This window comes from Clytia hemisphaerica, unplaced genomic scaffold (genome assembly GCF_902728285.1).
Source record: "Clytia hemisphaerica strain Z4C2 unplaced genomic scaffold, Clytia hemisphaerica genome assembly, whole genome shotgun sequence".
Lineage (NCBI taxonomy): Eukaryota > Metazoa > Cnidaria > Hydrozoa > Leptothecata > Clytiidae > Clytia > Clytia hemisphaerica.
In genome coordinates, this window is record NW_027104191.1 from 606,875 (window position 1) to 728,682 (window position 121,808).

Genomic DNA, 121,808 nt, shown 5'->3' on the forward strand with positions numbered 1-121,808 from the left:
TTTCTTGATACTTTGAAACGAGAAACAGGGCTAGAGATTGAGGAACTGGGCGCTGCAATGGCTGATCGAGAGCTGTGGAGGGAGGGTTATTGTTTGTTTCCGACCTAGGTCCATTTGGACCTAGGTCGAAGGATGATGAGGATGATGATGAATGTTTGCATTAAATTTCTTACATGGATTCAGAAACTGCAAAATTTTACACACTGAAGAATAGAAACAATTTTTGTTTTTTTTCAGCAAGAAATCTTGAATAATAGATGAAATTATAGATGAAATCACTGGATATCAGGATTTTATATCAGACACTTCAGCTGACAACAGCTAAAATTCAAATGTTTGTCAGTTTAATTTCATAATTTTCTTATATTTTATTACAATAAATTGAATTCTTAATTTAACAAAATTATATAAAAAAATTATCCTCAACATAATTCAAATAAATTTATTAGTAATGTATTCCCAAACTTGTGCTGTGTCAGGCCTCAGATGCAGGCTTTATTGCTTGTTAATCACAATTTTTGGCCAAAGATATTTTTCAATTGCTAAATTAAGATTCCTGCTATTCCTGACTATGCTTAATTTTTCCAGTCATCCCCCAAGTTAAATATTCGTCAAAATTATTCAAATATTTTTCAAAATTCTTCATTTAAAAATTAGTCTCCAAAAATTTGTTATTTTTGTATTCTTGTCTTGATAAAGCATTTTGTAATCATGGTCTTGTATTATCAATCATAAATACTCTCCATTCTTATTGTGTCATAAGACCAGTTAGGGAAACCATCCAGGATCCTGCCATTCTATAAGCCAGCAAAAACTAAATGATACTTGTAATCTTAAGTTTCTTACCATTTTCCATCGAAAACAACCAAAAACATTGCTACTTCCCAAAGCCGGAGACCAAAACAAATTATCTTCCAAGATTATGGCGCCCTTTTGGATCTATTGTTAAGGCCATCTAAAATGGTGGAAAGAGTTGCAGAAAGACAAAGGCGCCCGCTGCTTCGAGGGTGGTAACGCCAAAACGCCCAATATGATCTTCCAACAGAAGGCGAGTTAGTTGCTGCACGAGTTACGTCATACACTCCACCGCAGTGCACAACGAAGCGTGTTTCAATGAGTATCATTAATTATAAGAATATCTTATGTGCTTACCTTCAGTAAACTTTGAGTGCTTCATTGAAAATGAAGAAGGTAAGACGATAAAAAATGCGCTGGATAATTTTCATTGTAACAGTTTGGTCAATCATCGCTGAAAGTTTGAAAAAGTTTTTCCGACGCAAAAAAAAATTTCAGCCAATTAAAAGTACAGTGTGCTTATACTTACTATGTTTGCTACATCGTCTAGGCTAAAAAAAGTGGGAAGAGACACGAACACCGTTTTTTAATGAGTGATGTTATGATTTTTTTGATTGCGGCCGCGTACAGAAACTCGCCAAATGTTCCTAACTGAAGACTTAAAACAAGGAATGACATATAAGCAGTCTGAAAGTTCTGTATCAGTTAAATCAAGACCAATTTATCTTATTCTGGTGACCATACATAATATGTTTATCGAACAACGTACAACTTCAACTTGACTACATATCCAACATGGTCTGGGTAAAAGTTTTTACATAACAGTCATAATTCAGTTCTGAGTAGGAATCTTTGATACTTTGATCGAAAGTCCAGGAATCCATAATCAAGCCATACAATTCTCTAAGATTTCGAAGTTATTGTTCTTGCTCAAAATGTTCTCATACAGGTACACATACACGTCAGCATCTTGAATTGGGAATCCTGAATAGGTATAAAAAGAAAAGAAAGAAAATTTCAAAAACTATGGTATTTGACTTTCACTCTGTCACAGATCTAACAAAGCCCACAACACTACAGTGCTGAAGTTTTGTTAGATTACGTCACCAGTGTTAGCTGTGTATCCACAAGCAAAAGTCTTCCAGGCAATCCCACTCTGATACCCTCACTATCAATACTAACTTAAATAATACTAACGTAATGGCAATTCAAGAAAACGTTGAACGTGCAATGTAAAAACTTTACTTTACTAAAGTTGAGTGAATGTAAACAAACTTTTTTTGGAACGGTCTTCAAAATAGATTAGGTTAACCTTACTTAAAGCGTTTTCACTAGGTATTTTGGACAGGGAGGTGAAAACTACATGCACGTTCAAATTTTTTGTGATTGTTGGTATTAATAATACATCTATAATCTTTAATGATGGGCAAGATAGCAACTATTCCTAGCATTTTATACCTAAGTCTATCCAAAACAACTTGCTTATCTCTCATTGGCTGTTAGCAGTTGTTGCTATTTTGCCCATGATTCAAGATATCCCAGCATTATCATAGCTATAGTTTATTCATTCCAATATTGATTGCAATTTTAGCCATCCAAAAGTATCGGTTGTAGAGTGAGACCGCCAACAATTTGCTTAGTTTAAGATGGTTGAGGCATTATTGAAAAGATCTATTGGAGTGACTAAAGTGAAGGATTGATGCAGCAAATAACCAAAGGCCAGGGAAGTCTATATCTATCTATTTGGTTGAGTCGCATGGGGCTTTTAAGGCCCATTTTCACAATTATAGACGCTTTCAATTAGCGCCCTGTCAGCACCTTGAACTAAATACCGTGAAGTCGGGTAACTTGCATCAGTTGAGGGAAACTTGCATAGCCATCAAATGACTGACCAATCAAAGCAGCAAAATTTCAAAACAAATGAACTACGCAGCTCCCCCCCTCTCAGCTCTACTCTACAATTTTTGTTTTGATTTAACTGTATTTTAATGACCAGACAAGTCATTCAATTGAGGACTATAAGTAAGTAAGTCTGCGACCGCAGTCGAAGGCGACCCGAAGGCTCCTCTTTCGATAGCTATCTACCCGAAGGTAGGGGAGGGCGCCACTCTATCTCCCTGGATGTTCTCCACTTACCCTTGATCCTTCTCTTAGTTGCCGAGCATCAAGCAGAGAGGCATCAAGTACCATTTTGGAAATCTTTGGTATGACCCGGCTGGGGGTTGAACCCACAACCTTGCGAACCGTAGCCGGATGCTCTACCATTGTACTACGGTCGCCGGTCAATGTCCACTATACCACAGCGTCACAGAGTGGGGAAGTGTAAAGTTTCAGCATCATTATCAAGGCCTGATAAAAAGCATAAAAAGGGAAGCCTTTCTTAGAGGGCAACTTACCACCAGGAAAGAAAATGACTCTGTAACACTTTCATTTCTTATAAAAGCTTTATGATGGAAAGAAAATCATTTAACAAACTCACCTTTTACAATTCTGTGGTCTTTTTAAAGAATTTTAACTTGTCAACAATTTTGATGTTGATGTGTTCTGTGTCTGCTGGCTGCTTGGTCGGTCGTCTGCAGGATCAAAAAACCCGTGCAAAATCGAAAGTGATTCTCGAGACGGGGGTAACGTTGGAAATTTGAAAATCATAAAAGTGATTTTTCGCAAGGTTAGCAATACATTTAATATAAAGTGTTTATAGTTTTTGGAAAGCTTATTTTCTGTTTTGTAATAAACAGGGTGTGCCTTTTTATTAAATGTGACTGGAAAAAAGTTGTGACAAAAAAGGATTTTCAAAGCTCTGTAGAATTTTACTGAAGAAAATTATGAATTTAGCACACTCGGGAGAAACTAAGTCAATCATCAAGGCTTTGAATACAGTTATTGGTTTTTTTTAAAGGCTAGAAGGAGACCTTGCGAAATTTCAATTTAAAAATGCATACATTTTTTAAAAAAACCAAAACCCCGTCTCAACATTGAAATCGCGCTTCCACTAAATCGCGGCGAGAGGTTTTAGTCACGTGACTGAAGTGCCTATTACCAAATTAAAACTTTCGAGTTAGCTAAAACGTTTTTTTTGTCAAATTAAAATTTTCAAGTTATCTTATACAAAAATGTGTTGCGTATATATCTACAAAAACTAAACAAAAGCACACAGTTTTTATGTAGTAACACCTTGTGGTTTATTTTACATAGCTGCACTTATTAACTGTAACATTATACAGAATCAACACACACCCGTCTAATCTTTGTAGACACACTTCAGGATCACACTTTTGAATTCTAGCATGCTATATTTCAGGATTCCAGTGTCATGGAAATAAACACTATAACTTTAATTTTTTCCTCCCTTTTCTATTGCTTTGAAAAAAAGTACAGCGTCTTTATTGCGTCCAGTTTTTTAAATTGGCCTTTAATGTACTTAAATCAAAGAAATAACAAGTGGGGTGGACGAAATAATTAACAACGATTAAATTGTTTAGTAATCGGTCGCCTAATGAATATAACTTTTTGTAGAAAAATTTTCAGATTTTGTCGCCATTTGCTTTGTTCTTTAACACTCAAAGGAAACCCAAAAGATTAAAGCGTGCTATAAAAAGCTTTAAAGCTTCTAAAAATATTCTATAAAGCTTTCTCTTATAAAAAGACAGCTACAGCTATGCAAAATAAACAAAATAAACCAAAAGAAACCAGTTAGAATTTCAAGGGAAGGCATTTTTTCGAATTACAGAGAGAATTTTGACCCACGCAAAAATTTTGACCCACGCAAAAAATAATGACCCACGCCAAAAATATGACCCACGCACAAAATATGACCCACGCAAAAAATAATGACCCACACAAAAATTTTGACCCACGCAAAGAATTTGACCCACGCAAAAAATTTGACCCACGCAAAAAATATTTTGACCCACGCACCCACGCAAAAAAATGACCCACGCAAAAATATCGACCCACGCACCCACGCACCCACGCAACCCATGCAATTTAGCAGACTCGGATTTTTCAGGGTTAAGAAGGAAGAAGAAGATCTCAGCTCAGCAGAGCAGACTGACAGGTGACAGAACGTGTGACAGATCGAAGCTATTCATATCTAACAGTTCAATAAGTTTTGATTGCTTTCTATCTTACCAATGTCGATAAGAATTTATTAGTGACTTTTTTTTTAATTTGTGATTGATTGTTCATTGTTGGGAGGTCTGAATTGGTCTGAATTAAGATTTTCAACAAACGAAAACAAAAGGGAAGAAGGCCGTAGTCCAGGAGCTGGAGCTCAACTACTTTTTGCCTTTACTAATTTTCATGGGGGAAAAGTAGCGTATCGCAGCGCCATCATTCAAATCAGAAAGCGAAGAGGAAGATGATAAAAATTGACCGTCAGTCGAACATGGTTTTTTTTCCTATTTACGATTTTGTGTTTCCGGGGGTTTTGTTGTTTCGAATTGATTAACTAACAGTTAGGTAGGGTCAGGGTTGCTAGTAACGGCTTGTCACTGTGCCGGGTGCATACTCGGCGCCTTGGGCCCCGCAGGGTTGCTAGTAACGGCTCGAATTTCAGTCAGGTTAAAAAAGGGGCAATTTTACCCATATTATAATAACATTACCCCCGTCTTTTTAATCATTCTATAAGTATTTACAAATTGCGTGTATTGCTGTGCGAGTGTGGCTCAACGGATAGCGCGCCGGGTTTCTGATCAGAGACTCTTTCATTTGGTGGGTTCGAATCCCGGTCGGGTCGATATTTGGAGAAAGTTTGAAGTATCAAATTCATAGAAAAGTTAGTAGAAATCAGAAAACAAGTCTCAGAAAGTCAGAAAATAGAAAAGGAGATAGAGAGATAGGAAGTAGAAAAACAGAAAAGTGATGTTCGATTGACGGTCAATTTCTATCACCTTCCGATAGTATACGGCAGATTTTCTGACTAAGAAGGCCGAGGAGGGGTAGAAGGGTAAAGAAGGGGATAGGCGTTGTGGTATAGTGGACATCAACCTTGATTCCTGTACAGGCGACCAAGGTTCGATTCCCACTCACAACGGTTCACTTGGCAAGTGAACAAACCTTCGCCCGGGTCAACCCATGCCATGTGAGGGGAATTGGGTAGTCAGTTCAAGGTGCTGATGGGATGCTTACTCAAAGCATCTATAGTTGCGAGAATGGGCTCCAAGAGCCTCCTGTAACTCAACCATGATAGATAGATAGAAAGATAGGATCATATATTGGGAAGGTTTCTCCAGACCCGTCCTTCCAATGGTTATCAAAGATTTCCAGGTGGTTCTTTCCCTCGCAAGCTGGCATCAATAGTTTCCAGCCCATTCTCACAAAATTCTACTTTCCAGAACAGGACAGATGGTTAAAATTTTCTAATTGGCACGGTAAACCTCTGAAGGCCCTTGAAAATTAACCATATGAGGAAAATAGTCCTCCCACTGAAGAAAATGTGCGCCAGAAAGTCAAAAACTAAGTTTTCCTGATACAACACAATCATGCAGCTTTGTTGTCATTCCCAGTCCTTTTAGACGAGCATGGTCCTTATGATTTTGAGATAGCATATTCGTAAGTTTGTTTTGTTTTCATCCACCCCTTTATAGAGCTGCGTGGTGGGCAGAAAACAATCATAATCTGATCTCAGGCTAGTTAGGGATATTCTTGCAATTGTATAGGGTTATTTGCGGCTGCGATCGGTTGCAAAAATACAATGGGTAGAAAATAAAAGTAACTATCGTACCTTGGTGTTATCGCATAGTCGCCTGGGAGGCACAACAGTCTATTGATTAACAAATTGTTCCAGCCAGTACAAACAGGATAAGTTATCTTGTACCTAGGTAAGGCGGTCATCGTAAAACTGTTCTATTTGTGTCACCCACCCGCATCATATTTTCCGCTGATTTTCCGGTGCGGAGATGCGGAAAAAAATCCGGGAAAAACAATTTTTTCTTTTAAAGTATAGCTTTTTTCTCAATTGCTCTGACAGCCATCAAAAAATAGTATTGCTCGCGTCACCACCCGCAGCTGAATTACTGGCGAGATTAAAAAATCCGCCCGCATGCATTTTTAACACCTGTTGCGACGCGAACAGAGCATTTTTTCGATGACTTCCCAACAGCTGTGAAAAAATTTTTTTTTTTAGTTTTCTTACTTATATATCTGAAATATATAGTTAAAAAAAAACAAAACTGTTTGCTTCAATTTACTTACTTGTGTTACTTGTTACTTGTGTAGGTGTTCGAGCAAAGTGCTCAGGTAAGATTCCTGATGAACCACGCCTCTGTTTGATCAATCCGTTGAAGGAAAAAGAATCTCAGCAGATATTTTTCATGTAAAGTATTGAGTTTGAATTAGCTCTCCTGCACCCAATATATCCATGAATTTGGGGTTCATCCGGGATTGACTTTAAGTGAGTGTCAAGAGGGCATTTTTAAATTTTTCAGTTGAAGTGTTTTTTAAGCTTCTTATGCTCTTTGGCATTGCATTGAATAGTTTTTCACCTTGTACAGAAAGAGTGTAATCTCTAAGCTTGGATGTTTGATTCTTGGAGAAAGACAGTTGGCACAGCCGGCCGAGCCGGGGATTTTCGTAAGCTTTTATACTGCTATTCACGTTAGGTTCTAACACCTTCCAAACATAGATGATGCGATAGCATTCCCTTCTCCTTTGCAGGGAATAGATTGTGGATTGCTTGAGACACTCCCAATAATTGTTTGAGGTGCCTTTTATCCTTCTTAGAAAGGATTTTTGAATGTCTTCAAGTCTCTGAATGAGACCAACAGTATTTGGACTCCATAAAACGGAGCAATATTCTAAAATTGGTATCACCAACGATTTGTAGAGTGTAGTCATACATTAAAATGACCGCAATGAAAAAGTTTGCGGTATCCATGAAGTTAAAGGGGAAGTTAAGTAATTTCTAGGGTACCCATTTTTTGCTGTTATCATCATTATATGACAATATCATGTGCCTCAGGTTACTTTTTATTCGTTCGAAACACTTTTTTCTACGAGATATAGCTCCCTCTTTTTTGCAATAAAAGTGAGTTTTTAAAGAGAACGCGTTTTTTAAAGAGGAATGGCACGAGCATCTGTTCTGACGTAATTTGCTCCAAAAGACGAACAGAAATTTTTCTTTTAAACAAAATCTGTACTGATAAACAGTGTTTTGTAAAGAGATTCTGCTAGACCTGGCTAAACATTTATTCGTTTTTTTTCAAGATTTCTTCACGTTTCTTCGATCCTATACTTTCTCATTCTTTCTAGCTACAAGATTAGTAAGTCCTTGACCTTTTGTGATAATTTTAGTTTGATGAAGCAACCGTAAATGCTAGATTTGTAGATGCGGAAAAAGCTTCGGCTCTCCAGAGGAAAATGTGTCCACGAATAGTCCTCATCCCGATTGGGTAAATCGCTAATTCCACTTGAATTTTGTGGCTGAAAATGATTCCATCGAGAAAAAAAAAGAATTAACATATCCCATTTAAAAGTCTCTTATTTTGACTTCGACTTTACGAGATTCAAAAGTTCCCTAGAAGATTCTCCTTCCTTTACTTCTCCTAGAATTTAGAAAAATATATATTTAACCCGGTTGCTTTCAGACTTCAATTTCCCACTGGATTAGCTAGCCTTTAGAAAAACCTACTGGTAAAAACAAGTTCTAGACTTTAGATATAGGGCGCACAACATACGTTAGCATTAACTCACTAACGTTGACTTTTCATGAAATAGGAATTATTTAACAACATTTTTCTCTTTAAAGAGCGAGGAATGGTCTAAATACAATTTTTATATCTCTTGTCTTTCGTGTTTCATAACTATAACTTTACTTACGGCCTCTTCACATGGAAAGAAGTCCAAAACTTACTAAGCTTACCGGACCTTACTGAACCTTACTGAAAACACAAAGATTCTTTCACATACCTAGATATTGTGGCTACCATTGAATTTCTATTGAAAAAAACAAGGTTTTTGGATTCTAGTATGGTTACACCCGTATAAAACATCAAGTAATGAAATATTGAAAAAATCAGGGGTTGAAAAAAGTTTTGATCAGTTATGATACAGCTCTTTTCTACTACAAAGTCGTTTAAAAAAGATTCTTTCTGGAGCGAATGACGTCACACGAAAGAGAGATTAGAAGAAATTTTAAACAAAAAGGGGGTCTTTTAAACAACGGTTTTTGCGTCTAACAGAGTATGTGTTTATGAAAGATATATCGATGTTTAGACATTGAAGTTGAGATTTTCGTGAATTCTATGATGTTAGGATTGGTTTTCAGGGGAAAAACATATACCCTAAAAATCACTTAACTTCCCCTTTAAGTTTTTTGCTTTTTAAATGGTTGAAATTACTTGTTCTTTAAACAAGCAGTCGTTACTCATCAGGATTCCCAAATCTTTTACAACATTTTTGCTTTCAATGATATTGCCTGATGGTGATGTATAGTTTGTTTGGCCCTTGATAATTTGATTTTGACCATACAGTATCTCAAATTTTATGTCGTTAAGTTTCATATTGTTGTTGTCTGTTCATTTGTAAATTTTCTCTAAGTCAGATTGCAGTAAGGCAACATCTTCAATTGTCTTGACTTGTTTTGTTACATACACGGGTGTCATCAGAAAAGGACTTCACAAAGCTGTTTAAGATGTCTTTGTCAATATCGCCAATGAGTATAAGAAAGATCAAAGGACCCAGGACACTTCCTTGAGGGACTGCTGATAAGACATCTTGTGGTTTTGACTTCACACCATTTACAAGCACTGACTGCTTTCTTCCTGTAAGAAAGGAATTGAGCCATTGTAGTATTTTTCCATCAATTCCTAGTTGCTTTATCTTGACAATTACATGGTCAAATTTATCAAAGGCTTTCGAGAAATCTAGGTACACAACATCTGCATTTGCTTCTTCGTCAAGTATATTCAATATCAAGTCATATTGTTCAAGCAATTGACTTAGACATGAGCGTCCACTTCTGAAGCCATGCTGGCTTGGATTGAACAGATTATTTACATCCATATGTTGTACTATATGTGATCTTAAGTACTTTTTCAAATATTTTTATGACATGTGATGTAAGCGCTACTGTACTTTGTTTCAGTTAGTTTGGGACTATTCCTTTATCAAGGCTTTTCTTCCAAAGAATGCAAAGGGGAGTGGATAATTCTTCTTTACATTGTTTTAAGAGAATTGCAGGAAAGCCGTCAGGACCAGGAGCTGCACATTGAGATAACTCATTTTTTGCTTTGACAAGATCATTCTCTGTGACTTGGGGGTCTGGGATGTTGTTTACATTGATTTCATTATCTCGGCGTTGTGTTGTATTATCTGGTTTTGGAACACTGAAGACTTCAACATATTGCTTTGATAGGATTTCAGCCAATTCTTTATTACTTTGTGTCAGTTTACCATTCTCATTCATGAGAGGGCCAATTTTTGTCTTTATCTTTGATTTCTTTTTTGCATAGGAGAAGAAATACTTTGAATTTTTCTTTATTGAGTTTATTGCTTTAGTTTCCATATAGCGCTTGGAATCATTGAAGTAGGGATTTATGTTAGGAACAGATAATGCTGATTACCCTCTTAAAATGTGCCATAGGTTATAAGAACTTGAAAAAACATCAATTTTTAGGGTAGGAACCATTTTTGGTTTCCCTACCTGGGCCCACCGACAGCTCAAAGGGGCCGCCCTAGGAGTGATTTTTTTCTTTGTCAAAAAATAGTCATGTAACCTCTCATTGGAAAGAGAATTTCATGCAGATTCCAAAAAAGGTCACAAGTAGTGGCTAAAAATGAGGTTATAAAAAGTTATGCCTGCTAAAAAATGATGATTTTGTGATTTTCCCTCTAAAGACACATGTTGAGTATATTTAAGCTCTTACAATCATTTACCTATCAAAATCATTAATCTTCGATCAATACTTTCAAAACAATCATACAGAGTTGAGTAAATCAGACTTTTTGTCATAGGATAGCAGTATTTTTACAAGAGCTCAGTAAGTATATGTAGGAAGAAAATGGTACTCAATAAAAAGATGACATTCTTGAGCAAGCAAATCCAAATAACTTTTAAAAAAATTTAAAACCCTTCAAAGAAGTCAAGGTAATTAAACTTGAATAGGCTGATAAAGTAAAACAGCAGGAAACTGAAGCCTTTACTGAAAAAGAAAAGGCAAGTTTGAGTAAAGAGTCAAAAAAGTACTCATTATTGGAGACTTTAAAAAAAGGAAAGTATCCCAGGCCCATTTACCGCAGAAGAAGAAATTAAGAAGTATGTAAAAACAAACTTGGATGATAAACTTAAGATCAAAAGGATGTATAATATGCTAAAATTACATGCATGTCTTGTCTCTCAAGCGAACAGCTGCAGTCTTTAGTTTGAAAAAATTATCGCAACCTCTCCACGAAAGAGTATGTTGTAAACTTGAGCTCTTAACTACGCGTTGTTGCCCTTAGATAACTATTGGAGATCTTAGAAATGTTATGCATGGAACTGTGGGTAAGAGGGATGATAGTAAATCACTAAAACTGGAACTCAATTCTCCTTTACAAGGTCAAGGGGATGTACAAAAAGACAAAACTTGTGATATCATCTTTTAGAGCACGAGGGTAATGACAAAATGGCATTTAGGAGTAGTAGAATTTAAAGTTCAACCATTAACAGTTTCATACATGACACAAACTGATAAAAGTAGATACAACTGGACATTCCCTGAAAAAGCTGAAATAAATAAGACATCTGTCCACCAAGTAATTGCAACTAAAATCAAAGTCCAATATCTTGGAACTGCGAGGATAAAATGTTGTCAAAAATATTTTAATTTCAATTTATTAGATTTAAAATCTAATAGCAAAGGAAGTACCCTTCAAACTCTGTAAAATATCTTTTGGATGAAATCCTTTTATGCTAAACAACATGTTTTCAGTATTAAGGTTTGAGAGGTTGACGGACTTTCTAACTTCGACTGTTCTTGATTAGAGCCATGAAATTTCTTATTTGTCAAAACAACTCCTTTATCCTTACTTAGTTTTTAAATTTTTATAATGATCCTGTAGATTCAAAATGTATAATGTCAGTAGAAAATAAGCACTTATGTTTATTTCATGTAGGTCTTTTAAAAAATGTAAGAAAGCATGAATTAATTACGAAAGTATGAATTTTTAAGACATTACACGGTTACACTAAAAAAAGCCTCTTTCAAGAGCAATATAATGTACTCTACAACCTTATCACTTTATTTTTGCTGCATAGTCATGACGTTTTTCTTAATCTACATTAAATTACCTTTCAAATGAGGGGTAACTTGATAGGTTTTTGAGAATTCTTTTTTTAGGCCACCTAGCAGTGAGATTCCGCGGTGGGCGTGGCCATAAAGGCCCGGTAGGGGGAAGTCAAAAAAAGTTTCTACCAAATTTGTTCTACTTTTTATGAAATTATACATGTTTTGGCACATTTTGAAGGGGTAATCAGTTTATGATTCCAAAAATCCATTTTTAACATAGATCCCTATTGAAAGACTTTTGCAGATCCTTTTCTATTTGAAGAAGTTCCTTTGTTATTTTGCCTTTCTTTAATTGTGATGTGCATTTTGTTAGTTGTTTTGTGATTTTCCTTCTCCTTTTTGTGAGTGAACGGTGACATCTATCATTTTTAGACTTTTTCTTGGTATCCTTGGTTGTTCGAGCTGGAATGTGGCTTTTACATTTGTCCAGGCAAATTTGGTTGAATATCTCTAGGATTTCTTGTGGATCATCACTGCTTAGTTTGTCATTCCAGTTAATTTGATTCAGGTCATTTTTCAGCTTTTTCCATTCAATTTCATCTGAGAACAAATTCAATGCGTTGAATTTTGAATGAGGTTCTGGTTTGTCATCATCATTTTGTGGAAAATGCTGAACATTAAGGTTGGTTGAGACCATAACAATACTATGATGTGATGTACTCTGTAATACTGGTATAACTGTGTAGTCATGAATAAGATTTTCATTGTTTGTGAAAACAAGGTCGAGAATGTTCCCATCTTTAGGTGTAGGGCGGTAAACATACTGGGACATAAGCATCTCGTTACAAAGTTGATTCAGGTCATTTAACATTGACCTTTCTTCCAGGGAGCATCCAGGTTTGGGTAGTCCGTCTGGCCATGTTGACTTTGGAAGGTTAAAATCCCCACCAAAAATTATGTTTGGGACAGGTTCCAGGGCTGAAAGGGCAAGTTTGTGGTTATTGAGCCATGTTTCCGACAAGCCAAAGAACAGCAAATTTTTATGACATATACTTTTTATAAAAGGAACTTTGCTTGGTACAGTTTGTGGGCAGAGTCCCTGTACATTAAAAAAAAGCAAAGTTATTAATCATTGAAATTGAATCGTTTGTTGAGGGGTCAGAAAGTGTGGCCTGGCTATTGGTATAGTTGACATCGGAAATTGGGATGTTTGAATGGGTAGTGTCTGTTGAAGGTGTTGAAGATGATTCTCCATGGAGGAAATCTTTTTGCTCAGGGTCTCCATGATTTCTTCCTTCATCAGACGAACAATCTCTAAAAAATGGCCTGGTTCCGAAGGTTGTGTTTCTGCATCTTTTCCTCTTTTCAGTAGCTTGTTATCATGTGATACAGTGTTTTTTACCAGAACAGGGTCTCTTCTGGTTCCCTTCACATGAGTAAAGTGGCAGGTTTTGTTGAGACATTCACCTTTGCGTATGGAATCAAAGCACATTTTGGGATGGAAATCCTTGCATCTTTTTCCAAGATTGCATCCTCTTTGTTTGTTAGTACCATGTTGGGTGAATTTCCGGCACATTTTTGGATGTGAGAAATTGCATTCTTTTCCTCAAAATTCATGCTTGCAATTTCCATTTCTGTAAAAGCGACAAATTTTGTTACTGTTACCAGAAGCATCTCGTTGGTCATTGGAAGAACTATTTGTTACTATCGTGCCTTCTAGTTCTCCATTTTTTGTATTTTGTGATGATTGCAAGACTTCACCAGTCTGCGTCTGCTCCTGTGTCTGTTCTGCTGGTCTGTCTTCGCTTGAGTTTAATGTAGGAGCACCTCTACCAATTGACTTTTTCTTTTTCCTTTTATTGTCACCGTCACTGTCATTTGGTATTGTAATGGGCTGACAAGCATGACAAATGTAGAACATTCCTGGTAATTTTAATAGCGCAAAAAAAGTTCACCCAGCTGAAAAAAACCTTCAACCATCATATGCTCTCCTCCAACACTTCCTGCTCTTGAAAGAATTTTTGCTGTTTGCCATTCTCCACTGTTGTCTTTATATCTCAGACTAAGATTTGGTTTTAATTTTGAACTTTACTTTGTGTTGTATATTTGGGTGGAAGTTGAATGGTTGCTGCAGTCCATGTATCATTGTTTACAGATGACGATGTTGGGACGATGCGCGATCCAACGATTCACGATGCACGATGCACGATCCATGCATGATTTATGTCGATTTATGTTAATTATTCTAATTATGCACGAATAAGTTTTCATATTTAAAATAACTTATATCTTCTGTGTAGAAAAAACAAAAATTGATAGCGAGAGAAAGAAAATGTTCGTCGCATGCCTCGCTAGTTTTTAAAATGAAAGACAAAGCCTTGACGTCATAGAAAAGTTTTGGCGCGAAAAATTTATCAAAACACAAACTCATTTTTGTACGTTCATTATTTTTTTAAGAACAGTGAAAAAGGTAAAAAAGGAAATATTGGCTACATTACTTTTGGCATGTTCTTATAAAAGCCTTTCACCAACTGAATGGCAACTGGTGCTTTTATTTATTTGATCTTTTTCTTTGTTTGATGGTCAAGTTAATTCATTTGATCTTTCTCAAAAAAGTTGAGTTTATACACGCGCTCTTCATTAAAAAACGTCTTCCCTACTTTACCACAACATTGTAAATTTTTATTTATAGCCCTGTCTCAATGCAATGCATTTGGTTGGTTTAATCGGAGAAACGTTTTTTTTTTTAAGAAAGAAAGCAAAAAGGTTACAAGATATTCAATTCAAAAAAGTTTATGTTTTGATTTGATTTGATTTGATTGTTGAGGTTAAAATATATACACGCATACTTTACATTGATTTTCCAGGAATACAAAAGAAGGAATTAAAATATGTGATTATTAAAACCTGTAAATGCATAATTAGAATAATTAACATAATATATGCATGGATCGTGCATCGCGCATCGTGAATCGTTGGATCGCGCATCGTAAATTACACAAACCGATGAATTAGGGCAGTCATCACGTACTAATTTTACACAACATAGATGTACACCAAGGAGTAACTTCCATGTTTAATCAGGATTTGCTGCCCGTCCTGACAAAGTACAATTTTTATGTCTCCCTTATTCAAATCACTACGCTAAAGATTTGCTGCACTTTGTATGGGCTATCTAGGCAAAACAAGTTACTGTGGTCAAAGATAGGTTCTTTAAAATGTGTACCAATGATATTTCAATACCAAATTTAAGGTATTTTGGATATAAAATGATATAAAAACCAAAATTTTTGAAGTTGATTGACATTTTAGGCTCAAAATCCATAAGAACCTTTTTGGCGGAAATCAGGAAAATCCTTAACATATCCAGCCCTGAGCTAAAAATTGGGGTTGCTTATAAAAAAAATGTACTTGATTTCCCGTGAAGTTTTGATTGTGTAAGATAATGTGCATTGGGTCCACTTGGATTGCTCACTTGCAATGAACAACTTCTCTTGCCTTGTGAAGAGTTTCAAGATTCTCTCTCATTAACTGAGTGGTTGATTTTCCTAAAAAGTGATGGTAGACATGAGTTGAATTAAAACTGTGGTATTGTAAAGTGAATTCTTTGCATTTTATACATCTATAGAGAGCAATATTGAAGCTGCAATTTGTATCATTGAGTACCTTTTATAGCATGTTGGATAGTGTTTGGTTGTGTCTCTCGATGATACCATTCGGCCAAGGGGATGTCACAGCGGTTGCTTAAATGTGATGCTAAATTGCTCTACTAGATTGAACTCCTCATTAGTGCATTCACCACCGTTGTCTACTAGAAGTTTGTCACAAGATCCACTAACAGATATCCATTTTTTCAGTATTGGCTAAATAAGGATGGTCAGATTTTTAACCTTTACTGTTTTTTGCAGTGTAATGATACTTTGGGCCGTACAATAACTATTGTTGTATTACACAGTCCTGAGTAACATTAATAATTATTGTACCGGGTGACCCACGAAAAAGTATAAGAGTTTGGAGGGTAACTGTGTCCGAAAAAATTAAATTTTAACTAAATTCCCTTTTCGTGGTAAAGAGGAAAGGCAAACTTAAATTTTGATGTATCATTTTTTAATTTTGGAAAAGTAGTTATCGAGATATGGAAGTATAAAGTCAAAAGTCATTGTAAAAAAACAGTTAAAACGTCAAAAAAGACAGTATCAAATAAATTAATTAAGTAACAAATAAAAAATTAGGATAGAATTGTTTCAGGCTAAATATCTTCTTTATAATAATGCCATTTCTTTTGTTTCAGAATTAAAAAAAAATGATCATGAAATTATTTTTCATCTTTCTAATTTCAATTCAATTATCGAATGGATTAGATAAAAATGGTTATGTTGTATATTGCCCCTGTATGGGTAAGTCACAGTGCTTGACAAATAATTTTAAGCTGTTTTGTCTCTTAAGTGCTGCTTCATTGAAATATTAAAGAAATCATAGTAATAAACACTTAGATGCCCCCCCCCCCAATATTTTGCAAAGTAATTTTTTTTTACTTCAAAAAATCTTATATATACCGTTTAGAGGGGTGAGATAGGGGTGAAAAGCCGAAAATTTTCTGTGTCGCCCAACCATGGCGGGCGACATATTTTTTGGCCCCCTCAATTCGATTCGCACGCCGGGGGCCATGGCTTATTTATCCCTCCAAACAGAAATTCTAATGCTAATTTTTTCTCGGTAGATTTATAAAACCACAAATAATATAGACATACCTCAATACCTCAATAGCATTTCCACTTATTTCTTTACCTAAGCAACATTCAATCTAGTCAATGGCTACAGACTATGTATGTAAGACAAGATATCGTTTAAACATAAACGCATTATTATGAAAAGCTATTAAACATAAACAAAGATGTCAAAGTTCAAAAAGAAAAGATTTTCAAAGCTCAGCTTGAAGCCACCAAATTTGAAAGAAACGATACTAGAATTTCTTTGAATAGCTTTTAAAATTTTTAAAAGAGGTTTTCAAATGAAATACGAATGAAGGGTATGGAAATCTAAGTGATTGTTATTTAATTGTATTGATGACTTTTTTTATAATAACTTGTTTCAACAACAATTGATTTTGATACTCACCTACCTGCAGGTTGTTTATTATTTTATCATCTTTCTTTTGTCTGGATAGGACGATTTGGCAACCAGGCTGATCAATTATTAGGTTCAATGGCATTTACAAAGGCACTGAATAGAACTTTGATTTTACCACACTGGGTCACATATCCTTCATCCATGCCTATGTCTTCTGTAAGTACTGAATCTTAAAAGGTATGGTTTTTCTGGGTCACATATCCTTCATCCATGCCTATGTCTTCTGTAAGTACTGAATCTTAAGAGGTATGGTTTTTCTTACCACTAATTAATAAGCGATATATTTCAGAGGTCATAAATTCACTCTTTAAGTTGAGGGTGTAAAATCTGAGAGTCTGTCACATTGCATAATCTTTGATCATAAGAATTAATGGGAAACTTAGACCATCTTTCTCACTGTTATGCTCCAAAGTGATGACTAATAGTTTAAAGAGTGAAGGGAACTTTCAAAAGTATAGAATCTAGAATTAGAAAAATCATGTTCATCTATTATTTCCATTTCAGAAACAAATACCATTTGACAGGTGGTTTCAAATTGAACCAATCAGAGAATATCAGAAAGTCATCACAATGAAGAAGTTTATGAAAGACTTGGCTCCCAAAGTGTGGCCTGCTGCTGAACGAAAAGGTATTGCAAATTATTTGTCACCATTCATGCCTTCGTAAACTTTCCGAACTTCATTTGAATGAATTGTTTTTTTTTAATCTTTTCAACGATATTAGTAGTTTATTAAATTTGAAGCCTTTTTGGTTGAAAAATGGCTAACAAAAAAATTACTTTTATTGCCGACTATATTGGACAACATTACTTGATCAAAGGAGGTCTTTGGGTATATTCACACTGTTGCTTGAAAGTTGCTTTGAAATATTGGAACAAAGAATTCCACGTTCTTCTCCTTTGTCTCTTATTATCTAAGTTTGCTCGATCGCGTAATCGTATTTCATGCAAACTTCAAGCAAAAACCATGTTTGATTTTGTGTTGATGGCAAAACAATACTTTTGTCAGTGAGAAGGCAATCCTTTGTGGTGTGTATATCAACGTGAGTTCGTTGTATTTCAAAATTTCAAGCTGCTTCGAATCTACGCCACAGAAACAAAGGCAACTATAACTTTCGCTTTCACGTACATCAGCAAAAAGTAGTTAAAAATTCTTTTCTTTTCTAGACTTTCATCTTTCTATCAACAAAATATTTTTATGATTTAGACACGTTAAAGGCCATTAGCTTTCAGTGTGAATACATCCTTTGTCCGAATTTTCTCATCTGTGTCAATGTTCGCTGGGTCAAAAGACAAAGACTATGCTTAAAATCTAATTTCTAAAACAATGATAGTTCTGAAAGATGATTTTCTGTTTAGGTTTTTGTTATCGGCCTCGTTCTGAATCAGAAGAAACATGTGGAATGAAAGAGGGGAACCCGTTTGGACCTTTTTGGGACCATTTTGGTATCTCTTTTAAAGATAGTGTGTTTCACGAAGAGTTACTTTGGTCCACCCATAAATATAACGTTGAGGAATGGCACAGAAAGTAAGAGTGAACAAGAATCATAAATACAATATTTAACTTCTTTATCTATTATAAAAGTGATTTTTTATATCCAGTAGTCCCGATAAACCGAAAAACAATGACTTAGTAGGTGCCTGGATTTCTTTGTGATTCATTGTGAACAATTTTCTTGGTGAGTTTTTCTGAAAGACTTGACAACCACCTTACAATTTTAATATCATTACATAAGGCACTGCATATCTAGTTAATGACTTTTCTGTTATAATATGCAAGTTCGATCTATTTTCAATCATTATTCCATCAATCTGTTCCAGATTTCCAGCAGGACAATATCCAGTGTACGCATTTCCAGGTGCACCTGGTAATTTCCCTTCTTTACCAGAACATCATTCTATCCAGAAGTATCTCCATTTCTCAAAGTTGATCAATCGAATATCTGATGAATACATTGAAAATGAGTTGGAAGGAAAACCGTTCTTGGCAATCCATCTGAGAAATGGGTTGGATATGGTGAGTCTGAAATGCTTTTTGATACATATTGAGTTTTTATCTCTTAGATCTGCTAGAATTACTAATTACTAGTTTTACACTACACTTGTGTATGTACTATCTACTTGCATGGATCTGGTTTCCCATAATAACGAAAGTGTATCCATTTTTAGAACACATTACTCCACCATTTTGTCTTTAACCTTAAATTCAGAGAAAACCATTGCTTGTATGCATTTATTTCTATTCTAGACAAGAGTTTGTGATGAAATTGACAACGATAAATATCACAGCCTATTCTCTTCTGCTCAATGCACCCAACTAGAAGGTAAGTCGACTGTTCTCTATCTGGAATCCGATGTAAATATATTCACCCGGCACGCTAAAGCTCTAAAGGTAAGGAAGTTTCAACATATGAAAGGCTTGGATTACGGAATTTCGCTAAACCGCGTCACGGATTTTGCAGCAGGAAGCCCGAACCAAAATTCTCGTTTTTGAGGATTGAAATTACTTTCAGGCTTAGACCGGGGATACGGCACATCTATAGCCGACCATTATCCCTCCCCTTTAAGTACTATGAATTACAAAACGCCAGACTAAAATCAAATAAGCGAATATCCTTTTTTCTAAAAAAATTACAAAAATGTGAAGATAATTAACCTGGGAATGTGAGTGGGTCAATTAATCCTGCATGGTTTTCCTTGATATAATCAAGTCTTGATTTTTCTACCAATCAGGCAATCCAAAACTGACATCAGCGATGTGTAACCCACCTAAGGAGGACATCATCCAAAAAGTAGTTCACCATATCAAAAAGATGAAATTGAAAGCCCTGTTCATCGCCACCGATAATGATCCAATGATAAAAGATTTCAAGAAGGCCTTCAAAGCGATCAAAGTTAGTACAATTTCCAATTTCCTTTATCCAAGCAAATACATTTTTTATTTCCTAAAAGCTGACACGAGCGGCTAGATGGAGTTTTTATGAGATACTTAAATAATATTGGTCATTTGAAGTTATAAAAATGACGCGTTCTTTAGAAAAAGTAACAAAATTGTTTTAATACTAGTTATGGACCAACCAAATCAAATAAGAGCTTGTAAAAACTCCATCTCGTCCCTTTTTTAAACCTAAAGATACTTTAATTGCTGAGCACTAAGCAAAAAGATAACGAGTACCATTTTTCACTGATTTTTAATGTCTTTGGTATGACCGGAGCGGGGATTGAACCCACAACCTTGTTCACCGTAGCCGGATGATCTACCTTTGCACTACGGTCGCTTTTCATGTGCAACGAGACGACAGAAAACCAGCAGAAATATTGATAGTTTGAGTTTCTTAACCCTTTCTAGTTTTAAAGAGCTTATACTCTCTATATATGGTGAATTCTTTTCTTTTGCTGATCCTAGAACAATAGTTTTATCAGTAAATCCTTTGTTGAAGAGAAATACTTTTATGGGGCGTTCAGGAGAACTTCTACCTAAAAATAAATCTAGCATTACTCTAACAAATAATTCACTGCATAGCCAATACGTGCCCCGTGTAACAACAAATATTCTACCTCTCTCGTTTAGTTTCCAGTCAGTATTCATCGGCGTGTACACAAAGATGTCGAAACTGAATGTGATGGACCGCTAATCGATATTGCTCTCATGAGTAAAGCTGACATGTTTATTGGCAATTGTGTTTCGTCTTTCACGGCGTTCGTGAGACGCCAACGTTTCAGTCGTGGAAAACAAATGGATTTCTTTAACTTGAAATCCAATAAACCTCTTCATACAGAACTTTAGAATTTGACTACCTAAATTTTTTATTACATAGTGCTTGGACACTAAGACCTAAGGATACTGGGTGAATTTTTCCCATTTTCACCCTGAAATGTGACCAAAATGACTAAAACTAGACGAAAAATTGAAAAACTTTTTTTAATCTCACCCTGAAAATTGTCAAAAGGTCGACCCTGTCAGATACATCTTGAAAATTAGTAAATTTGGGACCCTGGCCAGCGATGGAGTTCATAAGTGCGCAAGTCAGTGCAATAGCTTCAGTCATTTGAAGTCATTCTATCCAATTCTCTCCCACTTGTTTATTAAGCACAATGATTGATAGATGCTTTGATTGGTATTTTATTTTTCTCATAATAATTTTTGAATTCATGAAATTCATTACGCAATGTATTCTACGGATACCCAGTAAATTTCCCGGTAAATTTAAGCTAGAGAAAAATAGTTTCAAATTAGCCAATAAATAAATTGTTTTAATTTGACACTGCTGGCGAAAGCTGGAGTGTTTCCATACGAGAAAACATTACGTACTAGTATGCAACGAATATCATCAGGAACCTTACTTGTTTGTTTTGGTGGTTGTGGATATGTACCTCGGGTGTTATTGGTTTGATTTGATTGCACCCAATGGTGATTTCTAAGTTCAAATTGATTTTAAAGAACTTGCCTTTTACTAATGTTTGTAAAACATTTGAATTGCTAATTTTTTATCAATATTTATATGCATACAATTAGAATTTTTTAATAATTGCATTTTTTATTTACATTTTGAAGAAAAAAGAAATTTCATACAAAAACATTTACTTTGCGTGGTATAATCGCTCTCTTAGAATTTTGAATGTTATTGCTGTGAAAATTGAATCCTTCTGTCACAAGAAGAATCGTTTCTGAGCGTAATATGCGTAAACTTGTAAAAACGTCAAGAAAACTACTTTCACCCCAAAAGCAACAGATTTCAGGGAATATATCTGGAACGAGATTCAATAAAATAGGTCGTCAAAATGTTTTTCCTTTGAAAACTTCTCCAATAGACCTTTTCATAAATCATCACTTGCCTCGTTTTGTAATTATTGCCATGGTGATTAATTCCCAGCGGATTTTATTAAAACTACATACGTTCTATTCATAAAAAATCATTTAATGTCTCAAGGGATATGATCACTACACGTTTTTTTATAAGAACCTAGTTTATAAGAACATTGAGGCTGAAATTCGTCGAAAAATTATGTACATCGTAAGAACATGCCCAGCCTCAGTTTGGAAAAAAATGACAAGAAACTACAATTTTTTCCTCTTCTCAAGCAGTTTTAACTGAACTTAGGGATGGATTTTCTAAAATCGAGAGTCAAATATTGTCCAAATTTTACCAATTTTAAATGCTCTTTATTTTGCATGACATTGTCGATTTAAAGGAGAACGCATTAAAGAACATTTTAGGCTGAAAATTGCTAAAAATATAAGCACATCCAGGCTCAGCCAAATTTTAAAGTCTGTCCAGATATAATTGGCAATGGAAACAAAAATGCTTGTAACTTTTGATAGTCAAATATAATTATGGAATTTTTTTTTGTTTGTTTTAGAGAATCATAAGCGCTATATTTGAATGTATTTTTGGTTGAAAAATTCGCGATTTTTAGCGGTTAAATTTGCGATTGTAAAAATTGAGCTTTTTTTCTACTTATGCTATAACGTTCATTTTTACACCAGTGGTAGTTCAACCTTAGGTTAAGAAGTTTGTTAAATTTCAAGGCGAACAGAAAAGTCCTTCGGAAGATATGGGACCCGAAATACCCCTTGGTAGCACTTTTCTGTGAAATATCAAATCTCCAACTTATTACTAAAAACGGGGTTATGTTATCTTTTTTGAACAGTGCAATTAAAAGTTGGAAAGTGTTTTAAGTGTTGGTGCATTGGTATTATTGGTATCATTGATTATTTCGAAACGAAGTGAAATCACAGTATAATTGTTTTTATTGAAAAGATAAGCATGAACTTATATTGCCTTTGTTATTTTTAAGTCATTAAAAGAACTTTGCTAATTCACAAAACACTAAACACAGTTTGGCTATGAGGTCATTAAAGAGATAGTAAAATGTGTTATGATCGAAAAACTGTTTTATCATATCACTACCCCCGTTTTTAGTAATAAGTTGGAGATTTGATATTTCACAGAAAAGTGCTACCACGGGGTATTTCGGGTCCCATATCTTCCGAAGGACTTTTCTGTTCGCCTTGAAATTTAACAAACTTCTTAACCTAAGGTTGAACTACCACTGGTGTAAAAATGAACGTTATAGCATAAGTAGAAAAAAAGCTCAATTTTTACAATCGCAAATTTAACCGCTAAAAATCGCGAATTTTTCAACCAAAAATACATTCAAATATAGGGGGGGGGGTTCATGGTTGGCGGAGGAGCGGAATCGGCCCTTTTTTCGGACGGAGTGGCGGAATTTGGCGAAAATTTAGACGGAATTACGGAAATTGGGTTTTTGACGGAGACGGAAAATTAGACAATTTTAGTGCGGAAAAACGGAATTTAGCAAAAAAATTTGCGGAATTTCGGAATTGGTATAGTCTAGCAAGCTAGACGACTAATTTATACATAGTAGAAATAAAGCAAAAAGTAATGAATGGAACAATTTTAGTCTATACAAACTAAATCCCGTATTATTATTATTAGTATTAGTATTATTAGTATTACACGCATCATAAACGACTCCAGTCTAGAATTGGTAAAAGATTTTCAAAATTTGCGGAATTTTCGACAAAAATATTGAATTTCAAAGGAATTTTCGGTGACGGAATTTTGGCTCAATTTAAGACGGTGTCACGGAAATTGGAGAAAAAATTGGCGGAATTACGGAATCGGGTACCCCCTGAACCCCCCCCCCCCCCCCCAATATAGCGCTTTTAATTCTCTAAAACAAGCAAAAAAATTTCATAATTATATTTGACTATCAAAAGTTACAGGCATTCTTGTTTCCACTGCCAATTATATCTGGACAGACTTTAGGTGTTTTAATAAAAAACAAGAAGCCCGTTAGGCGTGAAGGCCCAGCAAAAGCGAAATTTACGCGATTTTCGCGAATTTCGAGATTTCCAAAAATTCCAAAAAATGTTTAACAAGATTTCAGGAAAGGGATGTCCAAAGGATTTAAAAATTTTACTGCGTCGAGCAAAATAAAATGAAAAATAAGTCGACAAGGATAATTCTCCCTTTCTTCATTTCTTAGAACAGGGAAGTGAAAAAATAAACGAAACATAATGTACAGTAGTCAATCAAAAATAAATTGAATGTTGAAAGCTCGAAACTTTCTACCCGAAGGTAAACAATCAAATTCAAAATATCATTAAATTCAACTTCCATAAGAAACAACATCATTGCATGAAAAAAGTTCTAATCTTGTTCAAATTTACACATGAGCTGCATTTTAGTCTACATTTACCATGTCCATATTCCATTTAAAATTAGTATTTATAATAATTCTGTGTCGAGTTTGAAAAATCAAGCCGCCAATTCGTAAAACACAACAGATCCAGAAACAACCATATTCACATGTAGCATCATGGAAAAAGTTCCAATCTTGTTCAAATTTACACATGAGCTGCAGTTTAGTCTCCATTGCCATATTCCATTTAATCGGTATTTGAAATAATTCTGTGTCGAGTTTGAAAAATCAAGCCACCAATTTGTTGAACGAGACAGATCTAGAAATATATAACCATTTTCACACGTAGCATCATGGAAAAAGTTCCAATCTTGTTCAAATTTACACATGAGCTGCAGTTTAGTCTCCATTGCCATATTCCATTCAATCGGTATTTGAAATAATTCTGTGTCGAGTTTGAAAAATCAAGCCACCAATTCGTTGAACGAGACAGATCTAGAAATATATAACCATTTTCACACGTAGCATCATGGAAAAAGTTCCAATCTTGTTCAAATTTACACATGAGCTGCATCTTAGTCTCCATTGCCATATTCCATTTAATCGGTATTTGAAATAATTCCGTGTTGAGTTTGAAAAATCAAGCCACCAATTCGTTAAACGAGACAGATCTAGAAATAACCATTTTCACACGTAGTATCATTGAAAAAGTTCCAATCTTGCTATAATTTACACATGAACTCCATTTTAGTGTTCATCAGCAAATTCCAGAATCAAGTCTTTTTGAAAACAAGAAACTAAAAGTGAAAGTCAGAAATTGATTTAAGGTATAGAATTTTCACTCAGAAAGCTTTATGAAAACTATAACATATGACAGAATGTTGAAAAAGTTTACAAAGAAAAATCACTACAAAGTTTCTTTGGTTTGAAAGTCTCTTGACCACTAAAGCAAAGAAAATGTTCAAGAAAGTAAGAATCAACACATGAAATCAATCTCCTCGCTTCAACCGCCATCTTGTATCTGTTTTGTTTTGAAAACGTTTGTTGTTTAAGGAGCGCGAAATCAGAAAATATATCTTTTTTAGCCAGTACCCGACTAGCCTGTTAGACGAAAACCGCTTTTTTATCGCGATTTAACGTCTGTTACTTTTTGCCTAGCCTGTACCAGACGACCACGGCTTTTTCCTCGACACCGTATCGCCTGTAACTTTTTACATTTATTCCCCCAGAGATTCGTGGGGGAATAAAAATCCTCGGCTTCAAGCCAAAGGACCGTAGCTTTTGACTGCAGCAAAAAGCTCTACCAATAAAATTTGTCACCGCGAAGGAGTGTTTTTGTAAACAAAGCTCAAAAACAGAGGCGGGGAGAGTAGGAACTGATGTTTTGCTACATTTCGAACGAAAACATTCGAAAATATGTGACTTTAGAAACATTCTAAAACGTACCAAGAGAGTTCGAAATGTTGCAGAATGTTGTGTTTTTATTTATTTTGTGCTTTGAACTTTGAAGAGTCACTCTTCAAAAAGTTTTTGGAATGGCTAAAGGGAAAGAGCAGAAAGATGACTACAAAAAACGTTCTCTGGAGCACTGCTTTTTTATGTTGGATTATTTTTGTTACATAAAGACTTTATTTTGGTAAAATGGGCAAAGATTGACGAATGGTTTTATGAATTAGTCGAAGAAAGGACAGTGGTGTTGTGAGACACACAAATTAATCAGAAACATATCTGTATGCTGGAATGATAGTGGTTGGATTTTTGTTAAAGATTGCTCCATGGATCATCCCCGCTTCGAACAAACTTGGAAGTACAGGAGTATATACTTAGTAGGCTCCTTGTTTTTGTTACCAAAATAAAGCACTATTTTTTCATTTCGAAAGATTTGAGTAACATTGTTTTTAATCACTTGTCAGATCGTTTCTATCGTGGACATTTCTATTTCTATTCAGACAGTGGACATACAGAATGCATGGTAGTGTATTTCATAATGAGAAATGTTAACAAAGAGAATATATGTTACGTAGTGGTGTACTGTAATAACCAGGGAAACAGAATTCGAGAGGTCCACCAAATAATTTTGAGGAAATCATGAGGAAATGTGGCTGATGGTCTACAGCTGGATTATTTTATTTATAGTTTTTAACATTAATAATCCTCGAGATAGGAGACCTTTAGGACATGTTTTTTAATTGTTTCGATTTTAGGGGTCTTGGGAAATCATCATTCATTTCTAATATAATGAATGAACTAAAATTATGCCCTGATGATGGTTGCGTGGAAAAGATAAACTTTAAAAATTTAAAAGAATTTTTTCTAAGGCTTAAATCTGTCATGACTTATGCTTCAACAAAGTGCGGTCCAAAAATGAGCCAATACTTAGCATTTTAGTAGGAGCAAATACTTAGCATTTGGATGGAGGCTTGTATCTCTCTCAATTCTTCTGCTATGACTCTAATACTTTGCACTTGCCTTTTTATACCTTATAAGATCAATATACCAACATAAGCAATCACTAAAAATGGTTGTATGGTCCCATTATGAGCTTGTTTTTAGCATTGGGTGTGGCTTTTTTAATCCACCAGCACAGTTAAGATAAACACAAAAAGAACTATGTGGTAGGAATCTTTTGTCGTTTTAGGTGCATAAATTTTTTTTAATTCTTGTATTCCTCCATTTTTATGTATGGTGGTAAGCTTTATATTTTCTATTTCAAAAATTTGAGCAATTTATTTTCAATGCTTTTATTGATAGAGTAGGGTTGTTACTTTATCTGCTTTTTACTTTTTAGGCAGTGAAATTTTATAAACAACACTCAATACATTTTTTGTTGTGTTTAATTTTTTTAACATTTTGTACAATCAACACAGCAACACACCTCACAATAGTATAAAATATTCTGCAATAAGTCTCAACATTCAAGATTTTTCTTTTCCTTTCCACCCCCACCCGCCCTTCTTTGTTTATGTTTTCGGCCGCCATCTTTTTTCGTCGCTAGTGACGTCGAATTTTATAAAAAAAACACGGCATCGACAAATTCGGTCAAGTTCTCCATCGTAGACGCGAAAGTGGTAACAAGTGATAGACCAACAGAGTGATCAAAAAATCGCGTGTTGGGATAGAGATAGGCTACTTTTTGCCGTGGAATCGAATGTTCTTGGACGGGAAAGTCCGTCCAAGATTTTCTCTTCGGCGCAGCTCATTTTGCCGTGACTTTGGACAAGCTGCACTCCATCGCGTGTGCTTTTTTCGTTTTTTAAGAAGTCGCTGCATTGCTTCGATCGGTAAAGTTCAAATAGATTTTCGAACTTTCGAATTTTTTAATTCGAATTTTGTGATTCGAATTTTGAAATTTTTTTGAGAGAGAACCAAAATCATTTGTTTTGAAAAGTTGAAACCGAACGAAAAAGAAACAGTATCAGTGGATGGAGGAGAAAAGAAGATGGAAATCCTTTTTTTGCATCAACATCAGCAGAGTTGTTGGGTTATTTCCATAACAGGATTGAAGAATCCCAGAGACTGTAAACATTGAGAATGAAAATTATCAAATCAGATTAGATCCTATCCTACCTAGAACCATAAGTGCTGCAATCCAATGATGATTGAAAGGAAGACGAACTTGTACTTTTTGTATGCTTTGGGATGGCAACGAATATCTTTTGGATATGGCATGAAACCAGGAAGAATTTATTTTGTTTATTCCTGGCCTATTCCAGTGGAAAGAAGAACTGTTTGTTTGTTATTGTTTTTATTGGCTGTTCGATGTGGTCTCTCTATCTGAAAGTAAAGTGAAATTTGATTGTATTCGATTCGAAAGTTTGCTGGGAATGGAAATGAAAAACTTTCTTCACAGCTGTCTTCACCAGTGACATAGACAAGTCTTGACAATTCTGGACAATTGCCAAAACTTGACACTATTTTCATGATATTATTCTAGAATTTTTACATTATAATGTGAGAGTTTGGTCCTGTATAATCAGAGTTAAAACTACTAATTAATTTTGAGATCTCGAGCAGATTTTAGATTTGAATTTCTCAACTTTGGAAACTAGATAGTAAGCCAGTAAAATGTGGAGGTTTTGCTTCGAATTGTGAGAGGAATCTACCTAAATTTTATTAGTTTTATCTAACTTTCCTATAAATTTATATTTTTAAGATGTTATAGTCATTGACATAGTTTTATTACAACTTTAGAACTTTGCTAAATTTTATGGTAAATACATTAATGACCATTAATGATATATTTCTATTATTTGTACCTCTGAATCCTGAAATTGCACGAGATCGACTCATTTCCATCAAATGATAGTCTTGGAATCCTCATTATTTTTTATTTTACATCCCTGTTTCAAAAACTGGCTATGGCTAGTGTTGAGAGTTTTCTTTTATTTGATTTTGGTTGCTTTTCTCTACAACTTACAAGGAAGAAAACCTTTTGAAGAAGTGGGATTATCTCATTACCTTTCTAAATTAAGAGCCTGTTGACAATACCATTAATTGGAGCTGCTTGAAGACCTTTGGAAACTGTTTTGCTTCTATAGTTCTTTCGTTATAATAGGGGGGTATCAAAATAATTTCAAAAAAAACATTTTCAGCTCACCAAACTCCATCCCGATCCCGAGGATTCTTTTGTTTTGATTTTAATGCACGGAACTCAAAAATTGAGACTAGATTGAACATCAACGCACATCCTCTCCTACCTATTCGATTGTCCGTCTTTATTTTCGAGTTCCGTGTTTTCCCGCCCTTATGCACTCCGCACGGGATCGACGTCACCCTCCACCACAGTGCAATAACTTTCGACAAACGCTTCAAAGTGTAACTGACCATAAAACAAAGAAAAAATTTGGTTTGTGGGAAGGTACTGGCTAGTACCCGACTTTCGCAAGCTTTTCCCTCTCCAGACGGCAAAAAGTGTGTTACTGGTATAAAGCGCCGTTTCTACCAAAACGGACACACAGAAGGAAACACGGAAAAAAAAATAGTGACACTCTCTTTAAAGGCCCACTCGCTAGCGCTGGGCCAAAAAACGTGTATGGAAATTGTTTGAATACTAGGCAAGTCCATCTGTGGGCTACCGTGGTGAATGGCAGAATATTGGTTCTTTTTTACTTCGAATGTTGGACAAAAATAAGGAGTTGTTGTAGAATATTATGAAAGAAACATACTCTTAATTGGCGAGGATTTTACTCTCCAGGTTCACCTCTAAATAAGTAGTTCTTTGCCTTCCTGCGTATTTCCAGGTTTTTTTATGGTTACTACTAGTAGCGCAAGTGATACTACAGAATTTAATCATTCTTCAGCAAAAGAAGATGTGGAATCAAACTACACTGTAGGGGTAAAAAACGTCCGGTAAAAAATGCATTGTAAGGGTACCTTTTCACTGCTCAAGCAGCCCTTACTGTAGTACTAGTAAGGCTAAGAAGGGTCCGATTTTGAAAGCCATTTTTTGGCGGCACATACCGTCGTTTAGAAATCGAGTGCCCTCCGGGGTAAAAGGGTGAGTCGTATTGTTGACTGTAATCTCATAACCGATCACCATTGCTTTTAAGGCGTTTTCTTTTTAGAGCGCATGCGTGGAATGCGTGAAGCACGAAGACTTGCTCCACTTGATGTTATCACGCCCTCCCTGCCCGCCAAAACGCCTTTTGTACTGTGCACGTGTGGTCCGCACAACGCACATTGTTTATTCACAACAAAGATGGCGTAGCTGTCAGGTCAATAAACGACCTTTTCCCAGCATTTTTTCTTCCAAATGTATTCACTGTAATTGGATTACCAAAAGTTGTTAGCCATAGTATAAAATTATTTGGTAAGTTATATTTTTTTTATACCGTGAGATTGGGTAACTTGCATCAGTGGAGGCTGTACATGCAACCTCAAATAAATGAAAGACCTGCACCTGGCTGGCTGGGCTGGTTAAGATAAGATACGACTACGCAGCTCCGCTCGCAGCTCTACTCTACCATTTTTGTTTTTATTTAACTTTGTATATATTTTAATGACCAGCCAGGTCATTCATTTGAGGGCTATGCATGTTAGCCTCCACTGGATGCAAGGTACCCAATCTCACGGTACATGTTTATTTGATTGTTGTATTTTTTTAGGATCAGAGAAGGCAGTCAGAAAAGTTTTTTTGATTCACAAACGGGAATTTTTGCCAAAAATAAAATATAGCCAGTAGGTAACAAGAGGACATGCCGTGAGAAGTCCTAAAGCCAACACCACTGCCTAAAGCCGATGGGGTCTTTCAAAGATCACAAGTGTTTCAACCGGTATTCCAACAAAGCCATATTTTGGTTTGTACAGAAATTTCACCCGCTCAAATCTAAACAACAAAATGGTCAATCTCACTAAAGCAAAACATTGGCATTGCGGCCACGGCATTTCCCTGGATAAAAATTCTGGCCACGTGACCATCCGTGATTTTAGACCAATGAAAACGCTTCATTTCCCCCAAAGTTGTGTCTAAAATTAGCTAGAAAAAGAGAGAAAAAACTGACGGTCAAATTAAATGTTTCTCCCTTTTTGCGGCAAACATAAAAGACTTTAAGAGGCCATTTATTTAAGAAAAGGGTGTTATATCATAAATAAATTATGTTAAAATAAGTGATATTTTAAGTAAGAAGTTCATTAACAATGTTATTTTGAAGTTTGTTTCTAAAAAAAAAACCCCCGTGCTATATGGTAATCTCATTTTCTTAACTTATGGACCCATTTGGAAGTCTTTGTAATACAGATCATCTGGCAGTGTAGTTGCAGCCTATACAAGAATTGGAATCTAAAGTCTGAAGTCGTAACTCCTTGCCAGTGACCCCGCAGAGAAATTTTTAGTTGGCAGACACTGACTTTAGGTTGGTTTGGAAATCGTTTTATTTTGAAATGTTATCTTCACTTTAGATGAATACCTTTATTTATTTGGATTCATGAAAGGTTCAAGGTTTGTTTCCTTTTATTTCAAATTATTTCATTGATTTATTGAGCTGCAATAGCTGATTGAAAAACGAAGATTTTTGATAGTTATCAGCGTGGGCTTGGCCGCCATTTTGAATTTTGATTTTTCTCTTGTACTCAGCAATTTAGAGGTTGTTCGTAATACGCAATTTGGCTTACGCGTAACACCTGTGAGATACAAACTAAAATAAAAACAAACCTTTTGCTGTGACACAACGAAGATACCAAAGTGTCAACTAAACTGAGAGATTTGATACACTGAACCAATTGAACCAAATAACAAGAATGGCTTCTTATAACAAAACACATTTTTTTATTGCAATATGCACGAAGTCATAAATGACAACAGTAGTAACAGCATCATAAAAAGTAACAAGATGTTTTGATTTTCCAAAGCACACGAAAATATAAAAGAGGTCTGTGTACGAGCGTGCTCATTTTTTTACGTCTCTGTGTTTACACTGGAGAGGACCTTTGACAACAATAGACATACATCAATGGAAAAGCTCAATCCTTTTTCTTTCAGAAAAAATTTACTTTAAAGGATATAAAATAAAGGCAATGCCATTTAGTGCCAAGCTATAGAAGACACATTTTTAACGTTTTTGAGCACTTTCGGAAAGTAACTTTTTTATTCAATTGAGCATAACTTTCGATCTAATGAATCGAATTTGATAAATGACCCATCAAAATTTAAGTTTATCTTTCTTCTTTCCAATGAAAGAGGAATGGTTCTTTTAAACTTTTTTGTGGCGCACCCGGTATTATATTTCCTTAATTAAAAAATCAAAAATTCATTTTTCATTCGTGAAAAATAAAAAAATAAAAAAATGAATTAATATTACATACTAAGACGCCCCCATCTTTTACTCTTGTTTAATTTCCGATCTCGGAACATGCAATATCCACCCAATCAGCGAAAATCGCTTTCATTGTCCTTTGACTTTCAAAAAAAAGTATTTAAAAATTATGAATTTATAATAATTACAAAAGACAAAAAGTTTGATACTTCATTAGGGAAATATTCAATAAATTCCTAGTTTCAATTTTCAGTGGGCTTTTTTCTAGGGCTTCCTTTATAGCGCAATTTTTGCGTCACACAAACTTTCTTTTTCTTACAGGATTGATGGTAACTTTTCATCTTTGTTATTTTTAAAATTTTTAAAGCACAACCGAAAAAAAAAACGAAACTTCAGAAATTTGCTTACTTCCAGTGAGTAAACGATTCTGACAATTAACAAAAATGATGATGATGATTTTTTTTGGTCAGGCAAATGTCTTGTATTAAGGGTTCTAGTCTTGACCCCTAAGCCTACGCAAGATTGAAGCGTTTGGGGAAAAGGAGACAAAACTCCAAAAAAGCTGGTGTTTTGAAGCGCTTCCGTGCGATCACATGGTTCACATAACATTTTCCTCCTTTTTTCATGTTTTGGTCACATGATTGACGCATTCCATTGCTCAAAAAACAAGCCAATCAAAGTTGACGATTTTCCTGTGGCACATTTTGATATTGGCTAATGTAATATCAGTGTAACGGGTTGCAACATGGAAGCCAAAGTAGCGATTCGAACATTTTGAAAAATTACCTTTGGTGTCTTTGATCCCGATTTCTAAAAAGAAAAAAAGAGAAAGTGTTTATGAGGTCATATTACTCTTAAAGCTGTATCCTTCCCTGAAAAAAGGTTTTTTACAGAATTTCAAAAGCTTCTTTGATTGTTGAGATATTTTGGGTTGTGTATAGAAGGGTAACATTTTTGTGCTAATTAATCAGCAAAAGAATACTTTTCAACACCGGACAAATACACCGAAAACAGTCCGGTGCGTCGACAGGGTCCTTAAATTAGAATAGCCAGGCATCGAAATAAGGGATAGAAAGTGCATCGCAATTTTTTGATAAGCATGATTTTGCATCCTAAAATGGATCAATTTTTAGCTTGTAAGTAATCCAAAAACGCATCGCGAATTGCGAAATGCGATACGCTAATTCGATCCCTGATAGCAGATAGTTTGATGATGGTTGCCGCCATACCAACAGTTCCTTGTAAAATAGCATATCAGTGTACAGTGCAGTGGAGGGAAACTTGCATAGCCATAAAAAGACTGACCAATCAAAGCAGCAAAATTTCATAACAAATGAACTACACAGCTCCACTCGCAGCTTTACTCTACCATTTTGTTTTTATTTAACTTAATATTTTAGTGACCAGCCAGGTCATTCTTTTGAGGACTAAGCATGTTAGCCTCCACTGATGCAAGTTACTCAACCTCATGGTACACAAATCATCCTTTTGCATTGCCCCGCTGCACACCAGCATCCTCTGCTCTGTCAGTCTGTGTGTCCCACAGTTTCAAATTTTCATTAGAATCATGCTCAAAGTTATGCAAATAAATGAGAAAATATTTTCTCTCTTTTTTTCTTTTCTCTTCATTTTCCTGCACTTTTTCTATAAAGTTTACAGACTACACACATTTTGTTGAAACACGTTTTTTTGTAGGAGAAGAATATTTTGTTTGTTTTTTATTTAAAATAAATGAGCATGCCCCTGTTTCATAAAGCACCTGCTGAAGTAGATGACCAAGAATATTTTGACATGATTTGATTTCATTACAAAACTGATTAGAAATGACCTTTTTGAACCAGAATATTTACAGGGTCAAATTTGATATGACCTTCATTTTAGTAAGAATTATTATTGTGCTGAATAAGATGCTTTAAATATCACAAGATAGAAATTTCTAGTATAAAATACTTAAACTCGAAATTGGAGTTTTTCCGAAAAAAACGCAGAGATTTTTTCATCTTTTATTTAACACAGGATCAATTCTCAACAACAAAATACATCTTTTGGTCTTTGGGTTTGTTTCTGACATTTTTCCTTCAAAGAATATCGATCAATTTCCTTTTCCTCTTGAGCGCGTGAGAAAAAATGATTAGCTTGCGTTCTCGCACAGTCGAATAAAGATGAGGCAGCAATCTTGCACTGAGGGTGCTACTTAGTTTCCGGTTTGTGTAATTTACGATGCGCGATCCAACGATTCACGATGCGCGATGCACGATCCATGCATATATTATGTTAATTATTCGAATTATGCACGAATAAGTTTTCATAATGCTAGCTGCAAACATCATATAACAATATCGGGAAAAAAATTAAAAAAAGAAGGGGAAATAATTTATCATAACCAGAATGATTAAAATAACTTATATCTTCTGTGTAGAAAAAAACAAAAATTGAAAGCGAGAGAAAGAAAATGTTCGCCGCATGCCTCACTCGTTTTTAAAATGAAAGAAAAAAGCCTTGACGTCATAGAAAAGTTTTGGCGCGAAGAATTTATTAAAACACAAACTCGTTTTTGTACGTTTATTATTTTTTCAAGAACAGTGAATAACGTAAATAAGGAATCATTGGCTACATTATTACTTTTGGCATGTTCTTATAAAAACCTTTCACCAACTGAATGGCAACTGGTGCTTTTATTTATTTGATCTTTTTCTTTGTTTGATGATCAAGTTAATTCATTTGATCTTTCTCAAAAAAAGGTGAGTTTATACACGTGCCCTTCATTAAAAAACGTCTTCCCTACTTTACCACAACATTGTAAATTTTTGTTTATAACCCTGTCTCAATCCAATGCATTTGGTTGGTTTAATCGGAGAAACGTTTTTTTAAATAAAGAAAGCAAAAAGGTTACAAGATATTCAATTCAAAGCATGGGCAAAAAAGTTTATGTTGTGATTTGATTTGATTGTTGAGGTTAAAATATATACACGCATACTTTACATTGATTACAGGAATACAAAAGAAGGAATTAAAATTATGTGATTACTAAAACCTGTAAATGCATAATTAGAATAATTAACATAATATATGCATGGATCGTGCATCGTGCATCGTGAATCGTTGGATCGCGCATCGTAAACTACACAAACCGCTTAGTTTCTCCCCTATTTTGGGCTCACGATAGAATGGTCCAAATACCAGGGTATTCTAAATGATAAACTATGTTGTTCTGTAAGTGTTTATTTTCTTAGAGATACAAATGGTATATTGTTTTTGAGCGCAAATTTAAATATTATGGTTAAATAACAAACAAATGATAGCAGTTCTGTTTTTTCCTCAAACCCACGGGAAAAGTTTTTTTGCCAACTTAGCTATTTCACAAATCTCAGAAAAGAATTCCCATAGCAATTTCGATACATAACCCGATTGGTTAATTTCGAAATGGATTCAAGAAAGTCATAATGGCAGATAATATTCCGAGGAAATGTGTGTAGTTAATCGATGTTGATGGCTTGTTGATTCTTTAAAGAAAAAAGGTAAAAGGTGTAGCTTTTTCTAATCTTGGAATATCGAGGTTCCAGCTGCACTGATAATAAGAATAACTGATTTAGATCTTTATATAAAATGTTTTCTTATGATTAAATCAAAGTCATAAGAGAGAGCAGGAAAACAACTAAGATAAATGACCTTTTGCTTTGTATTTATATGAGAAGAAGAAAATACTTACTTTAATACAAATATTTAGATATTTTTTTAGATATCATATTGAAAGACTTTAGGTAAATTCCACAAAACCAATTTTTTTTAGAATAGAGATTTTGAATATGCGAAGGAGAGTTAGGGCCTGGAAGTTCTGGTAAAAATCCAAATGGATTAGGTAGTCAGTATTAAGTATCAGGTAGTAAGTATTAAGTAGTATAGTAGGTATTAGGCGTTTTAGACCTGCCCTTTTAGTATTCATATGTCTCAGATTTTAGTACCGACCCCCCTGCCTGAGGGATGGTGTACCGTACCACTGTGTACCATAAATATCAAATCAGAAAAATGGTACTTTTAGGGTACTAACGGTTAAAAATAACTAGCCTTATCTTAAAAAATAAGCTCTCCTGACTTCGAATCCTAAATTCCATCTCAAAGATTTCTTGTTCTGAAATTTTGCACAGCCTTTTAGTAAGTCATTATGATTCCTGACTATTACCAATGCTTCATTAGCAGTTTTTTGTTTTTATTTTTGTGGCACATACTAGTACATTGCTTTCACACCCTGGCATTCATTTAAAAAAAATGAGTTCCACAAAATGCAACACCTGACAAGACTGAGCACTGCTCAGGGGGGGGGGTAAAGACACAGGTACACACACACTGACCCATAGCCAGGTGGTGGTGCCTATTTTTGCATTTCAAAAAAGTTAGTACCCGGTACTACTTTGGGGTGGGGGTGTGTATTTTTCACTCTTCAAGCAAGTGCAGGATACTATTTGGGTCCTTTTTCACCGAATTTTGCTGTTTTTTCAATAATAAAAGTAGTTTGTTGTAATATTTTGACTTTTTTCAAATATTAATTTTTTTGATTTGAAATTCTTTTAATCGAGAAATTTTTTTTTACTCTTTTGAGAATTTTTTTTTTGAAGACAAAACTTCAAAAGTGTGGTCAAGAAGTTTGTGATGAAAATCAAAGGACAAAAGCTTCTGACGCCATCATTGATAGTTTGCTTGAATTATCTGTCAATTTTCAGTATGAAAAACTAACAATATACCGGGTGTGCCACAAAAAAGTTTCTCTCTTTAAAACTAATTTTCTCGAAATCTAAAAGTTTTAAACGAACCATTCCTATTTCATTAGAAAGAAGAAAGATAAACTTAAATTTTGATGGGTCATTTATTGAATTCGATTCATCAGATCAAAAGTTATGCTCAATTGAATGAAAAAGTTATTTTCAGGAAGTGCTCGAAACGTTGAAAATCGAGCTATCAAATTTTATTTTAAAATTGGTAATCACCATAGCCTTTACATGATTAAGAGCATTTTTCCGTAACTAAACACTTAAATTTTGAAACTGAAGGGTCGAAAGGGTTTAGAATCTTCATCAAATTTTTGCCAGATTTCTTTGCCTTTTTCGACGAATTTTCTTCCATGTGTTATAATTCAACCTTCCTTTATATAACAAAAGGTCATTTAGACAGCTAATTATCATTTTTGATTACTGAAACGAAAATACTGATGCATCATGTAATTATGCTTCTGATTAATTTGATAGGTCCATTTTTAACGTTTTTGAGCACTTTCAGAAACTAGCTTTTTTTATTTAATTGAGCATAACTTTTGATCTACTGAATCAAATTTAATAAATGACCCCTCAAAATTTAAGTTCATCTTTCTTCTTTTCGATTAAATAAGAATGGTTCTTTTAAAAATGTTATATTTCGAGAAAATTAGTTTTAAAGAGAGAAACTTTTTTGTGGCGCACTCGGTAGTACCCCTCTTTTGGTCTAATCTGTAAAATTTAAGATTTTAGGGGTGGTGTCCCTAATTTTTTACAGCAAAAATGAACTAGTACCCAGTACTAAATATGGGTAGGTGGTACTAAACAAAATTTTCGTAAAAAATCAAGTTAGTACCCTATGGGTTAGTACCCTGCCTCTGCACCCCCCCCCTGCACTGCTTTGCATAAGTCTTCACCCAGTCTTTAAAAGAAAAGAAAAATTACATAATTTCTGTCTATAGTATTTACTCTATTTGCTACGTAACAGGGCAGAATAGGGTGTTGTGTCAACCTGAGAAAAGCCAAAGACACTTATGGTCAACACACTCAGTACTTTGGAGTTTGGGGTATTATTTTCTGAAGAGTAGTTGTTGTACTTTCAAATTTTCAGAATTTTTCAGTTAGTCATTATGATGTCTGGCATCAACTGTTTAACCCCCTCCCCCTGGAACAACTTCAGGAGGCTCGAAATTTACGGTATGTGCATAATGTTGAAAGACATATAAAGAAAATATTTTTCCATTTTTTGTAGCAACGAGATGGTAAGAATATGACAGCAGGCTGTGAATTTTGTCAACATCCCTCATGCTGGGAATATGATGTTAATCAACCCCGTAAAGGGGTTTCTTCACCATCTTTACCAAATAAACTAACAAAAAATCAGTCAAAAAATGACCAGCCTAACAGACCCAAAGATACTGGTAATGTTTCCTTTATATTATTTGATTATGCTTTGCAATGAAACGGTACAGATGGTACAGCAAATTTATGTATTTATTTCAAGTTTTGAAGTTAAAAAGTACATTAATTCAAGTTTCGTGCCTTACGGCAATGAAAAAGATGTTTAAAACGTATTATTATGGTCATTTTGATACCTATTGAGGACTAAATTTTTCATTTCTTGTCAATAGGTTTACCAACTTACAAAATCATCAATTTCACCATTGGTGATGTATTGGAAGATGAGTTAGATTATTATACAGATTCTTCTTGTTCTGATCATGAGGAATACAAAACTCATCGAAAATCCCCCAATTCAAGGTAAAATTTTCTTGCCTTGAAACTATGAAAGTAGATTTCATAGAACTAGGTACTCAAATAGTTGAAAAGTAAGTTTTTTCTGTTTATGAAATAGAATCTTTTTAATCATTTTACTTTTTCATTTTTGTAAAAGAACAACCTGAATGAAATCCCTCTCATGATAGAATTTTCTTCATAGCTTAGGGTATGTAACCAATTTTTCGCAGAATATATTTTTGCGTTGAGAAGTTATTGTAATTTTTGCTGAAATAATTGCATTTTTTTTACGTTTTTGACAAATTCTATCGAAAGATGTAGTTTGTGGAACTAATATCTGTGACGTGATGTGTGATATGGTACACCCCAATAACCCAGGAAATTTGGTTTCAATGAAAATCATTTCGCTTAAAGCAATTATTTTTATGAATATTCAGGCTCAGTTCTCCACGATCATTTCCTGTTGGACCATCAGTATCATTTGATAAAGGATGTTTAGAACGAATCCGTAAACGCCAAAAGGAGGTTGAAGACCAAGAAAAACATAAACTCAATGATCATGCTACTCTTAATAGTCACACCAAAGTCCTCACAAAGCAGATGGTGGTTCTTGATAAACCTCTTCAAGACGTTCAAAAGATGTTGGTATGGGTTCCTGGTAAAAATGTATGTCATTTATTCACACGATACAGCTTTTAATTCGTGGTGCATTCTGGGGGGCTTACTAAACGAGAAACTTTTATGCATATAATTAATTAAATTGTTTCAATTGCTATAATCTTGCTCGAACTATATTGAGACTTTGGTGTATTTTAACGTTTTTCCGAATTTAAAGTTCGAACGAGAATTGCTATTTTAGCACTTTCACTGTCTTCCATTGAATATTTTGATTTTTGAGAGGTTCGGTGGCTTCTTTGCCGCTTTCAACAAAAACGTTATAAACGACTGGATTCCCAGTCTAGTGGCTTCTAGGCTATATTCCAAGCCTGATCGAAACAATTTTGAGCTTTTAAATACTGAAATCTTAAGTTGTAAGTCTCATGTTTAAACTTTACTTTCTAACTCAAGTTTAACGCACTTAAAAATCATTTGTGGTGTTTAAAATTTCATAGGGAAATCTCCTTTGTCTCAAATATTTTTTATGGGGTTGTAGAACGCCATGATCAATTGTCGACTTTGGTTGAAAATGTCGGCATCCTTTTTAAGATGTTGTCACCACCTTACCAACTTATTCGAGAGGTAAAAAACTCAGGAAAATCACATACACTTTTTGTCAAAATAAAAAAATACAAAATCAGAGCCAAAATCCGAAAAATCGATAAGGCGAGACCAATTTAATTTGTTGTTCTACGGGCCCCACCGACTCTATTTTTGCTAAAATCAAAAAAATAATAATATCGGATTTCCACTACAACATATTTTACACACTAGTTATTTGTAAGAATTAAACTTGAATAAAGCTGAAAATTAATTCAAGAAATTGTATTCCATACACTAAAATTTTATTATGATCTTCATCGAAGATAAAAAACAAAGTGAATTTTTTATCCAGATACTTTTTGGAAAATTTTCTCGGTACCTTACCAACCCTGATAAATGAAAAATCTATTCTTATTTTGCCGACCGACCGACCGACCCTATTTTTTCTAACGATCTGTCCGTAGAACAACAAATTAAATTGGTCTCGCCTAAAATCAAAAACAAAATCAAAATCACGAAGTCAATACAACCAAAGAAATAAAAGTCAAAATAAGAAGAATCAAAAGAATCAAAAGCAAAATCAGTAAAATTAACACGTACATTTTTTTCGGAGTGTTTACCCCTCAAACTTATTATGATGTCATTTTTTATGATATACCAGAGATACCGGTATTCCCCTAACCCCTGCAAACAAGATTCTTAAAATTTAAAAAACTTTGAAAAATAAAATAAAATTTCGACTTAATTATCTGAAAAATAAGTGGATAACATAAATGGGCTCATTTTTTTAATATGGTCAATTAGGTCCGAAATAGCCCGGTAACCCGGTAACAATTGTAATTTTTTATGATGGCGATGACCTAATACGATTTTCTGTGGGTTGATAAAGCTTTTTTTTGGACCTACCCCGGTGGAGGTCCTATAAATTAACCTTTGTCCGTTCGTCTGTTCGTTCGTTCGTTCGTTCGTTCGTTATTAGCTTTCCTCATGATTGGCTCGTTAGTTTTTTCTGATTTTTTGCACAAAGATGCATAACTATAAACCCTCGAATGTGACGGAGCCCGATTTTCAAAAAAAAAATTTTTTGGGCCAATTTGGGCCAAAAAACGGCTAAAAAACGGGTTTTTTGGACTTTGTGAAAAATTAGGTCGTTAATTTTTTCTGATTTTTTGCATGAAAGTAGGGTGCCATCGTAGGTAAAAGATGGCTTAAGCGAATTTTTGCAAAAAAATTTTATTGGCTCAAAAAACGCATGTTTATCTATAAGAATCACTATTAATAAGCATACATCAATGTTCTTAGTCAAATTACTCAATTTTTTTATGAGATTTTTGCTCAGGAGGGCTTACTTTTAAAGAATATGTGTGTTTCGACATGAAATTTTGGTTGCTTGGCGTGTTTTTATAGAATAACTGGCCAAATTCGATATTTTTTTATAAGCACATTACATCAATTACTTAGGTATTAGCTTTTCTCGAGATTGGCTCTTTCATTCTTTACGATTTTTTGAACAAAGAAGCATAACTATAAACCCTCGAATGTGACGGAGCCCGATTTTCAAAAAAAAATTTGGGGCAAATTTGGGCCAAAAAACGGCTAAAAAATGGGATTTTTGGACTTTGTGAAAAATTGGATAATTAATTTTTTCTGATTTTTTGCAGGAAAGTAAGGTACCATCATAGGTAAAATACGGTTCAAGCAGATTTTTGCAAAAAAATTGTAGTTGGCTCAAAAAACGCATGTTTATCCATAAGAATCACTATTAATAAGCATACATCAATGTTCTTAGTCAAATTACTCAATTTTCTTTATGAGATAGATGTTTTTTTTGCTCATGAGGGCTTACTTTTAAAGAATATATGTGTTTAGACATGAAATTTTGGTTGCTTGGCTTGTTTTTATAGAAAAACTGGCCAAATTCAATATTTTTTTATAATATAAGCACGCTATCAATTACTTAGGTATTAGCTTTTCTCAAGATTGGCTCTTTTATTCTTTATGATTTTTTGCACAAAGATGCATAACTATAAACCCTCGAATGTGACGGAGCTCGATTTTTGGAAAAAAAAATTTAGGGTAAATTTCAGCTAAAAAAAAGGGTTTTTTGGACTTAGTAAAAAAAGAATTTTTCAGCTCAAAAAACGCATATTTATCTATAAGAATCACTATTAATAAGCATACATCAATGTTCTTAAAATTACTGAATTTTTTGATGAGATGTTTTTTTGCTCTCGAAGTCTTGAATATGAAAGAATATTTCAAGAGCATGAAATTTTGGTTGCTAAACGTGTTTTTTTATAAGAAACAAACGACTAATTTTAATAGATCGTCACTATTTGTGTTATTCTGAATGATTGTTTAATGGTCACGCTTATGTAGATATCAATTATATATGTGTTAAATGCATAACCAGGTAGGTCCATAAAAGTATCACTTGTTTACTTTATGACATTTTGAGAATATTCTTTCTATTATACAAAAATAATTGATTTTGCTAATTATAGAACGGATGAAAAAAAGTACTTTTCTCGTGGTGCGCCTGTATCAATTTTTAAATGAAAAATAATTCAATATTTCTATTTTAATTAGCCTTGAAATTTTGATTTTCCTTGTGTTTTCTTTTTCATAGGACCAGAAGGATAAGCATACTGTTACCAGGTAAGAGAGAGCTTTTGTTTGAAATATTTCCAGATTCATGAAATCTTTTCAGGCCCATAAGGAAAATTAAACTGAGTTTGAATTGTTATGTCACTTTATTCCTATTGATATAATATATGCGTTCCTTTTGAAATCTAATGAGTTGGTGGTTCGATCAAAATTGGAGCAACTTGGAAGGCAATTCTTGAAATTTCGGATTTCGGTGCCCCCTTTTAAAAGTCAAATCTTTGTAAAAATTACGCGAGCGAAGCTAGGACGAAAGTTATTCTCGGGTATTTTTCTCCTTTTGCATGTACACTTCTAATGATTAGATGTAAAAAAACAAAGGGGTGCCAAAATTGATAATCAAAGGCGTCTTTCGGCGCCCTCAAAAAATCGGCCGCTGAGGGGGGGGGGGTATTCTGCTTTGTAAGCATTCTGTAATGTTTTCGCCGCTAATCTTTGGATTCAAAATGGCGTCCTACAAAAGGTCCATATGTATCTTGTCCATTTAATTTGCAGTGAAAAGAAGAAGACGGTTTCTGAATATGTCATTGATGGAGCTTCTCTGCCCCAAGACGATGAAAACAAAAAGGTTTGTGTTTCTTTTAAAGTAAGTAATAATCTCCTTTTATGCGATCGTAGTGCAGTGGTAGAGTATCCGGCTACTGTTCGCAAGGTTGTGGGCTCAACCCCCAGCCGAGTCATACCAAAGATTCTCAAAATGGTACTTGATGCCTCTCTGCTTGATGCTCAGCAATTAAGAGAAAGATCAAGGGTAAGTGGAGAAATTCAGGGAGAAAGAGTGGTGCCCTCCCCTACCTTCGGGTATACAGCTATCGAAAGAGGAGCCTTCGGGTCGCCTCCAACTTCGGTGTAATATACACTTACGTCCCTCGATCGAAAGATGTTTTTAACAACATTTATTAATTCAATTTCGGGCACTAACGAAACAGGGAGTCTTATTGTTGCATCGAAAATATTTTGCGTTAATTGACCAAAGTATTGCGAAATTCACGAACAATTTTTTTAGTAGTAAGCTCGATTTTTGTTAAAAGAATATACGATCCGCATCCGCAATTGCAACCCGCTAATTTATTGAAAACAATCTCAAAGGGCGTGCGTATCCCACTGAAAAAGATTTACTGAGTAAATTCTCTAAACATAATATAGTTGGGAACAGTTCAAGAATTTTTTTCATTAACGCCATCAATACCAGTGGGGTACTCTGGTACGCACGCCCCTTGAGACGCTTTTTCAATATATTAGCGGGTTGCAGTTGCGGATGTGGATTGTATAAATCAATTATTAATATGAATTAATATGAAATCAAATCAAACCAGTGCATGAATCTTTCCCTACGTTTAATGTACCCCTCTAACGGACGATAGCATCGATAGAAAATCTATGGAAAATAAAATGACCATTATCTAAATTTTGTTTTTCTAGATGTATTTCATTTATAAGTTTTAACTAATTCTCATCGAAATTTTGTCTAATTTGGTTGTCTAATCATAATAATTTACTGTTTGGAATTTCCCTCTCTCGAGCCAAACCAAAGGTGGATACCCTCACAGTGTCACTAAACCTCGCCCCCCCCCCAATATCAAAATGCTTTCTACTGCATTGATAGCTCTTTGGTGTACAGTGGTCATCTCCAGTAGCGTAGACAGGGTTGAAGAACGATCTGCGTAGGAGAGCAAGTTTTTATGTTAAAGCACTTGCTCTCGGGTACCTAGTAGCCGGGGGGGGGTTCGAATAAGCAGGGAGGGTTGGAAAAAATCGCAAAACTTAATAAGCAGGGGGTTGAAATAAAAATGTCCTGGGTGGAAAATTGTTAAAAAGGAGGCTCGCACTGCAGATATAAGACAACATTTTACCAATAATCAATAAGCGGGGGGGGGTTAGAATAAAAATGTCTTATGTGGAAAATTTTCGAAAAATTAATTAGCGGGGGACGGCTATTACATACCTGATGGTACCTATTCATTATATAAAAACTGTACTGTATCGTTAAAACTTGCTTTCCTAAGCAAATGTTCCTTCATCCCTGTCGACGCTATTGATCTCCCTCTGATAGTCAAATTGTATCATTTTTTATTAGAGTTCGAAAGATCGTGTGAATAAAGAGCCACCTGGTGTTCGTGCGTTTCGTAAACTCAATCATGGATATTTGGATGAATTGTTGCCCATGATGATTGAACAAGGAATCACTCTCGATGAGTAAGACGTACTTTTAACGATTTATTTTTTGCGTCTGACCTCAAATCTATGGTGAGGGTTGATCCTTTTTGTGGCCCTTACCATATCAGCTGTGAGCCATTCTAAGAAATTATCACCCACGATTAGAGCTAGTCTATGCCCGATTGAACCGCCTATACGGGTGCTATAAAATGCATGGGTCGCGGCGCTCCTAGGTCCCTACTGGCGGTATCCAGTCGAAAGTGATCGTGACGTTACGTACCCCTTGCTCTGGAATGACCCTTACTAACATGGTCGAGTTGTGAAGGGCTGGAACTCACAGCCTTTGGGTCAGCGGCTGCGCTACCATTTGTACACGCCCCATACTACAAAATACAGCATAAGCTTTTCCAGATCCAGAAAGCTTAGTTACTTTCGCGAAGCTGAGATATGACAAATTGAAATCTCTATTTTGGAAAATGGAAGGCTTAGCTTGGAACTAAAGAAGCTATCTATAGGCCAAAAAGACCTTAAAGACAAAAGGAATTTTAAAGATGAGTATCCTTTTAGGTAAATCTTTATCGGATCATTCATTTTTATTTATGGGCAGCTTTGTTTCCAGGACCTAACTGATTATTTTCTACTTTCAGTTACCTCACGCTTTGCCGCATCAGTAACATGCAATGCGATGACGTCATTGATAACAGGTATGTTGCTTGACCTGAAATAATACAATCTCCTTAACTGGAACCTCTATAACTCGAATGTCTCTTTAACTTGAACAAATTCCTTCAGTCAGCCTTTTTACTCCGGTCTCTTTCATGCCATCCCTTAAACCTTGAAATCCATCACTGCCAAATTTTCAGCTTACACCAATTAGGACCCAAAATAATACCAGAACCTCTAAAACTCGCTAAATCTTGGTTTGGTAAATTCTCACTTTGTTAAGTTTTAAAAGGAAATTTTTTATTTTATAAGTTATTTTATCAACTAATTTCGATTAAAAATGATTTAAAATTGACTACTAAATGTTGGCCCTTATCCACCCAAGACCCAAATATAATGTCAATAGCTTGCGTAAATAAAGGGCTGATAAGGTAATCGAGAAAGAAAACACACACAAGCTTTCTTACATTCATAGAGGAGACATTGTCATTCCGAGTGCTTTAAAAACCAGTCGCATCATACCACTCCCAAAGACGCCAATTGTTATCACCAGAGAACCGCATATTTGTAACCTACCGCTTTCAAGTCAAATCTCCACCCGGCCACAACAACTCTCAAAGTCGGTTATGTATATCAAAAATGGAGATGTCGTCGCAGCGCCTATTCGTCAGAAAAAACGCCGGCGCCGAACTAAGAAAGAGCTTCTACATCGATGGCAGCCGAATCCACGTGACGCGTTAGATATGTCACGTGCTGCTATTCCAAAGAGAGCTCTGAAGAAATATTCGATTGTTGATCACCATTGTAAAGAATCTATCAGGATGGATAGACTAGCCTCTGATATCTTGATTCAACCTTTATCTGGAAGTGAGGCTAGTTCTATATGTAGTATGACGTTAGCAGAGAAAAAAGAAGAAGAAAACGACTTGATTCGTGAATTAAAGTAAGTAATTTAAAAAATTGAACTGTAAACGGTAAAAACCCTTCATTAGTACATTAAAGAATCGAAATTGCATTGCGTCACCTATTTGATTTTCTAGTGATACTATGCAGATGGATTAAATTTTCCAACCACTGTTTTCATCCACTTTGCAAGTCCCACCAAAATTTTTTTTTAAGTTTCCTGACATATGAAACGTACTCTCGAATTCATTAAAATTTTTCATATAATATGATTTTTGAATTGCTTTTATTTCCCTAACAACAGAGGTAAACTGAACAAGATGTCACCCCATCCATCAGTCCATATGCCGCACGCTCCGACGTGTTCACCCACCCCACATCGTCGAAACTCCATTCCTGTTGAACTTTCACGTATGTCTCGACAAGACTCGATCATCCAACAACGTTTGTCACGTTCATCTCAATCAGCCACACGACGAATGTCAAAAGAAACATCAACAGTACATTTTCAAGAATCAGCTGTCATGCATTCTTACGATTCCCGACGCGTTAGTACAGCACCATCCTTATTTTCTGAGCTTGTTGATCTACGAAAATCTTTAGATGAGGGTGATCAAAACAAACCCAGTATCGTGAAATCTGAATCTAGAGCTTTTTCAGTTCTCAGTGAACAAAGTTCTCATTTCTCAGGCATCAATAGAGATTTGATTGATGATGCATACAGCAAATATAATTCCTTTACACCCTTCAAAACACCTTTACAAAGCAAACATCAGATAAATCGAACGGGTACTGAACAAAGCCAACGAGCATCTCTGGACGTCCCGCACCCTGTTCAACGACTTGTCGTATCACCCAGTTTACACGCCATGGGTGAAATCTTAGAAACGACTTCTCGCCAGAAGAATTCCTTCACTACCACACATCGTAGCATCTCACCAACACGTAATTTTTCACGTCATCAGAAAGCAGCTTCAACGTTCGATATGACACCTGCTGAAATCAAAATCTCTAAAGTTCAACTTCAACCAGCTCGTTGTAAGTCACCAATGAGAACGAAAATTGAGTCCAATCATGAACCAATATACAGCTCTCTACCTCATTACGATGCCCATGAGTCTTCACCACGAATAGAACCAATGCCGAGCCGAGAATCCCAACATGTTCCTCCACCAAGCCCAGTATTCAAGACCTCAAAAACTAGTAACACGAGTACCATACCTACATTCTTACTGCCATCTCCAAACAACTCTGTCCATTCAAGCGGGACACAACAAGAAGTTGCAATTCAATTCTATAATCAAACTGATCGTTCTAATGATCAGATTCAAGATTCAAAACCATCTGGAGATGTTGGAGTGGCTGGCAAACAAGCGTCAGAAGCTGAAAATATTCAACCGTCAGGAGTTACAAATATTGCTGAGGAACCTTCAATCAGATCACCAATTCATTTAGATTCTCAAGAAGATTCTACTGAGCACCAAAATGGTAAAGAAAATAACGTGGAAAATGAAATAGATTCTAACGAAGGTATGTTCTCACTGGAAAGTGTCAACGAAGAGGATATAAAAATTTTGGTTTCCGCAACATCTGAATCTGAACAACAGCAAATGGAAACTGAAGAAATCCAAGGAGTTGAATCACAACCGATCAATGATCTCGAGGATGTTTCACCAATACTGAATGAAAACAATGAAGACTTTGACCAGGAAGAGGTTCAGAACCACATTGACTCTGATAAAGACCTTCTTAGAATACATCCAACTGATTCCCTGGATACAAGAGTTGTATCCACAACGGGGTGCCTTACACCATCCGAATGTCAAATCAAAATTCCAGACATAAATAAACTTTCGGAAAACACAATGCGTGGTTTAACATCCCCAATTAAAAATGAAGATCTTATTGATGGACTGTCATTGGATTTGAACTTGAATGAAGACATTCTGAAAGCTCTGGGAAATATTGATGATTTTGTTTTAGATTCGTCAGATGAGGACGACGATGGTGAATAATAAAATGTTTTTGTTTTTGAAGATATGTATTTTTTTAACTGCGTGACAGATTTTATTCTTAAATGTTTTTATTTTCTCGAATCGTGTAATTTAAGTTGATAAATTATTTTTTTATAACTCAAATTTGGACATATAAATGTCAATTATGAATGATTATGGTATAGTATATTTTTGATAACTAAATAATGATATTTTTAAAAGCCTTTGGTTTATATAGTTTAGACACTCAGTCGTTCCAACCAGCAGTTTCTTGTTTAAGAGCTTGAAAGTAATTACTCAGAACAAAATATGGCAACTTGAAAGAAACCTTTCTCTCCCCTTGCTATCAAAAACAATGCATTTTGGAGATTTTTTTATTGAGGGTTACCAAAAGCCATTGCTCAAACCAATACAGAATTGGACATGACATCTTTAAGTTTACTTGAATTATTTACTTATTGTACATCACCAGGAGCAGCCACCGACCTAAAATTTACAAATATCTGTGCTGATTTGCCAGCTGGAAGGATTTCCCCGAAACTAAGAACAGTTCCTCGGACGTTTTCCAGTGGAGAAATTTTTAGTTCAGAACAGTTATATTTTGAAGTCCCCCTTCGGTGGATGCTTTCTCGTATCACTCACTAAATTTTATGAAGTTTGCTACATAACTGGCGTCAACCATCTAATTTGTATTCGATGTAATAACCTGTTTCAATTAAGTGTATGGCTAGGCGACGCTTTCTCTGGCGTCGCTAACACCTAACATTACTACTATGAAATCAATGGGTAATTACAATGTGTAGTAATTGGATAAGGAAGTGAATATTTTCAGCGGTTTTTATTCCGCCGTGTCTCAGATTGACAGACTTAAATAGTGAATTTAAAACGTTTAGGTGAAATCGATGTCTGAGAAAGAAAAAGACCTGACTTTGAAAAAATAGGGTAGATTCAATCGCATATGTACATTCACAAAAAGATAAATTTGATATTCCATATTCGATGTCGTGCAAAAGATTGCAAAGATGCACAGTGCAATTTAAGTCACTTTAAGTGTGTTAAAATAGCCAGCATTTTTCTGTCTATCATTAAATCTAAAATCTCTTTTTGAAAAAGCATAAAATATTGACTATTCTCGACTTAAGTCTCCTTTAGGGTGTGAGTCCAAAAGTTTGGAAGGTAGATCTCAGTTAGCCCGAACTGGGTGGTCATAAAAGCTTACTCACAGGGATGTAAAATAGAATTTCTTGAATCATCAAAAGGTGACACTTACTTGCTAACAATTTTCACCCCATCGAAAATTTTGTATTTTGATCTTGCTCTGATTGCGTGACAGGAAATGTTCTTAACAGTGTTATGGTAGTATAGATAATACTACACGTTTTTTATAAGAACATCCACAAATTTTGAAGCCTTCGGACGTTCTTACTTTTTGAGTTTCAAGCCTAAAAATGTTCTTAATTTATTCTTATTTTCGCATTTGTTTCTCAATTTTGCATTTTCCTAAGAAATCGAATGTTATAGAGTCTGCAAAGCCTTAAAATGTTCTTAACTTGTTCTTTTGCTTTTGGCCATCGAGGTCTTATGTTATTTATTTCGTTCTTATAAAAAGGCGTTTAACTATCTTAACTTAAACTTTCTATTCAATTTTATTCTTATTTTCAGTGAAAATGTAATAAAAATGATTTTAGTGAGACGTAGTACCAAATTATTGGTAGCAAATGCTGTGTGGTACTGTATTTGATTTTAAAGGGAAAGGTATATGCTCTATTTTTATAAGCATCTATAAACTTCATCTAGACTCGACTGTTCTAAATTTTGGAAACTTTCTAGAATTGTTTTTTTTCAATCTTATTTGTAGATCAAAGAACAGGGCTGTGAATCTATTGAAGGCAATAAAGGTAGGTTGAAACAGGGCTGTGAATCTCAACTTCTCTATTGAGGGCAATAAAGGTAGGCTGAGACAGGGCTGTGAATCTCAACTTCTCTATTGAGGGCAATAAAGGTAGGCTGAAACAGGGCTGTGAATCTCAACTTCTCTATTGAGGGCAATAAAGGTAGGCTGAGACAGGGCTGTGAATCTCAACTTCTCTATTGAGGGCAATAAAGGTAGGCTGAGACAGGGCTGTGAATCTCAACTTCTCTATTGAGGGCAATAAAGGTAGGTTGAAACAGGGCTGTGAATCTAAACCTCTCTATTGAGGGCAATAAAGGTAGGTTGAGACAGGGCTGTGAATCTAAATCTCTCTATTGAGGGCAATAAAGGTAGGCTGAAACAGGGCTGTGAATCTCAACTTCTCTATTGAGGGCAATAAAGGTAGGCTGAAACAGGGCTGTGAATCTCAACTTCTCTGTCGAGGGTAATAAGGGTAGGCTGAGACAGGGCTGTGAATCTCAACTTCTCTATTGAGGGCAATAAAGGTAGGCTGAGACAGGGCTGTGAATCTCAACTTCTCTATTGAGGGCAATAAAGGTAGGCTGAGACAGGGCTGTGAATCTCAACTTCTCTATCGAGGGTAATAAGGGTAGGTTGAGACAGGGTTGTATGTAAATCTCAACTTCTCTGTAGCTATACTTTTTTTTTGAGTCAACCAACCAAATTATGTGAAAATGAAGAAGAACAATAAAAGGAGTAATTAATTAGCTCACAACAACGTGTGTATGATATCATTACAAACAAAAAAAAAAAAGAGAAGAAAATAAGAAAAAAATAGCAAAGCTCTCCTTAACAATGATTGATTATACTGAATTAATTGCTTTTCATTCATCTTAATTAGCATTAAGTACCAGCCATCCACACTGACATCATAAAGTTTTTTATTTCATATCAAGAATGGATTAATTAAAGAGAGAGTAATGCATACACAGGAACTAAACACACTAAGATAAAAATCTCAAATAAGACGTTTCAAACAGAAAGATTTTTCTTAATATCGTCGGTAGTACAACGTATTAACACCAAGCAGATTTAATATAAAGAAGGATTTTGTTTTCGTAATCAGTTTAGGGTAGTTAAAAAATGTCACAGTTTATTTTATTAACTGTGTGGTGATTTATAAGTGAGAGTAACTTTTTGTCGTTTGATTCTCTTCTCTTATTAAATGTTGAAATGTTCTTAAAACCGTACATATACTCTTTATTAAATGAATTCATTTTTTGTTATTCCATTTTTTAAAGAGTGCGTTGGTGTGGGACTGAGAGGTGTTTTGTCATCATCAGCTTTTTTTTGTAAAAAAGTAAAGTTGCTCATAATAATAATGTACATTCTGAGTTAATGTGATCAATCATATGTTATTGGTGTATAAAAAATACTAGGCGCAGCATTTGTTTAAAATTTCAGTCAAACAAGTTCACTCTAGTATTTTGGTATATTATGTGATTATGCACCGAAACCCATTATCCAACCAATTGTATGATGCTACCTTTCTCAGCTGTATTTCAATCTTCGTAATTTAAAGCTTGCTGCAATATTTCTTTTTGTAGATTTTTGTCAGAACTTTGGACGGGTAATTAGATTTTGATAGTAGTTTGCCTTTCTTATTGGTTTCAGATTTGTCGAACCACAACAAAGATTTTCCCCAGACACAATCTTTCCTCAGACCTTGATATCAAATGTACGGTTTTTTATAAGAACATCCTGAATTTTGAAGTCTTTAATTGCTCTTTAATTTTGGGGTTTTAAGGCGAAAAATGTCCTTGAATTATTTTTATTTTCACCATTTTTTGAGTATTTTTGTTCGATTTCATAAGAAATTCATATTAAGCCTTAGAATTCTTTTATTTTCTTATGTTCTTATATAGTTTGTTCTTATAAAAAACGTGTATCATATTAAATACCTACTAGAGTCTAGATTAAATTTTACATATTATAATTCTCATCAGCAAGAAGTCTAATAGTATTTGTTGAAAATAGGAATACAACGGTTAGATCTTGCGATAGACAGCCAAAATGTTTGATCGGAGTTGTACCCCAGTGGTAGCACTGCTCAACGTGAACGAAAAGATTTCAACGGAATATTTCATAGACCAAATCAACTCGGTGTATCTAAGGGCTGATTCTTTGAGTTTTTTCTCTTTCTGGCTAAAATTTCGATTCGGGTGTATCTATGACAACGAGAACCAAATTAATGGGTCTTGGCTTTTTCGTATAGGTTGTCGAAATAAAGAGGCTATTATACGATATAAATCAATAAGACATAAATAAGAGTTTTCATTTCTTTAATTCCCATTCATATAATTGAAACAAAAGAGCAGTTGAATGAACAGTTTTGGGTGCCCTTGAATCTTGAACAATACTGTTTTAAAAAGCCATTTACTGAAGGAAGTTTACTATCTACCTACTAAAGGTTCATTATATCTATTGAACATTTGGTACTCTTTTAATTTAATTAAATAGGTCTTTTATATCCTATAGGTTCCATTTAACTCTATAGTTCTATTATCTATTGAAAATATTGTTTGCTCGTTACGTCAAAAAGAGACCTGGAAAATTGGTCTGTAAAATCTTATCAGCAACGAAATGCTACCAAATTACCTTTAAATCGTTATTGCATGGATAGTATTGTAGTCTCTCGGAAAATTTCGCTTTCAACAAAAAGTAGTGTATAGTATAATAAGAATTTTAACAATTCGCAAAGGTTTTATCGGCTCCAAACAATGGAATTCACTCTATAAAGGCTCACGTCAGTAGAAAAATGGAATTTTAGTGAACTTTGAGCGCCAAAACTTTATTATAAACTTTCACCTATTAAGACTTTTCTATGCGAATTATTGAAAACACATTACAAAACATGGGTTTAAGATAATGTCAAATTTTCAATGCCCAATTAGAAAAATTACTCATGCAATTCAAGAATTCACTTTGAAAATTGGAGAATTCTTGCATTTTTCCACAAATTACTAATTATGTTTTAATAATTACCTTGGTCATATATACATCAAAAAACGCGAAATTTAATGGAGACTTCAAATATGTACTTTGTTTTGCGAAATTCGAATGCTAAAATAATTTTATTTACGATTGAAAAATCTATATAAAAAGTCTTTTTCAAACATGTGTGTTCGCCCTTAAATACACCGAGAAACCACAAAAACTTTTATTCTCCCCAAATAGATATCGTTTTTAGGTGTTTTGAGGGTGTAAAAAGTGAAAAATTTTCTTCATCGCCCAACCATGGTGGGCGACATTTTTTCTAAAATGTTGGCCCCCTCACTCAAAATGGCTCGCCGGGGCCCATGAGTGGATATAACCAGAAATTAGAATGAATTTTATAGGTCCTACAGGTCTGTGGATAAAGGAAAGCTATGTACTCTTAAACGCTCCCCCCCCCCCCGCTTATTAATTTTTCGAAAATCTTCCGACCCTCCCGGACCTTATTAGGACCCCCTGTTTATTAATTTTTAAGAACATTTTAGATGGCAAAAAGAAGTCCCCTTATTTTGCTCCAAAAAGCCTGATTCTAGCCTATATTTACCTTATTTTTGGGTTTTCAGAAGTACAATTTCCGACCCCCCCCCCGGCAATTAGGTCCCCCCCCCCCCCCGTTTATTAAAATTTCGAAAATTTTCCAACCCCCCCCCCCCCCCGTTTATTTGGCACCTATATTTGTGAAATATTTGTAAATAGTCAATCTTAAATAGTTAATTTAAAAATTTCACATACAATAAACTGGTAAAACCTGATATTTTTTTGACATCAACAATTTCAAGTTTGAGGCACAGCACGCACTTTACCCCACAAAAAGGCTACCCGTCTCCTTCCCTCTTAATTTCACTGAGTGTATTTATTTGTTGTTTTGTTTATCCTCTTAATGACAAAACAACAACAAATTTGACATTTCATTTTAACACTTCAACTCTTTAGAACTGTGAAAATTAAGAAATGAAGGAATATTTTCTGGTGGCAACGATTCCTTGACAGTTGGTTGGATGAGCGGAGTTTATATTTGCGCTTGTACTTTGGAAATATCATTGTGAGCTCTTCAACATCATGAACAATAAAAAGAAAAAATCTGACTTGTATGGCTTTCTAACTGCTTTTGGGTAAGATTCAAATTTTATCATACCATAAAGTGATTGCTGATTTTTCACGTAATTTACTACCTTAGCGGCCCTTTTATCACTGGCCCTTATTGGCGTTATTTTTGGGCTAGTGGCCTAATAATGGCCGGCGTTAAGTTAGGGCAGACGTAAAAAGGGCCGATAAGTGTATTCTTCAGGGGGTTATATTATAGTTTCGGTGTTTTCAGCTTTATCAATCCTCGATGGAGGTTCAGGGTCCACGCAAGTGGAGGAGCATAGTCCTCTCATTTTATTTTTCATTTAAACAAGTCAAAAGCCTCATTTATGGGTAAAATCAGATTGAAATAGCGGAAATAGCGCCATTTTAGGGCATATCACATTTTTAGAGGGGGGCAGATTTAAAATCTTAACTGTCGGTGTAAACCATAGGAGGGCCTCCTTAGTCACTATATCTCTTCCACTTTCCAGATCAAAGCATAGGGCCTGAGGTTTAATCACAGATTTTTTTCCGTAGAATCATAACAACGTTCAGCTAACGTCAATGTCATGATTGTTGAACGCTATGGCGGGTTTCAGTGAGTTTGAACGCCCACCCACCCATAAAAAGTATCATCTTTCAAAAATATCATCTTTCATAGATACAATGGACCTATGCATGGGGAAGCTCAAGGCAGATACAGAACAAGTTACGAAGTCCGAAAACGCAAAGAAGCGAATGGAATCAAACCTTACCGTGAAATCGATCTTGCCGACGAGAATGCCTTAAAAATGGTTAGTTAAGTTTTAAATCTACCTCCCTGATTTTGGGTGTGACTTTTTTTGGCCTATGAGCCTCTGGATTTCATCATCGTCTTATTTATGGCCCCTCTGAATTTTGACCACGAGTTAAGGAGACATTTGTGCAACTTTTTAGCTTCAGTTGCTTCTGGCTAAATCGGATTGCCAGAGTTGGGGCAGGCTTAATAAGTTTGAATGCTCATTTTCCAAATATAAAAGCTTAGATCATCTGATTGTTGTTTATTGAAGATGTATCATTAGACTTAATGGCAATTATATGATTTGCCAAAAAAAATTAGTAAATTGCTCTTACTCATCAAATTTTAAAATTGTTACATTGATACAATATCCTAACGTCATAACTTTCTACCCATCTAAGTGTGATTAGTCACGATGTTGTTTATTTTCAAAAATAAACTAAACAAAGTATCTAAACAAATTTTGAGATCTATAACCAGTAATTTTGACTCTACAGTAACCCTCAATACTTGACAATTCAATGATTGCTTGGAGTCTTTTGACCATCCCTCGCCTTCATTTCTAGCATAAAGTATTTAAAATAATGCAAGCCTTCACGATAGTAACCCCTACTCTTTCCAAGAAAGCAACCAAACAGTATTTTCTCGTTTACTTAGACTGGAGTCGTTCAAAATACGGGCTAGACAGTAATATATAGAGGCAATATGATAATACGATGTATATCGTGAGGAAACGCAAATATGAAAGCAAACGTTCGAAACTGTAGAGACGATCCAATATGTGAATCGAACATTTGCTTCCATAATGGCGGAAATTACGTAACTTCACAAACCATGAAAATCCTCTTTATCTTTTTTTTAATTTTCAGCTGGAATCAGAAACAGATACTGTCGTCTTCTCCAGTGGCAATGACACAGGTAGTTTAATCGCTTTTAAGAAAGACAACAAAACTGATCTCTTCCAAATGGGACGTTCAACTGAACCTCTCATCGACTACGTGGTTGTGGACACTATACCAGGAAATAAGGAGAATCTGGAACAACATTTAGTACAAAGCACCATATCACGATATGCTGCACGGTTCACGGTAGAACGAAGCTCACCACACCGCACGCGTATCTATGCGGCCGCTTTCAACGCCAAACGACAGATTGTACTTGGTGTAAGTGAAGTTTAGCCTCAAATTTATTGTTGTATTAGGGATATTCTTTGCCATTAGATTCACGTGTTGCACTTTTCAACCAATAAGATTTAACCATTCCGAAGGGAAATCTCACAGTGGTTTAACGCACTAAAATGTTTCACTTACTGAATACACAGAAAACTAATTTTTTAGTGCGTTAAATGATAATGCGCTCTATTTCCAAACCGTTTTGTCGTCACGCAAAGAATAAGAATTTGAAACTAAACCCGCAAGTCAAAAAGGGGATAATCAACGTACGGGGGTCGAAAACACGTAATTTTCTCAAGAGTTGTTAAAATCCTTATATTTCACAGCCTAAATACCGTCACTTTTTGCTTCAAACACCGAGACACCGACGGAAAAAAAAATAAATATTGTCACACCGTTGAACCGGTACGCCCCCTCTCCGGATCAGTTTTTCTCTCTGTAAAATCATAATAATATTATTTCTCTCTCAGGAACATGCTCCACAATGGTCAAACGGCAAAAAATTCTCCGACGGTCTAACAACAAACGGTGTTTTGTTGTGTCATCCAAAAGGAAACTGGGGAAAAGAAATGAAACCGGGGGTCTGGAGAGAAGTCTCAGTATCAGGTGAAATGTTTGGATTAAGACATTGCCGATCAGCCAAACATCGTGGTAAAACAGTAAGTTTACGCTTAACTCTATGACTCTAATAACTACCTTAAGTGGATAAATTTTGGCGGGGATTAAATTTGGCGAATTTGGCGAATTGTGCCAAAATTCGCCAAATTAAATCCTCGCCAAAATTTCCAAATTCGGCAATTCTCCAAATTAAATCCCCGCCAAATTTAACAAAAAGAGAATTATGTGAAAAATCACAACTTTTTAGTATATTTTTCAGTAATTTTCACCCATTTCAGTGTCACAAAATTTCCAATTCGCCTAATTAAATCCCCGCCAAAAATCCTATTTTGGCCAATCGCCAAATTAAATCCCCGCCAAAAATCCTATTTTGGCCAATCGCCAAATTAAATCCACGCCAAAATTTATCCAGTTAAGGTAGGTGGGTGATTTGGCTAAATTGGAATCTGGTATATGCGAGCGGTATGAATAACCTCTTATATGATACTAAACTACAAGGAAATTCAAAATATTTGCAACCATATATTAAAGTGCTTGAATTTTCCTCAGAAATGCCGATTTTTAACACTAGCTCAAAGCTCAAAAACATTTCATGTTCTAACAGTTTATAGGTGTGTTGTGAAGGGTATATGCTTTATTTCTCCATTAGAGTGACTGTTCAAACGTGTTACAAGATGGAACTTTGATCGATTTATGTGGAGTTGTGATGTTATGGAGGACATGTAATGGTCTAAAATATTCACCGGTCAGTATGGGTTCTACTTTGGTCTACTATCTATCTATCTCCTCATTCTTATTCTATAATAGCCATGTAAAATTGACAATCGTTGATGCTTCTACGTCGAATATAAAGTTACTAATTCTACATTAGATTCATTCAACAAATCTTGAAAGCTTTTCAGAGAATACTCTGATGTAAAAGCTCCAAAAATATATAATCTCTCCTACTTTAAATACTACTTTCTTTACCTACTTCAATAGGCTAGCTAACAGATTTTAATGAATTTGCTCTTGCCAAGGAGAGGGGGGCTAGTTGCGGTTTTGTGGAAGACTGCGATTCAGACTACTACTGCTTCTACTTCACTGGACTTAAATCCAATAGAAATTATTATCGAACAAAAAATTTTAACAAGTGTGTCATTGGCCACGAATTACTACTTTAATCGTAGAAATTTTAGCGAGACTAATTTTAGCGTTTTAGCGAGTTTTCCCTATTTTCGCTAAAATAAATCTCGCTAAAACACGCCGAATCGACAAATCGCTAAAATTTATCCGCGCGAAATTTCTGGTTATATTGCATTGATACATTTTTATCAATAGGAAGGGTTTCAGTGCAAAGAAATGCTAGAAAACGAATTCAGTCAATAATGTAATACGAGTATTCGCTAAAATTTATCCACGCGAAATTTTTTGAAATCGTGATTCGCTAAAATAAATCCAAGATTTTCCTGACACGCTAATATACGGTAAAATTTAGTCTCGCTAAAATTTCTACGATTAAAGTAGCCAAAATTGAACCTAGTCCCTTAGTTCTTTGTTTTATGATTCTGATAACGCTAGTCAAAAACTGCAATTTTAAGTCGTCCATCAGTAAAATGAAAAACGAGATTGATGACCAACCTAAATTATTTTTCATTACAGTCACGAAGTGATTTACTTGAGAAAAGAGAATACTTGAATTCAATGAAAGTTCAATGTCCAGTCGGTTTGGCAACCTTACGATTCGATAATAAAACCAACGTAAGTCTAATCTAAATTCTTTTATCTTCCAAGATTTGAAACGTGGTTTCATGTTTTAACTCTGTGCTTAATCTTTTTGTCACAATTGTCTTTGAATTCCGAAAGCAGTCGGCTAGGTGACCTTTTTTACCCAATGTGATCTGATCGTATGTATCGGCTAAAAAATTATTCATGATATGCACCATTGCAATGTCTTCCGTTCCACCCAATAGCTGATTGGTTGAAAGTGACGTATTGACTGCTTTTACGTCACTTCCAACCAATGAGCTATTGATCCCGTGATGTAATGTCAAAAGACATTGCAGTGGTGCATATCATGAATTGGTCTGCTCTGACAAGAGTTCCGTAAGTCCATCAGCTAGAAATGTTGATATATTCGGATGAGACAGGGGTATAATGAATAGGAAATAGACGAAAATAACCTGGTACTTCTCAAATTCGGTTTCAATTTCGATTAAGTTTTTAAAGCTTCTTCCTTTTCAGCGAAATTTAAAGAGAATTATTTCCGTCTCAAAATTCAGTGAAATTTAATAAAATCTTAAAGAGCCTAAGTTTATTTATGTCTGAAAAGAAAGAAAATAAACCAGCTGCGCTGGAAGCTCCGGCTTAAGAGATTAAAAGATGTGAAAGATGAGCTTGTTGAGTTAGTTGTGTTAGAACGTTGCCCCCACAAACTGCTAATCAGAACAGACCAGAAAGCAAAGTAATAATTCTATTGCAGAGCGAGTATGAGAAATAATCTTAACGAATAAATAAACCAGCTGAAAGTTCAGCTCTTCTAAGTGATTACACATGCACTTTCTTGCCTAAAGAACCAACACCACCCCCCGCCCACTCATCCTCGACTAAAAAGTTCAAAATTGGAGCTAAATGAGATAAACATTTAGAAGTCAATATTTCCAAGTTCTTAATTTGATTGTCCAGATAAAATTTCGGGGAGAAAAATAGCCTAAATTAGAGGCCACGGGCTGTTAGCTAAGCATTATTTTTTCTATTGGGATAATACTTGGGGAGAGTAGGATAAACCAAATAAAATGGTACAATAGTGTGAATGTAATAAATAGTGGTATATAAAGTCCACAAAGGATCATTTTCAGCAATAATACTGTGAAAATTTCTCCGATCTTGTTCAAATTTTCACAGGAATTGTGTTTTAGTATCCTTTACTGAATTCTCATAGTGATATGTTTGTAAAATATCTGTGTCGGGTTTGAAAAATCAAAAGGAACGGTCGCCAGCCGCGATGAAATTACGACAAAGCCAGTCTGGAAAGGAGGGAAATGTTACGCCGGAGCTGCACCAACCTAACTGGAAAAAGTTGTTGGTAGCAGATCTCACACTTCAAATCTACGCCGGAGATATCCGGCGCACAAGTCGCACTTTCCAGACTGGCGACAAAGTCCAAAAACATTTTCAGCCATAACACTGTGAAAATTTCTCCAATCTTGTTCAAATTTACACAGGAATTGTGTTTTAGTATCCTTTATTGAATTCTCATAGTGATATGTTTGTAAAATAACTGTGTCGGGTTTGAAAAATCAAAAGGAACGGTCGCCAGCCGTGATGAAATTACGACAAAGTCCAAAAACTATCATTTTCAGCCATAACACTGTGAAAATTTCTCCGATCTTGTTTAAATTTACACAGGAATTGTGTTTTAGTATCCTTTATTGAATTCTCATAGTGATATGTTTGTAAAATATCTGTGTCGGGTTTGAAAAATCAAAAGGAACGGTCGCCCAGTCAAAAAATGATGAATACAAAACAGGATCATTTTCAGCCATACACATAACACCACAAAAACTGATCAGATCGTTTTCAAATTTGCACTGTAATGTTGTAATTTTAGTATTCTCTTTCGAATTCCAATGGATGTGTGTTTGAAAGTTTCATTCCATTGTCAAGTTACAGAGTTTTATGGTTTTGTGCGTCCATAAAACTAGAGAAGTTAGCCATATGCAAGATTTAAGCACTCGAGCAGCTGACGATTCGTGGCCAAAATTTCTCCAAAGTCTTTCCACATTGTTATAGACCAGTATGAATCAAACTTCTCATAAATCATGTCCAAAACATCATGAATAATGATGAAAATGATCACTATCTTTCACTGAACTGAGATTTGCAGCAAAGCCCACTTCGGCAGCCATCTTTTTCTAAATACTTTCGCAATATTATCGAAATCCAGATAATCCGTTTTTATTAAATCGGAATAGATCATCGGATTAGATAAACAAAAAAAAATGTCTTGACCTTGACCGTCGTTGTCGGAAGAGAGAATTAAAGGCTCCTAGGCCGGAGCAATTACTTTGACAATTACGCGAGTGCACCATCAACTCATTTTGCCCAAATGTATAGTAATATTGAATGACCTGTAAAAGAAAACCCTTGTGGTAAAAATCAGGTGATCGCAATTATGTTGATTCATATCGACCTGGCTCTTTAGGCAAGCTTAATAATACCCCTGGAGGTTTACTTAGGCTAAAGTAGGTGCTGGGTATGTGCGGACGACGAGAATCCTTTTTTTACCTTCCCAAGTCTCTCTATGGACCTACAAAAAGTAAAAAAAGTCTCTTTAAGGGTAACTTTTTCGCGATTTTATTTTAGGGTAACTTTTATTCTCTCTAAGCTTTGGTTTTCAGAGGTCTGGTCCGCACATACCCGACAATACCGAGTTTATGTATCGGAGGATATCGAGAGCGACGGTAAGTGAAATGATACAAAGCAAAGTCGATAGTTGATGTACGGTTCTATATCGCCTTTGCTCACCTAAACAGATGACGGTACTTTGGTGTTTTTACCGTCGTCGAGCAAAGTGGACGGTGATTTTGGAGATATGTCAACTATGCTTTATACCGTCCCCATCGATTTATCTCGAATACATAAACTCGCTAATCACCGACCCTAGTTCCCCCGGGTAGCTTTCACGTAACTCAACATTTAATGATATCTCAAATTGTTTATGACCAGGACAAGGAATCGTTACCGTACGTTTACACAACATGTGGACATGTTCATGGTTATCACACGTGGGGTGCACGCCCTGGTCTCGATTCCATTATTCAAGATAATTCTAATATATTTGATGATATCCGACAGTGTCCTTATTGTAAGGAGGTGAGTGTAGAATTTTGACCGATTAGAATTTTTAAAACTTTCAAATTCACCAAATCTGAGAAAATTTTTGTTGCTTTTTGGAAACCTTTGGGTCTGGGTTATCCCTAAAAATTCCATTTCCCAAAGTTCTTCATAACATGATATCGGAAATTTTGGCTGGTTCGACAACTGATGATAGATTTGATATTGATATTGAAATACACCTTTTCGACCTTAGCCGCAAATTGCTGTGCGTGCTTTTTTTTGTTCGTTTTACCACCCTAAAACCGTCCCAGTCTTTTTATCGCACCTAAAGACGATAGAAAAAAGTGTTGTAAAAAGGATTAGATCGAGTTTAGGGTGGTAAATTAAATAATAAAGTGGCACGCGTCTGACAGTGCAACTAGGGTCGAAAAGGTGTATTGAATGATAGGCAACTAACTAACTTATTTTCTACCTATCTAAATGCATTTTTTTTCAGAAAGGAGTATACGTACGACTGGAAGTAGGTCTGGAACCGAATTTCTACATCGATAATGGACCATTGACGCATGCATTTGTACCATGCGGTCATATGACGACAGAACTCACGGCTAGGTAAGGCTTTCTGGTTATTGCATTAAACAGTGTTTCTCGTTATATTGAGTGCCTAAGAATTATAGAAATCTTCTAATCAATAACCTCCGTCTTCTCTCTGATCAAGGCAATAGACGATATCGGCTTTCGATAAATGCAATGCATTCTGGTTTCTAGGGACTCTCAAAGGAATTATAATAGATCAATTATAATAGATTATAATTCCTTTGAGAGTCCCTAGAAACCAGAATGCATTGCATTTATCGAAAGCCGATATCGTCTATTGGAGATGTAAGAGGGGGTTCTAAAATTATGGCGGATAATGTTTTTTTAGCTTTACTCCTTATTTAAAAAATGTTTGTTTCAATCATAGAGGTATAAAGAAAAACAGGAGTTGAATGTGTCGGTAATTGGTCGTTAAAGTCTTTTGATTTCTTTTATAAAATGTATCAAAAGAAATTCTAAGCTCGCCCGATGAAATAAGACTTTTTAGTAGAACTCAAGTTTGCTATGAACATTCTAATAATCAGTATTGAAGATTCTCGCCTTTTAATATACGAAAATTAGATAAGAATTCGTCCACGAAGCAAGTTTATGTTCCATTTCGCTATCCGCTCAATTTTGTTTTGAAAAGATATTTTCTCAAGCTAGAAAATGAAAAGTTCTTTATAAGCACACACGATTTCAGACTCAATGTGTAGACATAAAGTCGCTGGAGAATTTGGAGGAAAGTATCAAGCAATAGAGTTCACCTTAAGGAAAACATTGATCGAAAAATCTTATCATTTGATGAAGGATTGCCAAGTTTACAGGCCTTTTTTTAGTCCAAATATTTTCTTACACTGATGTCAGAAACAATGAATCTCGTCTCATCTAATTTCTAAAGCTTAAATGAGCCAATAGGATTTCATCCATGGATAAAAGAGCTCATTAAAAATGCACGATATATGAGATTATGAGCATGCATACATCGTAACTTTTTTAATCGTAGGGCGAGCTTGGTTACAATAGCATACTTCTCCTGTTTCTTTATACCTCCATGTTTCAATGGAAGATGAAGTACAATGGTTTGATGATAAGTTATGTACGAAGAAAATAATTACTACTGAGTACTCAAGAAGCTTTTATTTCCCTTATTATAGATACTGGTCACGTGTCTTGATTCCCCTTGGTAAAGACAAATTCCACATGGCGTGTCCATTTTGTGCTCTCCCGCTGGAAGGTGAAGGCTTCATCAAGCTGATTTATCAAACACAGACTGAAATCAAGATACCTATATCTGTATAACGTTGTATTAGGCATTTTAGATTTGGGAAATCTTTTTGTCTGTGTCTGTTTGTGTTCTCTTGTAAAAAAAATATACCCACGATACAACAGTGTCTACACCAGCAAGTAAACCATTGCCCTAACCTCTAATTTCTGTATTGTAGGACATAAAAGCAGCTGGTTCAAATTTGGGACGATATTATAGTGTGAGCCATATTAAAGTAAATCTTAAGTTTAGCTTACTCGGAATTGCCAGTACCGTGGTGGCAGGGCCGATTTTTTTAGGGGGTGCCGAAATAAAAAGGGCGCAAAAAAGACGCCTCTGATTACTAATTTCGGCGCCCCTTTGCTCTTTTACACCTTAGATATGGCAGTTTTCAGCCTAAAAGAGAGAAAATAACCCAAAATTTTCGTGCTCGCTTCTCTCTACTTTTCATAGGGGGCGCCAAAATCAAAATCTTATAAAATTGCCTCGAATTTTAGTCGACCCTCCACGCTACTGGATTGCAGTCAATAACATTGGAATAACGCAGACAGATATCAGTATATAAAATCTATATCATCTATCTCACCACTTGGCCACAGAAAAAAATTTCCCATTTAAGGTATATAGTTTTTGGACTCTTCAACATCAACATATTTTTGAGTCCATCAATTTTTTCGGTCCACCTCGAAAAGCCGAAATAGATATGAGCAGAGATTTTGCATCAAGTCGTGTTTGGGTTAATTGTGTTAAAGTTGCCACATTTTTGCTATATCAGCAATTTCTTTGAAAAATAATTTTTATGAAAATAGAAAATCTATATATTTTATGAAGTAACTTTTTGAATTATATTTGAAATATTTTGTATATTTTACTTTTTGTAGCATGTTAAGTTATAAAGCGATAATAAAATCATTTTATTTAAAACTTTTCCCGCCTGCTTTCGCTTTCCCGACTCCTTTTGCTTTCCCGACTCCTTTCGCTTTCTCGACTCCTTTTGCTTTCCCGACTTTTATTCCAAAATACATTTTAAATGTTGTGAGTGAACATCAGATGAATTTTGGGAAATTTATATTTGTATTGTAATGATATAACTTTGATGGACATTGAGACCAATATTCCGAGTTTGATTTTGAAAGTGAAGTCTCCAGGGGGTTGTACCTTTACGATGTGGTGGGATTAGACCATTTTTTAGTACGGCATTGGGACTTGACAAAAAAAGACGAGAAAACGGTAATTTAAGATCAGATGGTGGACGGTGATTAGCCATATATATTTTTTGTCAGTATTCCGGTATTTTAACCTCTACAAACCGCGGTGTGACGGTGTTATTTTTTTTTTTTCGGGATTCCAAAGCCAAAATTTTGACAGGAAAACGGTATTTTGAACCCCTGCAAACCCTCCCTATCCTCCATAATGCATGCTCGTATGACTTATTCAAATGATAGAGTTTTAGTTACGACTTCAATATAGTAATTGAGACAAAAAAAAAGATTGTGATATCGCTCTCAAAAGACCAGAAAAGCTTCTGAGAAACTTTGACGATGCCAAATAAATTGAGCTATCGATTTTTGTGAAAACTATTACTCGTAACTCGAAAATACGGCCACGCAATCGAAATACGTCCCTGTAGCGCCAGGAAAGGTGTGTCGCAAGGTTATGGGATTTATGACATCATCAAAACAAAGTTCGTATGCCGGAGCGGTGACCTCGATTTACATATTTTTACAAATTTCCAAGATGGCGGACGAGAAGAGGCACATGAAATGAATAATTTGCAGTTTTTATACCAAAATATATCAAAACTCTAAGCTGAAATCAAATCATCTGGCTTCAAAATGATTCATAGTCTATTCCTTATCAATAACACTGGGTAAGTTTGGTCTTTTCCCCACTCTATTTCTCTGTTGCTAAGTCTGCAATAATTTTGTTGTGAGGTGTGTTTTAAAATTTTCATTTCATCCAATCATAGTATTCATGGATGTTATAGCGCTCTCTCCACCTCTTACATATTTTGAGCTAAAATATAAGGTATATAATATTTCATTTAACGTGTCAAAGACGGTGTGTCTGCTCTTCTTTGCTTTAGGGGGAAATAGCCTGTGGGAATCCAAGCGTTAAAAACTTTTTCCAAAGTCTAGTTTATGATATTTTTGCTGCTTGTTTAAAATGCTTGGCGCAGGTAACTCACCTGCAGGGAGATTTTTCCCTGCACTGCAGGTTCGACCTGATTGGCCAACTTTCAGCGTATGACTTAGGCGGTCATCGAAAAATTGTTCTATTCGCGTCCCAGTTTTCAGATCATGGCAGATTTCGTCGAGATCTCGGGGGCAGCACCTTTCCTTTTCCGAAGGGCAGGGGTAGAAATGCTTCTTACCAAGGGTAGAAAGTACAAGATTCCAGGGCCAAGGTCAGCATCTACAAACCACCGCCAACATTCGCCATCTTTTTCTTCCAAGCTGTTCCGAAAATGATTTTGACAAGATTATGCCCAGTCGACCGCCCTGTTTAATAAAACGCGGCTTTCCGCCCTGAAAAATAACGCCCTCAACACTATAGACCCGTTGCAATGTTTTGAATTTTCGCGTTTGTATGCGCATGTGCCAAAATAGTTACGGTTTTTCAGAGGCAGAAAAGACGAAGCGCTTGCTGGAAAAAGGTAGTTTTGATTTTATTATTCAAAATCTCTTCATCAGAATTTCATGAAATTTTAGTATAAGAATCCTATATAGTTATTAGATAACATACTAAAATTTCTATTCAAAATTCCTTCTAGATCCTGAGAAAATTGACATAAACTGCGTGCCTCCAGCTAATGTTGTTGTCTTTTTTGCCTCTGAAAGTCGGGCCGTTTTGCGGGTCATAACGAGCCGATGTAAACATGTGACGTCACATGAAAGGGGTCTATTGAACATCTCAATCGCGGTACCAAAACAAAGATAATAAATTTCGCATAAATACCCCTAAAAATTTCGCGCCTGTCGCGCCCTTTTTCCGCCCTCGGCTCACAGCACTATCTCAGGGGCAGCATTTTAAAAATCTAAAATCATCTCGGAGGCGGCTACGCCGCCTTCTGAAAACTGGTTCGCGTCACCAACCCGCGTCAAATTTTCCGCTGATTTTCCGTTGCGGAGATGCGGAAAAAAATCTCGGAAAAGCAATTTGTTCTTTTAAAGTATAGCTTTTTTCTCAATTGCTCTGACGACCATCAAAAAATTGTTTTGCTCGCGTTACCACCCGCCCCTGAGTTACTGGCGTGATAAAAAAAACGAATGTTTTTGACCGCCTGCATGCATTTTTAACACCCGTTGCGACGCGAACAGAGCATTTTTTCGATGACCCCCTTTAGCAGTATAACAGTATAGATCTAACTGTTCATACAAAAATTATGGGAAAAGCATATTTGGACTTTGTACCCTATGCTGCACTCAAGCACTTAAGCCAAAGTCCCGCAAAGGCGGGACAAAAATCAGTTTTTTGAAGTTTGCAAAAAAACCCCACATAGAAGATCTTTCAAATTCAGTATGTGAATAGAGCAGTAAAAAATACAACTTTTCTATTTTTCCTTTTTTTTGCAAAAGTTCTAGGAATGAAAATAAAGGGATAATGATAATTGAATACTATCCATTGATGACCCACGGCACTATCGTAAAGCTAGAATCGCTTCGCATACTCTTCGCTTGAGAAAATGATTGACAGATTGAAGTTTGTCACCCGCGCAGGAGTTCGCGGAGCGTTCTCGGCTCAATCCTCGGATCGCGCTAAAAATGGTAGACTGAGCTGTGATAGATCATTTCGATGGAAGTTGTTGGAATGTTTACAAGGCTCTTGACAGAAAATTGTTTCTTTTATTGTCAATGATGACAGTGCGGTTATTAATTTTGTTAGATCTGACAAATTGATGTTTGTAAGGGCACTTTATAGTTTTGATTCCCATTGAAGAATCATATTCTGGTTTTCATGTTATTAGATGCTGCTTTAGAGCTTTAGGTCTACACTGTATAAGACCTTTTTTTAAAGATGGCCTTTTTAAAAAAAAGGTCTATTTTTGCGCGCATTTTGATCCTTTTGATGCGCACGCATATAATTTATGGAAAAAGCTGACTCTGCAGAAAAAAGAAAAACAAATGAAAATGAAAACATAGATTCATTTATAAACAAAATGGCTGTTGGCTGGAAGTCTAAATACATGTTGTGGCTGATGTTTTGATGTGGTTTTTAGTAGTTTTGAAAGTCTTTAGAGCTTGTGAAAGAATTTTTATGGTAAGTTGGATCATGTGTGTTTGCCTGGGTTTCCAAAGTTCAGAAAGTCTGTCAACAAGGGTTCACACATAGACTGTTTATAACATTCTGTGTCAGACTAATCTACATGCACCAAGCTCTATTATCTTAGAACTTTGTGAGGTGAGGTATTTTTTGTTTTTTCTAAGATTACGAGCGCTTGGATTTCCAGGCTAAGAGGGAAAGAGCAAAAAAAACATTCAAGCATTTGTGTGAATGAAAATTTCAGGCTGCCGCCAAACATCATCCAGTTTATATAGCTCTAAACGGTTCATAACAAACCTTGATATTAAAAAAATTAGCATCCTTACTTGTAAAAGTTACCGTCAACTGCTCTAACTTGGGACGATTGGTCGAAACATGGGACTGTTGATATCTGGCCTGTATTTTTACTTACTGTTAAATCTCTTTGACAACAAATTCGTTTGGATAACTCCAAGTTATCAATTATATCAATTATACTTTCTGTCATAACATGTCACGATAACTTTCACTGATAGCGCGTCCTTTTTAACTTTTTTGTTTTCATTCAAAATGACCGGGCGCCGATTGGAGAATTAGAGAATGCCTGCTGCCTAACCGCTTATGGCCCGATGGGATTAACAAATAATGAGTGTGTAACTTGCCGCTCGAGTGAGGTCAAACGCTCCATCGTTTTGCCACTCATTTGGTCTTCTTCGTTCCAGACATTTGCGTGTGTTCCACTACAGATTTTTTATATATTTCGATTTAAAAGCCTACTCGGTGCGAAAGAGAAATCATGTATTTTTTGAAACATCGTTCATTAACTCAAATCAAATGACTTTGGAGGTTCTGTGAAATGATGGCCGAATTGTCGTCTCATGTTTTGTATTGAGTTAGAACAGTTGACATTATCTTTTTAATCAAAAACAAATTTTTGGAAAAAAAAATTGAAAAAATATTTTTCAACTGACTCCCAAATTTTTTTCAAGTTATTGTTATATGTACCTGAACTTTTGAAATCCAAAACTTGGCGCTCAATAAAATTTCACAGCTTATTGAAAAATTTCACAGCTTATTGAAAAATTTCATAGCTATTTTGTGGAAAAAACAATGTCCCATTACGTGATGGCATGTGTTTTTGAGCTGATGGTGTTTTAAAGCTTAAAATTTGTTTCAATTCACGTTTAATAGTACCACAACATTAAATACCATTTAATGCCAAAGATATCCTTCTGGTAGGAAGAAGAGCAAACTTTTTGTCAAATACACCTTTGGACATGTTCACATAGTATGAACCCCCCCTTTTTTTAAGGGGGGGGATCCGAGTTTTCAAGGAAGGCTTTATAGGGGGGGATGGGCAATTTTCCAGTTAAAATGGGGGGTTTGAGCTTATAGGGGGGGATCAAATAAAAATGGGGGGGATAGTAACTTTTTGGTTAAAAATTTTTTTTTTATGTTATATTTTGATTTAAGTCAATAAAATTTAATATCACATAATTTTGACTTATCTGATTTACCCCTGTAAATGGTGCGGGATCAAAAAATTTTAAAAATAGGGGGGATACCTTTATAGGGGGATGAAATATTAATGGGGGGGTTCAGACCCCTCTGCACACTATGAGTTCATAAAAAAAGGCAAGCCCTGTGACATTCAAAAAATATGAAAAAATCGTTTTTTGTTAATAAAATCTTCAAAATAGCTTCTAGATCAATAAAATTTCTGGGCTAAAAAGGTAACACAGGTGCCTTAGGAGTACTAGAATTGAAAGAATTTAGGTTTTTAGGTTATTTTGCCGAAAATGGCTAAAAAAGATTTTTATTTCAGGTGAAAATAATTAAAGCAAGGTTTGGAAATGAAACTTTAGTGTGTCAACTACCCGCTGTTGTTATTTGCGGGAATTGCACATCGTTAAACTAAAGATATTGGCTAAAGAAGTAACATGTTACAATATTACCCAGTTTGTTCTATTGTAATGAAATGTCACAAAAAACTCAAAAACTTGCCTTTTTTTATGAACATGTCCCTTTCCCATAATTCAAACTTCCCGGAAAAAATGTGTGCTCTACCGTTGTTTATAAAATTGTTTGTGAGGTAAACAAACACGTTTTTGCCTGCAAGGGGTTAGGGAAAATGGGTTTTCAGCTTATAACTTTTGATAGCGATCTTTTTTTGGCAAAAAGTTTTCAGGGTATATATCAGTATGTATAGAAAGAACATACTAAAATTTGAGGGGATTTTGAACAACGGAACTTAAGAAGAGCTAAACAAACCAACTTCCCCCTAAGGAAAAGCAAGCAAACGGGTTTGTTTACCTCCAGAGACCATGAAGAGCATCAAAATAATGCGTGCGCATCTGTTTAGCTAATTACGGGAAAGGAGTATTTAACACAAATTATCACTGGTAACGCATATATACTGTGAGGTCGGGTGAGTTGCATCAGTGGAGGGAAACTTGCATCAGTGGAGGGAAACTTGCATATCCATCAAACCCATTATCTTCATTATATTTTTATAATGAAGTACAACCGAAAAAAAAGAAAGTTGCATATTTCTTGTCAGTAAACTATTCTGTAAATTGACAAAATTTATGATGATAGATTTTTTTCAATGGAAATAAAAACCAGATAAAAACTATAAATATTACTCACAAAACATTAATTTTCCAGATTTTACAAAATCAGTCAGTCTAGGAAGTCCCAAGGGGTGCTGACCTTGACTGTCAACGAGGAGGTGCCACTGGAGTTTGAAAAATAGACCCTCTCAGACTTGAATTATTTGGTAATTTTGGAAAGAAAAATAAAAAAGTTTCCCATTTTACCAAGTGGCCAAAATGACTAAAAGTAGAAAAAAAATTTAAAGAGTTTCTAATTTCCACCCAGAAAATTGGCAAAAATACCAAAAGTCAACCCTGTCAGATGCACATCTTGAAAATTTGTAAATTTGGGACCCTGACCAGCGGCCCATCCCTGAATCCAATTTTGCCTCCCCCTGGGAGGAAGTCCTCCTAATTACATGCTTAACTTCAGTGGCATAACAGTGCAATGTTACTCTTAAACTAAAAGCAGCAAAAGTCATATTATAGGTCTACTACTGAAAGTTACAGGGTGAACCTGGGTAAACGTTATATACTATGCAAAAAGTAATAAGAAATGAATTACAATTAATGTTATTGCATGAAACATTTTGATTGGCACATACAACAAGTCAGGGTAATCTTTGTTTTAATGTCTAGTTTTGTCTATGCTGGCGTTAGCATTTTTTCACTCAGGGAGTAGTTGTAACAAATCATGCCCTTTAAAATTTGAAAGATATCCTTGTTTTTAAGATGTTATTCAAAATAGTTTTGACTATTTTAAGGCTAAAATAATGGCCTTTTCTCCTAGATTCAGAGTCTCAATTGCCAGCTTTATCCATTAAACTCACTGTTTTTTTCAAAGACAAATCCTTGGAATTACACAACAAAAGTAAAAAACATTAAAATTAATATTTAGTTGAAAATAGTGATAGAGAAAGAAACTTTATCAGAATTCTGATGGAAACATTCTAACTTGATATAATTTCTGATTACTTTAGAGATATATTTCTGGAAAAGCATTGGAAAAGTGTTGTCCCTCGTACCATATGTGATTATTTCTTTGAAGCTCAGAGAAAGGTAAGAAAATAAACTTCAGCAAGTTTTTATTCATGTCGCAATTCAAAGGGAGATACATTTCAGTGATAATTTTAGATATTTTTCCTGTAGATTTCTTTTAAATGGTAAAAATTCTTTTCCTAAGTCAAATTTTTAGGAATAAGATATAATTATGCTCGTGTGGTATGAATTACATTGGTGAAACAAACCGCAATGTGGAAACTAGATGGTCAGAGCATAACAATATTGCACATAACTCTGAACCAGCCAAACACCTGTTAAACCACCCTGACCATGAGTTCCAATGGAAAGTAATATTAAATGCACCTGGGAACACAAGATTACGCAAAAACTTAGAGGCTGCTCTCATTGCCCTCAAGAGACCCATTCTTAATGACCAATCAGATTCAAAACGGCTAATTTTATTTCGAGATGGTGTAACATAGATATTTTTAACGACTTTCTTTTATTGACTTTTTAACAGCTTTTAATTGTTTTTAGACTGATAAATTTGTAACTTTTTTGATTTCTAATTTTACTACCGGGTGCGCCACAAAAAAGTTTCTCTCTTTGAAACCAATTTTTTCGAAATCTAAAGATTTTAAAAGAACCATTCCCATTTCATTGAAAAGAAGAAAGATAGACTTAAATTTTGATGGGTCACTTATTAAATTCGATTAATTGGATCAAAAGTTATGCTCAATTGAATGAAAAAGTTACTTTCAGAAAGTGCTCGAAATCGTTAAAAATCGACCTATCAAATTTTTATTTTTAAATTGGCAATCACAATAGCCTTTACATGATAAAGATCATTTTTCAGTAACTAATCACATAAATTTTGAAACTGAAGGGTCGAGAGGGTTTAAAATCTTCAACAAAATCACTTTAATTTACTTTTACCGAAATTTTCCTCATATTATTGGTTCTAGACTGGATAAAGTCTATGTAAGGCTGGATCTACCTCGAAACCCGTATTTGATGTATTTTCATGAATTTTACCAGATTTGTTTGCCTTTTTTGATGAATTTTCTTCATTTCATTGAAATTCAAGCTTCCTTTATACAACACAAGGTCATCTAGACAGCTAATTATCATTTTTAATGACTGAAACGAAAAAACTGATGTATCATGTAATGATGCTTCTGTTTGATTTGATAGGTCGATTTTTAACGTTTTTCAGCACTTTTCGAAAGTAACTTTTCTATTCAATTGAACATAACTTTTGATTTACTGAATCGAATTTAATAAAATGATCCATCAAAATTTAAGTCTATCTTTCTTCTTTCCAATGAAATAGAAATGGTTCTTTTAAAATTTTTAGATTTCGAGAAAATTAGTTTCAAAGAGAGAAACTTTTTTGTGGCGCACCCGGTATCTATAGCACTGATGATGGCATAAGACCGAAAAGCTTCTGCTTCAATTTTTAACAAATGTTGTTTTTTTTATTTAACTTGACATGGCAAATATATCGAATTCATATAATTATGTGACTGCTGTTTGCAGTTTGGGAATCTCCAGCCGTCTGAATATATAATACATTTTGTTTTTAGACAACCGACCCACATGACATTCCACCTGTGATTGCTACTCCCCATCACTATCTTATTCAAATATACAGAAATGAAGTATACTTTGTCTCTGTGGCACAATCAGAAGGTATGAAAATACATCTGAAAAATATTATATAAATAATATATTCTCTCTTAGGGTTAAGACTTTTAATGTGGTTATTATTCTATCACATTTCTACAGTTGCCAAAGGTTTGGTGTGACTGGGTGTGAATCAATTTGTTGTTCTCGTTTTTCCATTATTTTCAGGCTCTAAATGGTTTCTAAATTGTTCTAAATTGAGATTTTTTCTTAGCTAGGGAGTTTATATTTAAAATTTGAAATTATGGATCAGAGAGGGATCAGGGAGATGCCATTCCAAATGAGTTGAACGAAAAATTTGAATTCTTTGCTTTATTTTTTATTATTAACCAATTTTTTTGGATCTTTAATTCAGCAATTTGCCCTAAGACTTTGGCCAAAATTGGGCCTTGTGTTAAATAATTGTAAAGCTTGAAATAGAGAAATTGATTTACAATTTACCTAATTTTATGTAATTTCATTTTTTTTGTTTTAGTACCACCACTGTTTGTTATTGAATTTTTACACAAAGTATTTGATACATTTGTTGATTACTTCAATGATTGCAATGAACAAATCATCATGGACCAAATCGTTGTAGTTTATGAGGTATTTTTTACATCAACAAAACACTCCAGAGCTGATAGACTATAATGTCTATGAAACCATATTATCTATGTTTACCTCAAATCTCTCTGTTAGAAATTCCTTTGTTTTGCGGAATGAGAATGTCCATCTTCTACTATTTTATTTGGAAGAACTCAAACCAAAACAAGATTTGATTTGTCTTTATTGAAATTATTAAAGCTGGCGGTTTTCTAAAAAGTGTTTATTAAAGTGCTTTTGAAATATTCCTTTTGTAAACGTTTAATGTTCAATTTTAGTATTTCAACCTAATTTTATTTTATTATCTTCCAGTTGCTTGAAGAAATGTTGGATAATGGATTTCCACTGGCAACAGAAAGTAATATTCTAAAAGAATTGATTAAACCACCAAATATCATCAATAAAGTTGTCAATACTGTTACTGGCAAAACGAAGTAAGGGCTACAGTATTTTGATTTATCTTTTTTAGAGATTGTTTTGATATTTTTATTTTTGATACATTATTTGATGCATTATTATAACTGAGGTTCGCCAGCGGCACAATTTATTTCAACGCCATGCCTGTCACAATCAGGAAAAGTGCTAAAATATTATGATAGAGCTCAAGTAATTCATAAAATCTTTGTTTATCAGGCCAAAAAAATTGGAACCACGCATTGTGTAAGAAAAAAGCCTGAACCATGCCATCAAGCTAACAGCTTTGGGCCTCTTTTAACTGTGTAGAAACGTTTTTATTTCTTCTATGAAGATTACAATGAAGTGAATACAGTCGCTCTCATGTTCTCTTCTGACCAGTCCCCAGAACTGTTGGAAAACCAACGGATCCGGCGAGACTTGAACTCACAACCATGCCATTCGCGGGCATTGCTCTACCATTGAGCTACGGGTCCATGTGGAAACCGAGGACTCAATTGCCACTCTGTAGAGCTGGAAGTGAATTCTTGTCTACTGACTGGTCAGAGACAGTGAATTGGGAGAAATCCATCTCCACATTGCTAGTGTGTTGGAATACACTAACTACTACACTAACGGAAGGTTTGGGCATGCGACCACAGATATTAATCATAATAATTCTATGAAGACATTTTTCATACAATTTCGTCTTGTCTTTAGTATGAGTTCAGAGTTACCAACTGGATCACTATCGAACGTTCCCTGGAGAAGGGCTGGTGTCAAATATGCTAATAACGAGGTATGTTTTGTAGATTTCAAAGTGTAGTTTTCTTATTTTGACTTACATCCAATTCATGATATTCATGATGTAATCTTTTATACGGAAGCACCCGAGATAACCCGGAACTAGTGGCAACATAACAAAAGACTAGTGGCAAATTTTGCCACTAGTTTCGGATTATTTTGTGTGCTTCCGTATAAAAGATTACATCATGAATATCATGAATTCCTATCTTAAAGGACATTCAGTAAAGCATTTCTTTTTCTCCTTTGACTTAAAAAAATGCTATGAAAGTCATGATAAATGAAGAAAGATGATGAAAAATATCAACCCTTCAAAAGGATTTTGATTAATGGAGACTTGGCAAATAGTCAAAACATGCGAATACTCAAAAAAAGTTCACGTGATTTTATTCCCATGTTACTTGCTTTACAACTTACAGCTGATAATTTTATTTGTGTCTATAAATTTGAACCAATCAGAAATAAATGTCATTTAACAAGCACATAAAAATTTCAAGTAAAAGCTTGATTTGTCTTTCATTTTGCAACCTGTGTATTTTAAGAATGTTGCCTGTCAATGATCCGATCATAATTTATTCTACTCTTTTCCTTCAGATATATTTTGATTTGATAGAAGAAATAGATTGTATTATTGACAAACAAGGACAACTCATAAATATTGAAATTCAAGGGCAGGTAAGCTTGCTTCTGGATCATTACTTATTAAATTGTCTGAAAATGGAAAAATACCTTTTAATCCAAAGATCAGAACCAGTTTTACGTCTAGATGCACGTGCTTTTTTATTGGTTCAAAAAATCTCCAGAAAGAAATAATTTTTTTCAAATGACTCATGGGGGATTTTTCCAATAGGCCTAATTAAAGAATGAAAGATGTTTGGGAATCGATATCTTTTTAAAACTTTATAGCTGCTGTACTTAATAACATGATTTTTTTTAGATCGAAAGTTATTGTAGGCTGTCAGGGATGCCAGGTAGGTTTTTCAATCTTGCCAACTTATGCGTTACTTTTTATATTAAATTGCCTAAATCAAAACCATCTTTGAATTATCAGTTGCTGTTTTGAATTCCTTTTGCCTTATAGTGTCATGAATCCTTTCAAACAAGATATTTTTTTCCTTTTAGATTTATGTCTATCATTTATAAACCCACGGTTACTAGAAGATGTTAGTTTTCATCCATGTGTCAGGTTGAAACGCTGGGAGGTATGGTCTACTTTCAACTTCAAATACTACTTTGCTAAGCTAAAGTTCTGAAGAAGTATTGATTTGAGAGAAGATAAGATCATCAAGTACTTTCTTTTTATACTATAGAAAGTTGACGCACCTTTTATGCTGACAAAGCAGAATTTTTCCATGCGGAGTGGACGTTGACCTTTCTTTGGATTAAAAAAATGCTGTGAAGATGCGTCAATGATGTCCTTTAAGAAAGATCCTCACTAGATTTGTTTTATATGGCAATGTTTATTTTTTAGGGTCAGAGCAGCTTTAATATTTTCATAATTTTTCTTTTCTTCAGAATGAGAAAGTATTATCGTTCATGCCACCAGACGGCTCTTATAAATTGTTATCATATCATTTATCTGGAGGGCAAGTGCATTTAATTATAATTACGGGTTGCTGGCTGTTGGCTGGCCAGTTAGCTGTTTAAAGATGAAATTTAATTGTGCTCATATGGGAGGTGAACCAGCAGCCCAACTGAATGGCATCGAATCTTTTTTTGACGCCACTTGATCTGTTTTTAATTTCTTCAATCGTCAAAATCATTGACCTTTATATATCCTGGACCAAGCTTATAATCCACCATCTTTGATCGGGATTTTCGAAAGTGATACCTGCAAAGAAGCCATTGCAGTATTAAAAGATTAACGTCTAGCGGTGCTACATCATCAAAACTATTCTAGGAAAAATAAATTGAGTGGCCTCCATATGATGAGCCCCTTAATTTCGAATCAAAAAAATCGAACCTTCATTTTGAGGGATCTTACCTAAGGGCCGCTCTCGTATGATAGAGAAATCAGTACACAATTATTGCCTAACAAGCACCTCTATACGGGAAAAGGTAACAATTTTGCCGAAATATGTTCAATTCTTGATTTTTAGAATGATCCAACTGCCAATATACGTCAAGCCACAAATTTCATTCATCTCTGGGAGCAGTGGACGTTTCGATTTAACTATAGGACAAAAAGCTAATTTAGGGAAAACAGTAAGCAAAACTTTTATTTTTGTCTTGAAAGTTGTTATTTCTGGGTCTTCAAATTCTTCAATAATACTCAAAATTAGCAAGTTGTCTCAAGTATATTTGACCAAGATTCTATTGTCCCTGAATCTAAGGAATTTCTCATTTCTTTTCTCAAATACAACACCTTCTCACAGAACCGCTGGGTCCCCTTCCCACTGGAAGATTTGGCCAAAATACCGTCCCCGGTGGAAAACTGTCCTCCGATTTTTGTCTCCATTGAAAATAATCAAATAAACGTATCCTCACTGCAAAATATTGTGTAATTTCTTCCATCCCCACTGAATTTCCTGACTTGGAAAGCAGAAGAACTGAAATCCACAGCTAAAAGAATATCGGAATATCAATCCTCATTGAGTTTCAGTTCGTTTTTTCTATCCCCACTGGCTAAAAAAAATCTACCGGGTCTGTATCAAATAATACCCCTTCCGTTATGAAACTACATTAGAGGAAGAAATTTTGGCGGGAATTTAATTTGTCGGATGGCCGAAAAAGTTTTTTTAGAGGGAATTTAATTTGGTGGTTAACTTGAAAAATTGGATTTGGCAGGAATTTAATTTGGCGGACGAAGAACATTTTTGTCCAAAAAACATCATTAAAAAAGGAAAAACCTGAAATAGCAAACATTTGGGGGAATAAATAGATCAACTTAAATTTGGCGGGAATTTAATTTGGCGGATGACGAAAAAAATTAAATTTGCCAGGAACTTAATTTTGCGAATTTTGACCAAATCCGCTAAATTTTCTTACCGCCAAAATTTCTTTCTTTAATGTAGAGAGCAAAAATAACTAGGCAACTAAATTCTTTGATAAAACCACCATATCCTTTTTTCAGATCGAACAATGTGTAGCAACGATACAAATGCCACAACAAGTTTTACATTGTAATCTTACACCTTCAGGTGAGTTGTAAACGATTCCTCATTCTCTTATATTAAAATCATTCAGATCAATTCTAAATTACCAACTACATTTTTGAAATGTTTTCTTTTTTTAATTTGATGTATTTTTATAATTTGATGTATTTTTATCAATAACAAAAATACTCGAATATATAAAAAAGTCCGGAAGATCAAAATCCTTAAGAGAACTATAATATATATATCATCCTTCCCTGTAATTTGTAGAGATGGTTTATCTCCTCCTGTTAGCTGTTGTTTCATGTACTTCATTTGAACTTTCGTTTTTTTGTTTACAGTTGGAAATCAATCATTTGACCCAGTGAAAAAGATACTACGTTGGGATGTATGTACTACTTTTTGTGATATTTCTAATACTTGTTACATCTGCGAAAGCTTCTTTTGGAACTCATCTTCAAAATTATATACAGTTGACGCTCTCTAATTCGACGTTCTACTATTCGATAACCTCCCTTGTTCGATGAAATTTAAAGTCCCCGTCAACAAAATACTCGCATAAACGACGCTCTACTATTCGACAAACTGATTTGGACTTATGGTCTGAAAACAAAAAAATAAAAAACCATATTAAAAGTTTTGTTTGAATTTTAAGGTCAAAGAATTAAGTTTTTGAAAGTTTCATGAATCTATACTCTTATATCTCACGTAAATATGTATTTATCTACAGGACTAATGGACATATTTCTGCTTTCTCTTTTTCAGATTGGAAAAATACAAGCACAAAAAACTTTACCGACTCTTAGGGGAAATGTATGTATTTACTATAATGCCAAATTTATTTTACAACAGACTCCTTGATGAATAAGGGTAGCGTGGTAGCGAGGAGGACGGGACCTCCCAAAAATGAACTTTAGAGAGATCAAATTTCAGTGGAAAAGAGACCCTTAGAGAGACATTTTTGAAAAAATTTCTTCAACCTTAGAAAGAAAAATTATCCTAAAAATCTTTAAAATTAGAGAGAAGGTCCTTATCGTCCACATATACTCAGCACCCTAAGTTCCCACTTCCCGGTGTTTAAGTCATTTGAGTTAATTGTTGGTTCCCGGTGTTCAAGTCATTTGAGTTAATTGTTGGTTGAAAATACATGTTTGGTTTTGTATTGGTTTTGTATTAATTTTGACTGAGTATGACTGAGTCCAGGAAAAAATGGCCAAAATCCCACCTTGAATGGGACTTTGTGAACCATGGTTTTTAGCTTCCTATATACCTTTAGTTTATATTTTTTGATGGTTTTCAGGCTGAATAGGTGATAAAAGGTTCGTACCTGCCTTTTAATGGGGGGTCTAGATTTGCTAGTGGGGTAGGGTACTTTAAGGGCTCGAAATACTTGCATTATGATTATGAAACTTTGCACACATCAAGAAAATATGTTCAAAAAAATTATTTGACAGTTTCAATAAAAACTGACCATCGATGTGTATTTTACAGACCAGAATGTCCAAAAATTGTCCAAAAATCAGTTTTTTTTTCAAAAAATCAAACTCAAAAGTTTCTTTAAAAGTACTCTAATACCTTGTCTTAAAGCTATTTTACATCATTACAAGATAGATACCTTAAGGGAAGAAATTTTCGCGAGAAGAAATTTTTGCGGAAGAAATTTTCGCGGAAGAAATTTTCGCGGAATTTAATTTCGCGAATTTGGGCGTAATTCGCGAAATTAAATTCCGCGAAACACACCAAAATTGTTAAATCGCGAAATTAAATTCCGCGAAATTTGATTTTTTTACAAGTTAGATAGGATCTAATGAAAGATATTATTATGAAATATTATTATGAAAAATATGTTATCTTTTTATTTCTATTTTTTTTTCAGATATCATTAGTAACAGGTGCACCGCCACCAGAAGACATGCCAATTATAACGGTAAGAATCGCTAGTTTTGTTATCTTCACTAATTGTTTACTAAGTTTTTACTAACGAGAAACAATTCCAAAAGAAGGTTGGTCGGTGTCGTGAAACTTTTTCCTTGTCGTTAGATTTCAAGGTGCGTTTCCCTGTTACCCATCATCTTTCCAAGTTATCTTGGCTTTTTTGTGATTTTTTTCTCTCGGTATTTTCTCTTATATAGATGCAATTTCGTATTGGTCAATTTGCCATATCTGGAATCAAAGTTAACCGATTGGATGTATATGGAGAGGTTTGCGTCCTAACTTTCTTACTCTTGAGCTAGGTTGGAAGTTTGGTTAAAAAAAGATACTAAAATCATACCAACCTCGTTCCCTGTGTATTACCAGCTTTTTTATGCTTACTGATAGAGCTAGATAATACCCTGGCATTGGCGTCTATCAGTAACGTAAATAAAGCCTGGAATACACGGGGACGAGGTTGAAATCATACATATTTCTCTTGGCCGCGCTCTTTGGAAAGTGTTTTACTTTTTCAGAATGGTAATAATTTTTTTGGGAAATATGCAAGAATGTAGAAGCCTTATAAGAGCAATTTTGTAAAATTGCGAGACTCAAACTTAATTCCTCAGATACTACACTCTTCTTTTATAAGAATTAAATGATTTTTCAGCACTTTGAACCTAAAACTGTTCTCATCCTGTTTTTCTTTTAAGGGCAAAATTCAGATGTTCTAGTCATAAAAATGTCTTAAAATTCAGCCGTTTCAGACCCAGCCAGGATTGTTCTAAAAAAATTGTTCTATTTATTTTGATGACTTAGGGTCTGCAATGCCTTGAAATGTTCTTAACTTCCTAATATTTTGGTCATTGAAGCCTCATCTTCTTATATAGTTTGTTCTTATAAAAAAACGTGTATACCAACCTCTTCCTTTTTCTTTTAGCGCTACAAACCGTTCAAGGGTGTGAAATATGTCACAAAAGCTGGGAAGTTTCAAGTGCGGACTTGATATTTTTAGTCTCTTATTATACATCAATTATGACAATTATGGATTTAGTTTTATAATTAATGGAAGACAAATTAATATGTACATATACACACCATGTGACGCACGCTCAACAACCTGCTGTAACGACCTGAGATATGCTTGAATGAAATCCATATTCGCATGCTGAAATTTCAATATGACTACTTTTAATGATTTCGTTTTCGAAAGATTATTATCAATTCTTGATATTTATGATATTTCTTCTGTTTTTTTGGAACTAAATATCCCATTTTCCGGTGATAGATTTTCAGCATGCAATTGCCCTTTCTCAAGTAAATTGGTCCAAGTAGGATTGCTAGTGCAATAAAAGATCTTTAATGGATTTAGTTGTCTTATTTTCAAAATGAATTTTGTAAAACTTTTTAAATTATTTTTTTGATTATTTGTTTCTTTTTCGTATACCTGATAGTAGCTGGATTCCATAGCAATTTCTTTTTGTTTCTTGATGTTCAGATCTCTTAGTACATGGGCTTGATGGCTCAATATTATTTTATTGTGAAGATGATAGACGAAAGTAAAATGATTTGATTCACATAAAAATTTAGTTCCAAACTTCGTAGGGCTTATAAGTCAAAACTCGCCAGTTCATGTCATACAAACTCTTGAATTTCGGGTCACCCGATTGGCAGTTAGTAGTGCTTTGTTCATCTAAAAAAGAACTTTTTTAACTTTTTCAAATTTTAACTTCTTTTCAAAGAAAGTGTTAAAGCGAATGTTATGGGTTTCAGTCACGCCACCTTGCGTTTTACTCCGCTTAGCCAATAAATTCTTCGGAACGTTTTATATTTTTTCTCGGTTTTAATTTTTATAGATCAATTACAGTACCTAAGTAAATAACGGTATACTATTTTCATTTTTTTCAATCATTACTTAGAAAATCAATTTTTCGAGAGAAAAAAAATGTAATTTCTAATTTAGTGGTAAAATAGAGAGGTCAAAGAAATAAACATTCAACGCATACTTTATTGCCATAAAACCAGATCCTCTTTTCTTGTAAATTTAATGTGATAAATTTTCGCGGGGATTAAATTTCGCGGTTGAGTTGAGCTAGTCCTTGAAATTTTAAGATGTCGCGGGAACTTGATCTTGCAGATGATACCCAAACCCGCGAAATTTAATTGCTGTGAGTTGATTTATCCCATTAAAGTATAAGTTTTGATAGTTTCTCTAATGAAGCAGATGAAGAAAAGAAACTTTTTCGTTTTAAGTGAATATTTTTTCCGAAATTTGCGTTGTTTTTTGCCTTAAAAATCTGAATGAAAGAGGCTTGCAGTGAAACCTGAAAATGGGGAAAGCCCCAAACATCCAGAGGGTTGAAGCGAGTACAGGCAGGTGACGCCCTCTAAATGATGCTTTATTCTTCAATACCATGTTTCCTTATTTGATGAAAAGCCAATTACCCCTTGAAAATCGAATTTAGAGAGCGTCAAAAGTTGTTAGTACAGTTACGGCAGGGGGGGGTACAGAGGCAGGGTACTAACCCATAGGGTCGTAACTTGATTTTTTACTAAAATTTTGTTTACTACCACCCACCCATATTTAGTACCGGGTACTACTTCATTTTTGCTGTAAAAAATAGGGACACCACCCCTAAAATCTTAAATTTTACAGATTAGTCCAAGAGAGGGGTACTATTGTTAGTTTTTCAGACTGAAAATTGACAGATAATTCAAGCAAACTATCAATGATGGAGTCAGAAGCTTTTGTCCTTTGATTTTCATCACACACTTCCTGACCATTTTGGAAGTTTTGTCTTCAAAAAATCAAAAAATTTCTCAAAAGAGTAAAAAAAATTTGTCGATTAAAAAAATTTCAAATCAAAAAAATTAATATTTGAAAAAAGTCAAAATATTACAACAAACTACTTTTTTATTGAAAATAGTATCCTGTACTTGCTTGAAGAGTGAAAAATACACACCCCCACCCCCAAAGTAGTACCGGGTACTAACTTTTTTGCAATGAAAAAATAGACACCACCACCTGGCTATGGGTCAGTACCCTGTGTCTGTACCCCCCCTGGTTACGGCGGAGGATCTGTTCTGCTGCTGATAAGCGTCCTCTCCCGCCGCCTTTTTCCGCCTAATTCTGTAAAGGCGTTTCGCCATTTGCACCAGTATTGGTAAATTTTCTTACTTTAAAATTTGAACGCTGTGTTCATAACAAAGTTATTGCCACTCTAAATGGCCGACGAAGATCAACCAAAATGTAAAAAAGTTTCACACAACGTTTTGAAATAAAGGTATTATATTTATTGATTATGAAAAGCGCCTGATTATTATAGAGCAGAGTCTCCATAACTGGAACACGTATAGGGAACAGAAATATACAAAGCTGCAAAGGTTTTTAAATAAAAGCTAAGCAGGGGGGGGGGGATTTTTTCAATTTGAAGGCCTTGATTGAAAAGTGCCTACACAGTCACAGTCTAGATTTAAACTCCAATATCAGGATTAGAAACTAGGCTAGTCTTGCCTCTTTTATCTTTCCATGTGCAACAATACAATGCACTACAATGCTAATGCTGACAAGCAGTTAGTCACACTAGGAAATCTAGCTTTCAGAAAAAACAACATCAGTCATCTACAGGATGTATTTGCATATAACAAGGATGAGAGTTACCTGAATCAAGTTCGCAAGACAATTAATTAAAACTTGAAAGTTTGAAACAAAATAAAACGTGCAGCAGCCAAAATCAACCAACCAAAATTTGTCATTCAATTCCCGAGACAGCACTTCGATTTTTAAGGCCTTGTTTATACGCTAAAGTAGAAATAATTCCGCACATGTAACTGGGTCATTGTTTGGGGTCCGGCAAAATTTCCGGGAAACAGCCTATCCGGTGGTGCGCAGATCTAGGTGGGTTCCGCCTCCCCCGTAGATCTTTTTTTTGGGAAGTTGATCTTCAAATTAGTTTTCAAGGTTGGCTTGGCTCAAATTTTTTCATCTATGGCTCAAATTTTAGGCAATTTCTCAAAGTTTTTGAAAATGTTAATTTCATTAAAAAGCGCCGGGTTATTTTTTCAGGAATCCCTTTAGAAGTTTTGCGGCGCATTTTTTTGCTTGAGAGTCAAGTAAACGATATAGCGCTTTCATAGCATTAATCTTTGATACGCATTTTGGCGGGACGCTAGTGTGACTAACTGACAAGTTGACACAACACATTGACAAGTAATCACCCGCAACAAAAACCAACAAAAGCAAAAGTAGTCTTTTCTACTGATTGCTTCCGTTGTGCTCCTTACCTTAGCCTGGGAATCAAAGCGTTAAACTTTGTTCACAGTCTAGTTTATGAGATTTTTGCTGCTTGTTTAACGCTTGGCGCAGGTACCGTAGAGTCGTTTAATCTCGACATACGTCTTGCAATCTCGACCGACACCGGATCTGTAAAATAATCAAAACAAACCTTGAATGAAATTCTTGGTATCATTCTTATCGAACAAGTTCATCCATCAAACTAGAAGTTCAGTAAACATTGCAATCCTTTCAATTAAAAAGAAAGCCAAATTATAAGCAGTTTTACACAACACACGAAACGCATGCAAACTTCCTCGTAACTTTCTCGTGTCTATCCATCATTAAAATTTTACAACTTTATTACGCTTCAAGTCACGTGATAAAAATAATTCGTGCGCTTAGCCTGGTTTCCTCTTCCTTATATATAAAAACACACGCTCTAGGCGCTAACAGGCCGCACGCCGTGATAGCCAGTATGGCGGTCACATTAAATTCAAAAGGAAACCGGGTTCTTTTTATTATTTTCGGTTCACGGTAAAAATGTCTACTAAAAAATTCCTCGCGTGCAAAATGTTGTGTTGTTGTGATTTAGACATCTTCGTTGAAAGCATGCTAATTAGTTTTTAGCGATTACTACATCGTTAAAGTTTTCTTTTCAAATATAAGTATAAGTAATAACACTTCACATTTCTCATATTATATTAACAATCTGTGACGTGATAGAGAGAGAGAGTACATTTTAGTGATTGATTGATAACTTTGGTATGTATTTGTTTATGTTTGATTTTTTATTTCGAAGACCAGCCTACAGCTATGTCGAGATTGCAAGACGTATGTCGAGATTAAACGACTCTACGGTAACTCGCCTGCAGGGAGATTTTTTCCTGCAATGCAGGTTTGGCCTGATTCACAAGTGTTACGCGTAAGGCGGGCATCACAAATAACTTGTGTTCGCGTCGTCCGTATTTCCTAATTTTCCGACTTTTTTGAGTCGGAAAGTCGGAAAAACGTCGGATTTTTATAAATATAATATAGTCCCAGCTTTATCCCACTTTTAGTGAACCTTCCTATTATACCTTTTGTCCTTCAGAAAAGCCAAAAACATTAGCCTTAATCCTTTGCTTGCAGCTCCTGTCAGTATAGACTTAAACTCGTATATCAAGATTACGGGATTTTGAGTGCGGGCCGATTTTCAGAGGTTTCAGTTTCGATTTCCAGTAAACATCTTAGCAACGAAGTGCTCGCCCATAGTTACGTTGGTTTGTGCAAAATTCCAAACATAGAAACAAATTTTAAACCACTTTATCGAAAAGGAAATAAAAAAACACAACTTTTGTATGTTTCATTTTTTTGCACTTTTATATATAATTCAAGATATTCTGCTTTGTTTATTTCTACAGCAGCAACAGAAATACTCAGAAAGACTTGAGCGCTCAGCTGACACATGCGAGAAGGGGATGTGGATGAGTGATTTTTCGATTGGAATGTGTAATTATATACGCGTGCCGCATGCATGTAGTAATTAATAAAAACTAATTAAGCCAAAATCAAACTGTCGGCAAACATAACGACAAATGTAACGTCAACAAGTTACTGATGCAGTAGGTATAGTGTGGATAGGCCTATCTTTTCACAATGTTTATGGTTTTTTTCTCCAGACATTTAGGTGTTGAATAATTACAAAAATGTTCAAAATGTGAGAAACGATTGTCTTAACGTCACTTTCGTTATCTCATCGTTTTATATCGTGTTTGCATTAAGAAAGTTCTGCTACAAAAAATGGCAATTTGGCAAAATGAATCTGGTACGAATTTTTAACTCTTTCTTGTATGGTGGCCCAAAATGGCCTAATTTAGCCTAATATGTATCATAGGTCCCGGATAAAATTTGTGATAATGGTACAACATATTTAAGAATTTTAAGCCGTTTTGATGTATCATAATACCCCTGTCTCACAGCCCCGGTGGAACAGCGAAGACAAATATTTATAAGGAAATCTCAATGGGGAAAGAAATTATATTGTTTCAAGCGTAAAAAAAGCATTTGGATTGGGATGAATTTCGAGTGGGGATGAGATAAAATTTGATTTCCCAGTGGGGCTGAATTGAGGGTATATTTTTTCCACTGGGAACGAAATTTTGGACGAATTTTCCAGTGGGGCTGGGGTCCAACCGGGTCTGTGGCACAGGAGTGTATAATATTTCGCCTTTTCTCTAACCTCTGAAGTTATTGGCATATCCTCTCTCTCATATACATAATTTACATCGAGTGCGTAAAAAAACTTCACAAAGGTGACTGAACAAAATTCGAAAATTGCCCTGGACCAGTAAAGAGATTGAATCTAGCAATTCCTTTTACGTCGGCACCACCACATTTTGTGTCTTTAAGTCAGAGAGTTGTTGTAATACATTTTTCTGCTCAGAATTTCATGCTCTTTCAGATGGTATCAATCATTTTCGTTTATTTTGACTTTTGAAAATCAGCTATTTCTCTACCCCTTATTTCCCTTGCAGTTTTGCCTATGGCGTCACTATTTTGGTCATAAAAAGTTTTCCCGCCTAATCCGCGTCCTCCCTCTCAAAAATATCTTGTAATATACTCGTTCTTGTGAATAGACTAAAAATGGCTAGGTTGTAGAAAAGATGTCACGGAACCCAAGGCAAAGAATTATGAAATTGTCAATATATTTTATTTTTCAGTTAGAAAAATACCAAAATATCTCACACGGGACCACGGGACGAAACGATGTAAACAATTGAAAGAATACTCAAAGCGATGAAACAACACGAACACCCTCGCGCCATCCGGGAATATTATGCTAATCGCAGCTTAAAAATGAGAAAGTAAGTATGATTATACATCTTGACTTGTTCCACCCACAAACCAAATTCTTGCAAATCTATTAAAGGGTAAACTTCTGTGCTTCAATGCCTCAGAGTGTTTGTGCCCGTACCCCGTTTATTTCTCTGTGCTATAATTTCATTACTTTTACTCCAGGACTGGTAGCTTTTATGTGGCACTGAGACAGGGGTATATTTAGAATAAGAGCCTTTTTAGACTAATTACCCAGGGTACTCATTTTTAACGGACAAGGCAGGCCCAGTGAGAACCCTAGCCATTTGAAAAAATCGTCATCCTCTATGGAAACTTCACTTGTATGTATAAGAGGAGTAATGAATAATCTAGTAATTGAGACTGGATCTTTGTACTATTATCGTGAAATCTAAATCCACTAAATACAGACCTTTGTTATATTGGTTTTTATGTTCTTTTATGTCCTTTTATGTCCCTTTCCTAACGGGCTAATAAACGACTCGGACTTTTTGAGACAGGGACGTTCCCCTCGCACAAATGAAACATGTATAACAACGCTTCCATTTTTTTTTTCAGGACAGACAAATATTATCGTCAAGCTGTGAAGTAAAAATTGATGGTAGTGTTACCCAATTGTAATTTATCGAAAGTGTACGTAAGGTAAAAAAGCTAAAAGAATAAAAGTTTATCTGGCTAAAAATTATAAAAGCCATGGATCATTTTACAATTAGAAATATCTTTGTCTTCTTTTCGTTTTTCTTCTAGCGCCGGACCCGATTTCTAGATAGAGATAAATACAATATATAGAGTCCCTCTAAAAGCACCCCGTGCTTATCACAGTACAGCCCCACTGGAAAATTTAACCAAATTTCATTTCATGGAAAATTAACTTTGATTTAATCTTCATTTGAAATTTAATAGATTTATATCCCCCATTGGGATTTCGATAGAAATTTTTCCCGAATCCCCACTTCCACCGGGGGCTGTGAGACAGGGTGCTCAAAAGTACATATAGCGTAGAAAAAAACTATGACGTATGAAATATGTCATTTATACCTCACAGGGTGAGGTATAAAATTGAATGGGGATTAAACATATTTCTCGTTTTGATGGCAGTATAACTTTGACAGCTCAAAGTATAGTGGAATTTCGTCCGGATCTTGTATTCATGTAATTTCCTCTTCATCACGAAACTAATTGAATTTCCCTCGCTAAAATTAATCCACGCGAATTTTTTGTCAGACGAGTATTCGCTAAAATTTATCCATGCGAAATTTTTTGAAATCGTGATTCGCTAAAATAAATCCAAAAAAAATCACGATTTTCCTGACTCGCCAATATACGCTAAAATTAGTCTCGCTAAAATTTCTACGATTAAAGTATTGTGAACTTTTAACATGCTTTAAATGGAGGTATTCTGACTGCCATTTACCCAAATGATCCTCGTTTTTTAGACAATGAGAAAGTTGTGCTCCAAAACTATCATAAATAAAATAATCGATCAGGACAAAAGAATCTATTTTCTGACTACACTAAAAGAAAATCTGCAATCAATTATCAATAATCAACCAATCCACGATGTAAATAAAAATCCACCACAACGATTTCACACAAGCACATAAATTAAGAAAGACAAACTACGGTATTAAGCATCTATCTACATCTTGATTGATGTGTCGATGTGTCGACAAGGACGACTTCTCAATAACCGGCAAACATTTGTCGTTCACAGAGATTACGTCATACACTCGATGGTCTCTTGAGACAAAACACTGATGAACTTCAATCATATCATTTTCTGTAGCGTTTTCAATCAACGTGTGAAGCGATTTTGTTGTTCGTTCTTAGTTGGTGTCTGAAGAGAGAGAAAAGAGGTTGGTATAGCTTGTCTCTAATCCCGATATAGGAGTTTAGATTTAGACTGCCTGTAGCCAGTAGTGTGACCCCCTGTATTATTCATTTTAATTCTCCCTCGTGGTTTTTCAATTAGAGATACCACTTTTCTCAGCGCCATCTTGAATTTATGTCACTTTCACCTTCTCTAGTCCAATAAGACACGGCGATTTGAGTCACTTGAGTCGTGTCTTATTGGACTAGAGAAAGTGAAAGTGAAATCGCACGATCTAATTGGATGAAAAAATTATTGTGTGAACTGGGGCTGAATATAATTCTCATTTTAAATTCAAGATGGCGGCAAAAAAAGTACGTCTTTTTGCTTTGGAAAAAATGTTGTAAATTCTGGTTGATTTTAAGGTTTTTTCCTCTCTTCTCTCATTTACTTTGATTAATATAGTCTTCTTCAATGTTTTGGGAAGGTAAGTTTATAAAAGTTATTTGTTTTTCGGTGTGACTCTAGCGTAGCTTAGAGAAATATGAATTTGAAGTCAACAATTTTTTCCTACTTAAGAAGTTATTCAAGATTTTATTGGGGAGTGACTTAGGTACCTCGTTGCTAAGATGTTGGCTTGAAATTTAAAATGACACCACTGAAAACAAAAATAAAACCAGCCCGCACTGTAAATCCCGTTATCTTGATATAGGAGTTTTAGTCTATACTGCCTACATCAATTTTTTGTGTAGGTCGATTTGACCAAAGCTCTTGATTTTGAAATGACTTGGGCAGGAAGCGATTGATTCTTTTGATCTCGATATTTTGTAAAGAAGAAATAGACCTTTTGCTCTTTTCATCTGCCATCTTGGGTTATATGCAGATACAATGTTGGCAAATTTGCCATGGTGAGATTTTGTAGGAAAATATGCAAAACCTATGCAAAAAGATAGTACTAATATAAAACTTATCTCTTTCTTCTATGACTAATGTCTTGTAGAAGAAAGATCAATTTTGCTTCTCTTGAAAACCAGAAATAATTATATCCTCTCACCTCTTTAGAACAAAGTACTTCAAAAAACCATGACATTAGACATGAACTCATGCTGAAAAATCAGTAACTCAATTGTGTTTTTTAAATACTGAGTTTATGGAATCGAAAATACTGAAGTCAAGAATTGTGAGTAGAATCTTGTCGGGGTTTCATAGGATTTCTGTGTTTCCATATTTTGTTTTCATCTCTAAGGCCACGTCTTTATACCCAAACTCTCTTACCCATAAAAAAGTAAAGAGGGTTAAAACACAGAATTTAAATGCAGAATGTGAGAGCAGTACACTTTCTTGTAATGTAAATACCATTAATAAGTCTCAAAAACTCAAACTTTCGTTTTCACTCAAGAATATTGGTGAGAATCTGCAGTAATTTTTTACTTGCAGCTATTTCTATTTCTGGAGAAAATCTTAATAATATTGTCACCTTCGACTTCTTACTAGGAACATTTTTCTTCCTAATTAGGAATCAAGTTTTCTAAGAGAAAAGTTGACCAACACCTGTATTCAAACGTAGTTTTTATATGTACAGCCCAAAATGGTTTAAATTTGAAACATTTCTTTTTCCCTGTGAACCATTAGATTGTGTATCCATTTTCCTTTTAGTTTTTGTCACAGCAAAGTGCTATCTATCTATGTAGACATAGATTATAACAGAAAATAAATAAAATTCAGTATATTCAAGATGGAATTATTTGGCAGTCTGAAAAATGCAGTCCTTGGAAACCCTGTGTTGAGAGAATTCACTATCGGCACACAAGTGGCAAGCTTTGGTCCCGGACTTCTTTGGAAAATTTTTGATGGTAAAAAGAAGTCAACAGGACAAGTATGTTTTCTTTATCATCATTTGAACATTCTGGAACATTTAAGAAACTAAAATCGTTATCACTTTGAATAAATAGATAGTGATTTCAGTAGTCAGTTTGCATTTTATTTAAAATTTAGTTTTTGTTTAATCATATGTACTTTACTTTTTTCAGGAAGTATCTGTGTTCATTTTTGAAAAATCTCAAATCGAGAAATATGGTAGGAGAGACAAAGAAGAGATTCTTGACAAAATGAAAAGAGGACCACAGCAGCTCATCAAATTAAGACACCCTCGAATACTAACTGTTCAACACCCTTTAGAAGAATCGAGGTATGAATGATTTTTATTTCACTGTATATTATTAAAAATTTATAGTATTCCTCCAAGTAATTCAAATTTAAATAAAAATTTTAAAATGTTCACATTCATTGTAGGGATTCTTTGGCGTTTGCTACTGAACCATTATTTTCAAGTTTATCAAATGCTTTTGAAAAACATGAAAATTTCCCAAGTGGTATGCCTCCTCATCTGAAGGTAAAGAACTTTTTTTATTTCTTACACTTTTTTGCAACTCTTGTATTTTCACAAGCCATTCGTGTTATGTCGTTTACACCACAGCCCGTATAAAAGAGTATGAAAGTTAAAACAATAAGCTTCCAGACCAGTGTTTTTTATAAGGACTATGTTTACAAAAATTACCACTTTTGGTATAGAGTTTAAGCTCTTAATACTAACGACATTATAGACTATAGGGTATAATTACTTCTCGAGATAAACCAAACTTCATTTTGGACCTCATTATCACATGTAATATATGTTTTTTCAAAAGACTTGAAAACAGTCTTTTACAAAAGACTGTTTTCAATTTTTATACAAAACCAAAGCAAACATTAATTATGTCTGATGACATTGAAGTGTCTTTGCATTTTATCTATTTCGAAAAGAGCATTTTATAATAATTTTGTACATTTTATTCTCAAAGGGACATTTGGTATGACAAAATAAATGTTGTTTTTTTACATTTAGCCAAAATTATCGCATTGCTAAACATTGTTAAATTTTCCATATTTTAGGGCTTTGAAATGTATGCTGTTGAAAAAGTTTATGGATTACTACAGGTTTGTGATCGATTCCAATTGATATTCTTATGTAGGTTAGGTGTTTTATATATGGTCACCACTGCAGGTCATTAAATGGTTTTTATTCTTTTTACCTCATTAAAAATGGTGGTAAGCTAATCTCACCATCGATTTAGGGCCACTTTCATAAGCGAGGGGTAACTATTATAGCCTTCAAACAGCAGAATGTTTTGGTCTGGAATTTCAAATCAAAGCTTGCTTGCTAGAACAGAATGTTAACAAGTGATGTTGTGATTTCTGGTAAGCCCTGATAATTGACGATATCGGCTTTCCGAATTCTCCCCGAATGATTACCCATGATGCATTGTTAGGGTTAGGGTTATCGTCCGTGAATTTTTTTGCGCAATGCATCATGGGTAATCATTCGGGGAGAATTCGGTTAAGCCGATATCGTCTATTGTATCATAGTGTTATGGTTCAGAGGCTATGAAAGTTACCCCTATTGAAAATAAAACTTCTTATCCTAAATTCATCATCATTTTCATCCTAGATTGCAGAGGGTTTATCCTTCTTACACAATGATGCAAATATGAGCGAAGGGAACTTGACACCTGATAATATTATCATCACAAAAGGAGGACAGTGGAAACTGGCTGGCTTTCATTTCTCTCTCTCGAAATCGGTAAATATTTTATGGAAATGTGCTTAAACTGCTTCAATAAATAATGTAATAAATAAACTCTTTAGTAATACCAGATTTATAAAACATTTGATACTCTGAAACAAATTTATATATAACATGTTAGTATTGATAACCGATACCTATGAAATTTATGCTGTCGAGAATAGAATTGACCTTTTATTATGCAAAGCATTTTAACACTATGCTTTGTACTTTTAAACTATATTGGTCTGAAGTCTGAACTATGTCTTAATATTCCACTAACAAGAAGGAAGTAACCCTCCAATGTTACCCAAGAAAATATCCGTATAAATGGTATTTCCTCTTTCTATTTCTTAGAACCCTGGCACACGATCAGAATATACCACCAAAATAGCACCAGTTGCTCGACAAGACCTCAACTATCTTTCACCTGAATGGATTTTCAGTCAAGCGGGTGCTTTAGATTTCGATCTTAGTAAAACAGATATGTTTTCATTTGGTTGTTTGGTCAGTGCAGTGTATAATCAATTGAAGACTCCATTCGATGCTGGTGATAACATCGCAATGTACAAGAAGTGCACTGAACAGGTATATATAACCACCAGGAGTAATAACTACTCTAAAGTCTATTCACGATAAGTGTGCACTCTTTTTTCATTTACCTATAACTTTTGAAGGAATTCTTCAATCTTTATAAATTTGGTATCATTGGAAAGATATTAGTGAGTGGATTAATTTGAAATAAAAAAATCTTTAAACAAATTCTAAAAATGAAGATGAAAATGAAGAAGAAAAAAATGAAGATCTTGTAGAAAGGTGCTATAACTATCATTTTCACTGAAGTGAATCCTTGATTATCGAACATCATCACTGTCAAAAGATTTCTCAAAAATAGTCATTCAGTCAAAAGATATCAAGCAAAGTTATAAGCTGATTGACGTCTAAAAGCGCTGTTTTCTGCTGTTTTCTGCTGTTTTTTGGGGTCACTCACTTAATAACTTTGTATCATAACTTTATATTGAATAAATATTTTAGTGAAATTTCTTCACAGTGATGATCTCCTAAGATCAAAGAATCTCTCCAGTGAAAATGAAAGTTATAGCACTTCCCTACAAGATCTTCATTTTTTTCTTTTTCATTTTCACCTTCGTTTTTAGAATTTTTTCAAAGACTTTTTTATTTCAAATTGTTCCACTCACAAATATCTCTCCAACGATACCAAATTTACAAAGATTGAAGAATTCCTTCAAAAGTTATAGGTAAAAGAAAAAAGAGTGCACACTTATCGTGAACAGACTTTAGGTTCCAAATAAACGGGGGATGTTCGAATAAACGGGGGGTTGGAAAACTTTCGAGATTGTAATAAACAGGGGGGCCTGATTGCCGGGGGTTAGAAATTGTACTTCTGAAAACCCTAAAATAAGGTAAATATAGGGCAAAATAAGGGACCTTCCCTTTGACAGCTGAAAATATTCTCAAAAATTCGTCCGGTCCGGGGAGGGGGTGGTTGGCAAACTTTCGAAAAATTAACAAGCGGGGGTGGGGGGCGTTTATTTGAAACCTAAGAGTAATTTTCTTGTTTTATTTTATTATTACCTTTTGCTTGAATAAATCTTTCGAATGTCAAATGAAACGGTAAGTGTTGAAAAAAAACTCTTAATAACCCCCTCTAAATCACTCATTCAACTTTCTATAACCTATTCCAATATACTTTAGACGTAAATACTTTTGCGAGCAGAAGCTTTTTGCGATTTTTGTGAATTTTGGCCCTTTTTATGAAAGTTAATGTCTCAGAAAATTCTTGAAAGGGCCATTCGGGAAAGTTTATGCTTGCGAAAAATTATTGACTAAATAGAAAATCTGTAAAAATTCTAACATTAAATAAAATGTAAGAGTCATGACACTTTTTGTCCTATTTAAGCTTCATAAGTCAAAAGATGAGAGTTTCAATCCAATTCAGGAAGTATTTGTCCCTCTAAGCGATTTTTTCTACTTCGTGAAAGTTTCTGCTCGTGAAAGTCTGTACACCTAAAGTGCGTGTACATAGTTGAAATATGTTGATTCGATAGCTTTAAAAGTTATTTTTTATGGATTATTAACCGAAAAGCCGGTCTCTCTGAGGAAATATTGACCGAGGGCACGTGTGCCCGAGGTCAATATTTTCCAGAGAGACAGGCTTACTGAGGTTAATAGTCCATTTATAGCCATGCAAAAAAAAGTAATAATAAAGTAATAAAAGTAATTAACAAGTGTATTCTATTGTTCTACATCGTAAAAATTAACATTCTAAAGAAGTCAATTTCATAACTGGTCACTATGGGGAAATATTAAACGGCCACGTGACATCAATTATCCAATCAGTTTTCTCAAAAATGATTGACAGTTGTATTGCAGGGCTATAATCATATAAACTGACTTACACTTTCAGTTGAGTCGCCTTGGAAGTGATTATTTGAAGAACGTTCCATTGGCTGTCCGAGATCACGTGAGCTTATTACTGAATGCATCCGGTGACGTCAGACCTGACGCGGGATCGACACTAACAGTGAGTGTTTGTTACATGACATGATACGATGTCAACTTGCTGAGTTAGAGTTGAAAACCTCTCAGTGAAATTTCTCATCTCATGTTCTATTCTATTTTATAGAAATCAAAATATTAAACCAGATTAAACTACTGTCTCACTATCTTTGTATAAATGAGATCCTCCTTTCGACTAAGACCAAATAGAATCGACGTTTTACGCGCAGCCAAAGTAATCCAGGACTTTTAGACAGTCTTTCGATTGTTTTCATGAGGTCCACGGCCAGTTAGCTTGGCTAGTGAACTGAACGGAACACTAGAAGAAGCGGTTGGAACCCCTGGCTTGTAACGTTGACGCCTTTGGCCACTTGACCATCGCTCCAAATAAAAGATCTTCAAATGAAAGTATATGATGATTGAATATAATTACTCTTGACCTCACATAACTTATTGCTTTCTGACGTATTTGTTATTCTGTTCTCAGCACCCGTTCTTTGATGACGTAGCAGCAATGACGTTGAAATATTTGGATTCTTTGGTTCAACGTGATGACGTCACTAAATCGCAATTCTTCAAAAACCTACACCATGTTCTTGATAAACTTCCTCTGGTAAATTCTCATGTCTTTCAATTTTTAGATTATCTTCTAGGGAAATAATTTAGGAAATGTTTAAGGGCTACTTAGACTACACAATATTCGACAATATGGTTTGCGGACCGTATTGTACGAAGTAAACAACTGGTACTCTATTATAAAAAGGAATTTTCTTTATGTAAACAATCCCCCTTTATTGTTGGAATATTGCAAATCGAGCTGACAATATATTGCGCACACCTTTTCAATATATTGTCGACATTCAGCAATATATCATCAATATATTGCCTGACAATATATTGTGTAGTGTATGTAGCCCTTTAGACTAAGACTAGTTTTCATCTCAAATATTATTAAGAATAAGGAAAATTCACAATTCGCTCAAAAAATTCACTGTTTTTTAGGGTTCTTGTTGCGTTCGATTTTGAGATCATCTTCTAGGGAAGTAATATAGGAAATAATTAAAACTACTAAGACTAGTTTTCATCCTAAATATTATTAAGGATAAGGGAAATTCACCATTCGCTCAAAACATTCGTCAAAATTAGTTCCCACTAAAATGAGTTTTAGTTAGTTGAAACCTTGCTACCTTAAAAGGAACGGTTTTTGGCGGGGTTTTATCATATATTTCTCGCTCTTCGTGTTACGTGCTGCTCCGATGGCAGGAAAATTTCTGTCACTATTTCTTTTTATTTTAGCGTGTGCTTCACCAGCGAGTGTTACCTCCGTTATTCTTGGAGTTCCCAAACCACATGATGTTACCATTTGTATTACCCAACGTTTTTGCGGTGGCAGAAAAGTCAAGTAAAGACGAATATATGAACATCATTTTCCCAGAGTTGAAGAAAGTATTCAGTGTGGTCAAACCTATACAGGTAGCCAGTTTTAAAAAAAGGCTTCTACTCTATTCGTAATAGACCTTTTCATAAATTACGTCACGAACATCACTTGCCTCGTTTTGAAATTATTGCCATGGTGATTAACTTCTAGCGGATTTAATTAAAACTACTTCCAATTCACAAAAGAATCATTTAACGTCTCAAGGGACACAGTCACCATAGTAATTGTTTAAATACGAGGCAAGTGATGTTCGTGACGTAATTTATGAAAAGTTCTATCCCATCAAGAAAAGGTTGGATTGAGCTTCCCAGGAGAGGATCGATTCTTAATTTGGAAAAGTTTTCTTGTTGCATTAGCTAAGCAATGTCTGTAAAATATTTTTCAAATCTAGCGTTGAGGATTAAAAGTCTTCCACCCTTAAAATTTCGAGAAAATAAATCAGCAAAATATTGAAAATCTAGGTTAATTTGTCGATTAGAGAGTTTCCGGAATCACAACAAGAACGGCGACGGCGACTTGAACCCTTTGAAACGATCTTTTTTCTGTCTGAAATAAAAAATTTTTCTTTGATCACTGTACAGGTGTTGTTGATCTTCATGCAAAAGATGGAATTGATGTTGAAACTGACGGACAAAGACAATGTGAAGAATCACGTCCTGCCATTGGTTCATAAAGCTTTCGAATCGAACAATGATCAGATACAGGTATTTTGTTTATTTTGATACTTACTGTAGGTTTGATTTTTTTTTTTAATTTTTGGCTGAATATCTTTTAGAGGGCTGACGCTTTCGACACCAATTTTTGAATTTTTTTTTCGTACATGGTGGGAAGTATCATCGATGGTCGGAAGTATCTCATCTCGACGGTCGGAAGTAGCGTCGCCGGTCGGAAGTATCTTAAACTTTGAAAATCTAGTTTTCGACGGTCGGAAGTATCAATAATGAAATTTTGCAGAATCAGCAAAATCTTGAAAACAATAACAAACAAGATGGCGGCTTCATGCAGTGATGTGCTGAGTGAAATACGTGGGCAATTTAACTCAACTTCCAATACGGAGGAACTTGTAGCAGCTGTGAATGAACATATTCAAATAAAGAAGAAAACCATTGATGTGAAAGGAAATCCTTTGAAGTTTAAAGCAAGAATTGAATGTTTTTTAGAAACAGACGAAGATGTGGCAAACTTCATCAAGCTTTACAATACTGACACAAAGCAAACCCTAAGAACACTTACTCCTCGCACTCCAGGGAAAGGCAGCCCTTATAAAAAGATACTCTATTACCGTTGTCAACACCGAACGCGCAACCAATCAACAATGAATATTTCAGAACTTTCTCAGAAGAAAGTTGGAAGAAGGGTTCAAAATACAAACTGTCCATTCAACCTGAGTGTCAGCCTCTTGAAAAGTTTTGATCAAAATGAACCATCATCCATAATCGACATTGAACATAACCATAACCACAGTGTATCATGTCTGCAATCCTTGACTTTTAGAGATATTTCTGAAGAAACAGCGGGAAAAGTGAAACAACTATTCGAGAGAGGACTAACACCAGGTCTTGCGTATAGAGAACTGATACAGGATATAAAAGTTAAATCTCGTGATGATTTAGAGTTTCATACCAATATGGCTGACAGATCGCAAATGCCAAGGAGAAATGACTTTAACAATTTGTATACGCAATTTCACCGTGAAAAGTTTGGTACTGAGGACATTGAAGCCATTATATATATGCTTTAATTTTCATTTGACAATGAAAGGAAGAATATCATAGTTTGCAGAGAGGTCTGTACCATTCTCTATAAAATTTATCCCCCCCCCCCCCTTATTAAATGACAATTTAATTTTGAGAATCCCCGATGGCTCTTTCGAGTGTTAAAACAATGTTTCGAATTCCCATTTATTAAAAACACACAATAAGCTTTTTAATACCCTTTTGTCGAATCAAGCTGCAAACATATAAGATCGATGTCTATCCGATACCGGATATTTCAACTAAATTTTTGAATTTAAGATAATAAAATTTGAGTGAGTATATAAATCTCGACTAAAGGTTTTCTTTTTCGCAAGAAACTTTTCATTCTTTTATTCCTTTACAGAACGAATTTCATGTTTCGGAAATGAAAATCCGGATTACCTGATCAAGCTCCAAAAGTTTAATGCGGAAGATAATACTCCATTAATATTATGTTTAATATCACCACTAATGCAACGTGTCCATGAAAAGGTAAAAAAGGGAGATAATTATGTGTATTTGTTTATATCATTAACCCAGTTGCATAGATTTAGCTGTGGTTTATTGCACGAAGCTCAATGCTAACCTAATTCTACTAGCTCGGGGAGGGGGGCTGGAATTTACAACGCTGCTGTTGTAAGAAATCGGACCCTTACAGTGCAGGAAAAATTTGGCTAAAAATCGACCCTTACAGTGCAATTTTTCTACTTTTTTTGCCCTTTTTGCAAAATTTTTCGATTTTCTCAAATTATACCTTTTAACAAAAGCTGCAGTCTCATTTAGTTGCATGTTGTTTCGTTAGGTGAAATCAAACTCTCTATTTTTTTAAGGTTCCAACTGCGAAAGAATTGGTTTTCTTAGACTCGACTTCTAACACCGAAGAATACAATTTACGTGTTTTCCTGCTTGTAACACATACCCCAATCGGAGCCTTACCTCTTGGAATCTTCATCACCAGCGATGAGACCACTGATACGTTATGCCAGGCACCAGGGGGGGGCAAGCAGTTAGTACACGACACCCATGACACTTAGTACCGTGGTGGGTCCATTTTTCAAATTTGCGAAATGCAGTAAGTACATCTGTGTATTAACTGCCAAAAGGGGTGGTGTATATTTTCAAATTTGCAAATACAGTTAGTACACCTTTGTACTAACTGCCAAAAGGGGTGGTGTATACAGAATTTTGGAAGTAAAAAGGTGTAATAACTGTTTTCAAAACTGAGAATTTTAAACTATAGTTTTTCTCAGATTTTTACTGTTATCAGTTTATGACAGGATTATGATTCTTTCTTTTTTAAGGATCTTCTTTCTAGGACAGTCAGGAATACCTTTTAACAGCTTGACACATGACATCACACTTCCAGGAACTCTTAGAACTCTTAGAAATAATTCAAAATAAAACATTCAAATTCAGTTAACAATGGTAAAAAAGTACATTCGAATTTGAAAATTTCGAACTTTCAAACGTTTTTTATTTTGTTTTGGTAATCCGATCATCCGATCCATAATCGGGAAAAACAGATTATATAAATACTTTTATCAAGCTGGGGGAACTTTGCTTTCAGGGGGGACCTAAATTTGGCGGGGGGCCTAGAACCCTAGTCGGAACCATGAAAAAGGATAAAAAAGATACTCAAAAATTTCCTAGTCCCAGCTAGTCCTTGTAAATTCGTACTCATTCTCATCATTGACCTCCATTATTTGTTATATTTTCATTTGTTTGAAAGTAGTTAGTGGTAAAAACAGGTAAAAACACACCTCATAAAACCTCTCTGGAGTGTGAAATTCACCATTTTTGGGGGTGGTATATATATTGAGCAAGGTCAAAAACAGTTAGTACACGGTGTACTAAGTGACAGGGGGTGGTGGTGGGGTACAGATTTTTCCAAAAATCAGTTAGTACACATAGTGTTCTGTACTAACTGCTTGCCCCCCCCCTGCAGGCACTGGAATTGTATACCTCTCTGTTGTCATCTCATTCTTTTGGTGGAAATGGCAAAAAGGGTCCAGACATTGTTATGACAGATAACTGCTCTGAGCTTAGAGATGCGTTATCCCACGTGTGGCCTAACTCAATTTTATTATTCTGCACTTTCCACATCTTGCAGCAGGTCTGGAGATGGTTATTTGAAAAGAACCATTCCATTAAATCAGAGGACCGACCTAATATCATGGTAGAATTCAAAAAGCTTATGTACGAACGAAATGAAACTGAGTTTAGCGACTTGTTTGATGAATTGTTGAGTAATGAGATTATTTACAAGTACCCTAATTTGATATCCTATTTGAACAGTTTACGGGAAGTGCGTGAAAACTGGGCCCATTGTTACCGGACTCATCTAAGAATACGAGGAAACAACACCAACAACCCTGTCGAGGCACAGTTTTTAACCCTCAAAGACACCATTCTTAAAAGGACAAAGGAAGTAAACATTAATGGTTTATTTGATAAGCTGACTGGTGCTTTCAATGACCATTACAAAGTTAAACTCCTGAATGTTGCATCTGGAAATTTCGATGGTGTTTACACTCAAAGATTCGCAGGAAAGAAAACCCAACCTAATCCAGATAGAATTCCCTTCTTATTGTCTCAAGTAAAAGAAATACCGGGTGACCCACGAAAAAGTTCGGACGTTTCCTGACGTCTTGAGGCCAAACAAATGTCCGAAAGTGCTTGGAGTTTTGATATTTAGAAAGTAGATATCCTAACTTAAAATTTGAGTCATCACTTTTTAAATTTGACCAACTTGTTCTCTACTTATGAGCTTTTAAAGTCAAAGTTCACTTTTCGAAAAGTGTAAAAAACACGTAAAAAAGAGGTATTAAATTCATGCAATCAATTAGAAAATCACTTACAAATTGACTCATTTAACGAGTTTTATGTCATTAATAATTAATAAAAACACCTTTGAAAGTAATCTTTGTTTAAAACAAGACTAGTTTTTATAAAAATTGGCGCTTTCATAGAATTTTTTCAAAAACTGTATATCAAAAACTTCTAAAAATACCAAATTTGATACCCCTTTTTTACGTGTTTTTTACACTTTCCGTAAAGTAAATTTTGACTTTAAAAGCTCATAAACAGAGAACAAGTTGGTCAAATTTAAAAAGTGATAGCTCAAATTTTAAGTTAGGATATCTACTTTCTAAATATCAAAACTCCAAGCACTTTGGGACATTTGTTCGGCCTCAAGACGTTGGGAAACGTCTGAACTTTTTCGTGGGTCACCCGGTAGATGGATCAAAAATCTTTACTTGTCCAAGCTTCACTGATGATTCTAAAACCTATAACATTGATATGGAAATAGGTATATGTAGCTGTGAAGTTGGATTCAATGGTAAAGTTTGCAAGCACCAGTACTTTCTGTGGGCAAATAACATCGCGAAGAGTCCAAGTTTTATTCCATATACATCTTCATCTCAAAGAAAAGCATACGCTTATATCGCTATTGGTGAGAGCCTTCCCGATAGTTACTACGAAGGAATCCATGCTGAAACTGGTTGTGATGTTGTAAATCTATCCTGCAATTACGAATTCCAAAGTCCAAGTACAGATCAAGGCTCAGATGAACAGAAAAAAAAAAGTAAACTTATCAGACGCTCTATTGAAGTTGTAACGCCAGGGGAGTGTAAAGGTGCTCTGGAAGACACCTTGAAATACCTAATCGAGAAAGTAGAATGTCGTTCTCATGATATCAATTTTCTCAATGGGGTGGTCAAATTCTGCGATAACGTAAAGAAATATCCTACATCAAAATTGTCGAGCGCCCTCCATACGTTCGGTAAGGGGTACTGCTTAAGTTCAAAAGGAAGTACTAACACCCAGCAGACTGCAAAGGCTCTTCTAACAAAAGCAAGACGGGGGAAAATCTTTGTCCAGCCAGAAGCCGTAAAGAGAAGAAACACCGCCTCAGGAAGCAGCCGTAATAGTCTTGTGAAAGGAATGACAAAGAAAAATAATCCGTTTGCTAATGAAAAGAAATCTGGAACCAAAAGGCCTCATTATTTTGCTAAGAATGTACGAGATAATGTTCCTGTTCCTAAAAAGGCTGGTCGCTCAATGAATACAAAAACTAGCACCAAAACGAAAAAGAGAAAAACTGAAACTTCTCGTGATTGACAATGTTATGTACCATGTTTTCTTTTTTGACTAAGTAGCTTTATAAATATCCTATAATATAATGTACATGTTTTTTCTTCTTCTTTTAAACGAACAACATACAATGTGCTCAGAAAAAAAATCAGAACAAAATTCGTACGTGAAAAATCTGCTGATATAAAATAAAATTCATTAAAGTTCGTTGATAAGAGCATAAGAGATATCAGTGAATTTGATACGAGAATTTCATATGATTTTTTTACGAGTGCACTGCATGAAGAAAGATATTTTAGCATACACTAAATAAAAATCTGAATAAAATATCAACATAAGATATCAACATAAAAATGTTTCTATTGCATGTTTTAATGGATGTTCTTCTGATGGCGGACTAAATTTCCTTTAGTTACAAAACGCTTTCCACACAGGGTACATTCAAACGATTTTTCTCCGTGACTACGAACATGTCTTTCGAGAGATTGACTCAACCCAAATTCTTTTCCACAGGTTCCACAAGCATATTTCTTCTCGTGGGTTTGGACATGTTTTTTCAACAAGATTTTATCTCCAAAAGTTTTCTCACATCCAGGATGGTGACAAACTAAAGAACCACAAGAGCGAGAGTGATAGCGTAAATATTTGCTTTGTGTAAATTCTTTGCCGCATTTGCTACATTTGTGAATTCTGATACCACATTCTTCGTCTTCACGCTCAAGCTGGGCTTTCCTGTTCCATTCCTAGTGAAAAACGTACTTATTAAATAAATATTTAAATATTAAATAGATATTTATTTATATTATCCCAATAGCCTTATCTGGTTAAAATTTCACGATCGTAGCAATTATAGATTTTGATATCTCCAGGGGGTCTAGGGGGTCTAGGGGGATGCTTCCCCTATTAAAACAAGATGCAAGGGTTAAGAATTTAGCAAATCTTAGCCTCCTTATGCTTATAAGCGTTATACTTATCAAAAAGAAAACCATGAAATGATTTGATTTAATTCATAATTCTATTAATAGTGATTACTTTTCGATTCTCTGATCCAAGAGCTCTCCATTTGGCTGACGCGATTTTACTCATCTCGTTGAGAAGTGGTGTTTTCTGTTTACTCTCTTCTGACTCTTTAATAATAAGGGGCTAAAAATAGAAAAAAAAATGTGAAATTAAATTCCCTATTTCAAGCAATTTTAGAACATGTTAATAAGATATAAATTTTTTTCCTATTTAAATTTATGATCGATTCCAGATTGCAAGAGGTTCTGAATCATCCCAATCAAGTATCAAGTTTGTAAGATTGGGCTCTTCCAGAAAAAAAACCGTTCATTGAAGGGGGGGGGGGGGGGGGGTGTAGGGTCAGATTGACCCCCTGGACACAAAATTTACCCCTAGACATTAAATTCACCCCATGGATATGGCAGTTTTTCAGGACATTTTCACCCCTGGACAATTATCTTCCACCCCCCCCCCCCCCCCCCCCCCCCAATGATGAACGGTTCTTCCTGGAAGAGCCCATTGATGAAAAAACATTATAATTTTGCAAAAGAGAAATATAAAAAACATTACACAAATATGCTGATAGAACAACGTGAAACCATTGAATTTATGTGACATATATTCTAAAAGAGGAAATAATGAAAGTTATATAGACAATAATGAAAAAGCACCCCCTATTATAGCTTTTGAAAATCATCAAAAACATAAATAAATGAAGTTAAATGATCCTTAAACTAAATTTAAGTTACCTGATTTTTTTTCATCCTCGTCAGTTTCTGTAAGTATAATTTCTTCTTCCGTTTCAGAAGTAATGTCATCTAAAAAAACAAAGAGAGCGCTGTTTTTATTTTATAATTTTTTATTCAAATATCACATGTGTGTGCATTTACAATATAAACACATTTTTATTTTATCAAACGTTTGATAGGAAAAAAAATATTGTCTGTTACCTTGCGCATTAGCCAATGAATCCATTTATATAATAGCTTTCCTTTACTTCCTCTCGATTAGGTTTTCTCTCTCGATACTCAAGCTACCATTTTATAAAAAATTAAAAAGATTTCGCGCGTAAATAGCCTTTGTGCTTGTCATACAGGCTAATTCGACTTTGATACTTCCGACCGTCGAGCGAAGATACTTCCGACCGTCGAAAACTAGATTTTCAAAGTTTAAGATACTTCCGACCGGCGACGCTACTTCCGACCGTCGAGATGAGATACTTCCGACCATCGATGATACTTCCCACCATGTACGAAAAAAAAATTCGCGTCGGCGCTGTCCAAAATATTTTTTGCAAATTTTTTACCAGTCATATCTACTGACTTCTGACAACTATGCTCAGTTTTAATAAAATGAAGTAAAGTAGGCCACCTTTTGTGAATTAGAATAAAATTAGATAAAAAGAAAATCAGCTAAATGTTCTCAATTTCTGAGATTACCATAGATGACTAAATCCAATAAACTGATCACCCACATTGAGTATTGCGTAATTAAGTTTCTCTAATCAAGAGATCCTTGGTTGGCCGGGACAAAGAAACTTTCTGCAGGGTTAATACTTCTTACCAAAGACATCACCAGACTATAAAGGCAGGTTTTAGGGGTTTTAAAGTGGCAAGCATTGGGACGTTGCCTGGATAATCTGAAGATTAGCATATAATAAAACCATTCTTCTCTTTTCTCTAGGAATTGGTATTGACTATTATTCCAGGCTTTGTTCACATGATCGATTACTCGAGCCTCAAAAACCAAATCATACCACGATTGAGAGGATTAATCACCAGAACAAACTCACTAAGGGTACGGATATGTGTTCTTCGCGTGTGTTGCACCCATATATTTATAAACCGTGCTTTTGCTGAAAAGTGTGCCGAGGTTAGGTAGGAAATCCTACCTAAGTCAAAGTCACGTGACATTACAATATAATTTCAGCGCTTGACCAATCAGAAATTTCGCGGGTTTTCGAAAACAATAGCAGCAATATTTTTTGCGATATTCACTTTTTTGCTTGGAAGAGCTTAAAGCACTCCATCTAGCCCTTCGTTGTACCCGTGTTTTTATTACTTAATCATTTACATTTTGAAATCCTTGGAGCAATAAAGCTATGGAATATAGTTACACCAAAATTCGTAAGAAAGTTTTGTACGAAATCTCTCCGCGTCTTGTAAAATGGACCTTGTGGCTTTTGCAAACTCAGCGCAAGCAAGTGGACTTTGATCCTGGTTTAAAAGACCAGGCGATAGACCAGAAACAGTTGGGCAGTATTTACTATTTAAATAACAGGATGGGAAAAGGCATTTTTTCGTTCATAACGACAGTGAAATAGGGTTGTATAACGTTTTTTTAAGGAAATTGGTAAAACAGTAGCGCTTTAAGCAAAATCGTCAAAATATTCCTGCAATGAATATGCTTAATAGAAACACATCTTATCTCTGCTTATTCGGAACTTGCAAGAGTTACCTTACACTGCAAATAGAAATTGAATATTTTACCATTTTCTTGGAATCTTCAGGTGTTGTAAGAAAAATATCACTCGGAAAAAAATGATGATGTAGCAATTTTCTCACGATTCACTATCTCCTTTGTGGACCTACCCCGGTGGAGGATTTTTTGCAGAAAGATGTGTAACCGTAAACCCTCGAATGTGATGGAGCCCGATTTTCGAAAAAAAAAAATTTTTTGGGTAAATTTGGTATCATAGGTAAAAGATGGCTCAAGCAGATTTTTGGAAAAATATTTTGTTGGCTCAAAAAACGCATGTTTATCTATAAGAATCACTATTAATCACTATACTAATTCTCGAGATTGGCTCTTTCATTCTTTATGATTTTTTGCACAAAGATGCATAACTATAAACCCTCGAATGTGACGGAGCCCGATTTTCGAAAAAAAAAATGTTTTTGGGCAAATTTGGGCCAAATAAAAGAAATTGGATCTTAAATTTTTTTCTGATTTTTTGCATGAAAGTAGGTTAAAAAATGGCTCAAGCAGATTTTTGTAATAAAAGAATTTTTCAGCTCAAAAAACGCATCTTTATCTATAAGAATCACTATTAATATGTATGCACATCAATGTTCTTTGCCAAATTACTAAATTTTTTGATGAGATAGATATTGTTTTTTTTGCTCACGTTTTCTTCAATATGAAAGAATATTTCAAGAGCATGAAATTTTGGTTTCCACACGTTTTTCATAAGAAACAAACGACCAATTTTAATAGATTGTCACTATTTGTGTTCTGAATGATTGTTTAATGGTCACGCTCACGTAGATATCAATTATATATGTGTTAAATGCATAACCGGGTAGGTCCATAAAAGTATCACTTGTCATTCTATTCATTAGATCCGTGTGAATGCGTTAGTTTGTGTTGGCAAATTAGTCGATCAAATGGACAAATTTCTATTGGTGGATGAAATCTTTCCAATGTTCCAGAAAATTCCTTCAAGAGAGCCTGCTGTTCTTATGGCAATGCTGGGTAAAGGAAGATTTGAATTTGGAACTTATTGAAGTGATGGATAGTTTTTTTTGCTTTTGGAGGCCAAGTTTTTAGAACTAATTTTCGTCAACCCCCTGGTACGAATTTCGGTCTATTCATCCAGATATCTCCTGAACTTACACTGACCACGGCCCCCTGGCTCCACCCAAAACACACGAATCAAAAAATAAATCGAAAGCGACAAATATATCTTACCCTAAGCGAATACTTATTTTGCCGAGACAGCAATTCTTCTAATTTTGGCGAAGGACATAGTAAATTGGTTCTTTTTTGTCTAAAAATGAGTGTTTTTGACCAAAATTAGGGTCATTTCCAAAGATCATGAAAACAAATTTTTCGCCAGAACTAATTTTGGGCAAATTAGAAAAAATAACTCTCACAAAAATAAGTTCGCTATAAGGTCATTGGAATCGAGAAACGTGTGTTATGGAGTGAAAGTATTAATGGTATGAAAGGCCTTCATCGAATATTTGATTCAAAAACTTTAGGAGCCAGGGACTTTTCTAAGCACTTTGAGCTGGGGCCGTTTTTGTAAGCTCAGATTGAGTCTTTAATATGCCTGAAAGGGAACTTGCTCAACAAAGCTGTATATTGATGAATCTTTTTTTTTGTAAACAAATCTTAGATTGGCCAGTATACGGACATAAAAAAGTGCTTAGAAAAATCCCTGAAGAAAAAATCAAACTTTTTAATATTTTTCAGGTATCTACAAACAGACATTGGTTCAATCAAAGATTAGTTTAGAAAAAGATTATTTAGCAACGAGAGTGCTACCTTTTCTCATTCCATTATCCATCGAACCTACACTGAATGCATCACAGGTAAAATGAACATTTTCAGTTTTTATTCTGTTATGGATTTCCTGCATATTTTTTTATCTTTTTCATGCTTACTAACCACTGACCTTTATTATATCCCCGGACCAAGCTATATCCGCCATCTTTGATCTGGATTTTTTTTTTTACCATTGCAATGTCTTCTGACATTACATCACAGACCCAATAGCTTATTGTTTGTAAGTGACCTAAAATCAGTCAATGCATCACTTTCAACCAATCAGCTGTTGGGTCCGTGGAAGCAATATTAGTGCATATCATAAATAGCTAGTTATAATAGTTGACCTTATTAGAAATTTGAAATGAAAACTGCGTCTCCGAGTGGATATTGTTGATATTTTGAAATTCGAAACGGGAATAACTCAGCAATGAGGATGCAGCAACTTTCTTTAAAAGATTCAAAATTTCGAGGCCCACTTTGGTTTCTTTTCGCAAATGGGGGAGGGGGTTCACGTGCGTATCGCTACTTCCAGTGTTAAAAGTTCTTCCATCTCAGCAAAGTACTTTAATGGGATAAACTTTCGCGGGGATTAAATTTCGCGGTTGGGCCTACCCGCGAAATTCAAAAATTTCGCGGTGACTTAATTTCGCGGGTGGCACTATTAGGTGGCAATATTTTTCACGATTTTGTGACTTTTGCTGTCAAATCATGCATTTTGGTTGTTGAAATAGACATTACTAGCCAGTAAACATTCAAATAGTATTTGTTTGACATATTTTGAGTTTTGTTTAGAAATATTTCGCGGATGAGAGGCTTCCACATTTACATTGGGACTTAATTTCGTGGATTTTCGCGGATGACACCCAAATCCGCAAAATCCGCGAAATTTAATCCCCGCGAAAGTTTATCCCATTAAAGTAAATGAGGAGGCGTTTTCGTCTCAAATTCTGCACAATTCATCAAAATCTCAAGAATATGTGTTAGTTTCCGTCTCAAACTAAAAACCTTGTTTTGACCAATGCAGTTTGTAAAGATTTCTTACGTTTTTTTTTTTAGTTCAACAATTTCATGTCGGTAATCCGACAAATGTTTGACCGTGTAGAACAAGAACACAGAACAAAATTGGAACAGTTACAGAAGTTACAGGACGAACAAAAGTATGCTCTTGTTTAGACGGCCCACTTTTCACCCTGCCTACCTGCCCTCTTTTAATGTCAAGCTAACAACCATCTGTCCACTTTGACAACTACGCAAGACAGGAAGTCGACTGTCTAAACTATAGCTAATGAGCTTTCATATATATTTTTAAATATCTCTTATGAGTCGATATTATCAGAGAACTGATTTGATATCAGCTGGTATTGGTATGGGAAGAGGAAGGAGAGGTGCGGTCATGTTAAAAAGTACTTTTACAACAAAATGAACTGTTTTTTGGTTGTTTTTTCATCTGATAGATCCTCGCTTGATTTCGTACGAGCAGCTACCAAAGAAGAAGACTCCACAAAATCGGCAGATGAAAATATGATGCATAAAGTTAACGATCTTGTCATTGGTACATCTTCTAACTGTAAGTTGTGTGTATTTTAAGGAACACTAAGTGCTTTCTCTCTCTCTCTCTGCATAAAGAATTGATTATTCCAGTAACAAGACTTTACCTTCCCCATGTTAAAGAGGGGGACCCTGAAAAAATGTATGGAATTTTCCCTCGGGAACCCCCCCCCCCCCCTGCAAAATCTACACACAAGAAATGCCCCTTAAATTTATCCCTTAAACTTGGCCGAAATGGGATTACTAGACTCCTAGTTTTTCTCAAATGTTTGATCTTTATATTGATATTGAATACCCTAAGACTTTCAAACGTCAGCGTACATTTATTTATTTACTTCCCGATTTCCGTCAAACCGTCTGAAACAGAACCCGAATTCCGCCACGTAAAATTCCTTCAAATTGAAGGTTTTTTGTAAAAAAAAATCGTAAATATTGAATATTTTTTGCCTATTTCCAAATTCCGCGAAACATATTGCTAAATTCCGTTTTCCATACGAAAATTACCCAATTTTCCGTCCACGATAAAGGATCCAAATTTTCGACGAATTTAGCATATTGTGCAAACTCGGTAAGAAAGACGATATTGAAGATTTGAATTGATCCGAGTATCAACTTTCGCGATTTCGTTATTTGCGGAATCATCTTCTCGGGAAAAAGGAGATTTTCAAACGCAAACAACCATTAATATGAGAAGTAAAAAATTTTTGTCTCAAATTGATTTTCGCGAGCAGAAACTTTCGCCAGTTCGAAAAATCGCGAAATTTACTTTGACGAAAAGAGCACAAACTTTAGCGAATCAGGACGTGAGAATTTTTAAACGAATAAATGGACAAATACTTCTTGAGTCGGATTAAAAATTTTGTCTTTTGACTTATGAGGCTTTAACATGCTAAAAAGTGTCACAAATCTTACATTTAATTTTACAGATTTTCTATTCTGTCAAGAATTTTTCGTGAGCATAAACTTTCGCAAGTGGCCGCTTCAAGAATTTTCAACGACATTTAATTTTGCAACCAAAGCTAAAATTGGCAAAAATTACGAAAGTTTCTGCTCGCAAAAGTTTGTACACTTAAAAAAAAGCTGTAACTTTTGATAGAATTCCGAAAGATGATAATATCAAATAGAAAAATCCAAAAACATTCAATTACTAAGGGAATTCTTTTTAATTTTAACCAATCGTGCGTATTGATAATTTGAAGCTACTAAAGTCGAGCCCGTGTGCGTTAACTATATTATTCGATTCTTTCTTTAACACGAACTAAAATATTGGTCCTCTGTTGGAATTTAGTAAAAAATTCTTGGTCCCTCGAAGATGGAATTAGTGACAATCAGCTGTAAAAGGATCCTCCTCTGTTGAATTCTAAAAAAATTACCGTGCAGGATTGTTACAAATTGAGTTTTTTATTTGATATGGTGTCCTAGTCTAGTTTAACACATCCCCAACTTGGTCGTTCCCAGTCCATACTATCGAAGCGCAATCCTTACGAAATCTAGAAAGCTTGTACGCTGGATCGTTAGTTTTTACCAATCCCTTTAGAGTGCGGTACCCAGTCGGCGTGATAACCCAGTTGGTGGAAATTTCGACTTCGGGTACTAATTGGACAAAATCTATAGCGTTTCAGAGAAAAAGAGGTTCGGAGTCTTAAACGGGAATCTTTATAAACTCACGCCAACTGGGTACCCCACTATAGAGCTTCAGACGCACAGAAAAGGATCAAGATCAGGTACAGGGTATAGATTATAGGATGGAAAAAAGGCCGATACAGTAAAATCAGGGTAAAGTTTGAAAAAAAATACATAATTTGTTAAGTGATGGCACTACTGTTTTGAGTAAAACATTACGCGACGAAACCTGTTTCTCTTGTATTTCAGCTTCACAATCCAACCAAAAAAGTATAGGATCCAATTCAGAATTCGCCGAAATGTTCGGACTGTCCGACCGACCATCAACAACCTCCTTGCTCAGTGATCAACCAGTTCGAACCACTTCACAAACGTCAATAAAACCTGATGTTTCTGCATTCGATTCTCTTTCTTCTCAATCGCCATCAATGACGTCATCATCAGTCAAAAATCAAAGTGGTAAGTTTTTTTTTAATCCGTTGGAACCTATTGAAGTCAGAAATATTTGTGGCCAGAAATTTTCGGCAATTTTCCAAAATTCACCAAATTAAATGGTTGTTTAAATCGATATTTAAAAAAATATTGCAAAAATTTCTTGAGATTAAAAAGTTAGCGAGTTCATTATCTACTTTTTAAGACTAAACAATTTGGAACAAACCACACTTTGACTAACAAAATCGATAACGGTAAAAATGCTTTCATTCTCATTCAGTCAGGATCTAGACAAATAAACTCGCTAATGAAATTAATAGTCCGAATTAATAGTCTGAATAGTGCGTGGTTAACATATTATTTGAATATGTATGGTAACAGTATAACTTGTACAAAGCTGTCGGCTAAAAAGTGTTCACCCTTGACCCGATCAATAATATTTTCTTAATACAGTAGAGTCTCCAAAACTTGAACCTTTAGATCTCGAATACACCTAAATACGAACAAATGACGACATTTTTCTTCGATAAATCTAATCAAGGGTTAACTGTATTTTAAAATGAAGTTCCTGTGATACAAAATCTCATAAGAAGTCTTAATAATGTTAGAAATTTGCTCAATGGGCTTTTCCAGAAAAAAATTGAATATGGGGGGGTGGAGGATACAACGATTTTCAGTGATTTACCCCCCGGACAAAGTGACTTTTTGGCCCCCCACCCCGGACAACGGGTTTTACACCCCGGACAAGCATCAGTTGACCCCTCGGACAACTCAAATTACACCCGGACAAGGCAAATTTTGATGATTTTTCGCTACCCTCCCCTTTCGGACAATATATCCTCCACCCCCATGTACGGACATTTTCTGGAATAAAATAAAGAGTTTTTATATTCCGACTAAGTAATGTAAACATTTTGGTAAGCGCTTACTCATGTATTCTGCGCTTAACCATTTCATACACGCCAAACGAGCTAAATGCTTTAAGTTCATTTTGATGTTTGTTTCAATTTTCTCTATCTTCACAATTGTTGCGTTTTCCACAGTTGCAACTTCACCCATGTGCCAGTTATAACCACAAATTGATAGTCCTTCGTCACGAAACCTTACCAGTTTTTGTTTATCTTGATCAAATACTTTTTCCCCAGTATAAATGTCGTAAAGTTTTGTAATGAAATCCACACTATTATCAAATTCATCAAAATCTGGAAGATTAGTTTTTTGAAAATAAACTCCTCCGCGACCTCTTATTAGTTCCACGTCACGGAAATCAAACTTAGGATTTGCGTCAACTGGGAACTGCCATAATGTGGTTACTCTGGTTTGAGTGATGTTGAAAACTTGTACTGTTTCCCAGTTCCACTTCAAAAATAAATTGTTCTCGATATGATCCACAGATGCAGAAGAGTCTAATGGATACTTTGATAATTGATTTCCGTCAAAGTTATACTCAATAATCTCCAGCTTTTCATCTCTATATTCATATTCATTTAAAAGATAAAACATTTCTGCAGCCCTGTTGAAATAAAGGTTTTGTGATGAATTGATCCTTGCCTGTTCCAAGTCGAGTCGTTTTAAATGGGAAATTTCATTTTCATTATATTGTATCAAATCTAAGATACACTCTCCCGTTCGCGATAACACAACTGCTAACAGAGGTCCAAATATTCTACTATTACAAAGCTTCAACCTTCTACTGGTTGCCCGAGCTGTAGGGTTTGAATATTCGAGTTTCACAGTATTCGCATCTGATTGGTCATCAATCTCGATAATCTTTGACGTTCCCAGATAAGGTTTCAAACAGCCATGGTAGATGGTGACCTCTTTGGTTAAGCCAGATCCAACCTCGTCATTAGATTTCAGAGCAAAGTCATCAAGGATGAACCAGTTAGTCGAATCACTGTCGTATTCCATCGCGTTATAAAACCGATGATATACCGTTTTGGAAGGATACTTAATTCGAATCTTGATCGTGGAATCATTGATACCTTTTTTCTCTTCATTGTAATGCAAAACAGTAGCTGAAATGAATCTTTCAGGATCAAAACAAGAGCTTTCATCATCATCTCCCAAATAGTAAACTCTTTCGTCAGTAAATATAACAAAATATTTCCCTGTATAATCAAACCCATAGACTTTTTTACAAGGTGTCTCATAGCTGTTCTTTTCAGGAAGATAAATGTCACCTAAAGCTACATTAGCTGGTAAGAAAGATTGCTGGAGTGGAATAGCGGCCATCTTGCGAAACCGATGTGCGTTTGTTGTTTTTCTCTTCTTTTTGTACACTGCTTACTCTTTTCCAGACAACAAAATCATGAGATTTTAAAAATCTCGCATTTGTTGACACTGTCAACACAGCATTGACAAAAGGTGGACTCAAATTTCACCAACTGTACATCCACTGACGTTATTTAATGGTATTTTTCTGAGAGTTTTGTTCAAAAGAATGACTTGGAGTTCGTTTCAATAAACCTTGGGTTTCTATTTCTTTTCTAGAAATACACTTTTTCTTATTAAGTAAATCTTTTTAAATCTTTCGACACTTAAAAGTCTATAATTCAGTTTTTATCTCTAGTTTAGGTATTTTTAGCTTCAATACCCTCCTATCTTCATTCATTTGTCAGTAGCGTTCTTACTTTTTGGCACTTTCAGCCTAATTGTTCTTATAAGATTACTTGTTTGCTCAACCTCTGGCATTGAGCCCATATTTGACTTAACAGAGAACAGTCGATATGCGACAGATTTAGAAATAAGAATGATGCTTCAAGTTAAAAACATTGTTTTCTGTGTTTGAGTAGCCTGTATGTAACATTTTTGGACCTACCTCGGAGGTAGGAGGCCAATTTTCCCGGAACTTTTTTTTTGGCCCTAAAGATCGTATTTTCGAATTTTAGAGAAATTCCCTTTAATCGTTCTGAGGTAAAATGAGCATTCCTTGCAATCTCCTTGGTATTTTTTACGACTTTTTGCATAAGGATGCAAAATAATGGTAATGTTTAAAGAGAAAAGAAGAAACATTTTTGAGCAAATTTGGGCTTAAGAGTGCCTATAATTAGGGTATTTTTTTTGTGAAATTGCTTTTTGAGTTTTTTTCTGATTTTTTTCATAGACAGAAAACTGGCTGAGTCCATTTTTTCGGCCATAAAAATCGGATTTTCGTACGTTAAGTGGATTAAATTTCGCGAATTTTGGCCATTTTCGCGAAAATTAGTTCTCGCGAAAAATATTGTCCTCGCGAAAAAAAGATAGTGACAAAAAGCCTAAAATAGGGTTTTCAGGCTTTTGGTTACCCAATCGTCTCAGTATTTTTCTGATTTTTTACATAGGGATGCGGAATGTCTCAAAATTTTTTCATGACTTTGCTACTGGATAGAATATAGATCGTTTGGAAATGAAATTTTGACTTAGAACACAGTCACTGGCTGATGAGCAAGCTAAACATTTTCTTTTCTTTTACTATCAATAGGTGCTTCAACAAATCAACAACAATTCCAAATAAGCCAAAACCCAGAAGTTTATAAGGGACCGATAAGTGAACCAGTTCAAGGCCCGCCCTCTTTTCGAATACCACCCAATATGGCTGTAATAGATTCAATGTACAATTCACAACTTTCAACTATGAACACCTCTTCCTGTAACAATAAAACGCCCATGGGTGGAATGCAGCAACAACGCCCAACTATGAACACAGGTTTGTTAATTTTCGTTTAAGATTTTACGATTAAAAAGACGGAATTTTCTTCTGTTCATTAAGTATAGCCGTAAAATTTCCCATTCATGCCCTGGCAGATTTGGAGCATTCGCTCAAATATTTGATTTTGTGGCGAACGGATGAACAGAAAAATAATTTCGGGCTGCGGTTTTTTGAATTACCCTGTTAGGTATTTAATTTGAGATTTTACTGTGTTAAATTACTCTTAGGTTCCAAATAAACGGGGGGGGGGGGGGGGGGGGTTCGAATAAACGGGGGAGGGGGTTGGAAAATTTTCGAAAAATTAACAAGCGGGGGGGGGGGGTTATTTGGAACCTAACAGTAACCACTCAATCTTTGAGAGTAAACCGTGAGGTTATTGGCCATGAGCTGATAATTTTCGCAGCTCTTAAATGTCGTAGAAGAGTAGGCCTTTATTCTTTAATTTTTAATAGGCTCAAACTCTTACCCAGTCTTTTAGTTTGCTTTGTTATGATTTGACAGTACTCACAAATCGATACACCCATGTGTCAAAGACCCGCTGGGCCCCAGCCCCACTGGAAAGTATGGCCAAAATGTCGTCCCCTGTGCGGAAAATACCCTATAATTTCAACCAAATTGGATTTTATTTCACTCCCATTGGCTTTTATTTCATCCCAAATAGAAATTTAATGTTTAAAACTTGTACTCTGAATTTGTTTAAGCTAGAAACAATAGAATTTATATCCCCATTGAGATTCGAATAGAAATTTTTATCCCCGTTGTAGTAGAAAAAGCTTCGCCGGGGCTTTGAGACAGGGGTGTATTTATAGAGTCCACCAGGAAGGCGAGCGAAAAAGATGGGTGCGAGCAAAAAATTGAATTTTCCGTAACAGGTACCTCGAATACAGGATCAAACAGTCGTCAACAACAAACCTCATTTGGAAACTCGAATTTTTCATCACATCAATTCAATTTGAATTCAAATCAACAAAGTAACATGTTCCAAAACCAGGCAAATCAACCGAATAGTATGTTTCAAAATCAGTCCAACCAACCGAATAGTATGTTTCAAAATCAGTCCAACCAACCGAATAGTATGTTTCAAAACCAGTCGAATCAAAATAATAGTATGTTTCAAAACCAATCAAATCAAATGTTACCTTCTCAAGGTGGAATGGGAATGGGGATGAATCAAATGAATGGTAACCGAAATAATGCAATGAATTCTGGGATATTACAACCAATGAATTCTGGGGGAATGCTTCAGCCTATGAACACGTCACAAACTCAACAAAACCAATCAAACTTAGCAAATAATGATCTGGATGGTTTACTACTATAGTAATTAAGCTTTTAGGAATATTTTATGCGTTTGAACCAATGAAGTATAAGCCCGAAGGGCTAGAAGTCAATTTCCTTGGTAGGATTTGAAGCCAACAAATCCTACCAAAGTTGCGCGGCCTTGAGCGGCTGGCCTGGTTTTTACACAACTGACAGATTGAAACTAAGATTTACCGCTAAATTTCGAAAAAAAATATCAATCGTAAACAAAGGAATTGCTAGATTCAATCTTAAGGCTTCACTTTTCTTGCCTGAGAAAGGTTAGAGATTGAACTCTAGCCCTTCGGGCTCTAAACTCAATGGTTTGAACACTTGTGTGTCTTTTGTGAGTTGACTTCTTTATTTTATCACAAATGACTTTAGAAAAGACACTTGCTGAGTATTTTTGGGTCATACTTTGAGGGGTATTGTGTACACGTTTTTTTTGTTTTTTTAAGAGACGCACTTTTAAGAAACATGATGCTCAGAATGCCTAAAAACTAAGAAACATCTAGAAACATGTAAGAAACATTTAAGGCTCAAAAGGCCGATTTCTTAAGAAACAATGAGACTACTTGGTAAAACTAGTTTCTTAAAAAAAATACGTGTATTTGATACATCTTTTCGTCAACATAACAAATATGTCCAAACTGATTTACTAGTAAAGAAACTGTATTGCCCATATTTTATTTTTTACACGTACAAATACAAGAGCGCGTTCAACATGAAGGTCTGGTAAGCGAGAGGTCATATTTTTTACGTATGTTTCTTTTATCTTCGTGGAAACTCGGCTTAAGGAATCCTAAATTTGTTTGTCATCCAAACTGATACATTTAAAAGGTTTTGTTTTTAAATAAGAAGAGTGATATCGTTTGCTTACTCATCAATTTTGATTCACAAGCTTTTTCACATTGAATTGACATATGTGGAGCAAGATTGGTCAGTTTGAGGATAAGAAAAACATCTTTTTATAATGTAATAAATCTTTTAGGTATACCAGACCTTATAATGGGCTCTTCCAGAAAAAATTCGTACATGGGGGTGGAGGATATTTTGTCCGGGGGTAGCAAAAAATCATCAAAATTTGCCTTGTCCGGGGGGTAAATTTGCTCTGTCCGGGGGTAATTTGGGGTGTCCGGGGGTAAAACCTATTGTCCGGGGGGCCAAAAGTCACCCTGTTCGGGGGGTAAATCACTAAAAATTGCTATATCCCCCACCCCCATGTACAATTTTCTTCTGGAAGAGCCCAATATAATATTCTTAATTTGTAGATAGTAAATCTATTTTTTTGTACTATGTATTTATTTAAATCATTTTGTGTTTTCTTTTCTTCAAATTAGAAAGCGAAAGGAAATTTTTAAGAAAACAATCCTCTTACATTCAGGTTTAGATAAGCCAAACTGCTTACACTCTTTTTTATATAAGCATAACATTTATAAGCATACTTGGGCTCAAATTCGGTAAAAAATAAGCATAATGGTAAGAATACCTCCTAGCTGTAATGCAAAAAAAGGCGTGCTGCTTTTCTAAAACGCTGACCTTTTTAGGGTTACTTTTAAAGCTGTTTGAGCTTTCTTAGACCAAAGATTTTCGCCTACTGCGCCAAATTACAAAGATAGCTATCATTCTTTGAACCAAATCAATGTGCCGACTTAAAAGTTCCAAATTTTTATGAACCCAAAGAAAATTAACAAATCGAAGTCTAAGCATATAAATAAGCATAAATTCAGGCTGAAAATGAGATTTTGCTAAGCATATTGAGCCTCGACCGGATTTTCCCGTATGCTTATAAAAAAAAGAGTGTATTCCTTTTGAGGCATGAGCCTTTTGCAACTCGTTTAGTTATAAAACAATGTGCAAAAACTATCATTTAAATCCTAAATAGTTTTTTAAATACGTCAGCCCAGATTATTTTTGAAATTATATATTTAAATTTTATGTAAGTATTGTATTTTTTTGGATTGTTACGTTTCGGGATAAAGTAGATAATATTGCATTTATTATACATCACATTTCCTTTACCAGCTCTTGTGGATATAAAGAATATTTAAAATATTTGATGAAAAATATACAACAGTTGTATATTGGTAAATTTATAAAACATATAATTTCTATTATATCCTATACCCTAAACACGGCATTCTCTATAAATAATTTTTAGGATTCTTTAACTGCCAATACTTAATAAGGCTTATTTAAGACTCGGATACAGGGGTGTACGTAGCCGGGGGGTCACTATAGCTTTTGATACGGGACCGGGGGGGGGGGGGGGGTGGTACTTAGGCAAAAATAGATGCTGGGTATGTGCGGACGGTAAGGGTTGGTTTTTTCACCTTTCAAAGTCTCTCTAAGGGTCGGAAAAATCAAGATTTTTAGGAAATTTTTTGATTTCCAGAGAAAAAATTGTAATAAATTCTCTCTAAGGGTATGACTTTTTTCAAAAATCGAAAAAAAAAATTCAAAAAGTCTCTTAAGGGTTACCTTTTCAGCAAAAGGGTCGGTTTTTGGAGGTCCCGTCCGCACATACCCCTCATTCGCCAACCCTAGTACCCCCTCCCCCGGGCTTTTGATAGACTGGATTGCACTGATAAATGGCCCGGTGAAAGATAGCTTAGAGTCTACTTCTGACTAAACTTTGCTTTCTGGTGATTTTGATGGCCAGTCCAGTGAAGACTAACTCAAAGGTCGTAAGGGGCTCATTTTCGGTTTTTTCAAAACTGCATGTACTTCCACCTCATAAACATACCTATTTTTGGGCTTTTTTGGAGAAGCTTAATTTAGCCGTCATGAATGTGTCCTGTCAGATGTCCCATAATGCACCAAACTCGAAAAATTTGGGAAAATCCTTGAATATTCCGCCATTTTGATGACGTCATTGACAAAAAAACTTGAATAAGTTCAGGTAGGAAAAAGATTTCGAGCTCAAATTTTTACCAGAGATTCAAATCAAAAATTAAAAGCATTTTAAATCGAAATTGTTTTGATTTTTTGATGACGTCAGCATTTTTTCGCAAAAATGGTTTTTCAGCCATTTTTGCTGACGTAAGCATTTTTTTGATTTTGTTTTCTAATTTTCTAATTTGTTTTATTTATATACGTCTCTGGTCGAAATTTGAGCTCGAAATCTATTTTCTACCTGAACTTATTCAAGTTTTTCTGTCGATGACGTCATCAAAATGGCGGAATTTTCAAGGATTTTCCCAATTTTTTCGAGTTTGGTGCATTATGGGACATCTGACAGGACACATTCATGACGGCTAAATTAAGCTTCTCCAAAAAAGCCCAAAAATAGGTATGTTTATGAGGTGGAAGTACATGCAGTTTTGAAAAAACCGAAAATGAGCCCCTTACGACCGTTGGAGAAAGTTGAAATTTTTCACTTTCGTGTTCAAAAATTATATGAAACACCAAAACAATGTAATATATTCTAAAACCCCATCAAAGTTTATGAAAGCTATAATAAAAAATACAAAAACCTCCAAAATTTGAAAAAAAATTGGTCAAATGATCATGGTTTTCTGTTTGTTTTTCTCCAAAAATGACTGGGTTTAGTGATATTCACTCTCTTTCAACCATTATATGATCCCTACCACTCGTTGCTATTAAGGTCGTATCTTCCGGTGTGAATATCTTTTTTCATGAGATATTTTTGATTCGATTTTTAACCATAAAAATTTTCAACTTTTCGTTTTAGAGCGATATATTCAAAATCTACATTAATTTTGCTTTTTAATGGTACCCATAACAATTAATGTTGAAGAAATTTTATAAATTTAAATTGTGGAAATATGTCCTTAATAAAAAAAAATTTCAGTATTTTTGAAACTGTGGGACTATTTTTAAATTCTACATCTTGAATTTTTGACAATGTCTCGAGCCGAACTCTTTCTATCAGTTTTTGTCAAGGGGGTTTGTATTCGAATTTTTTTCTTTGAATTTTTGGCGGTCAAAAGTTGAAAAAGACGATTTCTTAATCATTTCAATAGATAAAAGCCTTTATATCTTTAAGTATAGATATGAAACCATATCCTCCTGAACAAACTTCGTTTATTTATTATAATTTCAATGGAATGCAATAGAAAATTTCGTCAAAGTTTTGAAATTAATCCCGCTATAACAATTTTAAGGTAATTTACTAGTAGATCGTTGCTTGTAGAGATTTTACTGACCTAATTTCCAGAATATTTTTTACGCAATAAGCAAACAAATGGCCCACAATACAATAAAGAAATGTATAGATTCAATTAACTCCGATAGCTAAAATACATTAAATGGCTTTATCACCTCAATAGATAAAAAATCCAATGGCCCTTTTACGATTTGTTTTCTTGTTAATAAGCAAACAAATGGTCCACAATACAATAAAGAAATGTTTTTATCCAATTGTTAAATGGTTTCATTATCTCAATAGAGATCCCATGGCCCTTTTAGAATTTACTCTTTTGTTTCTAGCCTCCAGCCGTATTTCGAGCGGGAAAAATTTTTGGCGGGGAAAAGATCCCTTTCCCCTTTTTCTTAAATCCCATTATATTAACAAATCAATAGAATCAAAAGCTATTACGAGACTTGTTTGTTTTTCTTTTATTAGACTCCTAATCAATAGGTCTTTTACAAATTAGAAGATTTGATAAACTCAAGACCGGCCTTAAACAATAGCATCACTATGGAAACGAAAATTTTGAAATCAATCTCAAAATTATTTTGAAATAGGGAAATAAGACCTTAATTTCAACGAGCACCTAGATCCAGTCCCTTTTCAGAGAAAAACAAACAGAAAACCATGACCAATTGACCTAATCTTTTAGGTCAAAACTTTAAACTTTGACGGGATTTTAGAATATATATCTAATTTTGTTTACATTGTTTTGGTGTTTACATCATTTTGAAAGTGAGAAATTAAAGATGTCGACATCCTTATCCTCTCGTCTAAGTAAGTACTTCACTAAACTCCGCGTCGTCAAAATTATCAAAAGGTAAAGCTCGGAAGTTCGGTAAGAAGTAGACTCTAGTTTAGGGTGTACTCTCGGGTACCTAATAGCCGTCCCCCCCGCTAATTAATTTTTCGAAAATTTTCCACCCAGGACATTCTTATTCCAACCCCCCCGCTTATTAATTTTTGGGAAAATGTTTTTGAAACTTCCCTTTTTTGTCTTAATTCTGCTGTATGAGCCTCCTTTTCAAACATTTTCCACGCAGGACATTTTTATTCCAACCCCCCCGCTTATTAAATTTTGAGATTTTTTCCAACCCCCCTGCTTATTCCAACCCCCCCCCCCCCGGCTATTAGGTACCCGAGAGTACCCCAGCTGGTACACAACGTTGTTTCAACGTTCATCTAACGTTATATGGACGTTGTGAATGTTAGATAAACGTTGAAACAACGTTGTGTGCCAGCTGGTACAGTTTTACGTTAACTGGGTTGAGTTTTGAATCTGGTTGTAACTTAAGTAGAATATTTTACCACAACAAGGTACATACTTGGGGAGATGCTCCCACAGCCTCTTGAGAATGCTTACTTAAGTTTCAAATGGAGGACGCTGTGTAAGCTCTTCACAAAAATACTTGATCGTTTGGTCACGTTGCCAATTCACACGTGAATATCATACATAACTAGCTTATAAACAAACAAATTCAAACACAAGAAGCTTTTGATTCTACAAATAAGACCAACCCAAGGAGTGTTTTTAACCCTTGTTATAGAAAAAGTCGTAGCTGAAAAGCACTCCAACGTAGAGATGTATGATTTTGCTCTTTTGTAAAAGACAACGATAAGTCACATTTTCTCTGACACCTGCTGATGTTGATTAGGCTTCACTTAATGGTCCTTAATGATAATTATTAAGGTATTGTAATGCATCAGAATACCTCTAGTAATCCCCTGTTAGGTGACGTCATAACTTATTTTGTTGAAAGATTTTAAGACATTACGAAAAACAATTCTGATAATTTTGATCAAATGAAAAACGTGTTTTGAGATTATCTGATT

At 35.0% G+C, this 121,808-nt stretch overlaps 6 protein-coding genes and 1 long non-coding RNA gene across 8 annotated transcripts; all 7 read left to right on the top strand.

Moving 5' to 3' along the window:
- Positions 1 to 16,292: 16,292 nt before the first annotated feature.
- Positions 16,293 to 21,710, top strand: LOC136815066 (GDP-fucose protein O-fucosyltransferase 1-like). 2 transcript variants are annotated; one of them, XM_067071508.1, is made up of 8 exons: positions 16,293 to 16,399; positions 17,170 to 17,288; positions 17,637 to 17,760; positions 18,490 to 18,658; positions 18,952 to 19,147; positions 19,379 to 19,454; positions 19,864 to 20,024; positions 20,702 to 21,710. In XM_067071508.1, exons 1-8 carry the CDS (start codon positions 16,306 to 16,308, stop codon positions 20,915 to 20,917), a joined length of 1,155 nt encoding a protein of 384 aa, XP_066927609.1. In that variant the 5' UTR covers positions 16,293 to 16,305; the 3' UTR covers positions 20,918 to 21,710. The 2 variants fall into 2 exon arrangements, with proteins under 2 accessions (XP_066927609.1, XP_066927610.1); XM_067071509.1 differs by lacking the exons at positions 16,293 to 16,399; positions 17,170 to 17,288 and adding an exon at positions 17,304 to 17,357.
- An 8,275-nt stretch (positions 21,711 to 29,985) lies between these two features.
- LOC136815067 (serine/arginine repetitive matrix protein 1-like) lies at positions 29,986 to 48,337 on the top strand. Its single transcript, XM_067071510.1, has 10 exons — positions 29,986 to 30,109; positions 38,049 to 38,217; positions 38,428 to 38,557; positions 38,971 to 39,199; positions 42,363 to 42,391; positions 42,893 to 42,965; positions 44,475 to 44,593; positions 45,202 to 45,258; positions 45,693 to 46,160; positions 46,425 to 48,337. Exons 2-10 carry the CDS (start codon positions 38,067 to 38,069, stop codon positions 48,133 to 48,135), a joined length of 2,967 nt encoding a protein of 988 aa, XP_066927611.1. The 5' UTR covers positions 29,986 to 30,109; positions 38,049 to 38,066; the 3' UTR covers positions 48,136 to 48,337.
- A 5,635-nt stretch (positions 48,338 to 53,972) lies between these two features.
- On the top strand, positions 53,973 to 63,607 carry LOC136815068 (E3 ubiquitin-protein ligase pellino homolog 1-like). Its single transcript, XM_067071511.1, has 9 exons — positions 53,973 to 54,153; positions 54,771 to 54,903; positions 55,757 to 56,050; positions 56,530 to 56,718; positions 57,327 to 57,422; positions 58,319 to 58,417; positions 61,385 to 61,531; positions 61,992 to 62,107; positions 63,229 to 63,607. Exons 1-9 carry the CDS (start codon positions 54,101 to 54,103, stop codon positions 63,371 to 63,373), a joined length of 1,272 nt encoding a protein of 423 aa, XP_066927612.1. The 5' UTR covers positions 53,973 to 54,100; the 3' UTR covers positions 63,374 to 63,607.
- A 1,425-nt stretch (positions 63,608 to 65,032) lies between these two features.
- LOC136815069 (AP-3 complex subunit mu-1-like) lies at positions 65,033 to 81,674 on the top strand. Its single transcript, XM_067071512.1, has 17 exons — positions 65,033 to 65,208; positions 71,155 to 71,233; positions 72,763 to 72,868; positions 73,338 to 73,450; positions 73,760 to 73,881; positions 74,561 to 74,639; positions 75,239 to 75,319; positions 75,582 to 75,615; positions 75,767 to 75,846; positions 76,160 to 76,230; positions 76,744 to 76,849; positions 77,718 to 77,784; positions 78,081 to 78,127; positions 78,505 to 78,552; positions 79,616 to 79,666; positions 79,872 to 79,940; positions 80,591 to 81,674. Exons 1-17 carry the CDS (start codon positions 65,174 to 65,176, stop codon positions 80,654 to 80,656), a joined length of 1,254 nt encoding a protein of 417 aa, XP_066927613.1. The 5' UTR covers positions 65,033 to 65,173; the 3' UTR covers positions 80,657 to 81,674.
- Positions 81,675 to 86,629: 4,955 nt separating this feature from the next.
- LOC136815024 (uncharacterized) lies at positions 86,630 to 87,474 on the top strand. The gene is made up of 2 exons (XR_010847668.1): positions 86,630 to 86,769; positions 87,317 to 87,474. It is a non-coding gene; the product is annotated as an uncharacterized lncRNA (long non-coding RNA).
- Positions 87,475 to 90,224: 2,750 nt separating this feature from the next.
- Positions 90,225 to 115,913, top strand: LOC136815071 (SCY1-like protein 2). Its single transcript, XM_067071513.1, has 18 exons — positions 90,225 to 90,444; positions 90,599 to 90,756; positions 90,861 to 90,960; positions 91,500 to 91,544; positions 92,056 to 92,187; positions 92,527 to 92,757; positions 94,598 to 94,714; positions 95,177 to 95,302; positions 95,986 to 96,162; positions 96,709 to 96,831; positions 104,641 to 104,754; positions 106,299 to 106,431; positions 107,155 to 107,273; positions 108,286 to 108,386; positions 108,684 to 108,796; positions 110,650 to 110,859; positions 114,296 to 114,520; positions 115,396 to 115,913. Exons 1-18 carry the CDS (start codon positions 90,304 to 90,306, stop codon positions 115,842 to 115,844), a joined length of 2,814 nt encoding a protein of 937 aa, XP_066927614.1. The 5' UTR covers positions 90,225 to 90,303; the 3' UTR covers positions 115,845 to 115,913.
- On the top strand, positions 96,942 to 100,517 carry LOC136815025 (uncharacterized). Its single transcript, XM_067071458.1, has 4 exons — positions 96,942 to 97,861; positions 98,199 to 98,355; positions 98,694 to 98,849; positions 99,791 to 100,517. Exons 1-4 carry the CDS (start codon positions 97,068 to 97,070, stop codon positions 100,505 to 100,507), a joined length of 1,824 nt encoding a protein of 607 aa, XP_066927559.1. The 5' UTR covers positions 96,942 to 97,067; the 3' UTR covers positions 100,508 to 100,517.
- Positions 115,914 to 121,808: the final 5,895 nt, after the last annotated feature.

Excerpts from the sequence above, each read along its gene's own strand:
- LOC136815069 (XM_067071512.1), top strand. The coding sequence starts at position 65,174 with ATGATTCATAGTCTATTCCTTATCAATAACACTGG. Across the intron at positions 76,850-77,717 it reads AAGCTAATTTAGGGAAAACA|ATCGAACAATGTGTAGCAAC; the intron begins GTAAGCAAAACT and ends TCCTTTTTTCAG. Across the intron at positions 79,667-79,871 it reads AAGACATGCCAATTATAACG|ATGCAATTTCGTATTGGTCA; the intron begins GTAAGAATCGCT and ends TCTCTTATATAG.
- LOC136815068 (XM_067071511.1), top strand. The coding sequence starts at position 54,101 with ATGAACAATAAAAAGAAAAAATCTGACTTGTATGGCTTTCTAACTGCT. Across the intron at positions 54,904-55,756 it reads ACGAGAATGCCTTAAAAATG|CTGGAATCAGAAACAGATAC; the intron begins GTTAGTTAAGTT and ends TTTAATTTTCAG. Across the intron at positions 57,423-58,318 it reads ATGGTCTAAAATATTCACCG|TCACGAAGTGATTTACTTGA; the intron begins GTCAGTATGGGT and ends TTTTCATTACAG.
- LOC136815066 (XM_067071508.1), top strand. The coding sequence starts at position 16,306 with ATGATCATGAAATTATTTTTCATCTTTCTAATTTCAATTCAATTATCG. Across the intron at positions 18,659-18,951 it reads GTTGAGGAATGGCACAGAAA|ATTTCCAGCAGGACAATATC; the intron begins GTAAGAGTGAAC and ends AATCTGTTCCAG. Across the intron at positions 20,025-20,701 it reads AGGCCTTCAAAGCGATCAAA|TTTCCAGTCAGTATTCATCG; the intron begins GTTAGTACAATT and ends TCTCTCGTTTAG.
- LOC136815025 (XM_067071458.1), top strand. The coding sequence starts at position 97,068 with ATGAAATTTTGCAGAATCAGCAAAATCTTGAAAACAATAACAAACAAG. Across the intron at positions 97,862-98,198 it reads ATTGAAGCCATTATATATAT|AAACTTTTCATTCTTTTATT; the intron begins GCTTTAATTTTC and ends CTTTTTCGCAAG. Across the intron at positions 98,356-98,693 it reads TGCAACGTGTCCATGAAAAG|GTTCCAACTGCGAAAGAATT; the intron begins GTAAAAAAGGGA and ends TATTTTTTTAAG.
- LOC136815071 (XM_067071513.1), top strand. The coding sequence starts at position 90,304 with ATGGAATTATTTGGCAGTCTGAAAAATGCAGTCCTTGGAAACCCTGTG. Across the intron at positions 90,757-90,860 it reads CACCCTTTAGAAGAATCGAG|GGATTCTTTGGCGTTTGCTA; the intron begins GTATGAATGATT and ends CATTCATTGTAG. Across the intron at positions 92,188-92,526 it reads ATTTCTCTCTCTCGAAATCG|AACCCTGGCACACGATCAGA; the intron begins GTAAATATTTTA and ends TCTATTTCTTAG.
- LOC136815067 (XM_067071510.1), top strand. The coding sequence starts at position 38,067 with ATGACAGCAGGCTGTGAATTTTGTCAACATCCCTCATGCTGGGAATAT. Across the intron at positions 44,594-45,201 it reads CAAGGAATCACTCTCGATGA|TTACCTCACGCTTTGCCGCA; the intron begins GTAAGACGTACT and ends TTCTACTTTCAG. Across the intron at positions 45,259-45,692 it reads GATGACGTCATTGATAACAG|AGGAGACATTGTCATTCCGA; the intron begins GTATGTTGCTTG and ends TTACATTCATAG.